General features: G+C 39.7%; 3 protein-coding genes and 1 long non-coding RNA gene across 6 annotated transcripts; 2 read left to right on the plus strand and 2 right to left on the minus strand.

Moving 5' to 3' along the window:
* Positions 1–2,199: 2,199 nt before the first annotated feature.
* COPS4 (COP9 signalosome subunit 4) lies at positions 2,200–38,830 on the plus strand. 3 transcript variants are annotated; one of them, XM_082463651.1, is made up of 11 exons: positions 2,271–2,384; positions 9,427–9,537; positions 10,844–10,923; positions 13,036–13,187; positions 14,267–14,370; positions 19,554–19,707; positions 19,861–20,011; positions 26,552–26,722; positions 31,189–31,304; positions 33,486–33,570; positions 38,309–38,830. In XM_082463651.1, the coding sequence occupies exons 2-11, from the start codon at positions 9,524–9,526 to the stop codon at positions 38,440–38,442; spliced, it is 1,161 nt and encodes a 386-aa protein (XP_082319777.1). In that variant the 5' UTR covers positions 2,271–2,384; positions 9,427–9,523; the 3' UTR covers positions 38,443–38,830. The 3 variants fall into 3 exon arrangements, with proteins under 3 accessions (XP_082319778.1, XP_082319776.1, XP_082319777.1); XM_082463650.1 differs by lacking the exon at positions 9,427–9,537 and having other exon boundaries at positions 2,216–2,384; XM_082463652.1 differs by lacking the exons at positions 9,427–9,537; positions 33,486–33,570 and having other exon boundaries at positions 2,200–2,384.
* Positions 38,831–44,234: 5,404 nt separating this feature from the next.
* On the minus strand, positions 44,235–75,980 carry LOC309661713 (placenta-specific gene 8 protein). Its single transcript, XM_082463672.1, has 5 exons — positions 75,830–75,980; positions 61,785–61,926; positions 59,439–59,563; positions 54,407–54,521; positions 44,235–44,558 (listed from the first exon to the last, which is right to left on the minus strand). Exons 2-4 carry the CDS (start codon positions 61,894–61,896, stop codon positions 54,417–54,419), a joined length of 342 nt encoding a protein of 113 aa, XP_082319798.1. The 5' UTR covers positions 61,897–61,926; positions 75,830–75,980; the 3' UTR covers positions 44,235–44,558; positions 54,407–54,416.
* LOC309661738 lies at positions 68,335–99,631 on the plus strand. The gene is made up of 4 exons (XR_014264235.1): positions 68,335–71,811; positions 80,975–81,109; positions 85,091–90,826; positions 96,318–99,631. It is a non-coding gene; the product is annotated as an uncharacterized lncRNA (long non-coding RNA).
* LOC309661715 (placenta-specific gene 8 protein-like) lies at positions 92,244–117,899 on the minus strand. Its single transcript, XM_082463674.1, has 5 exons — positions 117,807–117,899; positions 101,950–102,078; positions 100,251–100,375; positions 94,872–94,986; positions 92,244–92,808 (listed from the first exon to the last, which is right to left on the minus strand). Exons 2-4 carry the CDS (start codon positions 102,047–102,049, stop codon positions 94,882–94,884), a joined length of 330 nt encoding a protein of 109 aa, XP_082319800.1. The 5' UTR covers positions 102,050–102,078; positions 117,807–117,899; the 3' UTR covers positions 92,244–92,808; positions 94,872–94,881.
* Between the last annotated feature and the right edge of the window lie 26,280 nt (positions 117,900–144,179).

A 144,179-nucleotide genomic window follows, 5' to 3' on the forward strand; every position in this document is an offset into this window, starting at 1 on the left:
AACTAGAGAAAGCCCATGTGCAGCAACAAAGACCCAACGCAGCCAAAAATAAATAAATAAACAAATAAATAAATTTAAATAACAGAAGAGAAGACTTGGCTTAGAGATTTCTCAGAGCCCATTATGACTTCTTGGCAAATGCAAATAAATAAAAAAACATCAGAAAAGAAAGATAAACTGAAGCAAAAATCAAACTAATAAAGTCCTCTTTTCACCTAAGCTTATTGTTTCAGGTGATTTCAAGGATGCCATGATTAAGATGTTAAGAATGGGCTGCATGTGGAAGTCAGGAAATAGGGCAGATTTAATGACTACTTCTAGAAAAAACTTTGGGTGTGGTTATTGGCCCCTGAAACTGTCTGTAAGCGAACAGAATTTACTGAATATTCAATGAAATTTTGTTAAAAAAAACCAAAACACTGACAAACCTGGCCTACAAATGCCCTCAATTGTTCAAGCTCTAAAACATTTCCCTAAAGAGGGACTACTCTCCAACATCCAGTTAACTTGTATTCAGAGGGCAAAGCTCAGGCTCACAGAATACAACGAACAATGCAATGATCCTCTCAAAATGCCCTACTAGGGTCTAACCAGGGTAGTGGGTGTTCATAATTCCTGCCCAGGATTCTACCATTGCTGTGGACAAGTAACTGCTGTGTTTCCCACTCTTACTTTTTCTGGGTTGCAACTGTGGTTATCCTGTTCCTCCTGTTATTGCTCCACTATTGTTTTGTATTACATGTTTGTGCATGTGGCAGATAATTTGTTTTATAGTGTATATGTGTCAGTGCCATGAAAAGTTTCATCCCAACCTGATGGAGAGGGTTGTGCATCATCAGGCATCCTGGATTTTAAGCTGCTGGAGAAACTGAATTGGGAAATTGAACACTCTTCTTTAGAGATGAGTGTTGTATTACAAGAAGGATACACACAGATATTATGGTCAGAGGGACAGATGGCAGTAAAGACTGCCGACTGTCCCTCCAAAACCATCCTTTCCTTTTTCCCGGGAAAAAGGAAACTAAGTTTCCAGTCTCACTGTTGCCAGGCATGGTGATTTGACTAAGTTCTTAACAATGGAGTGAGATCTGAATTGATGTGGGTAATCACCACATTCCTTTCTCAAAGGATTTCCTTGCTCTGGTCTTCTTTTCTTTCGCCTTCCCAAAAGAGGGAACATGCTTCTTTTCACATATAAAGTGGCAAAAATTCAAAAGTTTAACATCCTCTGTAGGCAAGGCTATAGAAATTTGCACTCTTATGTATTGCTGCTTGTAAGGCAAAATGGTCCCATTCCTATAAAGTGCAATTTGGTAATATCTTTCAAAATTGTAAGTACATCTACCCTTTGACTCTCTTCTTGGAATGTATTCTACCTGTACACATATAAAATGATGTACATACAAGGTTATTCACTGCAGCATTGGTTGATTGATTAAAAACAACTTAAGTGTCTAGCTATACGGATTAAATGAACCATGGCATCCCCTCATTATATGTAATACTCTCCAGCTCTAAAAAAGAGGAAGCTCTCTGGACTTACATGGTAAAATCTTCAAGAAGAGAAAAAAAATCAAGAGCAGAATGTGCTATCTTTTGCGAAAGCTAGAAAGGACAGAAAAAAATTTCAGACAAATTCTATAAGGATACATAAGTAATGAATATAATTACATATCAAGGTAAGGTGATCATATAATTTGTCATCCAAATGGAACAGTTGGTAGAGTGAAAGGGCATGTTATTAATAATTACTCCAGGAGAACAGAAGGAAAATGGCACTGTCCTGGACAAACTGGGAGGTATGATCAACCTATATAAAGGGGACAGAGTGGGAAGGGGAATGGGAAACTTTTTTATTGCACCTTACAAAAAGTACCGGTCCGTGGTGAATTGTAACCAAAAACAACTCGTTCTTTACCACGGGTAGTTAAGGGCTGCCTTAAAGAACAAGGAACGGTAAACCACAGACGTGAGACACGGAACTTGATGAAAATCCGGTAGTTTTGCGTATCGGGCACTTATTGGGGTTGCACAAGAGACACAGCCTCTTGGAGTTCATCCGCCAATCCGAAGTGGGAGCGTGCGCGCCTGAGCCTGGGAGGCCCGGGCCGGCCTCGGACTTGAGGAGTGGAGCTTCGCGTCACTCAACCCTGGGGGCGGGCCTAACGCAGGCTCCCACTCTTGGCGGTCTGGCCCACACAGGCGCTACTCTGTGGCATCTCGGGTTCCCTCTAGCCGCACTCTGGAGGACTACACTCGTTTTCTTTTGGCCGTGAGAGGCCCCGCAGCCTTCGCTGAGCTGGGAGAAAGATGGCGGCAGCCGTGCGACAGGATTTGGCCCAGCTCATGAATTCGAGCGGCTCTCATAAAGATCTGGCGGGCAAGTGAGTATTTCCCAGGGGCCTGGGAGGTGGAGAGTAAAGCCAGAGACTTGTTCTCCTTGGATTGACGGCGGCTTTCGGATGTGAGGCTAGGAGCGGGCCTGATGACCAAGGGGGCGGGCCTGAGGTCGGTTGTGTAGGCAAATGTTGGGAGCAGCAGAAAACTGGAAGGGACCTTGTGTAAGGAGCCCTCAGGACCGTAGATCTGGGGTGACTGTCAACGTTTGCAGTCCCTGATGGCATCCTTTCCGGTATCTTAAGATTCTAGAAGCGCGGTCTGTGGGACGACTGCTTCCATGGCCTTCTAACCCTTCCCTGGTGCCCCTTCCCATCGCTGGCCTGCCTCTCACACTGAATCCTGGCCTCTCTTTGCCCCTGCTCCCTCCTTTTTTCTTTTTGATTGAAGGGAAATTTATATTCTGGGACCTTGGTGTAGAGTTTTCCGGGGAGATGGCTTCTTGAGGCTGAGGGGGCTGAGGAGGTATGGCCGCTATCATGTCATTCAGAGCCACTTGAACCATCTTCTGTGGGTTGTGTTTTGGGTACTGTCTCTCCGCCACCAACTCTGAAGAAGGGCACATAGGCAGAATGTCACCATAACATGGGTCGGGATGTCTAGAGTAGTGATGTTTGCAGGGATCTGGATTGTTTAGGAATTTGGTCGGAATTTATGTGAAGGGCTTAGGTGCACTCCAACTTAAAATTTGTGATATGTGCCTGCCCTGCAAGCAGTGTTAGTTACAGACAGACAGATAGATGTCAATTTTCTCTTTGTAGATTTCACAGCACTGTTTTTTTTTTTGTAATGAACATGCATTCTGTTTAAAGTGTGCTTCTCAAGTTGATCCAATTTACATCCCTACGGCTGAGATGACTTTGATCCATTCAATAGGATACGACTGCTCTAACCTGGCCACTGAAACCTTGACTTTGTTTTATGTAGGCTGTAATGTTTTTTGTCTGGTGGTAAATGTAATCTACTTTATCAGTGGGAAATTTAGCTGTGTATCTTGGGCTTAACTACTTTGTGGGGCAATTTCCCTCTCAGGAAAATGGGATGATTATATATATTCTGTCTGAGGACAAAATGAGTATGTGTGTGTATATGCACTTATATCACACTTACATCACTTAGAACAGTACCTGACACTTAGAAACAGCCATAGGATTGTCGTTGTTACTATTATTATTATTAAGCAGTTAGTAAATACGTATCGACGTAATAATCCATGGGTTGGAAATAAGTTGAATATGTCTCATAGCTCAATCCGTTTTGCATGTAATTTTAATAGATTTGGATGAAAGTAAAACTAGCTTATATATTTTTTTCCATGCCTGCTCTCCTTTTTGTTTTGGTGAAAAAAAATAAGTGCGTTAGTTCTCAGAAGAGATAAAGTTTTCATGTATTTGCAGGATTCTGAAACTTAAGCTACTCATTTACTTCCTCCGCTCTGAATTGCAGATAAACAATAGTATCCACCTTATTGAGTGCTTTAGTTATTTACTGCTCTGTAAACAAATCAAAAACTTAGTGGTATAAAACAACTATAATTTCTCAAGATGCTTTGGTTCTACTGAGCTGTTTTGCTGGTCTTGTCTGGGCCCACTCATACAAGTGCGGTCAACTGGCAGCTCAGCTGGGGTTGGTGGGGCTAAAATGGACTTGCATACACATCTGGCTGTTGGCTGGGTCTCTCTCCACACTGCCTCTCATTCAGTAGTTTAGCTGAGGATTCCTTACAGGGCCTTGGGAGTGTTCCAAGAGTGTGAGAGTGGAAGCTGCAAGGTCTCTTAAAGCTACCCTTGGAAGTCTCACAACATCAGTTCTCAAATACTGGTCAAAGTAAGTCACATGACCAGGCCAGATTCAAGGGGAGGGGAAATGGAATCTACCTCTTTATGGGAAGAGTGGCCAAGTTACCCTGGATGCCATTACTGTAACAATCTAGTACAGAGGATTATTATGAAGATTAAATAAAATAATGTGCTTGATAACTGATAGCCAGTGCTTCCTGAGGAAAGTCTTGGCCTTGCCTGTGGGTACATATCTGGTCCTATCTGGGCAAGAACGTGTCATATTTATTTTCATAACAAAACAGTTCTGCCAGCTACATGCTTTATGAGAGAAATACTTTTGAAATATATCAGTGGTTTTAGGCTTTATGTTAGGAGCTGAGTAACAAAGGATTCCATATTAAGAAGTAATGGAGTAAATTCCTTTTTAAAATATTGATACTGTGTGTTACCAGCAATTTGCAGAATATAACAGTAGTTATTCAATAAATATTGGTTGACTCAATGAATAGCTGGAAAGGTGCAGAGCATATATTTAAAACCAGGTTTGTCTACTCTAAAAAGCTCTTTTCTTTTTTTTAATTTTTTAAATTTATTTATGGCTGTGTTGGGTCCTCGTTTCTGTGCGAGGGCTTTCTCTAGTTGCGGCAAGCGGGGGCCACTCTTCATCGCGGTGCGCGGGCCTCTCACTATCGCGGCCTCTCTTGTTGCGGAGCACAGGCTCCAGATGCGCAGGCTCAGCAATTGCGGCTCACGGGCCCAGCCGCTCCGCGGCATGTGGAATCTTCCCCGTCCAGGGCTCGAACCCGTGTCCCCTGCATTGGCAGGCGGACTCTCAACCACTGCACCACCAGAGAAGCCCCTAAAAAGCTCATTTTTAACCCACCAGACTACACTGCTTTCCTTGTCAAAACTTCAGTTAGAAATGCTTTCCCATAACTATGAAATAACACAACAGTCTGAAATTGATGTAAGAAATTGTCACATGAGAAGCATTTTTGCAAATTATATAGACTGCTTTTGTACATATTATGCATTGTGTTTGTTATCTCATGTAAAGTTTTAGAAGAAGCGAAAAGCCTTGAGAGAGGGAGCATTTGTTGTGATAGCTTATCTTATTCACTTGGCTAAAACCTGTGTGGTTCTTCAAAATTCAGTTCAGATGTTATTTCTTCCAAAAAACCTTCTCTGAACAACCATCAACACATGGAGGACCTGGTTAGTTGCTCTTCCCATGCCCAGTGGCATCCTATGTTTACCTCTATGATAGCACTTAATTGTTTTGTCTTTTTACTTCTTGCTTTGCCAGCTAGAATGTTATCTCTTTGAGGGCAGGTTTGAGGTCATGGATTACATGTCTTTGTTGAGTCAATCCTATATAAATATGCCTTTTTTTTTTTTTTTCCTTCCCAGTTTTGTGGTATGGAGGGTATTCAGAAGAAAATATCAGGCCTTTGAAATCTAAATGCTTCATTTTACAAAAAGCTGTCAATCTGGAGAAAGGAGAGAAAGGGAGACCTTTTAGCTGCCCTAGACTATTAAAAAAGCTGTTTTGCAGAAAAGAAAATAGACTTTTCTACCTCACAGAGGTAGACTTTGGATCACAGCTTTCTAGTAATACAGTGGAATAGAACTGTCAAAAAATAGAGATACACACACACACACACACACACACACACAAAACAGAGGTCAGACCTCAAAGGCCCCTTCTAACACAGATTCTCTGGTTCTCTGTTATTCCTACACACAAGTTTCAGCGGCTCCCATCTGAAGAGTGGAGTTCCCTAAAATCTAGTGTTTACCATATGCCAAGCACAACTTTACTTACATTTTAAAATCTTAAACAGTAGGTGATAGTATTTACATTACATGTGAGAAAACAGAGGTGAAACCCTTTGCTCTGGGGTCACATAGCTAGTGACAAAGCCAGAATACAGTCTGTCTGCTTGGCTCAGAGCCCTTAACTCTAAACACCTACCTTTTGGTTTTATATTACTTTCAGCAAACTGGACTGCATTTCAGACTAACTTTTTTTGCCTAGAATTTCTGTCTTCTCCTACTCTTTCCCATTTCCAAATATTTAGACTGCTTAAAGATCAACCTCATTGGTGGATGAACCTGGAGTCTGTCATACAGAATGAAGCAAGTCAGAAAGAGAAAAACAAATACCATATGCTAACGCATATATATGGAATCTAAAAAAAAAAAATGGTTCTCATGAACCTAGTGGCAGGACAGAAATAAAGACACAGGTGTAGAGAATGGACTTGAGGACACGGGGAGGGGGAAGGGTAAGCTGGGATGAAGGGAGAGAGTGGCATGGACATATATACACTACCAAATGTAAAATAGATAGCTAGTGGGAAGCAGCTGCATAGCACAGGGATATCAGCTCGGTGCTTTGTGACCACCTAGAGGGGTGGGATAGGGAGGGTGGGAGGGAGATGCAAGAGGGAGGGGATATGGGGATATATGTATATGTAGAGCTGATTCACTTTGTTATGCAACAGAAACTAACACAACATTGTAAAGCAATTGTACTCCAATAAAGATGTTTAAAAAAAAAAAGATCAACCAAATTAGGAAATTATTTCTGTCTTCTAAAAAATTATATTAGCACTTAGCTGTAAGATTTTGTCTTTAATATTCTGCAACTTCATTATGATGTGTCTGTGGATTTGATTTTACTTATCTATGTCAATTAGCTTTTGCTGTGAAATAAACCACCCCGGAATTTCACGGCTTAAAACAACAATCATTTATTTAGCTCATAGTTCTGTTGTTCGGTACTTTGGGCTGGGCCCAGCTGGTTGATTCTTCCCTATTCCACGTGGTCTTGGTTCCACAGGGGCTCCAGGTGCACCTGTAGTCAGCTCCATGGAGGCAGTCAGGTCAGGTAGGCAGCTCTGCTTCTTTGTTGGCTGGGGCCGTGGTAGGTGAGTGGGCTGCATATCTCATCCTCCAATAGGTTGGCCTGGACTCATTCATGTGGCAAAGCCGCATTCCAACAGTAAAGACAAATTCTTTTAAAGTCCAGGCTTGGAATGGGCACTTTACTTCTATTTCTATTGCCTTCTATTGGTCAAAACAAGCCCAGATGAAAGGGTAGGGAGGTAAACTCTACCTCTTGATGTGAAGAGTTACGAAGTCACATTGCAAAGGGGCATAGATACAGAGAGTAAAAGAATTGTGGGCAATTTTTGTAAATGCTCTACCGCAGGGATCCCCAGCCCCCGGGCGGTGGACCGCTAATGGTCCCGAGGCCTGTTAGGAACCGGACCGCAGAGGAGAGCAGGAGGTGAGCGTCGGGCAAAGCTTCATCTGCCGCCCCCATGGCGCCCCGTTGCTCGCGTTACCACCTAAACCACCGCCACTCCCCAGCACACCCCCTTCCATGGAAAAATTGTCTCCCACGAAACCCATCCCTGGTGCCAAAAAGGTTGGGGACCGCTGCTCTACCGCATTATCCTGGTTAAGCTTCATTGTGTTTCTTGAATCAATGGATTGGATCATTCATTGTCCTGAGAGGTTTTTCAGCTCTCTCTCTCTTTAAATGTTGCCTCTGTCCCATTCTATTTTCTCCTCTAGGATCCGGGTGAAACCCTTGTTAGGCCTTGTTACTGTGCCCTCTGTGCCCCTTACTCTGTCTTCTGCACTTTCCATTTCAAGGCTTTATTCTGGATAAGTTCTCCTGCTTTCTAGTTTGTCAGTTCGTCAAATGTGTCTAGTCTGCTGTTAAGAACTACACCGAATTTCAAGTTTTGGTAATATTAGTTTTTAGTTCTATAGCTTTTGGTGATTCTTTTTTCAAATGACACTTTTTATGGTTCCTAGTTTCTTGCTGAAACTTTTTAAAAGCTTGTCTTTGTCTCTATAAACTTGATAAACTTAAGTGTATTTCGGTCTTTCTGGTAACTCCAGTATCTGGAGTCCCTATTTGTTGCTATTGTCTGTTGTTTTTGTTGATTCCAGCTAATATTGTCGTATGCATTGTAATGTTTGTTGTTGGGCAAATTATTTTTAAATGTATTTTTAGAAACAACCGGAGGTCTATGATGTTACCTTTCAGGGAGGATTTTCATTTCCTTCTGCCGGACACCTGACAGTGTTAGGAGTCTAGGACCAAGGCTTCCAAATTTATTGGTCTTCTTACTAGATGATCCTTGGAATAGAATTTGTAACTGTACTTCCAAAGTGCTAGTGTTTCCTCCATTGGCAGGTAAAAAACCTTAGATCCCTGTTCTAGTTTTATCAGTCAGCCGGAAATTGCAACTTGCCTTTCAGCGTTTCCAGCAGATGGCAGAACACCCCAGAGCCGAGCCCACTTCTTCTCCCCAGCAGAAGTGCCTCTCTGCCTCTCAGCTGTCTTTCCACAGTCAGCAAATGCTTTCAGGCAGAAGCTATGGTTCATGTCTTTGCGCTCTTAGTCTCTTCTGTTTACTCTTTCTTGTTAGGATTTTATGCTATTAAAAATTTTTTTTTCATTTCTTTCAACTTTTTATGTTGTTTTGGAGGCAGGATTGGTCCAATATCTATTTCACCATTACTGTAAATGAAAGATCTGTGAATACATACCTGTTACACTCATTTTGAGCATAGATAGTGACTGTGGTACATTTTCATGTGTATATGTTTTATTTACCTCCAGATTCCTTTCAAGTGCCAAGAAATCAGAAATTGACATACTGAACTTTAGTTCACATACATAATAGATGCTTGATAAACATTTGTTGATGATGATGAATGGATAGGACAGATGCGAGGTGCCTCAATTAATTAAGTTTCTTTTCCTCCATAATATTTTTTAATGAAAAAATATTTGGTACTTGTCATCTCCACATCAGTCACTTTTCCATCTTTTCCATTGATTTAGTTTTTTTTTTTTTGGTGTTCTCAATACAGATTAGTTGATTGATAAGTTATGAAAGTATATATTAAAACTTAAATTATTAGAAAATTTTTATAAGTGAGATATCATCATCTTTGAATACAATCTTATTAGTATAAAATAACTGGGATTTAAGAGTAAGAGGGTTTAGCCATAGTCTTCATTTAATTGATTATGAAAAACAAGCCAATCTAAAAAAGAAATAATAAACCATTGAATGCATTAACTAGAACCATGCCCAGGGCAATAAAGTAAATGTATAAATATAGATATGGAAAATATATGTGTATATGTGTGTGTATATATGTATATATGTAGAGAGAGAGAATGAGTTTTGTTTTTTTTTTTGGCCACGCTGCACAGTTTGTGGGATCTCAGTTCCCTGACCAGGGATTGAACCTGGGCCACGGCAGAGAAAGCACCGAATCCTAACCACTAGGCCACCAGGGAACTCCCGAGAATGAGATATTCAATGTAAATAAATTTTTAGATAACTGTATTTCATCCCTCAAATGTGGCAATTTTTAAAATGACAATTTTTTATTTTAAAGCTTGATAATATTTCCTTGCTTTCTTGGAATTGTTTGTCTCTTCTTTTGGAGTTAGCTACCTTTTCTGTCAGTATACCTGCTTTCTTACAAAGCCAGTTTGACTCACTGCTGTTTTGAGAAATCGTATAACCAAGGCTATGAGAATATTGTATGAGTTGAGAATCAGTAAGTGCTGAATTGTAGCTTGAGGGTGTGCCCTACAAATACAAGTCATAAGTTTGAATGAGTTTGGGCACTATCTGTATATTTTTATTTCTTGACTATATTCTGGATAATGTTCTGAATAATTGCAATTAGGTTTGTAAAATGCATTAACTAATGCTTTTAATAGATATTATGATTGAGGCAAGCAAAAGGGATAAAGAATAGTATAATACTAATGTACCAACCATAAAATGTTACTAATACTGCTGTATCTTTGAGTCCTTAGGATGTGCCAAGTACTCTTCTAGGCATTGTATATATAGCAGTAAACAAAACAAAAATCCCTGTCCTCATGGAGTTTACAGTTTAGGAAGGAACTTACCATTGCCTAATTAATGTTAGTGTTCTTGTTTTTAACATTTCCCCATCATTTGTAGAATGCTGATTTGAATTTTGTGTGATCATGAATATTAGGCAGAATAGTTATTGGAACTGAATGCAAATAAAGAACTAATAGGCACTGAAGGATGTTCTGTCAGGACATTTGCCTTGGTGGAATGTATTTTGTACACACTAAGACATTTAATCTCTAATATTTGGCTTCATTGCATAGTCAACATTATCCTATTGTTGGTAACCCTAGATTCATTAGGTCCATAAGGAAAAGGTTCTGGGCCACCTCAAGTAATGTTCTTGTGTGTACTTTAGTGAAGGAAATATAGCTTATCTTTTGAGGCACTTGAAAGAAAATTGACGTTTTAAATTCAAAACTAAAACTTGAAAGAAAAAGTGGCACCTTAGATCCATTAACTTAGATTTACTCTTTTTGTGATAGACATGAAAACTTTAAAAATGGTGATATACTGTAAAGAAAACTAGAAGAAGTAGCACTTTGAATTATACATTTAGTGTTTCTTGTGATGGACTGGAAACTTAAAAAAAAAAATCTGTAGTGTACTGTAAAGAAAACCACAAACTAGAGCACTATGAAAGAAACCAGGGTAAGTAGAAATGAACAAACATCAAAGTTAGCATTAGACTATATAGTGCCTTCTAAACACTTTTTCTTTTTGGTATTGTTTTAGGTATCGTCAGATCCTGGAAAAAGCCATTCAGTTATCTGGGGCAGAACAACTAGAAGCTTTGAAAGCTTTTGTGGAAGCAAGTAAGTGGAATGAAAATTCCGTGTTTGCCTTGTATTACTGAGTTAGGACTTAAAAGCTTGCTCAAGCCTTGTTTTATAACAAATTGTCAATATAATTTACATTGAGATTAAATTAAATATGCATTGAGCTTGATTGATTTTAGAATTTAAACTACTTACAACTTGATATTTGATTGTTTTTCAATTGTTTTTCAATGTGAAGCCATTGTTACATTTACAATTAAGGTTTTGTATAGTTATTGATAAAGCAACTGATGGAGAGACAATATAGCAAATGATAAAAAAGAATAGTCTGGATTCAAATCCTGGTCTGCTGTTTTATTAGCTATGTGATCTTGGGTAGGTTATATAACCTCTTTGTGCCTCCTTTTCCTTGTCTATAAAATGGGGATATGATACCTACCGTGTAGAATTGTTGGGAGATTAAATGAGTTAATATCCGTAACGGAGTGCTTAGAATAGTACCTGGCACGTGATAAGTACTAGATAAGTGTTAGCTGTTGTTAATGTTAAGAACATTTCTTTTGAATGGGAACTAGAAATTTCCATCCTTTAAGACACTCTTCCCCACTCCCTGATTTCAAACATATCCAGTTATCTGGAAAATTACTCAAAATTCAGGCTGGAATTTATCCTGAGTTCACAGTATTAATGATACTTGATAGTGCTTTACAGTTTACAGTCTGCTTTCATACACATTATCCATCACACAGTCTCCTTTTCATAACCTTGTGACTAACAATGCAGGTATAGATAGCCCTATATAATATATTATAAAATGAGTCTCAGGATTAAGTGACTTTTTCCCCCAAGGACATTCAGTTAGTCAGTGGCAGAGCCCAGACTAGAAATTAGGTTTTCTTACTTATAGTTCTTATTTACTTATATTTCCCTGAGAAGTGCTAGTTTGTGTAGTAATTTCTAACAGTTATAGATGCCTAATGGCACTTGTAATGAAACTGTTCTCAGTCACATGCAGTCTCATCCAATTCCAATTAATATACTATAAACTGATTAGTTACAAGGCCTGTCAGTTACTGCCTCAAAAAATTGGGGCCTGCAATGTGAAACAAACTGGCAATGGTTTCAGAAAAACTCTTTGAGTGGCTTTTTTTTAAGACCGTTGCACTTAGTAGCAAAAGAGTAGTGCTTTTTATAAACTTTGATCTTTATATAAACTTTGAATTCAATGAACCACCAAAAAAAAAGCAGTCTACTGTTAAAATCATTTGCATCAACTGAATAGTTTTGAACTGTCGTTTATTTCCCCAGTAACTACTGATTTAAACTTAATTTATCTAAGGAGTGGTTCACAAGCATGATGCATCTTTTTAAAATGTAATAATAGTGATAATAATAACTAACGTTTGCTGAGTGCTATGTGCCAGGTATTGTTTAAAGCACTTTATGTATATTGCATTTAAGCTTCACAGCAACCTTATCCACATTTTGCAGAAGAGGAAAGAGAAGCACAGAGAAGTTAAGTCTCTTGCCTGAGGGCATGTAATCAGGAGGATTTGGAAGCAGTGTGGCTCCAGAGTTTTCATCCTTAATCATATATAATAATACCTCATAAATGTTTATAAACAGTGTCATAAAATATGTCTGTGCATCTAGTGCTGACCTAAGTTCTTATTTGTTGCTTTTATCAGGAAAGTACAAGTGGCAGTAACTGTCACTACTCGCTTTACTTAAACTTCATGAAAATTATTTCACTGTTTCTTCTTTAACTCTTTTTTTGTAGCTAGGTGGAATATAAGAAAATAAATAAAAATGTAAGTGTTTCTGTGCCTTCACTTTGTAGAAAAATAAAGAAGAGAAAAGAATGACGTAAAATTCTCAACTGTTAAAACTTTTTCCCAGCCATTTCTGTTTCTTAGAAAAGTTGTGGTATTTTTACTGTTTTGGTGTAGTTGTTATGTGATCAAATAATTCAGCATAAGGAAAACTGGTTCTATAATATAAGGTCACAGGGGTGTGGAGATCCCTAAATAATGCTTTGAAGAGTACACTGGTATATATTATTTTTAGTATTAATTTTAGGTGAAAATTGATTGCTTAATGAAAACATAAATTACTCATGTTTTCTTATCCCTTACTTTTTTTAACAAGTGGTAAATGAGAATGTCAGCCTCGTGATCTCTCGCCAGTTGCTGACTGATTTCTGCACACATCTCCCTAACCTACCTGATAGCACAGCCAAAGAAATCTATCATTTCACCTTGGAAAAGATCCAGCCTAGAGTCATTTCATTTGAGGAGCAGGTAAAAACCTAGAGCAGTGGTTTTTGTTTTGTTTTTAGGACTCTGTTTATTATGTGTTTCTTTTTTTAAAAATTGAGATATAATTGATGTACAATATTATTATAAGTTGCAGGTGTACAACATAGTCATTCACGATTTTTAAAGGTTATATTCCATTTATAGTTATTATAAAATATTGGCTATTAGAGTGGTGATTTTTAAACTTAAGATAGCAGCAATTATTTTGAGAGATACTATTAAATTTTTAAAGGAGATAATCATTCAACTTCATTTTTACAAAACAGTGTGCCAAACAGCATTTTACAATGTAAGATCAAATAAATATTATGATGTTTTAAGTCCAGCTGACATTTGCTCATATACTATAATTTGGTTTTATGAACCAAATATTACTCTTTAGATAATTTTTTAAAATTTTATGTATTTATTTATTTATTTTATTTTTGGCTGCGTTGGGTCTTCGTTGCTGCGCACGGGCTTTCTCTAGTTGCGGCGAGCGGGGGCTACTCTTGGTTGCGGCGCGCGGGCTTCTCACTGCGGTGGCTTCTCTTGTTGCGGAGCACGGGCTCTAGGCACGTGGGCTTCAGTAGTTGTGGCACATGGGCTCTAGAGTGCAGGCTCAGTAGTTGTGGCACACGGGCTTAGTTGCTCTGCGGCATGTGGGATCTTCCCGGACCAGGGCTCAAACCTGTGTCCCCTGCATTGGCAGGCAGATTCTTAACCACTGTGCCACCAGGGAAGTCCTTAGATAATTTTTAAAAATCAGTAAAATTGTTGATTAGGCTGAGAACGTAGGAGAACTCCAGCATTATATATGCAGTGACACAAAAGCAAAACTTAATATTTAAACTAAATTATTGCCATAATCCACATTGCAGAAATGTGTTAGTTCACTCTTTTGATATTCTGTGAATGCAAAATTCATTAAAAATTTGGGTAGTCTAGGTAAACTTTTACTATTTACTTGCCTGCATAATACGTTGAATGAGAGCATTGTCAGAATAGATTATCATCTATTTATTTTAACTAGTTTACTAATATCAGTGGAAATAACTTAACATGTATACCTCCTATTCCAGGTTGCTTCCATAAGACAGCATCTTGCATCCATATATGAAAAAGAAGAAGATTGGAGAAATGCAGCCCAAGTGTTGGTGGGAATTCCTTTGGAAACAGGACAAAAGTATAGTAAATAGTGGATATAAAACATGTATAATTGTTCACTTACTTTTTTCTTACATTCTGGTACAGGAAACAGATAATGAACAATTTAATAAATAAATAAGTAAAATTTGTACTATTTTAGAAGGTGATAAGTGCTATGGGGAAAAGGGGCAAAGTGGGGGACAGGATGTATTATTAAATAGGGTGATTAGAGTGGTAGGGTGGTCCTGATATCACCTTTTCAAACACTTGAAGGAGGTAACAGAGTAGCTATGAGCTGCCTGAGGGAAGAGTATCAGTAGATCCTCTTAGAGAGGATGGCTAGTGCAAAGGCCCTAAGACTGGAACATGCTTGGAGTGTTTTAAGAAGAGCAGGGAGACCACTGTGGGTGGAGTGAGCAAAGGGGAGTGTGATAGAGGGTGAGATCAGAGAGTACTGGGCACCAGATTACATGGGGTCTTGTAAGCCATTGTAAGGCCTTTGGCTTTTTTTCTAAGTAAAGCAATGGGGAGCCACTGGAGGATTTTGTACAGAGGACTGGCATGATCTGATCATGTTAGATCATTCTAACTACTGGGTTGAGAATAAACTGTAGGCATGCAATGATAGAAGTAGGGACATTAGTGAAGAGGCTTATGAGCTACTGCAGGTGAGATGGAGATTGTGAGAAATGTTGGACCTTGGATGTGTTTTTAAGGTAAAGCTAAGGGTTTCTCGACAACTTGGATTTGGAGTACAAGAAAAAGAGCCAAGATAAGTCCTGAGTTTTGGTCTGAATAACTGGGAAAATAAAGTTGCCATCTACTGAGTGGTAAAGAATAGGTTTTGGGGGAAGATCAAGAGTTCTGTTTTGGACATGTGATAACCAAGTGGAAATATCTAGTAGGGAGTTGAATATATTAGTCTGGAGTTTAGGAGACTAGACTCTAGTCTGGACTAGAGATGTACATTTTGGAGTCATTGACATATAAATGGAATTTAAAGCCTTTAGATTGGACGAGATCTCCAAGGGAGGGCATATAGGTAGAGAAGAGCACTGAGTACTGAGCAATCTGACATTAAGAGGTCAGGGGCAGGAGGAAGATACAGCAACTGAGGATTGTCCATTGCGGTAAGAGGAAAACCAGAAGAATGTGGAGTGTGATATCTCAGAAGCCAAATGAGGAAAATGTATCAGGAAGGAACAAGTGATCAACATGGTGTTGATGGTCAAGTAAGATGAGGAGTTGAAGGTGAACCGTAAAACGTAGTAACATGGAGGTCATTGGTGACCTTGTTTTGCTGAAATGGTGAGAGTGAAAGCCTGATTGGAGCTGTTTAAAAGAGAATGGGAAGAGAAGAACTGGAGATGGTGAGCATGGGCAGCTCTTTGGGGAAGTTTTCATAAAAGGGAGCAGAGAAGTAGGGTAGAAGATGACAGCAAAGGTTAGGTTGAGATTATTTTTTCTTTTACGATTCAGTGGAAAGCAAAAATTTGACATAGGGGAGTAGTGGAGAGGATTCTTGCAGGAGTAGACTAGAGGGGAAGGAATCCAGTGGAGGGATAGGCTTCAGATAGGAGCATGGACAGTTCATTTGTGGCAGAGTTTCTCAGCCTGGCACTCCTGGCATTTTAGATTGGATAATTCTTTGTCATGGAGGCTGTCCTGTGTATTGCAGATGTTTAGCAGCATCAGCGGTCTCTACTCACTAGATGCCAATGACACCACTATGCCTAGTTGTGACAATCAAAAATGTCTGTAGACATTGCAGATTGTTCCCTGGTGGGCAGAATAGCCCCAGTGATCTATGGTAACAGCCAGGAACACAGAGTATATGGGTGCAGATATTAGTAATGTGGTGGTGGAGTTTGTGCAAGTACTCTTTTCTTTGATTGTTTCAATACTCTTTTTTTTTTTTTTTTAAATGAATAGTGTCTTTTCTTTTTCTTTTTTAAAAATTTATTTATTTATTTATTTATGCCTGTGTTGGGTCTTCGTTTCTGTGCTAGGGCTTTCTCTAGTTGTGGCAAGCGGGGGCCACTCTTCATCGCGGTGCATGGGCCTCTCACTATCGCGGCCTCTCTTGTTGCAGAGCACAGGCTCCACATGCGCAGGCTCAGTAATTGTGGCTCACGGGCCCAGTTGCTCCGCGGCATGCGGGATCTTCCCAGCCCAGGGCTCGAACCCGTGTCCCCTGCATTGGCAGGCAGATTCTCAACCACTGCGCCACCAGGGAAGCCCCTGTTTCAATACTCTTAGTGAAGTTGGAATCAGAGTCATCAGCTGAAGTGTGGATGGGGGTGAGAGTTGTGAGGTTGAGGAGATATAAGAATATCAAAAAAAATTCTCTGGGAGAGTGGGACAGTGAATGGACTAGAAATGTACAGTGTGCAGCATTAAGACTCATTTAAAGGTTGTAGTCACTAAAATGAGATCAGTCAGATTGGTTGGGTGTTTTTCTTCATCAGAGTTCGGCTACGTGGTTGCTGGAAAGGAGTAGATGAACTATTACGTTTAACCAGCATTATGATTTTGCCCAACAAGTATGACAGCATGAGAGGGCCAAGGGAGATGAGTACACGTGCAATTCAGTGATGGAAATGATTGACCATAGGAATTAAGGCAGGTAAGGAGGAAGTGAGGCCTTTAAGGGGGAAAATACAGTAACAGTGTAGTAGGATCAGTGGTTTGGAGTCACAATGGGTTCAATGGATTGTTAGGTTTGAGATACTAGGGAAAATGAGATGGAAAAACAATTAGAAAAAATTAAGATGATAGTTTGTAACTCTTATCCAGCCAGTCTTACCTTTGATATGTATTTTTTAAAATATTTATAGTTCTTTATGAAACATTCCTCCAAAGTATATTGTATAGAAGGATGAAAGGTGTGAAACTCTTGGTTGTATCATTAAACACACTTCCTCTTTCAGTTGGCAAGTATAAAAATACCAACTGAATGACAAAAAATATTTTCAGTTACTTCTCTACTCTTTTATCAGGTGAATAATGGATTCTTTTTTTGTCTTCATTAATATTTGTGATCATAAGTCAAACACTACTTCAGGCATCTTGCCTTTTGTGCATTTATGAAATTGTTAGACAGTGATGCCCCTTGAAAAAGCAACCAGTATATGAAAAAGCCTTCATTCATACGTAGATGTTGAATTTTGTTTTCTAAGACCTCTTGTTAATTTGGGTTTTTTCTTGGATAGTTTGAAAAGGCTGGAGGCTTTCTTTTTTTTTTTTTATAAGTTGTTTTTTTTTTTTTATTAATTTTATGGCTGTGTTGGGTCTTCGTTTCTGTGCGAGGGCTTTCTCTAGTTGCGGCGAGCAGGGGCCACTCTTAATCGCGGTGCGCGAGCCTCTCACTATCGCAGCCTCTCTTGTTGTGGAGCACAGGCTCCAGACGCGCAGGCTCAGTAATTGTGGCTCACAGGCCCAGTTGCTCCGCGGCATGTGGGATCCTCCCGGACCAGGGCTCGAACCCGTGTCCCCTGCATTGGCAGGCAGATTCTCAACCACTGCACCACCAGGGAAGCCCTGGAGGCTTTCTTAATTGCTTTGATCTTATTCTGTCTGGAACAGTTTCTCCCTAGCACAGAGCAAATGATTTATTTTCATTGGTAGTTGATGTAAATATAAAATAAATATTGTTGGGATTTCCCTGGTGGTGCAGTGGTTAAGAATCCGCCTGCCAATGCAGGGGACATGGGTTCGAGCCCTGATCTAGGAAGATCCCACATTCCACAGCTACTGAAGCCCGTGCGCCTAGAGCCCATGCTCCACAACAAGAGAGGCCACTGCAATGAGAAGCCCGCATACTGCAAGGAAGAGTGGCCCCCGCTCACTGCAACTAGAGAAACCCACTCGCAGCACCAAAGACCCAATGCAGCCAAAAATAAATAAATAAAATAAATTTAAAAACTTATAAAAAAAATAGATATTGTTCTTTGCAGTGGTGGTAATTATCATTTTGAGAGTACTATAACATTATCTGTGAGGATACCAAGAACTGAAAATTCAGTGGTTTTCTAAACAAGTTAAAGTGATGTGGGTAAATTATTGAGAGCCTGTTTCTTTAAAAAATGATTCATTCTGATTATGAAAGTAATAGACATAATAGATATCTTGGCATAAAATATGAAAATGCAAAAAATGTGGTGCTGTTTATTAGCAGTTTATGTAAATATGAGTTGTGAATGGAAATAATATAATAAAAAAATAATATATGACTTATGAAAAATTTTGAATTGATGTAAAAATTTTTGAAGAATTAATTTCAAAGCTGGGCCAAGTCAGTTGTAAACTCTGTTCTTGCCAAATGGTGGCTCCACTTTTGCTGGTAAATAGAATTAATTTTTCTGTGAGGATTAATCTTGAATTATGTGAGTTTTGAATTATGTTGGGTCTTCAGTTATGCATTTCTTGCATAAAATGTGACTATTGGGGTAAAGAAGAAAAATGAAAACCACCTGTATTCTCAGAGATAATTGCTATTACTATCTTGATTACATGTATAGAAATACATTTGAATGATGTTTTATGTACTGTTTTATCCAATTTTTTCACTTAGCAAAAACTTATGACTATTATCAGAAGTAATTATTATAATAACTGTATAGCATCTACCATCTTTATGTACCACAACTTAATTGATTACCACAAATACGATTATGGGTGATTTCCATTTTTTTTTAAATTACGGATATTTATGAATAACTTTACAAATGAATATTCTGTACATATATATGTACGTACAACCATGATATTTTTTTTTAAGGATTTATTTTTTAGAGGTAAGATACAGTAGGTAAAGAGGATGTGCATTTTTAAAGGATTCAAAGGATGGTTGGAGAGCATACTGCCAAATTGTTTTCCAGGATGGTTGTACATGTTCATAGTTCCCCTGGTAGTATATGATATGTCCCTGAACTGTGCTTTTTTTGTTTTTGTTTTTTTTAAGATATTTGATTTGTGAGATTACCTGAGGATTAGAAGAAGCTAAAATAAAACATGAACAATGATAAAAATAATAAAAATTCAATAAATCTTATTCTGGAAATATGTTTTAGCTTGTCTATGTAATATACTGCAGTAAAAAGTATGATTCCCTTATATTAACAGAATATATATAAAGAAAAAATAACGTATTTCCTACCACCCCCCCAAATTTTCTTGATGAAATATTTAGTCATTCTGTGTCTTTCTGTTACACCCTAGACAGTACAATGTAGATTATAAACTGGAGACGTACCTGAAGATCGCTAGGCTGTATCTGGAGGACGACGACCCAGTCCAGGCAGAGGCTTACATAAATCGGGCATCATTGCTTCAGAATGAATCAACCAATGAACAGTTACAGATACATTATAAGGTAACGGACGAGCTAATTTGGAAAATTGATTTTGTATTGCAGAATCCTTCAGTAATAAGGTGCTCCAGAATATCTGATAAATGCTGTTACATAATAGAAATTTTCTTTTGCTTTCTATTTTTCTCCCTAATTGAAACATTTTCCCTCTTATAGGTATGCTATGCACGTGTTCTTGATTATAGAAGAAAATTCATTGAAGCTGCACAAAGGTACAATGAGCTCTCTTACAAGACAATAGTGCACGAAAGTGAAAGACTAGAGGCCTTAAAACATGCTCTGCACTGTACCATCTTAGCATCAGCAGGTAAACACGTCATTACGCTTTAATGAACAGTAAGTTAGCTTTGCTTAATAATTTCAGGTTCATTACTATCTGAGGATCTAGCAAGGAGCTATTCTTTAAGCAGATGTCTTATTAATAAAATTATGATAGATTTAAACAGTTAAAAACAGCACATTGCTAACTTAAGACATTTTAAAATATGCATTTATCAGCCTATCACCCACAGGTATTAGGAATAGTTAAGAGATAATCTGAAGTTTAGTTCCCCTAAAATATCACTGAAAAAATGGATATTAAATTAAGTGAGAATTAGACAAAGGGAAATGAAAATTAAAGTCTAGAAATGAGTGCTGTGATAATGTACTGCTTTGGGTTTTTTTTTTTTTTTTAATCTTCAAGCCTCAGTTTTAGACCTGATGCTTATCTTTTTCTTCCATAAATATAAATAATAAACTATTCTGTATTCTTTTTTACTAAACTGTAGCATGTAAATCATTCAACTTATAAAGCAGGAAAGGGCATCGAGAGGAAATGCTGATAATTCTAAGCCATGGCTTTTCTAAATCATTTTAGCATGTCTATTTTTGAACTGTGTTTAGTTGAGAGCCTAATGACATGTTCAGACTACACATTTCATTCTCTTTGAAGCAGTCATCTTATTTGTTTTTATTTTTGTTACTGAAAAGACAGTACATAAAATGGACTGCTTTGTACTCTGAAGAACTATTACTGATTCTTTTATTTCCTTCCATATAAAAGTGTGTATCCTCTTTTTTATACACAAATGATAGCATGATAGATACACTTTTGCAACTTTCTTTTTTTATGTGGATATTCATTACAGTGGTCTTTATATGTCATTACATAAAGCTCATTCTTTTTGATTTTCTATTGTTTGGCTTTATCTTAATCAGTCAATTATAAACAATGCTGTAGTGATTATACACATATATGAATATATGTATAGGTTAAATTCTTGAATCTAAGGGTACATAACATTTAAAATTTTGATAGAAATTATAAGTTGCCCTTTAATGTTAGACCTTCTAAACAACAATATCTTTGTGAACCTGGTTACTCACACACATATTACCAAATTTTTTTATCCTTGCTAACCTGGTAGAAGAAAAATAGTATTTCATTCTAGTTTTAATTTGCATTTCATTTATCATGAATACTCTTGGACATCTTTTCATGTGTTTAAAAAAATTGTTGAAAAACCCATTTTTTTGAGTGAATTACCTGTTTATGTCCATTAACCATTTTTTTTCTGTTTTTATCTTTTTGTTTTTATAAAAGCTCTTCATGTATATAAGAAATTAACAATTTTTCTCCCAATTTATTGTCCCCTTTTTGGCTTTGTTTATGAAATTTTTGCCATGCAGAAACTTTAAATTTTTATATAGTTAAATATTTTAATCTTTTATGGGTTTTGTTGACTTGCTTAGAAACGTCTTCTCTATTGTGAAATTACATATTTTAAATTCCTTCATGTTTTCTTCCAGTACTTTAAGTTTTCAAATCCTCTGGTCTCAGGACCCCCTTAGACTCTGAATAATCGAGAACCCTAGAGAGCTTTTGTTTATGTAGGGTATATCTGTTGTTTATTGAATTAGAAATTGAAGTGAGAAATTTTAAAATATTTATTAATTCATTTAAAAGTAACAATAATAGATCTATTAGGTATAAACATAAATGACATTTTAATTTAATTTTATTTGTTTTTTGGTTGCACCACACGGCTTGTAGGATCTTAGTTCTCCGACCAGGGATCGAACCCGGGCCCCGGGCAGTGGGAGCGCACAGCCCTAACCACTGGACTGCCAGGGAATTCCTGACATTTTTATAAAATAGCTGTTTTTTCTAAAACAAAAAAAGTTAGAGAATTGGAATTGTTTTACTTTTGACCTTACAAGTCTTTTCATTGTCTAGCTTAATAGACAGAAATTGAATTCTTAAATGTACTTCTGTGCTTAGCCTGTTCTGATATGTTTTGGTGGGAGTATATGAAGAAAACCCAGCTTCACACAGATATGTAGTTGGAAAAAGGAGGCATGTTTAGTGACTTTTTCAGATAATCGTGGGTATTCATCTTTGATACTATAACTTGACAAGTAGTGTAGTTTCTTATGGGTTAATTGGAATGTGGCATCTGAAACCATATCAGTGAACATTTTGCACTCTATAATGTTAAAATCTTGGTCTGCCTTCAACGTTGATGCATATTTTACCCATGTAAGATTTTGTACCATCATGTATTGGTTGTTTGGAAAATGTTGGTTTGCTGATTTATGCAGAGCTTCCAAATATTGATGTACTTTATTACACAATATCCCATATACAATGTATTACCACTGATCTCATCAGAAAAACCTTTAAGTATTGGAAGGTTGTCAGCCTCATAGTAGCAGATACAAGTTTTCAAAAATTTTAATTTTTTTCTTTAAAACTCAAATTTTATCAAGGGCAGCAAATGCTGTTCGTTGGTGGTAACAGGCTCACTTTGCTCATTTTTAAGAAAACGTCTGCCAAATACCTAAGTCTGGAAACCATAATTTGTCAGTTGTTATTTTAAGTGCATATGTTCCATGAGAAAGAGACTAGTTCAGCTTGCACTGTTTCCTTGGGACAACCATTATACTTTGGTTTACAGCAAAAGTGCTGTAAGTACATATCCCATTTCGTCACACAAAATATTAAAAAGGTGTGTTCTCAAGTGTCAAGATTTAATGAAAATAATTTTTTACTGCTGCTAGGACATTCTTAAGTGAAACTATCTCTTTTGACTGTTGAGTGTGTGGCATAATATAGTTTGTTGCCAGTGCCACTGCCTTGATTTGTGCTATGGTGCCAGTAATCTTTGCCACCATTGCTTTTGCACCAGCAGTGCAAATGTCAACTCAGTGAAGAAGGCAAATGATGTCTTTGTTATTCTAAATTTAGTGTCAACCACTGATCCCTTGAAAAGGTCATGGGGACCCCCTTTGAGAATCGCTGCTTTAGGGTTTCATTTTTTACCTTCATGCTTCCTCCTAGTCACGATCTCTAACCCCTGCCCCCCAAGAGTCATCACTAGTATAGATTAGTTTCGCCTACTTAAATTTACCTATAAATCCTAATCCAGTTGGATTTATTTTAGTGTAAGAAATGAGATAGGAAATTAACGTTTGTTTGTTTGTTTTTCTAAATGGCTAGTTATTTAACCTGGCATTCTTTATTGAATAATCCATCTTTTTTTTCCCTGTTGATTTGAAGCACACGGTAGTAGATTTCTGGACATAGTATTCTGTTCCGTTAATTAGCCTGTCTATTTATGAATATACTTGTACTATGCTCTTCAAATTATTATAGCTTTATAGTGTTTTATTATCTAGCAGATCTACTTCCCCTTCATTACTCTTTTTCTAAATTTTCCTGGCTTTTTGTCATATTTGCTTTCTCTCTCACTCTCTCTCATACGCACACACACATATTTTTTGATGTATCATTTTAAAGTAAGTTGTAGGCCATCATGACACTCCCTCTTTATATATCATCATGTATCTCCATAGAACAGGAACATTTTTCTACATAACTGCAATACCATCATCATCCCTAAAAAAATTAACAGTGATTCCACTGTAGAATTTAGCAGCTGGTCCATATTATCACTGCCCCAGTTAGCTCAAGAATATCTTTTATACCTGCCTTTTTCCCCTTGAACAAGGAGCAACTTCATGTGTGGCATTTGGTGATTATGGCTCTTTAGTCTTTAGGCTCTTTTAGTCTAGAGTAGTTTCCTTATTTTTCCTGCCAACTTTATTGTGATATAGTTGACATACAACACTGTATAGCTGCCTCACTTAAAAAAAGAAAAAATACTGACTTTGAAGTTGTTAGGTAAAATGTCCTTCATCCTAGATTTTTTGATATATATATTGTTTTTTTATTCCTTAATCCCCTATATTTCCTGTAAAATGGAAGTTAGCCAGAGGTGAGATTAGATTCAGGTTAATTTTTTTCTAGCAAGAATACCTTATAATGGTGCTGTGTACTTGCTCTTGAATCACATGAGAGAGCACACACTGTCAGGTTGGTCCCACTGTTAGTGATGCTGAGTTTGTTCATTTGATTAAGGTAGAAATTCCATTGTAAAGGTACATTGTCCTCTTTGTATTTTGTAAATAATTCATGGGGTGCTGCTTTGACACTACAAAAATCCTGTTCCCCAAATTCCTTTCACATATTCCTTTCCATAATTTAATAGCTATTAATAATCCTTGCCTGGATCACTCATTATATGTGTAATATAAAATGAAAATGAAAAATGTTGATTTACTAATTCTTTTCTTCTGTATTTATTAGATAGTATTCTTCAGGAGCTTTCCTTTTTACTTCCTTTTTTCTCCTTTTTTTTTTTCCCAAATATCACTGTGGATTTTTTCTTAGCTTATTTTTCTGCATGTATAATATACACACAGAAAACTGTACATATCAAAAGTGTACAATTTGATGAATTGTCACAAATGAACACCATCATGTAATCAACGTCCAGAACAAGAAACAAAATATTACCAGCACCCTGAAATATTCTGTCCTGCTTTCTCCTAACCACTGGCCCCAACCCCTATCCCCCAAGAGCAATTGTTAATATATATTAGTTTTGCCTGCTTCTTATATTTATATAAATGAAATCATATAGTATATATACTCTTGTCTTGCCTCTTTTGCTCAACTTTATGAAATTTATCCACATTGTTACATTCAGTTTCATCATTTTCATTGTTGCGTGGTATCCCATTATGTGAATATACCACAATTTGTTTATCCTATTGCCTTCTTATTAGCTATTAGTAATAGTACTGCTGTGAACATTCTTGTATATTTGACTCTGTTTTTTATTTATTCAGTGTGTTACAATAAATTATAGTTGTTATTCTTTTTGATGCTCAAATTATCCCAAATATGACCAAATTTTGTCTTTTTGACACAGCCCCATTAGTCTTTGAGCACTTGCCTGAAATGTATCAATAGCATAAAAAGATGCTTCAGGCTCCTTTTGTACTTTCCCTGTTCCAGACATGAAATCAGCTATTTTTTGAGGATCTCTAGTTCCTTTTAATGAGGATAGTGAGATCAGGTTACTAGATATGCTCATTGATGCTTGGTATCATTGTCATTAGGCTCTTTCAGTATATAGAGCTAAAAATAAATTTAAAAAGAAAAAGTTTGTTCATAATATTATTTCCATTAATTCAGTTTTTAATGTCATCAGTTGTCATGTATTTTTCACCATTTAAAGGTCCTTGAAGGTATAAATTGAAACTATGAAAATCAAATTTCCCATCTCTGAAATGTTTGTTCATCTTTTATAAATTTCTTATTATTAGGGGAAGAATGCGTGTTCATTGTAGGAGTACAGATAAGCAAGAAGAAGAAAATTACAACTATAACTGGAACCACGTGTAACATTTTGGCATATAGTTGGCTCTCCATATCCAGGGGTTCCTCATCCGCAGATTCAACCAACTGTGGATTGAAAATATTTGGGGAAAAAAATTCTAGGAAGTTCCAAAAGGAAAACTTGAATTTGCCATGTGCCAGCAACGATTTACATAGCATTTACATAGATAGATCATCTCTAGGTATTATACATAATCTAGAGATGATCTAAAGTATAGGGGAGGATGTATGAAGGTAATGTAAATACAACATCACTTTACATAAGTGACTTTTGCATCTGCAGATTTTGGTATTTACTGGGGGGGTGGTCTTGGAACCAATCCCCATTGGATACTGAGGGAATGATTGTATATCATAGTCTTCACAAATGAATATACAGTTGATCCTCATTATTCACAGATTCCATATGTGACTTTGCCTACTTCCTAAAATTTGTCACCCTCAAATCAGTACTCAAAGTACGATGCTTTCACAGTCATTTGCAGACATGTGCAGAGCAGCAAAAAATTTGAGTCCCCCTGTTTATGTTTCTAGCTGGGATCAAACAAGGCAATGTTCTACCTTGTTTCAGCTCTCATACTATAAACAAGTGTCCTCTTTGTGGTCTATTTAATATCACATTCTCCACATTTTCATGCATTTTGTTGGTGGTTTTGCTGTTCAAAATGGCCCCTAGCATAGTGCTGAAGTATTATCTTTTGTACTTAAGTGTGGGAAGTCTGTGATGTGCCTTTTGGAGAAACTACATGTCTAAAGTTAGGTAAGCTTAATTCAGGCATGAGTTATAGTGTAAGCCATGAATTCAATGTTAATGAATCAACAATATGTATTGAATATGGTGCCTTTAAACAGAAATACACAAAACAAGGTTACATATTGACCAGCTGACAAAAATGTTGTGACCAGAGGCTCATGGAACCTCACCCCACATATCCCCTAGGAGCAGGAGTTGAGTATTCACTAATACAGTGTTGGCAGCAAATGTATAGAACATAACTACCAGAAATAACGAGAATCAATCTGCATATTTTAGTAGGCAAAAATGGAGTCATAAAAAAGATTGTTTTTCATTGAAAAAACAGATTGTGAGAATATGTGATGCTCATTTGTTCCCCTTAGGACAGCAGCGTTCTCGGATGCTTGCTACTCTTTTTAAGGATGAAAGGTGCCAGCAACTTGCTGCTTATGGAATCCTCGAGAAAATGTACCTAGATAGGATCATCAGAGGAAATCAACTTCAGGAATTTGCCGCCATGCTGATGCCTCACCAGAAAGCAACTACAGCTGATGGTAATGATTACTTCTTATAAGTATGTGATAGGAAATACTGAGGTCACACTAGTAGAACATATGTTAAATTTGAAGCATCTTGATATCTTTCTGTAATATTTTTATGTAACACTTGATGATAAAAGAAGGAGTATTGACTGAAGATGAATATTATACACAGATATGAGTTTGAAGTTTAAGAGTAGCTCTATTGGAGAGCATTTCGTGGAATAAAGCATTTTTTGGAAAGTGTAAGAGCAGAAGAATTATAGGCTAGGCTTATAGTGCCTGGTTTTTTAAAGACTCAAACCATTTGATAAGTACCTTAATTAATCTTAAACATCAGTTTGTAACAGAGCATAATTATCCAGTCCTATTTTAGACAGAGCAAAATTTGGTACAATAGCTTGCCGGAGGTACTGAAGGGAAAGTGTTTCCAATAAGAATAGAACTTGGTGTCATGTTTCCTAGTATTTGCTTAAGTCAGACTGCCTTTGCTAGGAAAGAATTTTGTAATAGATGCTTGTTCATAACATCAATTATTTTATGTATGTTTATCTACAGAGGTTTTAAAGTAGCTTATAACAGTAACACACATGATAATAAAAATATAGATGTAGGCCACCAGAAACATAGAGAAGGTCAAGACAAACATGCAGATCTGTCAGACTCATCGCCTGGGATTCACTGTCATCCCATATGGAAGAGAATCTAGCTGTAAAGAATTATTTATGTAAGATTTGGCTGAAAGGTATATACCTCACCAGTCTTACTGCCCTGAGTTAAACCAGAGCATTGAAGCAATTATATTGACCTATAGAATTTCTTTTATTTACTTGTACTTTAAGAAACAAATCAATTGATTATTATCTTTCTGTCTAAAGGAGATATTTATTCTATAGGATATTCTTTATGCAGATCCTCAGAAAAATTCCTTTTCAGTCTTAGGATTAGTTGTGATTCTCCGGAGCAATTGATTTTTATCTTATTTAAACACTGTGAGTTGATAAACTGGTTGGTTTTCTTAATTTTAAAAAAAAATTAATTAATTTATTTTTATTTTCTGCTGCGTTGTGTCTTCGTTGCTGCGCGCGGGCTTTCTCTAGTTGCAGTGAGCGGGGGCTACTCTTCGTTGCGGTGCGCGGGCTTCTCATTGCGGTGGCTTCTCTTGTTGCGGAGCATGGGCTCTAAGTGCACGGGCTTCAGTAGTTGTGGCATGTGGGCTCAGTAGTTGTGGCTTGTGGGCTCTAGAGCACAGGCTCAGTAGTTGTGGCACACGGGCTTAGTTGCTCTGCGGCATGTGGGATCTTCCCAGTGTCGAACCCGTGTCCCCTGCATTGGCAGGTGGATTCTTAACCACTGCGCCACCAGGGAAGTCCCGGTTTTCTTAATTTGATGGGCTGCTAGAAAGTTTAAAAAATTAAACTTGTAGCCCACCTGTAATGTGTGTCTTTTGATTGTTGTTATTCTTTTTCTTTTTAACTTATAAATTTTCTTGTCTTCTGTGTATTCTCAGCAGCTTTAAATAAATTCTTTTGCAAGAAGATGTCTGACAAACAAAAGCTAGATAAATAAGAAAGAGTTTCCAGAATTGATGTAGTTGAGCTTCACATTTGACTTTGAGTTTTATGGCCATGAAAAAAAAAAAAAAGATAATGTCAGATAATTCTTTTCTCAAATGAGGGCTACTCACGAGGATCTCGGAGAATGCAAATGATTTTCAGATTTCTCATAGGAGACTATGTATCAATATATAGGACAGGCATTTTGTCTTCTTCCTCTTCCATTTTAGACTTTATTGCCTTCCTTATTTATCTTTCTTGGACATCTTTGTTTATTGTCATTACAACCCTAGGCTTGCAATCTTGAGACATAGTTTTGTTGTTGTTGTTATTACAATTCAGTGGTTTCAGTATATTCTCAGAGTTTTGGAATGTTACTACTAGTCTACTTTCTGCTCTATAGATTTGCCTGTTCTGGACATTTCATATAAATGGAATCATACAATATATGATCTTTTGTGACTGGCTTCTTTCACTTAACGTGATGTTTTCAAGGTTCATCCGTGCTGTAGTGTGCATCAGTACTTCATTCACTTTTATTGCCAAATAACATTCTGTTAACCACATTTTATTTCTTCATCAGTTAGGGGACATTTAGGTTATTTTCACTATTTGGCTATTAATAATACTGCTGTGAACATTCATGTAAAAGTTTTTGTATGGACATAAGCTTTTAATTCTCTTGGAGGTATATCTAGGAGTGGAAGTACTGGGTCATATGGTAACTCTATATTTAGTCTATCTAGGATCTGCCAGACTGTTTTCCAAAGTGGCTGCACCATTTTACATTCCTGCCAGCTGTGTGTGAGGGTTCCATTTTCTCCCACACTTGTTATATTATCTGTCTTTTTGATTTAGTCATCCTAGTGGGTATGAAGTGTGGTATCTTATTGCGGTTTTGATTTGCATTTCCCTGGGGGCTAATGGTGTTAAGCACCTTTTCATATGCTTATTGGCCACTTTTAAATTGGGTTATTTGTGCCTTTATTATTGAATTGTAAGAATTCTTTATATATTCTAGACCTTATTATCAGATAAATGATTTGCAAATATTTTCTCCCATTCTGTGTGTTGTTTCTTCACTTTGTTGATGGTATCTTTTGAAACACAAAAGTTATTAATTTTGATGAAGTCCAATTTATGTTTTTTCTTTTGTGGCTTGTGCTTACAGTGTTGTATCTAAGAAACCATTGCCTAATCCAAGGTTATGAAAAGTTGTTCTATTTTCTTCTATAAGTTTTATAATTGTAGCGCTTACATTTAGGTCTCTGATTCATTTTGAGTTAATTTTTGTATATGGTGTAAAGTAGGGGTCCAACTTTATTATTTTGCATGTGAGTATTCAGTTGTCCCAGCACCATTTGTTGGAAAGACTCTTATTTCCCCACTGAATTGCCTTGGCATCTTTGTTGACAATCAGTTGACTGTAAATGTGAGTTTATTTCTGGACTCTAAATTCTATTCCATTATTCTGTATGCCTGTCCTCATGCCAGTACCACACTGTCTTGGTTGCTGTATCTTTGTAGTAAGTTTTTTTTTTTTTAATTTTTAATATTTGGCTGCGTTGGGCCTTCGTTGCTTGCACGCGGGCTTTCTCTTGTTGCGGCGAGCGGGGGCTGTTCTTCATTGTGGTGCGTGGGCTTCTCATTGCAGTGGCTTCTCTTGTTGCAGAGCACGGGCTCTAGGTGCACAGTCTTCAGTAGTTGCAGCACGTGGGCTTCAGTAATTGCGGCATGTGGGCTCAATAGCTGTGGCTTGCAGGCTCTAGAGTGCAGGCTCAGTAGTTGTGGCACATGGGCTTAGTTGCTCTGCGGCATGTGGGATCTTCCTGGCCCAGGGATCGAACCCGCGTCCTCTGCATTGGCAGGCAGATTCTTAACCACTGTGCCACCAGAGAAGTCCCTTGTAGTAAGTTTTGAAATCAGAAAATTTGAGTCTTCCAACTTTGTTCTTTTTTAAAATTGTTTTGGCTTCTATGGATCCTTTGAATTTCCATATGGATTTTAAGATCAGCTTGTCAATTTCTGCAAAGAAGCCAGCTGGGATTGCACTGAATTTGTAGATCAATTTGGGGAGTCCTGCCATCTTAGCAATATTAAGTCTTCCATATTCTCCTGTTTATTTAGGTCTTTATATTGGAAAGTTGCTAAAAAAGTAGATCTTAAAAGTTGTCACAAGAAAAAAAATTATAAGTGTGTGAGGTGATGATGTTAATTAACTAAACTTATAGTGGTAATCATTTCACAATATATACATATATCAACTCACTATGTTGTACACCTTAAATGAATACAATGTTATATGTCAATTATATCTCAATAAAACTGGAAAGGAAAAAAAAAGAATTGGGTGAGCCACACCTTCAGGATGGGGCCTGAGGTACATAACTTTGTCAGGCCCTGTATTATCTTACTTAAGGGAGGATCCTGTGCCTGATATCTCATGAAGGGATCCTGCCTTCCAAACATTTCTCACGTTTGCCTCAGAGTAAAGTGCTTGTGAAGTGCCCAGGGGAATAGAGATATTTCCATTGAGCAGTATTTTTTGACTTATCAAGCTTACAAACAGCATGATTATTTGCATGATTGTTTTGCTGCTGCTTGCTAATAAAAGTATGTGCTTATAGAAAGAAAAGAAAAGTTAATGAAGTTGATAGCTAGTCCAAGGAAGCAAAATCCCAAACCCAGAGGATTAAATCTGTTCAGCTAGTTAATAACTACTTGCCAATCATTTTCTAAATGTTATTTGTATTTAACTGCATGTTATTCAAAATGTATCAAGGGATTTTGGTTACTTTTAAAATTTTGATAGGAATAAAGGCAATGATTATGAGTTAGTACATGCCTAGAAAATTTTTAACAAGATGCATCTGTTAAGAGTGTAAAACTAGTTTCAAAATTATAACATTCTTATTTATATTTAAGGTTCTAGCATCTTGGACAGAGCTGTTATTGAACACAATTTATTGTCTGCAAGCAAATTATATAATAATATTACCTTTGAGGAACTTGGAGCCCTTTTAGAGATTCCTGCAGCTAAGGTATTTTCTTATTTCCAATACATAAAAGGAAGTTAAGAGACTAAATTATTGACATAAAGAGAAAATAAAATATATACAGTTGGACCTCCATATCTGCGGATACAAAACTTGTGGATATTTTGGAGGAATATTTTGGAGGACCAACTGTATTCATTGTACTACTACATTTTATATAACGGTCTTGAGCATCCGTGGATTTTGGTATTCATGGGGGCTACTGGAACCAATCCCCCATGGATACCGAGAGACGACTGTAATTGATAAATATTGGCAGTTGCAACAAAAATATACATAAAAAGCCTAAGGTAAATGGAAATAAATTATTTGAATGTTAAAATAGTACTGTAATGGAATTGTCTTTGATTTTCTTTTTTTTTTTTTAAGTTGTATTTTATGGTAAAGTGACCTAGAATGGAAATCTTAAAGGGGTTCCAGGTTATGATATCCATTTTGTTAGAATATCTTTGTTTAGTATCTGTTTAAATCCACTTCATAGTGGTTTCTGATTTTTAACTAACATTTGATCTATGCCTTAATTCTTTTTTCTGCCCTAGATTGACTCAAAGTTTAAAAAGTTCATCTCTTTGAGAGAATGACTATGGTAATACTCTAGGCTATTCTACTGTAACTTCTGTGCTTGATTTAACTTAAGAAGTTGACTGAGTTATTAGGGAGTTAATTTTATTCTTAGTCATGCTAACGTTTGGTTGGCTATTTTTAAATTCCAAAAAAGTACCGGTTGTATTTAGAGGGTATTTCAGGTAACATCTATAAAACATTCTCTTAATTTTAAATAACAGTAAAAGCAAGCAATCAACCTTACTTTTACCTAACTTGTAGAACTTTTTTTTTTTTAACATCTTTATTGGAGTATAATTGCTTTACATTGTTGTGTTAGATTCTGCTGTATAACAAAGTGAATCAGCTATATGTATACATATATCCCCATATCCCCTCCCTATCTCACCCTCTAGGTGGTCACAAAGCACCAAGCTGATCTACCTGAGCTGATCTCCCTGTGCTATGCGGCTGCTTCCCACTAGCTATCTATTTTACATTTGGTAGTGTGTATATGTCAGTGCCACTCTCTCACTTCATCCCAGTTTACCCTTCTCCCTCCCTGTGTCCTCAAGTCCATTCTCTACGTCTGCGTCATTATTCCTGTCCTGCCCCTAGGTTCTTCAGAACCATTTTTTTTTTTAGATTTCATATGTATGTGTTAGCATACGGTATCTGTTTTTCTTTTTCTGACTTACTTCACTCTGTATGACAAACTCTAGGTCCATCCACCTCACTACAAAATTTGTAGAGCTTAAAGTCATGTAGTTATGGTCACATCCCCTTTTATCTGTTAGTGAAATTTTAATTTAGTATTTTCTAATACAATTCCTTTACGTGTACACATTCAACACACAGTAAAGGAAGTGGAACAATTTCGGAACCAAGGCTTCAGTTACCATTAAAAGATGCTTTCTTCTTAGGCTTTGAGGTATGATCCCTTGCTGAGACTAAGGCAAGTGAATATATTTTTAACAATAAATGCTAGTCACAGTCTGTTCAAGAGTGATTTAGGGTTGATTGTGAAGATGGTCAGAGTTACTAAAATGACTGTCACAACCCAGTTTGCTAAACAGACAGTGAACATGAAGTATTTCTTTAGGAATTAGGTAGAGGACCTTTTGCTCCCCTTTAATGGTCTTTTAAATCCTTTCGTTTCCCTTTTAAATTTGAGCATTATTCCTCCTTTCAATTTTTTCTTCAAAAATATTACTGTCTTAGAGAGTTTTGGGGGTGATAAATACTGTGAAAATTGAAATGAAATAAAATAAGAAAAGCTAGGGATTTTTTTGAGATGTGGATCCCAGTGAGAGGAAAAATTGTTAGTTTGATTTTGAGCAGAGAGCAAAGTTGGTTAGAAGGCTAGATTCTTGCTTAAAATCTTACAACAAGAAAAACAGATCCCAATTAACTTAAAATAATGGATTGTACCCAGAAAGAATTGGGGGGCTATAACAGGCAAATTTACAAGATTTACTCTTGTAATGAATGGCAGATGAACACATATGTAAAGCTTAGTGATGGGTAGCTAAACCAAGAGCTTTCATTTCTCTTGGTGAGAATATGTGAATAACTAGAAATGATAATTAAAGTGTCTAAGAATTTATTGTTTTTTTTAATCAGGCAGAAAAGATAGCATCGCAAATGATAACAGAAGGACGTATGAATGGATTTATTGATCAGATTGATGGAATAGTTCATTTTGAAAGTAAGAAGTTTTGCTTGTTTATATCATAATGAAATGGCAATGAACTGTTGTATATTTGTGATTAAAACATGTTGAGCAATTTCCTTTGGCCCAGAATTTTACTACTGGAATGAGCTTATTTCCCAAAGAAATAATTTAAAATAATTTTTATGAACTTATATTCGTGAATCTAATTAATGCAGCATTTTCTATGCCGTGGAAAAATTTGAAACTGGAATTGTTATATTAGTTCACTCATTTACTCACCAAGCATTTATTGACCACATACCGTGTATTGGGCATGTAGAAATGACAGTTGCATTTCCTGTTCAGCAGCTCACTAAACTGATGAAGGCAGACAGGTAAGTAGATCTCTTGTCTTTCTCATTGTTTAATACCTCCTCAGCCCTACTTCCCACCTCATTTATGCCCTGGACCTTACCCAGAACCATTCCACTTGTACAGTTTTAATTTGAAGTATCCCACTCTGACCATGATCTTTTCCTAGCCTTTCTAGTGGTCTTTCTCAGGCACTTCTACCTTACCTCTTCCTTGACTGCATTGGAGCCTCTGGTCTATTGACTTTCACTTTCTTTCAGTCAGCTCAGCCCTTTTTTAACCTTTACTGTTCTTCCTATCCAGCTTAGATTTCATGATTCATCATGAATCATGAAATCAGGATTTCAATCATTTTCATGATTCAGTTACTCTTTTACAGATGCCCCAGAACACTTGCCTGCGAACTTTTTGTTCCTGCTGTCCAGCAAAACTTCACCTTGAATGAACCCATTCTCCATCTTTTCCATGCCTGTACTTGAGTAACTAACTAACGTTGCTGGAGAAGAGTCAGAGCACCAGACAGATTGATGCCACTGCAAAATTCAAGGTCCTGAATTCTCGACGCTGCCTGGGATTCTTGATACATTTCTCTAGTCCACTTTTTCCCTACTCTGCAATGACTATTTCAGATTTCATTTTCCTAAACCTCTGACTTTTCTCCTCCTTCACTCTCTGTTCACTATAGATCTAATTCTGTCTTTTTCTTCTTTCGTGTTATATGGGAGATGGTTTCCATCTCTCTCCCCAGTTCTTCCTCTTGCACTTTGGATCCCTTCTCTGAACTCTGCCACTCCCTGCTCCAAAAAAGAAATCTTTTTTAGGAACCTGAGCTTAGCAATTATTTTGTCTATTTTCATCCTTTCTTTCTCTGTTGGCTTCTTTTTATCAATATTTAAACATGGTCAGGTCTCTTCCATTTTAACAAAAATCCTTTTATCTTTCAGGCTTCATCTTGACTTTTCCGCATATTGAATAGGGTTGATCACTCACTCCTTTCTGAGTGCCCCCGCCCCTTCTTGACTTCTTTCATCTCCTTCACCCTGTTCTCCTGTTTTCCCTCCTATCTCTCCAGGTATTCTTCCCAGTTGTCTTTGTAGATTCTATAGTGCTTTAAGTTTAAATATTGGGGTTGCTCAGGACATGCTCCTCGGCCTTTTTCTCCTCACTCTGTTGTTACCCTAGGTAATCTCACCTATTCCCATTGATTCAGTTACCATCTCTATGCAGACAGCGCTTAGATTTCTAGTGTAAATCTCCCTTCTGAGTCCCAGATTCAGCGGCTCTAATTGACTAATAGGTGTTTCCCACCTGATTGCTTCGTGGGCTTCTCTGAATGAATATACCCCAAACTGAATTCACTATCTCCCCCACTGCCTGCCTCCCAAAGCAGCCAGCCAGCCAGCCAGAAACTACACTGTTCACTTTCTCCAGCATTCCTTACCCTTGACCCCTTCTCTTCTTCACTGCCCAGAATCCTTCGAATTTTACCTCCTAGTGTATCTGGAATCCATGGTCTTTTCTTCATTTCTTACTGTCACCAGCCTGTTCTGAACCCCCGAAACCCTTCTGGGCTTAAGAAATAGCCTTTTAGCTTTTTTTTTTTTTTAATTTATTTTTTATTTTTGGCTGTGTTGGGTCTTCGTTTATGTGCGAGGGCTTTCTCTAGTTACGGCAAGCGGGGGCCACTCTTCATTGCGGTGCGTGGGCCTCTCACTATCGCGGCCTCTCTTGTTGCGGGGCACAGGCTCCAGACTCGCAGGCTCAGTAGTTGTGGCTCACGGGTCTAGTTGCTCCGCAGCATGTGGGATCTTCCCAGACCAGGGCTTGAACCCGTGTCCCCTGCATTGGCAGGCAGATTCTCAACCACTGCGCCACCAGGGAAGCCCAAGCCTTTTAGCTTTTTTTTCTCATATCTACAATAGCTCCTTTCTAGTCCAGTTGCCCTAGTAGAGCCAGAGGGATTGTGATCTTTTAAAAATGCGAACAAACAGAAAAAAGAAATAAAAACCAAATTATTAAATGTTACTCTCTTCCTTGACATGCTGATGAATGGCTTCCCCATTGCTTGTAGAGTAAGATTCGACAAAGTCTCCAAAAGGTCCTGCGTGATCCTTTATGGTTTTCTCTTTCCAGTCCAGCTCACAGGACTTTTTGTTTTTTCCAGCATTGTAAATTCTTTCCCACTTTAAACATTCCAAAATAGTCATCACTCTCCACAAGCAGCCTCTCCAGCCATCTTCTATTTGTCCCCATGTCTTAGTTTGAACAATGTTAATCAATAATGATTTTCCTGACTTCCCAGGTTAGGTATGGCTTTAAGTTATACGTTCTTGTCACCCTGAATTTCTGAATTTGTCTAAATGTCTGTTTCTGTTTACCAAGCTCAGCTTCCTAGTGATAGATATTAAGTGTTTCTTGTTCTCCATGGTATATCCAACATCTTTTCCAGTGCCCTGCACGTTGTAAGTGGGAAATAAATAATTATTGAATGAGCAAACACAGTATATGATGAATAGTATAGCAGAGGCGTCACCAAGTAAACACAATTTAAATTAACATATACCAACTTGATAGAATATGGGATGTTTTACTTTCTAATTTTAAAGTACATAGTGTTCTATGAAGTGGTTTTTGTTTGTTTTTGTTTGTTTGTTTGGGGTTTTTTTGGCCACACTTCGTGGCACGTGGAACTTCCCTGACCAGGGATCTAGCCCATGCCCCCTGCAGTGGAAGCTCAGAGTCTTAGCCACTGGACCACCAGGGAAGTCCCAAAGTGATTTTGTTTTTTTTTTAAGTTAATGTACCGTGAATATATTTGCAAGTCACTAGATATAAATCTAAGTTATTTGTTTTAATAGCTGTATAATATTTCGTGGAGTTCAACTATTCACCTGTTGATGGACATTCAGGCAGTTTCCTTGTGCGTACCTTTATATACTGGGACACTTAGTTCTATACAACAGAGTCTCAGAAATTGCATACTTTGCATCAGAGGATATATGTGTTTTGATTCTTAATAGCTACTGCTAGTTTGCTTTCCAGAAAGGTGTAGCCATTTACACTTCCACCAATATGAGAGAATGAATCTTTAAGAACTGGATATTATTCTTCTTTTTATCTTTTGCCAATTGTTGGGGAGAAAATACTATGTTATTGTTTTATTGTGCATTTCCTTGGCACTAGTGAAGTTTAATATCTTTCCATGTATTGGCCATTAGTATTTCCTTTTCTGTGAATTCATGTTAGTTTTTCTTGTCTATTTCCTTCCTTCCCCCTCCACACCTTTCCTATCTGTGTTACAGATATTTTTCTCTTTCTGTCAGTTGTGTTTCTGTAACGCAATGCATACCATAAACACATTTAAAAGCTCTTTTGCAGCCAAATATGTCCATTTTTAGTTTTATGGCTTTTGTGTTTTCTGTATTGATTAAGAAAGTCTCCCTCATTTTGGGATAAAATTAATATTTTCCTAAAATTTCTTCTAATATTTTATTTATTGTTTTATATTTAGAAATTTAATCTGTCTGCAGTTCATTTTTGTGTATAATTTTAAGGCATGGTGTAGTTGTTTTTTTTTTTTAAAGATGGATTGCCAATTATGCAAATATCATTTATTAAATGAAACATCCTTTCTGATCTTTGGCGTATATTAGGTTCCACATATATGTTCGGATCTATTTCTGTACTCTATTTGGTTCCATTGATCTGTAACAATATTAGGTAATAAATTTATAGTAAGTTTTACTGTTAGTAAAGCAATCCCTATTCCTCCACTGCTATTTTTTAATTGAGTTGAAATTCACATAACATGAAATTAATCATTTAAAAGTGAAAAATCCAGTAACATTTAGTATGTTTACAATGTTAATGCAACCACCATCTCTACCTAGTTCCAGAACATTTTCATCTTCCCAAAAGGAAATCCCATGCCCCTTAAGCAATTACTCCTCATACCTCTCTCCCCAACCCCTGGCAACCAATTTCTATTCTGTCTCTATGGATTTACCTGTTCTGGATATTTGATATGAATGAAACCATACAATATGTGACCTTTTAGCTTCTTTCACTTAACGTAGTGTTTTCAAGTTTCACTTTCGCCAGTAGGTGGCAGTGTCTTATGAAGCAGTAAACATTGGTGAGGAAACAGTTGGCCTCAGTGAAGTTGTCTGTCTTATTGCTGCGGTTGAGGTGGTTTGGTTGGTTGGTTTTATTTTGTGTGTGTTTTTTTGTTTTGTTTTGTTTATACTTTGTGCCAGTGATTGGGGTACTTTTCTTAGCTATTTCTTAATTAGCTTAATTTCATTAACTAAGATCTTTGGAGTAAACTTTAAAAATCAATGTTACTGTATTTCTAACTCAACATTCACTGTGGTTGCAAAGGAGTAATTTCAACTTTGTACATTATTCCTTTTTTCTTTAGCACGAGAAGCCCTGCCAACATGGGACAAACAGATCCAATCGCTTTGTTTCCAAGTGAATAACCTTTTGGAGAAAATCAGTCAGACAGCACCAGAATGGACAGCACAAGCCATGGAAGCCCAGATGGCTCAGTGAATCCTTGCAGACCTTCTGTGCACATTACATCTTTTTCCATGTTGTACAGATTAATTTCACTATCTCTCAAAAGCATTTGCATCATGACCTTACATATTTCAATCCCTTTTATGCTGGATTCAATTTAAAGAAGACATTATTAGAGCAGGAAGTACAAGCATTTAAAAATATGTAGTTCCCATTTATTCAGGGTCTCTGTATCAGGCTAACTCAGATGTCTTGAAAGCTTTTTCTTTAAACAGAGTAAGTGAAGTATCTGTGGCTAAAAAGTTTGGGATTTGTGATAACTTTGTAGTTACGTAAAACTTAAGTGCTTTGTGCCTCTCCACATGTGGTTATTCTAATAAATGGAGAAGTGAGCCAAATAAAAGTAGTACTTTGTTTTTAATTAGTGAACAGTGTTTTGTTCCTTTTTCCTTTCAATTAAGCAGACAATTATTTATACCATATGCAGGAAATGCAAAGATAAGCCAAAAAGCCTGTTCTCCAGGCATTCACAGAGTCACAGAGCTAAGAGTCAGTATATGAAATACTTGTAGTTTTACAAAGTACTAGAGTACACAGGCAGGAGCTTTTCATTTAGCAGAGAGAGATCAGGGAAGACTCCTCAGAGAGGATTATTTCAGCCTTGCTTTATAGTGAAAACAGGGAAGAACTTTTAAAAAAGAGTTTGTAGGCAATTACCAGTTTCAGCTCCAGCATATAAGGAGCTGAAGTCATCACTCCATCCTCACAGCAAGACACATCCCGCAACATTCAAGGACAGATGGGTAATGTAAGCAGACAGATTGAAATTTCAGAACTATAAAATTTAAAAAAATATAGTTGATATGCTAAGAGAGGATGGAGAAAATGGAATCATAAGAAAAAGGCTGAACAGGCAGAAAAATCAATGCCTTTTCTTAGATCCGACGGAGAATTGAGGTCATAGGGCAAACCACCACTCCCAAACTGCAGAAACAGACAGATAGAATCACATTAGAGATCAGCTTACCAGGAGCAGACCCGCTTGGGCCAGTAACTGATATGAACAGTGAAATGGTAACTTTGACAAATTACTGGATGCCAACTGGCTTGACAGTTAAAAACCCCACTCTTAGGACAACCTCCACACTTTATAGATTTATCTCCAGGAACCCCACCAAGTTCTCATGATTAAGATCAGTGATCCCCTTGTGTTTCAGGGGAGGAGAAGGTAACTATTTTGAAATACACCCAGATCATTTTCCATGACAAAGGCCTGCCCTCTGAAGGAAATTACTCTACCAGAGCCTTATCTCACCTGGGGAAAAGCAAGTTAGACAATTTCAGCCCCCTTTAGCCTTCTTATATCATGGGAGAAGAGAAAAAAATGTCTAAGAAATACTTTTGAAGGTCACAGCCCAGGGACCCAGGCCAAATAAAAGACAGAGATAGATATAAGATGATTGAATGCTTCCCAAATACCCTTCCACCATGACAACAGAGTTCCAGTGTAGTATCTGTGGAGTATGACAGAGCTCCAAGACAGACTCTTTAAGAAAGAATTCTTAGGGAAAAAACACAACAGGGAAGAAGACAAAACAACAAGGAAAATAGAGGAAACAAGCCTCTGCCACTTAGAGCTACAGAAAACGTTAAGTACTGCCTAGCTCCTATCTAGATTAACATAAAACCTTACAATAAAAGCCTAATTGCCTCAGTTCCTATGTCCTGATACGTCATGTCTGGCCTCCAATCAAAAAAATTACGAAGGATGATAAAAGGCAAGAAAAAGCACAATTTGAAAAGACAAATCAAGCATGAGAACCAGACTCAGATATGGCGGGGATGTTGAAATTCTCAGAACAGAACAGAAATTTAAAACAGCTGTGTTTAATTTGCTAAGGGCTCTCATGGAAAAAGTAGACAACATGCAAGGACAGATGGGTAATATAAGCAGACAGATTGAAGTTTCGGAACTGTAAAATTTTTTAAAATATAGTTGATAGCTAAGAGGATGGAGAAAATGGAATCATAAACTGCTCAGTTAAAATCAGAGCGTCAACAATAGAGTGTCAAAATACATGTGGCAAAAACTGATAGAACTGCAAGGAGAAGTAGACGAGTCCACTACTATATTTGGAGACTTCAATACCCGTCTATCAACAATGGACAGATTCAGCAGGCAGAAAAGTAGTAAGGACATAGTTGAACTCAACAGCACCATCAATCGACTGGATCTAATTGTTATTTCTAAACCACTTCATCCAACAACAGCAGAGTACACTCAAGCTCACATAGAACATTCACCAAGGTAGACCACAGCCTGGGCCATAAAACACACCTTAAAAAGTTAAAAAGAATAGATATCCTAAAATGTATGCTTTCAGACCACAATGAAATGAAACTGAAAATCAATAACAGAAAGATACCTGGAAATTCCCTCAAAACCTGGAGATTAAACAACATACTTTGGGACTTCCTTGGTGGTCCAGTGGTAAAGAATCTGCCTTCCAATGCAGGGGACGTGGGTTTGATCCCTGGTTAGGGAACTAAGATCCCACATGCTGTGGGGCAGCTAAGCCCACGTGCCTTAACTAGAGAGTCCGCATGCCACAAACTACAGAGCCCACAAGCCCTGGAGCCTGTGCGCCGCAACTTGAGAGATGCCTGTGAGCCACAGTGAAGAGCCCTCGTACCGCAACGAAAGATCCTCCATACCGCAACGAAGATCCCACATGCTGCAACTAAGAGCTGATGCAGCCAATAAATAAATAAATAAAAAATAAACAACATACTTCTAAATAACATATGGATTAAAGAAGAAATCTCAAGAGAAATTTAAAAATATTTTGAACTAAATGAAAATGAAAATACAACTTATCAAAATTTGTGGGTTGCAGTGAAAGCAGTGCATATCTTAGGAAAGAATAAAGATCTAAGATCAATAATTTAAGCTTCCACATTAGGAAACTGGAAAAAAAGCAAATTAAATCCAAAGTAAGCAGAAGGGAAGAAATAATAAAAATTTTAATAGAGTGTAAATCAGTGAAACTTGAAAACAAGAAGCTGATAAAGAAAATCAATGAAACCAAAGTCTGGTTCCTTGACAAGATCAATAGAATTGATAACTCTAGCCAGACTAAGATAAAAAGAGAAGACAATTACTAATATCAGGAATGAAGGGGGCCATCACTACAGATCCTATGAAGAATAGAAGGATAATTAAGGAATAATATGAACAACTCTGTGCTGACAGATTTGATAACCTAGATGAAATGGACCAATTTCTTTGAGAGACATAATCTACCAAAAGTCTCACAAGAAGAAATAATCTAAATAGGCCCATATCTATTAAAAAATTTTAATCAATAATTAATAACCTTCCATGACAGAAAGCACCAGGCCCAGATGGGTTTACTGGTGAATTCTATCAAACATATAAGGAAGAAATCACACCAACTCTCTATAATCTCTTTTGGAAAATAGAAGCAGAGAACACATCTTAATCCATTCTATGAGGCAAGCATCACCCTTCCACCAAAAGCAGATAAAGACATTACAAGAAAGGAAAACTGCAGTCCCATATCTATCATGAACATAGATGCAAAAATTCTTAACAAAATATTAGCGAATCAAATCCAGCAGTACAGGAAAAGAATTATACACCATGACCAAGTGGGATTTATTCCAGGTGTGTAAATTGGCTCAACATTCAAAAATCAGTTAATGTAATCCATCACATCTACAAGCTAAAGAAGAAAAATCATTTGATCACATCAATAGGTACAGAAAAAGCATTTTACAAAATCCAACACCTACTCATGATAAAAACTTTCAGCAAACTAGGAATACAGGGGGAACTTCCTCAATTTAATAAGGAACATGTACAAAAAACCTATAGCTAACATCATAATGGTGAGAAACTAGATTGCTAGATTCTTTCCCCCTAAGATCAGGAACAAGGTGAAGTTGTTTGCTCTCACCACACTTTTTTTTTTGGCCATGCCTCATGGCTTTCCGGATCTTAATTCCCTGACCCACACCCTTGGCAGTGAAAGTGCAGAGTCCTAAACACTGGGAATTCCCTCACCACTCCTATTAAACTTTGTACTGGAAGTCCTAGGTAATGCAATAACTCCAGAAAAGGAAATTAAACTTTAAATACAGACTGGGAAGGAAGAAATAAAACTATATTCAAAGTTGACATGATTATGTAGAAAATCCCAAGGAATCAAAAAAAAAAATTTCCAGCAAATAATAAGCAGTTATAGCAAAGTTGCTGGATACAAGGTTAATATACAAAAGTCAGTTTCTTTCCTATATATATAACAATGAAAAGCTGGAATTTGAAATTTGAAAAAAGTATGTGTGTTGAACGTAGGGAAAATAGGGAATTTGTAGAGTGAAAAAATAGTGGGAGAATAGGCTAACGAGTTAGATTGAGGTTATATTGTGGAGCACCAGGGAAATTTTTTTAGGATGTTTACAGTTTACTCATGGCAAGCTGTGTATAGGATGGATTGGAGAGAAGGCAATGGGAGCTGGGGTTACTAGAGGCAGAGAAACTTGTTCAGGAGCTACAAATGTGAGTCTCCAAAGACATAATTAGGGCTTGGACTACATCCATGGCAGTGCAGACAAAGAAAAGAGGACAGATTAATTCATTCAATAAATGATTTCAGTATGTATCTACTAGGTATCAGGCATTGTTCTAGGCACCACAGATACAGCAACAAACAAAATAGATCATCCACTGGGGGTTTTAAGTGGAGTTTAAATGACAGAAGTTGGTGTTGGATTAGATGTGAGGAGAAGGGAGAATGGTATGCTGAGACAGTTCAGGTTTCACTGATATCTAGATTTCTCCCTCACCTTAAACAACTGAGTGGTAATATCTTTTGACCTGTTGTGTAGAGAAGGGGTAGGGCACATCCAGATTGACTTGTTTAGTAGGCAGCTGAAGAGACATTCTGAAGATCAATAGTAAGGGCGAAACTAGGAATACAGTCCTCCTTGGTGTATAGGAGACGTCTGAAGACACGGGAGTAGAGGACTCTAAGAAGAACATGAGTTGTAAAAGGAGTGGACCCAGGAAAGAACCTTGCAAAGCACCTACATCTATAAGGCCAGTAAAGAAGGGCAAAACACTCAAGTTTGTTGAATGCCTCTTAAGTTCCAGGTGCTTTTACATTTTATCTCACTGACATTTCACAGTATACTTATAGTGAAATATCTACTTATAGTAGATAGTTTTGCCTCCCCCAACCCCCCACTCCAACAAATGAAATGGACTCAGAAGTGTAGGAGGAGAACGAAAGGAAATTAGGAAGTGAGATTTTCATCAGGGTACAATGTTGCAGAGGATCAAACAGGATGAGAAATGTGAAAAAAATAGTTTCTTCACACATTTATCCATCAATATTTAACCAAAATTGAATCATATTGAATTGATAATTGAATTTTTATTACTTGCTCTGATACTTCATATCCAAAAGAGAAAGAAAATCAATAACACAACAATGAAACCATCAGGTATGCAGTTGGGAAGCAGAGCATAGTGTATTGTTGCTTTGTCAGCATTGATAATGCTTATAGATACTGTGAAAAGGAGCAAAAGTGTTGGCTAAATGTACCACAAATGTCTTAGAATAGTTGTCTGTAGCCGTTTTCTCTATCTCTTAAACTTCTTAGAGGAAAGAGACCTGAGTAGCTGTGGACCGAAATCTCCTGTTAGGAAACCAAACTACGAGAACCAAATTATGAGATTGACCCTTGAAATTGACTAATGACGTAAGGACATTTTATTGAGAGCAAAGAAGCATAAAGAATCATGTTAGTAAAATCTTTTATTTGGTTTATATTTTAAATGTAATACAAAATTTATAAGCCAGAAAATTTAATAGCAAGGAGAAACTAAGCTGGACCATTTAGCAAAACTAAGGGACAACATTCCTTTAAAATAAATCAAAGTTCAATTTTTTTTACCCCATTGATTGTGATTAAACATAACAATCATATTTCAGTTGCAAAAAGTGGAGAAGCACTCAAGCTGAAGAGGTGTGGAGCTGATTTTCGTTGCTTCAGTAAGAGCTCTTCACGAGGTCAGGAGAGAGACCACAGAAGAAAGGAAAGAAAAAAAAAGAGCTCTTCACCTATAAGGGACAGACAAAAAATAGGGTTAAATTTTCTCAATCTACTTTTTTATTTTTAATAAAGGTTTAATTTTAGAATCATTTTAGATTTACAGAAAAGTTGCAAAGATAGTACAGAGAGTTCCCATATACCCTGCACCAGTTCCCTTATTGGTTAACATCTTACTGTGGTAGGTTTGCGACCACGAACCAGTGTTGATAGATTATTAATCAAAGCCTATCCTTTATTTAGATTCCTCAGTTTTTACCTAATGTTCCTTTGCTGTTCCAAGATCCTATCTAGATGGTGTATTACCTTTAGTCATCATGTTTCCTTAGGCTCCTCTAAACTGCAATAGTTTCTCAAACATTCCTTGTTTTTGATGGTCTTGACAGTTTTGAGGAGAATCTGCCTCAATTTTTGTATTTTGTACAATGGGCCTCAATTTTTGTTTGTCTAATGTTTTTCTCATGGTTAGACTGGAGTTGTGGGGTTATGAGAGGAAAACCCTAGAGGTAAGGTGCCAATCTCATCACATCATTTTAGGGGTACATGCTATCAACAGGACACCACTGATGATGTTAACTTTGATATTAACTGGCTGAGGTAGTTTTGTCAGGTTTTTCCACTGTGAACTTAGTTTTATCCCTCCTTTTCATACTATACATTTTTTTTAAAAGATTTATTTATTTTATTGATTGATTGATTGATTGCTATGTTGGGTCTTCGTTTCTGTGCTAGGGCTTTCTCTAGTTGTGGCCAGCGGGGGCCACTCTTCATCGCGGTGCGCGGTCCTCTCACTATCGTGGCCTCTCTTGTTGCGGAGCACAGGCTCCAGATGCGCAAGCTCAGTAGTTGTGGCTCACAGGCCCAGTTGCTCCGCGGCATGTGGGATCCTCCCAGACCAGGGCCTGAACCCGTGTCCCCTGCATTGGCAGGCAGACTCTCAACCACTGCACCACCAGGGAAGCCCTCATACTATACATTTTGAAAGAAAGTTGCTATGCAAACCCACACTTAAGGGGTGGTTAATTATACTCTATCTCCTTGGGGTAGGTGTACCTACATAAATTATTTAAAATACTGTATTTCTGGGAGATTTGTCTATTCTCCCTTCCTTGTTTGTTTTTAACATTTTATTGGAGTATAATTGCTTTACAATGTTGTGTTAGTTTCTGCTGTATAACAAAGTAAATCAGTTATATGTATACATATATCCCCATATCCCCTCCCTCTTTTTTTTTAATGTCTGAAACATTTATATGAACATATATCCATACAAATAACCCAATGAAAGTTTAGTATTAGTTGTTTTGTTTGTTTGTTTTTTTATACTGCAGGTTCTTATTAGTCATCAATTTTATACACATCAGTGTATCCATGTCAATCCCAATCGCCCAATTCAGCACACCACCATCCCCACCCCACCACAGTTTTCCCCCCTTGGTGTCCATATGTCTGTTCTCTACATCTGTGTCTCAACTTCTGCCCTGCAAACCGGTTCATCTGTACCATTTTTCTAGGTTCCACATACATGCGTTAATACACGATATTTGTTTTTCTCTTTCTGACTTACTTCACTCTGTATGACAGTCTCTAGATCCATCCACGTCTCAACAAATGACTCAATTTCGTTCCTTTTTATGGCTGAATAATATTCCATTGTATATATGTACCACCACTTCTTTATCCATTCGTCTGTCCATGGGCATTTAGGTTGCTTTCATGACCCGGCTATTGTAAAGAGTGCTGCAATGAACATTGGGGTGCATGTGTCTTTCTGAATTATGGTTTTCTCTGAGTATATGCCCAGTAGTGGGATTGCTGGATCATATGGTAAATCTATTTTTAGTTTTTTAAGGAACCTCCATATTGTTCTCCATAGTGGCTGTATCAATTGACATTCCCACCAACAGTGCAAGAGGGTTCCCTTTTCTCCACACCCTCTCCAGCATTTGTTGTTTGTAGATTTTCTGATGATGCCCATTCTAACTATGTGATTACTATGTGTCTTGGTGTGTTTCTCCTTGGGTTTATCCTGTATGGGACTCGCTGCGCTTCCTGGGCTTGTGTGGCTATTTCCTTTCCCATGTTACAGAAATTTTCGACTATAATCTCTTCAAATATTTTCTCTGGTCCTTCCTCTTCTTCTTCTCCTTCTGGGACCCCTATAATGCGAATGTTGTTGCGTTTAATGTTGTCCTAGAGGTCTCTTAGGCTGTCTTCATTTCTTTTCATTCTTTTTTCTTTAGTCTGTTCTGCAGCAGTGAATTCCACCATTCTGTCTTCCAGGTCACTTATCCGTTCTTCTGCCTCAGTTATTCTGCTATTGATTCCTTCTAGTGTAGTTTTAATTTCAGTTATTGTATTGGTCATCTCTGTTTGTTTGTTCTTTAATTCTTCTAGGTCTTTGTTAATCATTTCTTGCATCTTCTCAATCTTTGCCTCCATTCTTATTCCGAGGTCCAGGATCATCTTCACTATCATTATTCTGAATTCTTTTTCTGGAAGGTTGCCTATCTCCACTTCATTTAGTTGTTTTTCTGGGGTTTTTTCTTGTTCCTTCATCTGGTATATAACCCTATGCCTTTTCATCTTGTCTATCTTTCTGTGAATGTGGTTTTTGTTCCACAAGTTGCAGGACTATAGATTTTCTTGCTTCTGCTGTCTGCCCTCTGGTGGTTGAGGCTATCTAAGAGGCTTGATGGGAGGCTCTGGTGGTGGGTAGAGCTGATTGTTGCTGTGGTGGTCAGAGCTCAGTAAAACTTTAATCCACTTGACAGTTGATGGGTGGGGCTGGGTTCCCTCCCTGTTGGTTTTTTTGCCTGAGGCAACCCAACACTGGAGCCTACCTGGGCTCTTTGGTGGGGCTAATAACAGACTCTGGGAGGGCTCACGCCAAGGAGTACTTCCCAGAACTTCTGCTGCCAGTGTCCTTGTCCCCACGGTGAAACAGAGTCACCCCCCTCTCTGCAGGAGACCTTCCAACACTAGCAGGTAGGTCTGGTTCAGTCTCCCCTGGTGTCACTGCTCCTTCCCCTGGGTCCCAATGCACACACTATTTTGTGTGCGCCCTCCAAGAGTGGGGTCTCTGTTTCCCCCAGTCCTGTAGAAATCCTGCAATCAATTCCCACTAGGCTTCAAAGTCTGATTCTCTATGAATTCCTCCTCCCGTTGCCGGACCCCCAGCTTGGGAAGCCTGACGTGGGGCTCAGAACCTTCACTCCAGTGGGTGGACTTCTGTGGTATGAGTGTTCACCAGTCTGTGAGTCACCCACCCACCAGTTATGGGATTTGATTTTACTCTGATTGCGCCCCTCCTACTGTCTCATTGTGGCTTCTCCTTTGTCTTTGGATGTGGGGTATCTTTTTTGGTGAGTTCCAGTGTCTTCCTGTCGATGATTGTCCAGCAGCTAGTTGTGATTCTGGTGTTCTCGCAAGAGAGAGTGAGAGCACGTCCTTCTACTCCGCCATCTTGGTTCCTCCTCCTCCCCTCCCTCTTGCATCTCCCTCCCACCCTCCCTATCCCACCCCTCTAGGTGGTCACAAAGCACCGAGCTGATCTCCCTGTGCTATGCAGCTGCTTCCCACTAGCTATCTATTTTACATTTGGTAGTGTATATATGTCAGTGCTACTCTCTCATTTCGTCCCAGCTTACCCTTCCCCCTCCCCGTGTCCTCAAGTCCATTCTCTACCTCTGCATCTTTATTCCTGTCCTGTACCTAGGTTCATCAGAACCTTTTTATTTTTTAGATTCCATATATATGTGTTTTAGCATATTATATTTGTTTTTCTCTTTCTTACTTACTTCACTCTGTATGACAGACTCGAGGTCCATCCACCTCACTACAAATAACTCAAGTTCGTTTCTTTTTATGGCCAAGTAATATTCCATTGTATACTTGTGCCGCATCTTCTTTATCCATTCGTCTGTTGATGGACGTTTAGGTTGCTTTCGTGTCCTGGCTATTATAAATAGTGCTGCAGTGAACATTGTGGTACATGACTCTTTTTTTAAAAATTAATTAATTAATTAATTAATTAATTTATAGGCTGTGTTGGGTCTTCGCTGCTGTGCGTGGGCTCTCACTAGGTGCGGCGAGTGGGGGCTACTCTTCATTGCGGTGTGCAGGCTTCTCACTGTGGTGGCTCCTCTTGTTGTGGAGCGTGGGGTCTAGGCGCGCGGGCCTCAGTAGTTGTGGCGCATGGGCTTTGCTGTTCTGAGGCATGTGGGATCTTCCCGGACCAAGGCTCAAACCTCTGTCTCCTGCATTGGCAGGCGGATTCTTAACCACTGCGCCACCAGGGAAGCCCCATGCCTCTTTTTGAATTATGGTTTTCTCAGGGTATATGCCCAGTAGGGGGATTGCTGGGTCATATGGTAGTTCTTTTTTTAGTTTTTTAAGGAACCTCCATACTGTTCTCCATAGTGGCTGTATCCATTTACATTCCCACCAACAGTGCAAGAGTGTTCCCTTTTCTCCACACCCTCTCCAGCATTTATTGTTTGTAGATTTTTTGATGATGGCCATTCTGACCAGTGTGAGATGATATCTCATTGTAGTTTTGATTTGCATTTCTCTAATGATTAATGATGTTGAGCATTCTTTCATGTGTCTGTTGGCAATCTGTATATCTTCTTTGGAGGAATGTCTATTTAGGTCTTCTGCCCATTTTTGGATTGGGTTGTTTGTTTTTTTGTTATTGAGCTGCATGAGCTGCTTGTAAATTTTGGAAATTTATCCTTTGTCAGTTGCTTCATTTGCAAATATTTTCTCCCACTCTGAGGGTTGTCTTTTGGTCTTGTTTATGGTTTCCTTTGCTGTGCAAAAGCTTTTAAGTTTCATTAGGTCCCATTTGTTTATTTTTGTTTTTATTTCCATTTCTGTAGGAGGTGGGTCAAAAAGGATCTTGCTGTGATTTATGTCATAGAGTGTTCTGCCTATGTTTTTCTGTAAGATTTTAATAGTGTCTGGCCTTACATTTAGGTCTTTAATCCATTTTGAATTTATTTTTGTATATGGTGTTAGGGAGTGTTCTAATTTCATTCTTTTACATGTAGCTATCCAGTTTTCCCAGAACCACTTATTGAAGAGGCTGTCTTTTCTCCATTGTATATTCTTGCCTCCTTTATCAAAAATAAGGTGGGGCTGTATCTTGTCCTTTTGGCAGGCAGGGCCACGTCTGGTGGTGTGTTTTGAAATGTCTGTGAAATTAGTATGACTTTAGCCAGCCTCTCTGTTGATGGGTAGGGTTGTGTTCCCATCTTGCTAGTTGTTTGGCATGGTGTGTTCAGCACTGGAGCTTGCTGGCCATTGGGTGGAGCTGTGTCTTAGTGTTGAGATGAAGATCTCCGGGAGAGCTCTCACCAATTGATATTATGTGGGGCCGGGAGGTTTCTGGTGGTCCAATGTCCTGGACTTGGCCCTCCCACCTTGGAGGCTCAGGCCTGAGACCGGCCAGAGCACCAAGATCCTGACAGCCATACAGCTTAGAAGAAAAGGAAGAGAGAAAAAAGCAAAAATAAAAAACGAACAGACAGAGCCCTAGGACAAATGGTAAAAGCAAACCTATAAAGACAAAATCACACAAAGAGACATACACATACACACTCACAAAAAAGAGAAAAGGGTAAAAAAAAATATATATATATTAAAAAAAAAAAGGAAGAGAGCAACCAAACCCCAACAAACAAATCCACCAATGATAATAAGCACTAAATACTAAACTAAGATAAACATAAAACCAGAAAAAAATTAGATGCAGAAAGCAAACCCCAAGTGTACAGTTGTTCCCAAAGTCCACCACCTCAAATTTGGGAACATTCGTTGTCCATTTAGGTATTCTTCAGATGCAGCGTTTATCAGGTTGATTGTGGGGATTTAATCTGCTTCTCTTGAGGCTGCACAGAGAAATTTCCCTTTCTCTTATTCTTTCACACAGCTTCTGGGGTTCAGCTTTGGTTTTGGCCCCGACTCTGTGAGTAGGCCACCCTCAGGAGTCTGTTCCTTGCCCAGAGAGCTGGGGGTTAAAGCAGCGGCTGATTAGGGCTCTCTTGCTCTCTAAGGCCAGGGGGAGGGAGGGGTACGGTAGTCATAATTGGGATGTGGGGTGAGCCTGAGGCGGCAGAGGCCAGCGTGATGCTGCAACAGCCTGAGGCATGCTGTGTATTCTCCCGGGGAAGTTGTCCCTGGATCACAGGACCCTGGCAGTGGCGGGCTGCACAAGCTCCCAGGGAGGGTGTGGATAGTGACCTGTGCTGGTACACAGGATTCCTGGTTGCAGCAGCAGCAGTGTTAGCAGTTCAGGCCCGTTCTGTGGTCCGAGCTGATAGCCGTGGCTCATGCCCATCTCTGGAGCTTGCTTAGGCAGTGCTCTGCCTTCTGTGGGCACACTGGGAAGGAATCCCCACTCCTCGCACACCCCCAAAACAAAGGTCTCTTGCCTCTCTGGCAGGTCCAGACATTTTCCCGGACTCCCTCCTGACTAGCTGTGGCGCACTAGCCCCCTTCAGGCTGTGTTCACACCGCCAACCCCAGTCCTCTCCCTGCGACGACTGAAGCCTGAGCCTCAGCTCCCAGCCCCCGCCTGCCCCGGCGGGTGAGCAGACAAGCCTCTCGGGCTGGTGAGTGCTGGTCGGCACCGATCCTCTGTGCGGGAATCTCTCCACTTTGCCCTCCGCACCCCTGCTGCTGCGCTCTCCTCCGTGGCTCTGAAGCTTCCCCCCGACTACCCACCCCCCATCTCTGCCAGTAAAGGGGCTTCCTAGTGTGTGGAAACTTTTCCTCCTTCACAGCTCCCTCCCAGAGGTGCAGGTCCCGTCTCTATTCTTTTGTCTCTGTTTTTTCTTTTTTCTTTTGCCCTACCCAGGTACGTGGGGAGTTTCTTGCCTTTTGGGGAGTCTGAGGTCTTCTGCCAGCATTCAGTAGGTGTTCTGTAGGAGTTGTTCCACATGTAGATGTATTTTTGATGTATTTGTGGGGAGGAAGGTGATCTCCACATCTTACTCCCCCTCCATCTTGAAGGTCTCCCACACTGATCTGTTTGTTTGTTTAGCGCTGCACGGCATGTGGGATCTTAGTTCCCCAACCAGCGATCGAACCTGCACCCCCTGCATTGGAAGCGCAGAGTCCTAATCACTGAACCACCAGGGAAGTCCCTGCATTAGTGTATTTTTGAAGAAAACTTATTCTTACATATAGGTTGGTCACAGTAATGAATAATATTGCCATTACATACATATCAGTATGGACTGATACTCAGATATTTATTTTATGCTTTGGGTTATAATCCAATACTACCTTATCTTGTTGCTCAAATTGTTCCAGTTTTGGCTACTGGGAACTTTTTCAGTTCATTCTTGTATCCCTTTGTCTCAATCTGTTTTTAACGTAAATCACATTATTCTTTTATCTTTATCTCTTTATTCTCCCATTTCAGATATTTGTATATCTAAAGTTTTATTGTCAATGAATAATGTAGGGTCCAAGTTGATGAGCAGGAGTTGGGACCACCAAGATATGTTATGTCAAACCAGCTCAAAATATCAGTGAGATAATTTCCTTGAGGTTAAAAAAAAGCTCAAATGCCAGGATTTATTATTATATATGTGTGGGTAGATATTTTATCCAAACTGTCTCATGCATTTATTTAGATAAACAGTGTTGAAATAGTGTAAGGCCAAATCTTTGCTTCTGACCTCATCCTCTCCAGTCTGTGCCACATGCCATTACCAGGTTAATTTTTCTAAAGTATAAGTCTACATATGTTACTCCTTTATAGCCTGCAATAACTCCCTAGTGCTTACCAAATAAAAGGCCAAATCATTAGCCCAGTATTCACTACATTGCATGCCAAGGCCCCAAATCAGTTTTTAAAATCTTTCATTTCTCATTATTTTCTTACTTATACCATATGTTCCTGCCAAGTTGAACCTAAGCTCATAAAGATGTTTTTTCCTTTTTTTGCCTCTATAGTTTCACTAATGTTGCTGATGAGAAGCAACACCCATTTCTATTCATCTTGCGTCAGAAATCTTCCGTTTGCCCCATCCAATCCATTTCTACCACTGTCTGCCCTGCCCTGTGTTCTGGAGGCTGACCTGTGGACCCCAGCAATACTGTCCTTCTCTCTGTCTTCCTGGTGGGTTCAACCAATGGGAAGCCCAGAAGGACATCAGAAAATGAGGTCAGGGTAGTTCTTCCCTTGTTTCCTTCCTGAGGGGTTGCCCCAGGCTGCTCAGGTCCTCTCAGGGCAGCCGTCACACAGCTTTCTCCTTTGGGATGCAGGTAACTGCTCTCTCCCCTCCTCCCGAGGCCTAGGGATGGTAACGGTTCAGCTGTTGTTGCACAATCCCCTGTCATTTCCCTGTACCTCCCACCAACACCTGTGTAAGTGGTCTTCATTAAATCTTTGTATTATCACAGTTTGAGTGCCATCTATTTCCTCTTGTGACCCTGATGCTCACTTCCTCTTTAGAATTAAAACCACTTCTTTCAAGAAACTTTCATTTACACTTCTCACAGGATATCATCTTTCTTTCCTCTGAGAATAAAATAGCACTTCATCTAAAGGCATTAGTCAAAGTTTGCATTTTATTTGAGGGTTTTTCTAATGCCTTCTTTTTGAGTATAAAGTCTCTAAGGGGAAGAGGACCAGCTTATTTCCCTTCATTCACCATAGTCCCTAACAGTGTCCTGCATGGTACTAGGTACTTGAGACATTATTTGCTAAATGCATGAATATTTGAAAACATATCTTCCAAGAGTTATGTTTGTTAACTTATACAGAGTTCTCATTCACTTGAGAAAGGAAGTGGGATTTTTGCAAAAAATGGGAAAATTAATGTTTTCTTCCCATACTCAAGACACATTCTATAGACGACTGACAAAATCATGTTGATTTCTACTTTACTATATCCTCAATAGCTAATTCTGAGAATCTTGGAAAAATGAGTTGGAAATGACTTGATTGAATTTCAGATGATGACATTCTACAGAACATTTCCAAATATTCTGTATTCCATTCCACCTCTTTCAAAGTTCACCTTCTCTTTCCTGTTTAACCTCACCTCATTATTGATAGATGCATTATGCCACAATTAATCCAAATATTACATAATGTAATTTTCATTTGCTCTACTACTTTATAATTATTTACCAGTTTCTTTCATCAATTTGTTTGTATTAGCAGGGAAAGTGCTTTCCAATTCTTTTGTATCTCACCACACTCTTGTATTTTGCAAGTGGTGCTTCATTAATAGACCATCAGAATTCTGAGAAGTCTAGAGAAGTCACCATCCCTTTATTTGCTAAAATATAGTTTCAAAATATAGAGTTATTTTTGTGAACTGAATGTTTGTGTCCCCCTGGCCACAAAACTCATATGTTGAAACCCTAACCCCCAGTGTGATGGTATTAGGAGGTGAAGCCTTTGGGAAGTAATTAGGTTTAGATGAGATCATGAAGGTGAGGGCCCCACGATGGGAATACTGTCCTCATAAGAAGAAAGGCCAAAACTCTCTGTCTCTCTCCAATATTTGAGGACACAGCAAAAAGGTGGCCAACTGCAAGCTAGGAAGCGCATCCTCACCAAGGAACTAAACTGGCTCATACCTGCTCTTGGACTTCCCAGCATTCAGAACTATGAGAAATAAATTCCTGTTGTTTAACCTGTTTAAGCTATGTTATTTTGTTATGGCAGCCCAAACAAGCTTTCTTCATTTGAAGATATCAAAGTCAATCTTTATATTAAGATAACATTTGAGAGACTTAAATAATTGTTATTATTGAATTATTATTCAAAATAATGCTTAGTTTACAAAGCCCTTGATTATATTTCTCAACATTCATAGATTTTAAGACTTACCATTGTTTTTTTAGAAAGTACGCATGGCTCTCCTTCTGTTGATGTCTCTCTTGATTTGGCAAAGAGAACACAGAGGACAGCAAAGTGTCACCATATAGTCATCACAAATGGATCCCTGTTTGAAAATATAAAAGAAACAGAAATGTAAAATCCACCTATTTGGGAATTAAGACTTGCGAATTTTCAAGACATTTTGAAGAGAAGCAGAAGGCATTGATCCTTTGAATTTGGAGTTTGGATGGATACATTCACGAAAATGTTAGTTGATTTCTCTATATAGCTCCTGTCTCTTTTTATGACATCAAATGTTTTCGTATACATTGTGATATTGAAAATAGAAGATATCTAACCAAACTATCAATATGAGGGTAAAATAAGGAGTTTCAGGAAGTAAAATCTCTTTTCTCCTCTACCCGCTCCCTTTCTCAGGAAGCTACTAGAGGATGCCGCCACCAAAATGAAGGAGCAAACCAAGAAAGGTATAAGAAACCAGAGACTAACATGGGGGAGCGGTTAATGGAATCTCCAGTCATGGCAAGGAGATCTCAGGGCAAAAGCAGAGCACCAGGAGTGAAAAGAATCTAGTTCAAAGGGTAGCGGGTCAGGGAGTGATTTCATCAAGGAGATGAAAATGATAGAATGTCTGATGTATTGAATGTTTGGGGAAGAGATTTAGAAAACTGGGAAAGAGTTTGGGACTGCACTACTCTTAAGTAAATGAAAAACTCCTAAGGAAAAAGCCAAGCATTATTAATAGTAGGAAAAACAAAGTTTAGTAGAAAAGGCAATCATAGTTCACTACACGATTCAACTCAACTCTGAAGAGCAAGCAGAGCTATCATAATATACATACTAAATATGGATTTAACCAAATTTATATATAACTATACTGGAAGGAGTGGGGTAGGAGTAGGGTGCATGTCCATGGTGGGGAAGGGGGAGAAAACAGAACTAAATTCTCATCTTCCACAGTAGGAAGTCCAGAGAAATGCCCCGAACTGAAAAGTCAAAAAGTAGCAATACAAGTCTACCATTTGGAGATACGGAGGTAAACACCCAAAGATCAGCCTTGGGAAAGAGGAGGTAGGGGAGAGAAGTTTGGGGATTACTATTTTCCTTAACAAACCTTATAAATTAGATAATTTTAAAAACTATGTGCTTGCAGAGCTTTGTTAACTAAAATGAAAGCTGTACTAGAAAACAGGGCTGGGGGGATTTAGTGAGCCAGAAATCATGAGCAATTTTTGGAAAAAAAAATGAAGCAGATGGGATTACATTGATGGAGAAAGTAAAACAGAGCTAAGGAACATGAAACCTAACATAGTCATAGGCACGGTATTAGATAAACCCCAAACCAAAACCCCTCAGTTCAGAAAGGAGGAAGAACCGGCTGGGGAATGAAAGATGAGTGGTTAACTGATGCCAGCTTGAGCAGCTGGGCCAGCCCAGAGCTGCCAGCTGTGGCCTTGCCTGGAACACTGCCTGCAGAGCAGTTTAACAGATGACCCTAATGTGGGCTTTGGGGCCCCAGAAGAGAAGAGGGGTGAGATAAGTGGGACAGCTATTCACCTATCGCGTAAGAGGTCAGACTCTCAAAGACTCACCACAAACACACTAAAAGAAATAATAAAAGGTAAAGACATTTTAGCACAGCTGAGAAATCTAAATCACTCCCACCCATGAGATAGCCAAATTATTTTACTTTTGGTATTCATCGAATGGTATTTTTTCCTTCTTTTCTTTTTTTGGCTGAATAGACCTTTCCTGGTTCCTTTTGTTCCCTTTAGTAGTTTTAGATATTCCACAACTAATTTCTATTAGCAATGACCCTTAAATTTTTACCCACAACTTAACCTTATATATTTAAAAAAAATTTTTTTAACATCTTTATTGGAGTATAATTGCTTTACAATGTTGGGTTAGTTTCTGCTTTATAACAAAGTGAATCAGCTATACATATACATATATCCCCATATCTCCTCCCTCCATCTCTCTCCCACCCTCCCTATCCCACCCCTCTAGGTGGTCACAAAGCACCGAGCTGATCTCCCTGTGCTCTGTGGCTGCTTCCCACTAGCTATCTATTTTACATTTGGTAGTGTATATATGTCCATGCCACTCTATCACTTTGTCCCAGCTTACCCTTCCTCCTTCCTGTGTCAAGTCCATTCTCTACATCTGTGTCTTTATTCCTGTCCTACCCCTAGGTTCTTCAGAACCATTTCTTTTCTTTTTTTTAAGATTCCATATATATATGTTAGCATACGGTATTTGTTTTTCTCTTTCTGACTTACTTCACTCTGTATGACAGACTCTAGGTCCATCCATCTCACTACAAATAACTCAATTTTGCTTCCTTTTATGGCTGAGTAATATTCTATTGTATATATGTGCCACATCTTCTTTATCCATTCATCGGTTGATGGACACTTAGGTTGCTTCCATGTCCTGGCTATTAACATTATATTTATCTTGAGATTCATCTACGTTGTTGTGGGTATCAATAGTTCATTCCTTTTTATTGCTGAGTAGTATTCTATTATATGGATAGGTGACAATTTGTTTATCCATTCACCTGCTGGGGGACATTTGGGTGGTTTTTAGTTTTTGGCTATTACAAGCAAAACTGCTCTGGACATTTGTGTACAAGTCTTGGTATGGATATATATTTTTGCAGGGTAAATATCTAGGAGCAGAATGGCTGGGCCAAAAAGTAGGTGTATATTTAACTTTTTAAGAAACTGTATTTTACATTCCAATCAGCAGTGCATGAGAGTTTCAGTTCCTCCATATCCACTCACACTTGGTGTGGTTTAGGCTGATTAATTTTAGCTAACCCAATAGGTGTGTAGTGGTATCTCACTGTGGTTTTAATTTGCATTTCTCTAATGACTGATGATGTTAAACATCTTCTTATGTGCTTACTTGCCATTCAAATATTTTCTTTTTTTTTCTAATTTTATTGTTTGGGTTAAAAATATATACTTAACATGAGATCTACCCTCTTAACACATTGTAAGTTTACACAACACAACAATTTGAAGAATCCCAAAATAATTAAACTGAATGAAAGAAGCTACACACTGTACAGTTCTATTACATAAAATGGTAGAAAATGAAAACTAATCTATAGTGACAGAAAGCATATTGGTGGTTACTTGGGGAAGAGGGGAGGGGAAAGAAGGAAAGATTACAAAGGGATGCGAGTAAATTTGGGGGGTGATGAATATGTTCACTATTTTGACTGTGAGGTTTCACAGGTATATACATATGTCTAAACTTATCAAATTGTACATTTTAAATATATGCAGTTTATTGTAAGTCAGTTATACCTCTGTAATGTTCTTTTTATAAAAAAATGTGTATTTATCTATCAATGCCAGACAAAGCCTTTAGAATATCTTTATTTCTTCCTCTTCCTTCCAATCTTCCAAATTTTGTCAAAACCAACTAAAGTTTTAGTTTCAGACTGTTATTAATTTTTCAAACTCCTAATGAGCATTTAAAAAAATTGATTATGTACTAAGCCTTTAAAAAAGTTGATAACTTTCATGTTAAATAGTCATAGCGTAATAAATAAAGAGCTCCTACAAATCAATTAGAAAAGACAAACAACTCAATAAAACAATGAACAAAGTATATGTACAGATAATTTATAGAGGAAATGCAAAAGGACAATAAATTTTCAAAAAGTTGCTTGATCTATCTAATAAAAATTTAACTAAAACAACAAGGAAATATCATTTTTGCCTCTCTGACAGGCAACATGAAAAAAATATTATATTGGCACACTTATAATATTAATAAATTATAAATTGATATAATCTTTTTGAAGGGATACTTGACAGTATTTTTCAAATTTTGAATGTGCATATCCTGTGATCTGTCAATCTAATCTAGTACACCATCCTACAAAAATACCAGTGCATGTACAAGATCATATACGTACAACTATTTAAACTGCAATATCACTTAACCTTTCATCAATAAGGAAGTGATTAAGTATATTATCTCTATGATGGAATACTATGCAGACATTAAAAAGAATCTGTATTACAGACATAAAGGGGGTCTACCATATATTAAGTGGAAAAAACAGGTTACAATATAGTATGAACTCATTTAAAAAAAAAAAAAGTGATAAAAGAGCCCTGCAAATCCCAGACCCCATATGTCTAGATCTATAGCTATAGGTACATCTAATCTATATGTATATGCATTATAGGCATAGGAAAAAAAAAACCTGAGGAAGGAGACCACCAAATTACTAATAGAATTTATCACTGAGTAGAGATTTTCACCTTTTATTTTATATACCTCTGTGTTTGAATTTGTCATAAAATTACCTATATATGTATTATTTTGTATAATTTAAAAAGTAAGAAATATTTTCAAATGAAAAAATAAAATAATTTCAATGGAATAAAATAAGTTCCTAAAATATTCTGCCTATTTATTGATATTCCCTGTGATGGTTAATTTTATGTGTCAACTTGGCCAGGTCACAGTACCCAGATATCGGATCAAACACTATTCTAGATGTTTCTGTGAAGATAATATTTCAGATGAGATTAACATTTAAATCAGTAGACTTAGAGTAACCCTCCATAATGTGGGTGGGCCTCATCTAATTAGTTGAAGGCCTTAATAGAGAAAGAACGACTTCCCCTGAGTAAGAAGGAATTCTGCCTGGTGGGCCTACTTACTTTACAGGGATGGTGTAAGGATTAAATGATGTAACATACGTAATGTACCTGGGGCATAGTAGGCTCTGAACAATCCTCTTCCACTGTATGACATACATTGCAAATATGAGAGTTGTTTATTTTCTAAGGTTTTCACAGAAACGTAGAAGGAGGTCCCATAACCAGAGGATCTATTGCTACAGTAATGGAATACAAGGTTGCAGATGCTAGGAAACTCCTACCAATCAAATTCAGATGATGGGTACCATCAAATTGTCTCCATGTTTATAACAATTATGTTGAACGTGGGCGCATGCTTGAATGATACAGTATTGTAAGAGACTCACCGGGATGCCGTATCGAGTCCTGTAGAGGGTCCTCATTGCAACACTTGTTCCACACAGACAGCATTCATTCATATCAGATGCAACTTGACATGCAAGACACGTGAAGCAAAATATGCCACAGAGACCTGGACACATGAAATCAGAGGTACAAATTACTCCACTCTGCCCCCACCACAGTTGAAAGTTAGTGTGCTTTCATGAATGGCGGTCCAAATCCTGGGGCCTTTGTCACACATCCTGCTGCCAAGTCCATCTTCACTGCTTTTGCTCAGCATCGCATCAGCTTCTCCCTTCTCCCCACCCAATCATTTCCGGAATAACCACACCTTGGAAAGTCTGTATTCTTTTTGTAGTACTGCCTTCATCCATGTATTGAATGATTCACTGAAACCTAGCCATGTTCCAGAGATTATCCTCAGTACTGACAATGCCTCTGTCTGAAGTCTAGAGGGGAAGTTAGATAATATGAAAAGTTCTCCAACAGAAACCTACTCAAGATGCCAAGAAGTCACTCACACAAATGGGGCCTCCAGTGCTCTGGGAAGGAAATGTCGCTTGATCTGAATATTGAAGGATGATTAGGAATTTTATAGGTAGAGGAAAGGGAAAAGAGCCTCTTTAGATAACATGGTATGTCTCGACAATGGCTGGTTTTCATTCAACATGGCTGGAGCCAGGGATGGGATGGGGATGAAGCTGGACCCAAGGCGAGTTGGAGACTGGATAATGAGGAAGTACGAGTGCTCAGAATGGGTCATGGAAGTCATGAGGAAGCTCTGAAATGTTTTAAGAAGGGAGAATGATTTGGTCAGATCTACAATTAAGAAATTCTATATGAAGATATTAAGCTCATATTAGGACTTGTAATTCACTTATTCGAGTAACAATACTAGGGGTTAGGGGATTAGAATGTTCATCTTTAGAAGGTTTTATTATTGTGGTTTCATTATCACTATGATATGCAGATGTTGAACTAATGTCCTGAGAAGTGTAAGTCATCACCCCAGGTCATCCAGTAGGATAATGAGAGCAAATCAATAAACCCAACTGTTCCATTTCCTAGGTAATTCTTTCCCTCTGTGCTTTTTTAAAAAAATATTATTTTTAATATTTAATATTACTTTAAATATTATTTTACAATCTACTTTTAAAAAATATTTAATTTATTTATCTTTATTTTTGGTTGTGTTTGGTCTACGTTGCTTCGCTTGGGCTTTCTCTACTTGTAGAAGGCAGTGGCTACTCTTCGTTGCAGTGCGTGGGCTTCTCATTGCAGTGGCTTCTTTTGTTGCGGAGCACAGGCTCTAGGCACCCAGGCTTCAGCAGTTGTGGCTTGTAGGCTCTAGAGTACAGCCTCAGTAGTTGTGGCGACGGGCTTAGTTGCTCTGCAGCATGTGGGATCTTCCCGGACCAGGGTTTGAACCCGTGTCCCTTGCATTGGCAGGCGGGTCCTTAACCACTGCGTCACCAGGGAAGCCCCCCTTTATGCTTTTCAATGTAATTATTAACTCGATTTCAAATTTCAATTCCACTGATAAGTTAAAGGTTAACAAGGTTTCCTTTCCTGTCTCAGAACACTGTGTAGACTTCAAAGAGGCAGGGGTGGGGGGTGGGGGGGAAAACAAAAACCTCAGAGCAAAATTTGTTATATAGGCAGGTTTGTTTGTTTCCTGCTTGGTGTTGAGAACTAAGCATTTGACCTCTCTGACACCCCCATCTTCTCACAAACTTTCTCTCTCCCAAGTTTACTTTGAGAACTCTCATAAAAGAAACAAAACAAAAAACAAGGAGAGTCAGAGATATTTTACCCAATGAGAAGTTAATTGCCTGTAGAATTCTTTATTCTTAGGTGTATAACAAAGTTAAATGTACAAATAAAATAATTCTTCTCTGAGCTCATGCTGAAACCATGGATGAAAATTATCCCTTGTTTACTGGGCACAGTGTAAACTATAAAATAATGAGTTTAATTTATGTGTAACAAGAGCAGTCTTTTTTTTTTTAATCAAGTAAAACTTGAAATGTGTCTTTTAATATGATGTATGGTCTATTTATAGTCATTAGGCCAAGTCTGTTCATTGTTAGAGTGTAGAGTGTTAGCTTTTTTCCTGTTATCTTAACTCCAGAACTTATTTTAGGAGTAAAACTATTCTTCGAAGGGTGGAGAAGAATTAATTTACAATCCCGTACAGGCTTTTTCTGTTAACAAAGCATTGCCTGACACACAGGGTACTTTGGCATCAGTGGGGAACGTTTACTACACAATAAGGGAGGAATGAGGGAAGGATTTGGTCTTTGGTAATTCACCTCCGCATCAGTTACGGGGGCACTTTTCCCAGCACTTACAGACGCCACAATCGCTGAAGCAGTCACACATGCCCGTCTGCCAGTTAGAGGTTTGAGGAACCGGACCACTTCCAGGCTGAGTTACAATGACCACCGGAGATGGAGCTTGCATTTTCGATGCAGGGTCTTACGTGGCTGTGGTCTGAAAGGAAAAACTTGGTGTAAGTAGCCTGGAGGTTGCTCTTGGAAGGCTGTTTTGAGGCACTCTGCTTCATGGGCAAGTGAGGCAATTTAGACCAAGTGACTTGTTGATCTTTGAAGAACAGAATTTCTGCAGAGGCCCCTGGGGGAAGGGATTCACTGAACCGGTAAAACGTACAGATTCTTCTCTTGGCGTTAGGGAACGTAACATGGTTGTAAGAACTGTTTTAAACAGGTGCCTGGTCTCCACACAAGACAGGGAAACAAATGAGGGAACCCGTGATAATGACCACGCCAACTAAAAATTGTTGCGCGCTGTTTGGTTCTACAAGAACGAAGTCACCGGCCACTGCAGTCGCTGACCTCCAACACACCCTGAAAGGAGTGCAGGCCGGAGATCAGGAATGTGGCACTGTGTGCTCTGGGAAACGCTGGCAGAACAGGCCTTCAGAGAGTTAGATATTTTTTAGAAGATTTTATGAGCCGCATGTCTTACATCTTCTTATACCTAGAAAAGCACTAAAATCATTAACGGAGGCGTCTGCTCCTCGTGACCAGCAGCAACCTTCTGCCAAAATGTGTGCATGATGGCACGTGCCCCCTTCACTAAAACCGTGTATTACTGACCTCCCCTCCGACCTCTCCGCAGCAGTCCCTCAGAGCTATCTGAGACGCTGTCTCCCAGGCTATAGGCCTCATTCGGCTCCAAATAAAACTTAACTCACAACGCTCACGTTGTGCATTTTTTTTCAGTTGACAAAAGGAGTAGCGAATTACGGGAACAGACTTCTGCAAAATTGCACCATCCTAAGCTTTCGTGCACTCGCACGCTTTCTCCTCTTGCCCCTCTTTTATGTTCCCTTTTGTTGTGGACTTGCTTCTCATGAGCAGTTGTAAAGGAAAAACTCCCCTGTTTTCTGTCTACTCACAGAACACTGTCTGTCACTTGTGATCACCAAATGTGTGGTAGCTTTTTTCCACACCAAGCAATTCTGCAACACCAGCTGGGGGTCCATTGGGTTGCACGCTGCAGGCCTGCAAGCCCTGTGCTTGTCCAGAGACCGAAGAAAGAGCCCAGAGTCAGTGACAGAAACATCAATGGTTTAATGGATAGGGGGATCTTACATGTCTGAAGCAAGGTCCTGGAGTGACAGCCCACCAGTCTTCGCTCCCAGGGCAGGGGATGGGGGGAGGGGGAGGTTACCAGTTATAGGGGGGATTGACATCAGGTTGGCTCACTGGTTACCAGGGAAACCAGCAGAGGAGCACAGCCTCCCACCACCCCTTTGATAAGCTATCACAGGGGAGATATTCTGATCTAAAGCTTAGAACAATCACTAGCTGGGGCGAGGGCAAGTATGTAGGCATTTACTGATTAGGGAAGGTCAGTCATCTGAATAAAATGTAGGTGAAGCAGGAACTGGTCGAGCAGAGAATGTACAGAGAACAAGAGAACAGACATCTTGGGGAGCCTGCCCATACAGTGTCCTACAATTTAGCTCAATTCTGACACTGTCTACAGGAGACGGTTTCAGATTCCACGTGTTAAGGGCTCAGTCCCACAAGACTGCCCTCCCTCCCCTACTTCAGATGCCAGTTGTAAGACCAGGTTGTCACCTGTGCTTCTGACCAACTAGATCAGAGGTTCCCATGACCCCTTCCTTAGGTTTGATTAATTTGCTGGAGTGACTCACAGAACTCAGGAAAATAGATTACTTACTAGATTATTGATATATTACAAAGGCTATTAAAGGATACGAATGAACAACCAGATGAAAAGGTACATAGGGTGAGGTTCAGAACCTGTGGAGTTTGGGGTGGGCCACCCTCCCAGCACACCAACCCAAAAGCTCTCTGGACCCTGTCCTTTTGGGTTCTTATGGAGCCTTGATTACATAGGCATGATTGATTAAATCACTGGCCATTGGTGATTGAACTCAGTCTCCAAACCCCTCTCCCCTCCCCTGGAAGTCTGAGAGCTGGGGCTAAAAGTTCCAACCCTCTAATCAAAGATTGGTTCCCCTGGCAACCAGCACCCTCAAGGGCTTTCCAAAAAGTCACTTCATTAGCATACACTCCTCTGTAGTTGAGAGGGGCTTGTTATGAATAACAAGACACCTTTATCGCTCTTACCATGTAAGAAATTCCAAAGATTTTAGGAGCTCTGTGCCAAGAACAGGAATGAAGACCAAAGATGTATTTCTTATTAAAAACCACAATATCACAGTAGTCCTCTCCAGTCTTCCTGCATCCAAGTTGGTCCTTCACTTCAAATTTACCTGGAGCCTGTATCCCTCTGACAGTACCGACTATCAGTGCTGACAGACCCTTGGTACGTGTTAGGGACAAGCCCTGATGGTGTGCCCCAGCAAAGTTTATTAGGAAGTACACTTTGTTAGGTTAGTCCTAATTTCTCTCCATCATGAGAGGCAGTGTGGGGTCATGCAACATTGATTTGATTTGAAGTGAGAATATCTTTGCTCAAATTCTGGTTTCTTAAACCGTGTGATCTTGGACTAGTCATTGATCAGCCTAGTTATTTAACTAGTCATTTAAATTTCCTCCTACTAATCTGCAAAAATGGAAATGGTTTCTGACCTATCCACCTGTGCTTATTGAGAGCATTTTCTTTTGCCCTGTATTCTGAAGTGGAAATGTATTACATCTCAGTGTCTAGCACACTGTGAGTGAGTCAAGCATATAATAAGTACTTAATTCAAGAAGACAATGAAAAGTATCTTCTATGAGTACCTTCTATGAGATAAAGTCTAGGGATGAATTTAATGAACAATGAAAAAAATCAGATTAGTATCAGGGAGAGTGGCTAAAATGTACAAAAATGCAGCAAGGAAATGTCTTTTGATGATTTCCACAAATATCTATTGGCAATAATATCAGCTAATATTCATTGAGAGTCTACCTTATATCAGGCACTGTGCTAGACTCACACTGTCCACTTAATGTTACAACAGCCCTGCTAAGTAGGAATTATTATCTTTATTGAGTTGATGAGGAAATGGAGGCTCAGAGAGTTTAAGTAAATTATGAAATTCAAATCCTTCTCTGGCTCACTCCACAGTCCCTGTCCCTCCCTTTGCCCCTTAGCTTTAGAGCCCTGCTCCATCACAGCACTTATTACAGGGTGGCATTTTCATTGGTTTGTTGTGATCTCCTTGAGAACTGGAATTCTCTTTTCGTATTTATTCCTTTAGCACCAACTTCAATGTTAGTCTAATAGAAGGTACTTTTCCTTGTCTTCTTGAATTAAGTACTTATTATATGTTTGACTCACTCACAGTGTGCTAGACACTTGAGATGTAATACATTTCCACTTCAGAATTCAGGACAAAAGAAAAACACTAAAATTGAAAATACAGTGCTTCGAGATACTCAGGCAATGTGATTATACTAATGCTTTCTTGTATTATTTCCCTCATAGGGCAGTGTCAAAAACAAGCAAATAACCTCCATTGTTCCATATTACTTTACACTTTTTCTATTTCTTGAATTAACTGGGTTTCTTTATAGATTGCATTGCTCAGTAATGCCTGGCTAGTTTGGTAGTTCCCATGGACAAAAAGAGAGAGCAGTATATGAAACAAGGCAACATCCTGGATGTTTTTCCACACAATTGAAAGCGTATCAACAATGGTTCAAACATGTCTAAATCTGCCCAGGCTTCATCATAGCTAATTGTAAATTAACCAGGTCTATCATTATAAATGGTCCCCTGAGTCCTAGCAAACAGCCTCATGTGAAGGACACAGTGTTTCTGGATGAGTATTAAACGAGTTTATTTTTATTTTTTTTAGAAAGAAGGAAGAACCTTTAAAACGTTTTTTTTTAAAGGTTTCTGTCTGTTGAACTTTATCACCATCAGAAAATAGCTCTAGGTATTTCCCTTCCCATTAGTGAGTGTGGTCTGCAAACATATATTTTTCTAAGTTTTAATAAAATGATTATAGGTACACAAAGAGAGGACAAAATCTGACATTAAGTATTAAAAAAAAAATCTTTAAAATGAGAGAAATTTAAAAGCCCCAAGGTTGACAAAATGACAAGGCAGGAACAGATAATTCACAAAAGAAGACATGAAAATGACCTTAAGTATATTAAAAAAGATGTTCAAACTCACTCAATATTAAAGGAATGCAAATTAAACACTTGTCAGGTGGCAAAAATTAAAGAGTATGCAACACATTCTTTTGGCAAGGCTGTGGAGGAACAGGTACTCATATATTTCCAGTGAGAATGCAAACTGGTGCAACCTTTCTGGAAGGAACTTTGGCAATACTTAACAAAACTACACTTACGCTTACCATTTGCCCAAGCAATCCCATATCTAGAAATTCATCCTGAAGATATACCTCCAAAAATGCAAAAACACATATGCATGAGGTTATTCCTAGCAGCATTGTTTGTTTCTGCAAAATAATTGTAAGCACTATATGGGAGACAGGTTGAATAAACTATGGTACACCCACACAGCGGAGTGTTATGCAGCTATCAAAAAAAGAATGAGGACGAGCTCTATAAACTGACATGAAGTAACTTCCAAGATATATATAAGTGGGAAAAAAATGTACAAAAGAATGTTTTTGGTATGATATCCTTCATGTAAGAAATAAAGGGAAATAAGAAAACACACATGTATCTGTTCAACTGTGCAATAAGAAATACAGGAAGAATAAACCAGACACAAATGAAACTTGTTATGTTCAGGGTAAATGAGGTGGAAAGAATGAGAGAATGGAAATGGAGTAGCAGGGCTGGGGGCAACGCTTCTCTAAGTGTACCTTTTCATATGGCTCTGACTCTTCCAACCATGCTAATATTTCACATATCAAGTCAATGCATAAATGGACAGTCAAAATCAACCAGAATGTGGCAGGATCCCAAAATGCAATATAAACAGTAACAAATAGACCTGACTGTATTACAATTAATATTATAACCACACTGAGGAAGAAAAAAGTAACCTAAATAACCTTGGAAAGTATTTTGACTATATAACATAAAGCTATAAAAAAATAACTGACATAAATATTATACTCTAGTTAGTAAACTTGTTTTTCACATGGGTATGAATGAGCAATTCTGAAATCTATCTATCTATCTATATATATGGCTTGAACAATATACTGTGGATAATGAGATTGAGATTTTTCCCTGTCAGAGAAAGAAATTACAAATGAGGAAAGGAGGACAGCTAGTATGAGTCCTGTTGGATTGGAATCAGTGGTATGAACGCATGGTTATTCACACACACACACACACACACACACACTCACACACACACACACACAGTTGTAAATGAGGGGGTAAGACGCCTTTGTGGGGTCTTTAAGGGTCACTCCGACACAGCTACAGAAATCCCATTCAGACAAGCATATGAAATTAAAGAATTTATTCTACTCACAGGTCCTAAAGGGGGAGGCATGACATGCCCAGAGGGCCATGCAAAGTCCCTTAAAAGCCTGAAGTTTGGTAACAGCAGGCATCGAGACAGCAGAGCCAGGACACGTGGGCAAATGCCTTTATTGAGGGTCATGAGTGGGGTAGCTTGTGGCATGCAGGAAGCATTCTCACTGGGTAATTTAAATGTAACTGGGTCAACATGGGAAGTAGGAAAAGGGTAAGATGGGGAAGTCATTATAAGGCTTATGAACACATGTATTGGGGATGGGTACTTAGAAGTGGGCAGTAACTTGGTAAAAGTTCAAAACAAGCACTTAGGAAGCCACTGAGGCAACAAACAACAACTTTACAGTACACACACACACACACACACACACACACACACCCATACACACAGAGAGATATAGAAATGTGTATATATGTATGAATACATAAATATTTCCCAGCCCTCTCCATTGAGAGGACCTAGAAGCAACAACAACCCACTATCAATGAACACACCTTGTGCCCAAATCTTGGTTTCTAAATACCATTTTCCAATTAAAAAAAGAGCCTGAGTTCATTAGAGAAATGGATGATTCCAGGGCTGGGAAAGGGAAGTACAAGATAAGCCTGGAACATCTTGTGTACCAAAAAGTAAAAAAGGGTGCAAATATGGATTAGAGATAGGACCTCAGAGCCAACTTGATGGCTCTTCCAATGGCTAAATCTGGGACAATTTGTGTAACCAAACAATGTTAATATCCGATTATAATTCATAGACTAAACTATCCATAACTCTCTACTGATATAAATAAAAGAGTAAATTTTATTTACTCTGAGGGAGAAGGGGGGAATTCCCTGGTGGTCCCCAGAGGTTAAGACTCCACATTTCCACTGCAGGAGGCAAGGTTCGATCCCTGCTCAGGGAACTAAGATCCTTCAGGCTACACGGCACGGCCAAAATAATAATAATAATAATAATAATAATAATAATAATAATAATAATAAAATGAGGGAGAATTCCCATTAACGAATATAGAGGGAGTGACGGAAATACAAGATCACCATTTGGCAAACACTACAGTAATAATTGTTATAGGCAAGACTCACAGATGGATGCTAAAATTAGACTTTGAAAGTATGATGAGAAACAACATATTTACACATCTCAAAGTATCACCCCACAGGCTACTTATTAATTACAAAGAGAAAAACAGCAACTCTCTAGTGGATAAATCTGGCAGACGCTATCTTAGTCAAGTGACCAAAGTTGATATTATCAGTAATGGGACATACTGATGTGCTCCAGAAAGTGGAGACAATGCTATGACTGGGTATATTAATAAATCTTATCTATGGGAGTGAAGGTGACTAGAGCAAGCCTAACCCTGCAACAGGTAAAGAAACAGCAATCACTCATAGTAGTCGGGAAAGGGAAATGTTTGGTATTTATGGCTTGGATAATGTTTAGAGTTCATCTGTGTTCAAATATGATTACGGAGTGTTAGTGTTTTTATTTGATCCATCATGGTCTTATCTGATGTTGATGCTCTGTGAAATTGTTCATGTGCTAGAGGGGAGCATCAAGACCCAGTGGGGAGGACAATATGGATGGACTTTAAAGGCATTATGCTAAGTGAAATAAGTCAGACACAGAAAGACAAATACAGTATGATCTCACTTATACGTGGAATCTAAAACAAGCAAACAAACCAGACTCATGGATACGGACAACAGATTGGTGGTTGTTAGAGGTGAGGGGTAGGGCGTGGGAGAAATGGGTGAAGGTGGTCTAAAGGTACAAACTTGCAGTCGTAAAATAAATAAGTCCTGGGGCTGTAATGTACAGCATGGTGACTATGGTGAATAACACTGTATTGTATATTTAAAAGTTGCTAAGAGAATAAATCTTAAAAGTTCTCATCTCAGGAAAAAATTTTGTAACTGTGTGGTGATGCATGTTAACTAGATTTACTGTGGTGATCATTTCACAGTATATACAAATATCAAATCATTATGTTGTACACCTGAAACTAATATAATGTTATATGTCAATTATATCTCAAAAAAAAAAAAGACCTGGTGTAAGTGCCAGGCCAGCTTGCTGCAACACCAAAGCCTAGCTCACAGCACTGGGCCAGCTCCACGATGGCAAGAGCTACTTCTCTTCCTTAGGACAATAGTGGGACAATTGGTAACATTTGGATAAGATCTGTAGATTAATTAGGTGATAGCAGTTTGCCAATATTAATTCCCTGGTTTCAGTATGTGTACTATTGTTATGTAAAACATTAACCAGGGAAGCCAGTGAGGGGTGTATGGGGACTCTGTGTATTACTTTTTTATTTTTGTATTTTTTAGGCTGTGCTGTGTGCATGTGGGATCTTAGTTCCCCGACCAGGGATTGAACCCGCACCCCCTGCAATGGAAACGTGGAGTCCTAACCACTGGACTGCCAGCAAAGTCCCTGTTATTTTTAAAAATATCTTATTGAGATATATTTTACATACTATAAAATTCAATCGTTTAAAATGGATACAGTTCAGTGACTTTAGTATATTCATACTTGCATAACCATCACCATAATCTAATTTTGAAATATTTTAGCACACATCCTCTAAAGAAAACCCATGTCCATTAACAGTCACTCCCCACTTCCTCTCGCCTCCCCTACGTCCAAACAATCTCTAATCTCCTTTTTGTTTCTATTGGTTTGCTTATTCTAGTCATTTCATATAAATGGAATAAGAGAATATATGTTTTTTTTTTGTAACTGACTTCCTTTAGTTAGCATAATGTTTTCAAGGTTCATCCTTATCACAGCATGTATTAGTACTTTTTTTTTTTACTGGTGAATAATATTCCATTGTGTGGATATACCATTTTGTGTTTGTTCATTTTTTTTTTTTTAATATTTATTTATTTATTTATGGCTGTGTTGGGTCTTTGTTTCTGTGAGAGGGCTTTCTCTAGTTGCAGCAAGCGGGGGCCACTCTTCATCGCGGTGTGCGGGCCTCTCACTATCGCGGCCTCTCTTGTTGCGGAGCACAGCCTCCAGACGCGCAGGCTCAGTAGTTGTGGCTCACGGGCCCATTTGCTCCGCGGCATGTGGGATCTTCCCAGACCAGGGCTCGAATCCGTGTCCCCTGCATTAGCAGGCAGATTCTCAACCACTGCGCCACCAGGGGAGCCCCCTGTGTTTGTCCATTGATCAGCTGATGGTCATTTAGATTGCTTCTACTTTTTTGTTATTATGAATAACGCTCCTATTTACTATCTGCGTACCACACAGGTTTTTGTGCGGACATTTGTTTTCATTCCTCTTGGGTGTCTATCTAGAAGTGGAATTGCTGGGTCAAAATACTAACTTTATGTTTAGCATTTTGGAAGGCAGCTATGCTCACCACTATACCACCAAGGCCATGTTTAGCATTTCGAACTGCTTCACATTGTTTTCCAAAACTGCTGCATTTTGTTTGCGGGTTCCATCATCGTGGCCAACGTTTGTTATTGTTTGTCTTTTTGTGTGTTATTGTTCCAACATTTTTCATAAATCTGAAATTATTTCTAAAAAATAAGAAAACAAAACATAAGAGAATATGGGAAGAGGAGAGCCCCCATAGGACTTAGAGTGAAAAATAGAAAAGCAATCTGTTACAAAAACTGTAAAACGTATATTCCCAAATCCAAGTAGTATATAATGTAAACATAGCCATAAGAAGATTTTTGAACTGTGGTTGCATTTCCGCCTTATAATTCTTAGGAACCATTCTAAAGAATTTCTCTTTTTCGTATAAAACACCATAAAATGCATTCAGAATAGCTGAAGCTTATTTAAAATTTATTAGGTTTGTCCTTTTATATGCATTAAAGTGGTTTTTTATTTTGGTTTTTGCTTTATTTTTTAACGCGCCATAATGGCTTTTTACTGCTCTTTTACAATAAAAGAGAGAGGCTAACCACTGTGGATCTCACAGAAAACACTGCGATAGAAGGTTTAGTAAGTGAACAAAAATGGTGGGGAGGAGGGAAGGTGGCGGGGGGCGATCATTCGGGGCCTGCGTTATCTGTGGGTGTCTTTGTAGGCAGGAGTCTATCTTGAAGGGTAGGATCATCAGGTGGTGGAACGAAGCGAACTTGCCTCTGGCTGTGCTCTGGCTCCCTCGCAGGGAGAAGGGACAAGGGCAGGACAGTCCGCCGGTGGCGGGGCGCGCCGGTGTCAGGCTGAACCAAGTTATCAAACCACACGGGCCCATCGGCAGCCTCCGCTTTTCCCTTTGGGGAGGAGAGCCCACTCGCTCCCCGTTTCCGGTGCACGCGGGAGGTGTGGCCTCGGCAGGAGCAGGGCCGGGGGCTTCAGCAGCGTGGGCCGGAGGGTGGGGTGGGCTTCTCACCGCCGTGACCTCTCGCCCCTCAGGATGGTGAGTGCGCGCAGCGTGGCGGCGCAGAAGGTGTTCTCCGCCAGGCACCCACGTTCGGCCTCCCAGTACGTGAGTTGTGTACCCGGCCGTCTCCTCTGCTGGGACCTGACTTTTTGCCCCCGAATCCCTCCGGGCAGGCAGCGCGGAGCCCGCGGGCAGGGTCGGCCGCAGTCAGGGCGCGGCCAGCTCCAGGCGGCTGCATCTCGCGGACGCGGGGAGGGTCCGCGAGGCTGGGACCCGGGCTGGTCAACTGTCGCCGTACGCGGCTGGACCTGCCGGATTTGGTGGGAGCCGAGATTGGCCGGACAGGCGCGAGGGAGCCCGGGGTCTGGGACAGGGTCGGGGCGCCGCTGCCCGGCACCCTGCCGCTCCGCCAGCCGCGGCCGCTCCGTCTCACCAGGCATTTGTAATACATTATGTAAAGTTTTCATCAGATGAGTGGGCTGATCAGCTCACTTCTGATCAGGAAGTAAGACAGAAAGAAACTATCATCACCAACCCCCTGCCCCTGGCCCCGCTGATTTTAACACCTCTTAGGTGGTCCCCAGATTCTACTTCTAGTGCACATGCCTGTTTTTCGGTTTAGTAAGAAGCATCCACAGCTTTCTAAACACACTCGTTCTGTGGATTCATGAAACAGGAGATAAAGAAACTGCAATTGTGCCATTTCTGTTGCTCACGCTTTTTACAGTAATCACCTTGGTTTTGGGAAAAGGAAGCTCCCAGTCCTGGGCGTAAGCTCTACAAGGGCAGGGAATTTTTGTGGGCTGTGTTCTCTGAGGTAACGCAAAAGCTTAGCGCAGGGCCTGGCACACAGTAGGTGCCCATTAACACGCCCGCCACCGCGGTCTTAGTGCGTGATGCCCGCTGGAGCCGGTGCACATCAGACACAGGCTAGTGCTCAGCCCTGAAAACCACTTAAGCAGTGGCAGTTCTCCCTAGAACTCCTTTAGACCGCCAGACATCCTATATCCCAAACCCCAGTACTCACATGACAGAAACCATAGTTTTGGGTGATAGCTTCCCATATTTGGGACCTGGGAAGAAGAGGTGTTGCAGGAAATGCTTTAAAAAAAGGAAATTCAAACTTTCTTTTGTATTTCTTTTTAATAATCAAATATCAGAAAAAAACAGGAAAGGCTATACAAAATGTTCGGTGGTTATCACTAGGTGATTGGCTGGTAGATATTTTTAACTTTTATCTTTATAATTTTGTGCATTGTCTGAAAAAATTTTTTACAATTAGCATTTATTCCTTTTATAATCAACACAAGAAATACCCACTTTGGAAACAAAAAGCAAATGCAGTGACTAAAAAAAAAAAAAAAGTAAAGGGTTGTGCTGATTATCCTATAGCTGTCTGAATTTTTTCTCCTTAGCCCCTGGCCAGTGCCTGGCACAAGTTGGCATTCAGTAACTACTTGTTGAATGAATGAACTTATACCCTTCCCACGATCTCTCTCAGGAAAAACATGTTCATTTAACTTGCTTATTTTTTAAGAAGTCTATGCTGTGATTTTGAATAGAATGATCTGAAGATTTCAAAATAAAAACTTGCCTGCAATTATCTAACCATCCTTTCTTTTTCCTAACTGTCCTCACTCAGTATATACTTTATATATCTGTGTATTCAGATTGGCCGCTGTTAGCCCTTAAAGCAGAGACTGGAGCATTCTCTGAGTGCCTTTGAAGTTGAATCAATGGTAAACTGCACATTTTGCAGCCAGCAGCTTCATCGGAAATATCCATGTGCTGACTGCCAGTTAGTTTGTACCACAGTTTACTTTCTCAGTGTAGTGGCCTCAACAGTCTTTAGCCCCAAAGTCAAAAGCTCTCGGTTTCTGTTTCTTTCACTACTTTTGACTTCCTTTTTTGAATACGGAAAACTGGGCTCCCCAGGTGTTTCTGTGGACTTTAGCACCGAGAACTGAGCAGAGATTGGGGGCCCCGGGAGGTTTCAAGGTTCATCTCTAGTGAAGGTTACCTACAGCAGGGGGGAAGGCTACTCTATCCGGCCCAGCCCAGAACAACAGCACTAGGAACCAGCGCCCCAGACTTCTTTTTGACCAATGTGGCTTATTCTGAAAGAGGTCTTGTAACTTCTCACATGAGATTTCTTACTCCAGAAAGAGCTCCCTGATAGCTATCAAACAGAAGAGAAAACAAGCACACTTACTCCTGTGCAGCTCTGTGGTTTAAATATCATTTCACAATTCTAGGGATCCTTTAGGTTGCAATAAAATATAAAATAAAAACGAACTCAAAATATCCTAAACGGTTGCAAGTCTCTTTGCTTCAGCCATTAAAAACCCAATAGTCTTTAACCTTAACCATTCAAGGTAAAAGATCGACAGCAGGAGTTGAGGGGAAGATAACAAAAGACAACTTCCCTGAAATCACTTTAGTGCCCAGTAATGTTTCCAAGAATTTCTGGGACCTTGTCTACAAGCTTGTCTCCTCCGTTCAGTGGTCTTCAGTGCTTACTGTGCGCGTAAAAGCCACTTGGAGAGTTTGTTTACGATGTAGATTCCTGGGCACTATCCTCCGAGATTGTGATTTAGGTGGGATGGGCTGGGGTCCAGGAATCTGTACCGAGCACCCTCAGGGCTGCTGCCCCTATGGCATAGGGTGCTGTCGTGTAGAGAAATGTGGCCCTCTGCATGGACGCAGCTTGGTGAGAAGTAGAAAAATACCATCCCCTTCTCCAGGCAGGTGTAGCCATGCCAGGGCCTCCAGCTTTCCCGAGGAGCACAGGAACTAGCCCCACTCACCCCTGGGCTGCCTGCCCACGCAGAGGCCTGGCATCTCAGGAGATTCCAGCATCAGTGCCCTTACAGAGGACACTTTGTAACCCACGGTCCTGGGCGTTTTTATTTCTCTTCTGTTAAGAATAACTGCAGATCCAACCCACGTTAGCAAACATTACTGGGCACCCAACGTGTGTAGCGCTTGTGTTAGATATGGTAGGGGTTCAGGAGAGTCTGTAGTTTCCTCTCCACAGCCGGTAGCTCTGCCCATCACTGAGGGACCACACAGCTGTTTCGTTTCATGTTGTCTTTGATGCCACAGAGCAGACAGGTGATGAAAAAAGTTGGTGGGGGCCACTCCGGAGAAAGGAAGAATGGAGGCAGGAGGAATTGAAATGGGAATCTTGGTGGACAAGCTTTGAAGAGAGACTGAGACCCCTTTCTTTAGAAGACCCCTTTTGTGGAATGCCCTCAATGCCCAGAAACCTTGCAGGATTTGGCCCACATTTTAAACACCCTAATTTCATCCATTAGTTTTAGTTACAACTAACCTTATACCTGTCTCCCCTGCCCTGGAAAACCTCACTCTTGAGAAGGACAGCCCCTATCTTATTAATATTAATTAGTATTAATCTACTACATTAATTACATTAATATTAATCAATATATCGCTTAGATTTTCCTCTTCTTTCTAGTGTTTATCAATGTTAAACTTTAATTTTTTTTTTGCTTTGATTGAAACATTTCCATTTCCTAATTTCTCATCTCAGAAGTTAACAAATGTGAGGTGAGAAGGGTCTCTTTCTTTATACATATAAATAAAGCACCAGAATTTAAGTTTGAAGCCTTCTAGTCTGTTTTTCTTACTGTCATACCAAAAATTCAAGGATTCTCATGATTCATTAGCTAAATCTATAAAATCCCGTCTTCTTTTTCTAATGGAAAAAAAATCAAGCAAAATAGTTTCAAAAGACAAAGAAATTAGACTAGCACAAGTAAACATGCCTATGTATGAAATAAAGAGTGAAATTAATGATCAAGTTATAAACACAATGCCTAATATATATATCCTGCTGAAAGCAGTAGTTGATGACGATTCAAGACTACCTTATGAAAAGCATGGCATCTCACACATGCCTGGCACATGTTGAATTTGACTAACTTAACTAAATTTAAAGCAATTAGATAAGAGAACATTGGTCTTTCGGCTGAACCTCAAAATATTGCATGTTAGAAATAATAACAAGAAAATCAAATACTTTCCCTCCCCCCCGCCCCCCCCCCCCCCGGGGCTAAGATAAGCTTTTAAAGAAGCGCTTCATTTCAAAGTACTTACAGTTAAGAAATAGGTCTGGGCAGGCTGTATCTTGTGGCTTGAGTGAGAATCTCACTAGAAGTGAGAGATACAGGAAAGAAAGAAGTGTGTTTCCATCGCAGTATGCAGTACAAAGTACATAATGAGTGGTTTTTCATTGGCCAGTGCAATCTGGGCAGAGGAGTGTTCAAGGTATGTTCTGTGATTTTGAAAACGAAAGCATTTCTTGCCCCCAAAATTGTGTTCCTTCTCCTACATTGTGGTAAGTACACTCATGTATCTTTTTAGGGGGGGGGGGGAAAGGATTTGATTCATTATATAATTTGACTGGTTTTACATGTCTGGCAGAGCTTAACAATTTTTAAATTTTACTTTTTCCCTTTAATACAATAAATAAGATTTAGTGTGTATTTATTACCATTTTTAAATTGGGGAGCTTGTAGGTAGGGTTAAGGAGAAAACAGGCTATCTGGAATTCCATACCTAATCAGACACTTTTCTTTTTTTCTTCTGCCTCTTTGGACTCCTTTGTTCTCCCTGGCATTGGTTAAATAAATGCCTACTAAGTGTTAGGCACTGTACTAAATGCTTTTCATGTATTAATTTATTGAATTCTCCTCACAAGTCTGTGGGGTAGGTATGATTATCATCCCCATTTAACTGGCAAGGAAACTGAGTCACAGCAATGCTAAGTGGCTAGAAGTTGGCAGCTAGGAACTGGCTGAAAAGGGACTCTGTGTCTTTGGAGGTCTGCACCACATCCTGCCTTGCATTCTCACCCTGCAGTTTGACGCTAGCCTTGCTCTAGTGGGAAACATCTGCCGTTCCTCACAACCTCAGAGGGAGTGAGAAGGCTGGCCACTTTCATTTCTGAAAGGCTCAAATTACGGAATCAGAAATCAAAATGTTATGAACAGGTATTTCCAAAGGAAGAAATTCAGACATAAAAGAAACGGTGTAAAGAGATTGGGCGTGATGTAGTAAAAAGTGCCATAGTTTGTAGCTGAGCTGACAGGGGATAAAATCCTGTTAGCTGTGTGGACTTGGAAAGTCAACTAAAAAGTCTAAACTTCGGTTTCCTTACCTCTAAGATTAGAAAAATAAGGTTTACCTACCAAAGTCATTGGGTGTCATTGATAAGGCTTAGTCTGTTTTATTTTATTATTATTTTTAAATTAAAAAAATTTTTTTTTTTGGTCACGCCGCACGGCACGTGGGATCTTATTCCCTGACCAGAGATCGAACCCGAGCCTCCTGCAGTGGAAGCGTGGAGCCTTAGCCACTGGACCGCCAGGGCAGTCAGGCTTAGTCCATTATAATGTTCGATGTATGTTAGCTGATATCACTGAAAGACTGTTGAGATACCAACTATAATCTGAAACAATGATCCCCGCCCCCAGCACACCTCCCACCCAGGTGACATCCAGTATTGACAAGGTTTTGCGAAATGGATGATAGACTCATTGATTTTTGGTGGCATTATAAATTGGTACTCTCTTTTTGGCAGGCAGTATTGGCTATATACATACGTAGCAGAATCAAAAAATAGACTTATCCTTTGGCCCAGCAATTTCACTAAGAGTGAGTGTCTTCTTAAATTCTGTGCCCATAGGCTTTTTGTTTACCTCACCCTGGTCCCAGGCCTGAAAGAATACAGGAAAGAAAAGGTCAAATCATGTCAAGTCTGTGTTTAGCCTGCTATGCTACCCAGGGTAAGGGATAAAAGAGCTTAACTACACAGTCTATCCCTTTGAGCTACGCTGGGGACAATGGGAGAAGAACACTCAAGGACAGTGAATTCTATGTGAAGTAAACCTTTTTTAAAATTTTGAAACAATTTTTGACTTAACAGAAAAGTTGCAAAAATAGAAGAGTTCTCATATGCCCTTCACCTAGCTTCCTTTAAAATTAACATCTCATGGGCTTCCCTGGTGGTGCAGTGGTTGAGAATCCGCCTGCCAATGCAGGGGACATGGGTTCGAGCCCTGGTCTGGGAAGATCCCACATGCCGCGGAGCAACTGGGCCTGTGAGCCACAACTACTGAGCCTGCGCGTCTGGAGCCTGTGCTGCGCAACAAGAGAGGCCACGATAGTGAGAGGCCCGCGCACCGCGATGAAGAGTGGCCCCTGTTCGCCGCAACTAGAGAAAGCCCTCGCACAGAAACGAAGACCCAACGCAGCCAAAAATAAATAAATTAATTAAAAAAAAATACATCTAAGACAAAAAAAAAAAAATTAACATCTCATATAGCCATAGTAAGATGATCAAAAATTGAAAATTAACATTGGTACAAGAACATTAACTCAACCACAGACAAAACTATTTGAATCTTAATAGTTTTTCCATTCTCTGTTCAAGGATCCAATCCAGGATTCCACCCTGCATTTAGTTGTCATCTCTCTCTTTAGTCTCCTCCGATCTGGAGAAGTGCCCCAGGTTTTTCTTGCTTTACATGACTTTGACATGTTTGAAGAGGACCTATGTGGAATTAACCTCTTCTCCAAGGAGCCCTGGGTCTTTTCATTGGAGAACGGTATTTAGAAAAGATCTGGGTGTTAGGCGGGCTCATTGCTGTTGGATTCTCATTGATTTTAGGCTCCTTCAGTAAAGAGAGGTGATATATGTGTATTTACTTATACACATGAATGAATGTGTATACTTGTACATATATGGATATGCGTGCATACGCCCATCATTATCAATCAAAACTGTGACTTCACACTGATACCTCTAATTCTAATCCAATTCCACGAGGTTTAATTCTAGCTTTCCTCGTTGCCTTATTTTAAGTTCTTTTTCAGGCAGTGAAAAACTTAGCTTTCATTATCTACAATATATTTACTTATTTGTTCAATCCAACCCTTTTATGTACACATGATGCTTTCAGACTTGCTAATCGACACCTCTGTGAGAAGCCAATTTACCAACTAGACTACAGTGTTGTGTACAGTTCTTTTTGCTTTTTTAGCTTTACAGGATCAAGTCAAAACACTGTTTTCCAAAGTTACTTAGGTTACTTCTTTTCTTTCCTGTCCCCTTTGGTGTGGTAATGTAAGATCTATTCAGAAAAAGGTCACTCCCTCTTCATCTCTGCTGTCCTGTTACCATCCCCTCACCCCCCTTTCCTATCCATCCCCTGTCTCTTTAGTTTCTGGTTTATCTTCCTTTATCTATTTTGTACTTATGTGGAGAGGGACTGAGACCCAACCCACAGCCCCAGCTTTGCACAACTTTGTGAATATACCAAAACCCACTGAATTGTGCTTTAAAAGGGTGAATTTTATGGTATGTGAATCATATGTCAAATTTTAAAAAGCTGTGAGTTAGAAATCCTTTTTATTCTTTAAGAGGAAACAGCTGGAGCTAAGCTCTGTGTTCAATGCCATTCTCTAATCAGCATCTGGAATAACTGGAGCTATCATTCATATCGAATAGAGGGCCAGGTTCTTGTGAAATTATAATTAATATTCTTCGAGCCAGAAAACTGGCCATGATATAAAACTTTTCATAGAAAATTTGAGCATCTCCAGATGCAAATGAGGGCAAAACATTTCTATTTCTCAGGCTTTTATCAGGTCACGTGTAAATGGATCTTGATTTCCTTTGCTTGTCCTCTGGGCCCATTGTTACAAACGTTGTTAGAAATCTTGGCAGCTCTGCAGAAGAAGTCACATCCTGTCTGAAAAAGGATGGATGCCAAAGCTCGTTTTGGTTTATGAGCTCTTGTTTTTTAGTTAACGTATACAAGTCATTAACCTTCCTGTGGAGAGAAGACTAAGAGCCTGTTACCTCTAAATGGGGGGGGGGAGCTGGCTTATACAGTAAGTGCAGCACAGAGAAAGGGTCCAGCTCATGTAGTTACGTCTCTATCCAAACATTCTCTCCCAGGGAAGGAAAATGAACAAATAAAGACCAGATGATTTACAACATGCTTGGTAAAGGAGAAGATCAATATTGCAAGACGAATTTCTGTGGAAATCTATTTCTGTGCTTAGATGCTCATTCACCCCCAGCTCATGCCAGCAACTCGTCAGTTTATATCTGGTGGAAATACATTTCCAGAAGGTTGCAACTGAGAACACAGTTTTATGATAATGAGGAGGTGCTATGGAAGAAGTTGTGACATTTGTTTCCCTATATCTTATTGTGGGAATCCTAACTGCAGATTAAATTCCTGTCCTTCTGCAGCTAGATGGAAGTTTCTCCATTTCTTGGAGGGACCCTGTCTCCATACTCAGTGGCTACAGACTTGTAGACAGGCCCAGCTTTCTTCATGAAATGTAGTAACTTCCATTAGGGAGAGGCTGTGTGTAGGCTGCAAGTAACAGAACCCACTTACCTGCCCCTTTTTCCCAAACAAAACATGAAAATAAGAAGCAAGAGCCTGAGGGCAGGGATATAAACAGCCCTTCAAGATGACTGGAACCAGGGACTTGAATAGGGTTGCGATCTCTTTCTGTCTCATCTTTGTTCTTTTTTATTGCAGACTGGCCTTGTCTGAAATAGGGAGTGGGTGCCTGCCTCAGGACAGACAAAATCATATAAAATGATGGGACTTATCTTGACAGGCTGGAAACTGCAAAGATTCAACCTGTGGTAGCACAATGTTAACGAAAATAATCAAACAATCTCTGATAACAAAAGAGTTTTATTTGAGCCAAACTAAGGATTAGCCTGGAAGCCAGCTTCCCAGATTACTCTGAGAAGCTGCTCCAGAGAAGCACGGTTTCCAGCACAGTTTTATATCTTGTCAGAACAAAGAACATTAAACAAGTTAAGGATACATATCTTCAAGGTTTCAAAAACAAACAAACAAACAAACAAAACACACATAGATCAGCACGTATAGAAAAAACAAAACAAAACAAAACACATAGATCAGCACAAGTCAGCATGGCCTTGGCACCTGGGAAGGGAGTCTTATCCTCAAAGGAGTACCAGGGTTAGTGTCCCAGGAAGAGAGGCATTTCATCTTTATTTTTCACTTGGACATTCTTTACTACTGGTCAATGTGCCCTTTTCTATAGTAATTAAAGCAGATATACAATGTATGTTTGATAGGTCACAAACAGGCTATTTTAGTTAGCATAAAATTCAAGTTAACTCATGCATAAGCCAGGATGACTTCCCTATATCTCAATATGTGGAAATTTCTTTTATCACAGGCTTGCCTGGCACTTGGGAGAAGCACACTGAAGAGGAGGGCACAATTGACCCAGTGTGTCCCTTGGTCCCTGTGTGATGGCTCAGTAGGAACCCAGGAACTGAGCTGTGTGTCACTGGCATCCCACTGCACTCAGGTGACTGCTCTGTTTTTACTTTTGTGTTTTTGAAATTGATAAAACTCACATCCTGTTCTCTACCCATAATTAAGAAACGTGTACATTGCCCAATCGTTGAATCTAATTCGTTTTTTAAAAAATCAATGTGAATATTATTGTGACTCTGTGATTATTTTTAAAGGCAGAGCCAAACTTCATTTTTCTTTATCCATTTAACACACCCTTACTAGTTGCTGGGCACTTTTCTAATCACTCTGCAATTATTAACTTAGTCCTCATGACAGCCCTATGATGAAGGACTCTTATTAACCTTATTTATTTTTTTTTTTTTTAAATTTATTTATTTTTGGCTGTGTTGGGTCTTCGTTTCATGCGAGGGCTTTCTCTAGTTGGCGGCAAGCGGGGGCCGCTCTTCATCGCGGTGCGCGGGCCTTTCACTGTCGCGGCCTCTCTTGTTACGGAGCACAGGCTCCAAACGCGCAGGCTCAGTAGTTGTGGCTCACGGGTCTAGCTGCTCCGCGGCACGTGGGATCTTCCCAGACCAGGGCTCGAACCCGTGTCCCCTGCATTGGCAGGCAGATTCTCAACCACTGCGCCACCAGGGAAGCCCTAACCTTATTTTATGAGTGATGAAACTGCCAGGCCGAAAAGCAACAAGCAGAAGGTCACAGAGTTAGTTAACTGAAGAGTCAGGATTTTTTTTTTTTTTCTCTGAAGTTTCTATTCACTTATTACGTGCTTTAATCATCTTCTCGATGCCAGTTTCAAATCTTGGGAATTCTGTTTTCCCTGGATTGCTCCTTCCTAAAAACCTGTATCTTCTTGCCCAGTTTGGGCTAGTTGTTCTCTAAACCTGCTGGGTTTCTATCCACCCGAATCTTTTCTTTATTTCTCCCCAGGATTTTTCAGATTCTAAGTCATCCTTTTTCATGGTTCACTCTCTCATTTAGCTCAACTGCATTGAATGTGACTTCCTAAGACAGGAAGTATGGGAAGTGCATTTTTTGAGTCTTTGCGTGCCGCAAAAAATTTTTTTATTCTTCCCTCACACTTTGTCGTTCAACTAGACTTATAATTCTATGTTTAAAATAAATTCCCTTATGGGAAGGAGGAATGAGGTGGAAGGGGAGACTCAAGCCAAGAGAAGGCAAGGAAGAAGAGGGAAAAGAGAGAGAGAGAAAAAGAGAAATAGAAAGCAGAAAATAAGATGGCAGATTCTCCCCCCCAGATGTAATACTCACTTTAAATACCTCAGTTAAAACACAAAGTTCTCAGATCAGATTTTTAAAATAAAGAAATAGAACTAGCCACATGTTCTAATCAAGATTTGCAGGAACATAATATACAGAAACTTTAAAAGTCAAGGGATAGATAAAAGTCTACCAGGCAACTAGCCAAAAGCAAGCTAGTGTCACTGTATTACTATGAGACAAATAATATTATAATGCAGTGAAAGTGCATGGACCTCAGTGGTCTCTACCCACATGGGTGAGCTCAAAAACACATGGAAAAAAGCAAGTCAGAAGAATACACGTGGTAGAAAGATATTTATAGAAATTTCACATAATGAATATATGTTTTACAATACATATTTCCAAACCAAAATTATATTGGTCATCAAGACATGCATATGTGGTGAAACTATAACGGAAATCAAGGTAGGGGAAGAGGGGGCAGGTTCAGGGTGCAGACCTCAAATATATCACAGGTACTGGTGATAATAAGTATCTTCAGTGGAGTGGAGGATTCATGGGTGTCCATTTATTATGATTTTGAAGCCGTTTTTGTATGTTATGTGCACTCTTATCTACAAATTTCCTTTGGAATTTTGAAGGCATTGTTCCATGGTCTTCTACTATCTGATGTGACTGAGGAGAAGTCAATCTCATTCTTATTCCTTTGTAAGCAATATGTTTTGGGAAGCTTTTAGAATTTTCTTTTTTATGCTTGTGTTTCTGAAATTTTACAATAAGATATCTAGTTGTAGATTGTCCCCTTTTCATTGTGCTGGCTCCTTTCACTGCAAAAACTCATATCCTTCAGTGCTAGGAAAATCTCATGTTATTTCATTCAGCTGTTGCTTCTGATGCCAGTGCATGTCTTATTCCATCTTCCATTGTTTTCAGTATTTCTGAAACAGTCTCCGGGATTTTACAGCAAAGAGCATCTCCCACTACTTTTTAGCCTCCTCTATAAGTATTCTAGAATATAACTTCCTCTAGTTTTTCTTCAACTACCATTTCTCCACCTAGTTTACATCTAGAAATTCACTGAACTCTCTCCTTTCTGCTGATGACCCTCTTCCCAGTCTCTTGGTTTTATTTTTTACTTTTTTTAAAATTAATTAACTAATGTTTCTTTTTTCTTTTTTTTTTATATTTATTTATTTGGTTGCACCAGGTCTTAGTTGTGGCAGGTGGGCTCCTTAGTTGCGGCACGTGGGCTCCTTAGTTGTGGCATGTGAACTCTTAGTTGCAGCACGCATATGGGATCTAGTTCCCTGACCAGGGATTGAAACCGGGCTCCCTGCATTGCGAGCGCGGAGTCTTATCCCCTGCTTCACCGGGGAAGTCCCCAGTCTCTTGGTTTTAACTATAAGTCTCCAGGGATATTATTTAAATGCTCGTTTGTTGGCTCTTTAGCACAAAGCTTCTCCATCAGTTTTTCTGAGGTGCAGAGAGAATACCAATGGGGGAGGATTGAGTAGAGCCAAGGGAATTGGAGCCAGAGCCTGGATGAAACCATACCTGCATACCTGAATGAGCACCCAAAAATACCCTGTACTCACTAACTGTGTAATCTTGGACAGACAAGGGGATTCTCTTACCTGTGCTTTAGTTTCTAATGGAGGTAATAATACTAGATACACCAGTGAACAAATAGAGGAAATCCCAGGCTCCATGCAATTTATATCAAATGCCTTCCCCCTGATACACAGACTGGCACTACCTCCCCACCACAGTTTAGCTCTATGGAGGAGGGTTTCTCCTGGAGAGAGGGAGGGTTGAACATCTTGACTGCTAAATCAGGATAAACTGGTAGCAGTGGGTAGCCATGTGTGTGGGCACTTGGGGTGAATTGAGTCTGTGCTCTCCCCCCCCCCCCACAGTGCCTTTGCACCTACTCTTTTCACTCACTGCCTGCACTGCCCTTCCTGTCCCTCTTGGCTAGTTGATTCCTAATCATCTTCTAGATCTCAACTCAATTGTCAGTTTCCTTGAGAAGCTTTCCCAGACCTTGATCACGCCAGTCAGGTCTCGGTACTGTGTATTCCTTTCTGTTAATACATCCCCCCGCTAGACCACCTCCCTCATGTGGTTTCATTGTATGACCTCTGCACAGATTCCTCCTAAATTCCCCGCCCCCAACCCCAGGCCTTCCGTCTTGCCTCTCATCTCAAGAAAGTGAAACTGTCCAGTATTTCCTCTGCGTCTTGTTAACCCAGGCACTGTTTTCTCGCTGACAAAGCCTTGTTTGTTTGGTTCTACTGATTAAATGAATTCGATTTCTCTTCTACTATTATTTACTGACCGCTTTCATTATTTTTCTTTCTAAATATCGTGTCATTTACTTGGAAAGGATAATATAGGTAAATGGTACAAAATTCAAAACTATAAAAGAGTGCATCGTGAAAAGTAAGTCTCCTTTCCTCTCTGGTCCCCCAGTTACACTGTCCCCTTGTATGAAGATGTTCACTGATGCCAGTTTCTTTTGTATCCTACAGGGATAGTAGATGTACTACAAGGATGTCCATCTTGATATTGTTTTTTTCTTGTATACAATAAGTGTACGCTCCTCTTGGCTTTGTTTTTTGTTTTCGTTTTATCAATTTATCTTGAAGACTTTTGTTTCCAACAAAATCTAACATACAAAGTAAACCCAAATATGCACATCCTATACTTTTTCTTTCAAAGTATTTTATATGCTTTGTTTTATAGGTTTTATATACACGTTTTAATCATTTCTTTTTTTCTTCTTGTCCATTGTAATTCCTTGTAGTAGCTACCGATGTTTTAGAAAAGCATAATACACCCATAATGCTGTGTCTGTGATGGTAGAAGAGAATAAAGGGCTGGAGCAGTATCGAGAACGGCATCCCCTCCACAGGATCTCACCTGTGGGGATGGACAGGTGTGGAGGTAACCGCACCATGGTGAAGAGTCCACAGCAGAAAAAGAGTCACAGGTGGAATTGTGCAAGCTTTTTTCCTTTTTAAAAAAATTAATTAATTTATTTTTGGCTGTGTTGGGTCTTCGTTGCTGCGCTCAGGCTTTCTCTAGAGCAGCGAGCAGGGGCTATTCCTCGTTGCGGTGTGTGGGCTTCTCATTGCGGTGGCTTCTCTTGTTGAGGAGCGCGGGCTCTAGGCACACGGGCTTCAGGAGTTGTGGCTCGCGGGCTCTAGAGCGCAGGCTCAGTAGTTGTGGCGCATGGGCTTAGTTGCTCCGTGGCATGTGGGATCTTCCCAGACAGGGCTCGAACCTGTGTCCCCTGCATTGGCAGGCGGACTCTCAACTACTGCGCCACCAGGGGAGTCCCTCTTGCAAGCTCTTGAGCCCTGAAAAGATCATGGTTTCCCTGTCCTATCATTTCTAGTTCAAAATAAATGTTTATTATTTGAAATGACATATCATTTATATGTGCTGAATTTCAAATGCATTTTTAATTAAAAAATTTTAATTTTAATTGACAAAAAAAATTTAATCTTAGATAAATGATTAGAAGCGTCTTGTTCTTTCTCTTGTCTCTCGCTCTGTGTCCCTGTTTAGCTGGGTCCCTGGGCATGTGCTTGGTCAGCTTCTTGGGTCACCCAGAACTGGTGGGGTGAACAGCACAAGGCACGTAGCTGGGCATCACAGAGCACTGAGAATCCAGAAGTGAACAAGACACAATCCCTGACTACAGGTCACTCTCTCAGGGGAGACAGACAGCAGGGCAATTTCAGTCCCATGTGGTAAGTGCAAATATGCTCTGATATCACCCTGGAAGGGTCTTAACCTAGGTGGGATCCAAGTTAGTCTCAGCCGTATATTTCTAAATCACTAACCTCATTAATTATGTGTCAGTGTTCAAGGATAAGTTTATCAACATGTGCTGGGAGTATCTTATCGCAAGTTCCTATTACCAATTACATGCAATATAGCAGATTGCGTTTTTCAAAGATGGCCCTCCTCATGCTTATCCCACCCCACACACTCTTCTTACAATGTGACTGTGTGACTGATATTCTCACACGTAGGGGTGTGTGTTCCCTCTCTTTGAATCTGAGTGGAAGCCTGTGACTGCCGACCAATGGAGCAGCAATGGAAGTGATGCCATGTGACTTCTTAGCTCAGTCATACCAAGGATCTCCCCACCCTCCATGCTTGTCCTTGGAACCCACCACCGTATTTTGATGAAGACCAAGCTATATGGAGAGGCCACATGTGGGTGCTTTGGCCAACAGTCCCAGCAAGGCCCTCAGCCAATAAGGCAGCATCAACCACCAGACATGTGAATGAATGGACTTCAGATGGTCCCAAATCCTGGCCTTTGAGGCTTTGAACTGAGGATTAGGTATGATGGAGCAAAGGCAAGCTGTTCCCATTGATTCTGCCTGAATTCCTGACTCACAGAAAACACAAGGTACAATACATGATCATTGTTGTTTTAAGCCACGAAGTATAGGGAAATTTGTTATGTATGAACAGGTAACTAATACAATGCACAAAGCTATTTATGAGGATTTTTTTTCTTTTTGTAGAAAGATGTGAGAAATTGGAATGATGGTGAACATATTCATGTTTATCATTTGCAAAAAATTAAAGCACAGTACTTTTATTTGGATGTTGATGAATGAAGTGACATTTAAAAACTATCATCTAGTAAGATGCTTTGAAAAGCCAAAAGCAGAGTAGTTGGTATAAACATAACTAACACTCATGTAATTCATACAAGTCTTGAGAGCTCAGAAACTGGAGTAAACCCGAGCTGTTAAAGCCTACAGGTAATATGAGCCTACAGGTAAACAGCAGGGTCCAGCTTCCGCGAAACCCAGTAAGCACAATATTCAAACTTTAGTGTGTCTTGGAGTCACCAGTAATTGTGTTAGAAGTTCAGATTCCCACCCACTCCCTCCTCCCCTCCCCTCCCTGCCCAGGCCACCTCCCCTCCCCGGAGTATTTTCATGCAGGGTGGGGTTTGGGAATCAGTATTTCTGCAGTCTTCATGCAAGTTGACTACAGGCAACGCAACTTCATCCTATGTTAGAAAACGTGTGAATTCTGGCAGTGCAGGCAGCTTAGCCGAGGCAGGGATGACCAGGCTGGGCTCCCCTCTGAGCTCCTGAGAGCGGACGCCACGCCCCGGTGTCCATCCTCGTGTCCCGGGCCGGGCTGTGCACAGAGCACACTCGGGGGACATTGGCTGAGCCGAGGCCATCACTGTGGGTACTCCTAGAGCCGGGCGCTCCCTCCAATTTCACAGTGTGGCTGGCCCGTGCCCGAGCTCCCCAAGCAAACGCTTCCACGCCAAGGAAATCACTCATGCGGGAGTCTCATAAGAAATTTCTGCTGCTTTGTTTTTGTTTTGTTTCTAATTAGTAGAGATGCGGGAGTGAGTAGAGAAATCTAGAGAAAGTACAAAGGGAAACATTCCTTTACAGAAATTGTTGGTAAATGTTATTTATTCATTCTACAACAGCTTTTGAATTTAAGCTCCTTGAAATAGTCTTTTTTTTTTTTTTTTTTTTTAACTGCTTTGTCCCCAGAGCTTCACATAATGCTTGGCAAATGACAAGAATGATAACAAAGGTAATTTACTTTTCTTGGGCGCTTACTGTGTGTTAGGTACTCTTCTAAACACTTTATATATATTATTCATTGTATCTTTACATCAGCCCTGTGAGGTAGGTTCTAATATTATCCCCATTTAATAAGTTCATAAACTGAGGCACCGAGAGGCACCTAGTAGGCACTCAGTAAATACTTATTGAATGAACTATTTGTGGAGTGCTTCCTATGTGCAAAGCTATCTGCTAAGCTCTGAGGAGGGTAAAGAAATGAAGAAGACATGATCCTGTCTGGAAAAGGATCTGGGAAAAGGGTTTCCAGTCTCATATGCCAGCATGTTTGTGAGATTCCTGATTACACTGCCGGGAAGGGTGGACAGAGCCTGCTTCCTTCCATCTCCCACCTCCCGTCCTGCCATGAACTGACATTCTTGGCTGAAACTGTGAGAAAGCAATGCAAGTCAGCATGTCTTAAACAAAATGACCCAAGGATGAGATGACAGCCATTTCCTATAGAATGCCGGAATGATAATTTATTTCTAAAGAAATTCAGATAACTAAGCAATCAGTTTCCTGCAAGTGATTATTAATAGAGTGAACCCTTGGGACTTGACTGTTAGTGAGCCACAGCAATAAAGCTGAGTTCATTTTGGGGCTCAGAGGGACACAAGGGAAGTTTCTTTGTGTCTAGCCCTCTCCTTGTCCCCCCCCCCACTCCCTCCCCCTGCCCCATTTGTTATTCTAGCCTTTATCACCCTCCAAATGTGGAAAGGCGTGATCCAACAGTTGAATTTCCCCAAGATAGTTACCCTTTCATAGCCATCCACAGGAGAAATCATTTGCTGTCCCTCCCCACAGCCCTGCAAACGAGAGACCCTCTCCAAAAAAGCTCCTCCATTTGAGTGGCCCAATTTAAGTGTCTGCATATTATTTGGTCTCTCATTTTCGAAACACTCTCCTATATTCCTTGGTTTCACTCTCCCTTCACACAAACTGCTCCTTCTGAGTTTTGCTAACCTTCCCTTTTTTTAACTAATGTCCAAATCTTAGAGTTCTTCAGCCCTGGCCCTCAACCCTCTTCTTCTCTCTCTGTTCTTCCTTGCTCGTCTCATTCATTGCCATGGATTCAAGCACCAGTTTAGTGCCATCGAATCTAAAATTTGTATTTCTACCCTGGGTCTCTCCTTTGACTGAAACTCTTGACATCGCTGTCTTGACTCGTTCCCTTGGATGCCTTATACCCCTCAAACTTAAGTCCCAAAAGAGCTTTCAATGTTCTTGAAACCTCTTCTCCCATCCCACTCCAGTCTTCCCCATTTTGCTTAGTGGCTCTCTCCTCCACCTGGCTGCTCAAGCTGGAAAACAAATTACCCTGAATTTCTTCCCTTTCTTGATATCCTTCAGTTAAATTCATTGGTGTTTAGCTTTTCTTGATTGTGCCTCTCAAAGTTTAGACCTACATGCTTTTGAAAGCTGGAAACCTTAAAAAATGGCTATCTTTTAGCTGCCAGAAATTTGTATCTTTGCTGTCAGTGAAAATTGCAAATTCGTGGGGAAGATTCTTCTTTTGTTCTGGGAGAAATAATTTTGTTTTCAGTTTTAGGGGGAAAAGAGTAGTTCCTTAGTTTGAACGAATCATCAGATGTTTTAAAAGTATATCTTCAGGGACTTCCCTGGTGGTCCAGTGGTTAAGAATCCGTGCTCCCAACGCAGGGGGCCCGGGTTCAATCCCTGGTCGGGGAACTAGATCCCGCACGCCGCAGCTAAGACCCGGCGCAGCCAAATAAATAAATATTAAAAAAAAAAAAAAAGTATATCTTCATCAGTCAGGTCTAGAGGGATGAGAAGCAGATAGCTGCAGCAACTCATCAATCTGCTGCAATCCTCCAGGAGGAGCTTTATTGAGAACAGATGGACTACAGTTCTGACCCCCCACAAGGCAAAACACAGAGTGCCTCACGGCATCTGTGGCAGATTCTATTTTCCAAAGATGGCTGCAACAATAGCCCTTGTCTCTTATGTTCTTCAAGCGCCTTGCCACGCTCCACTGAGTCAGTGTCTGTGTCCCCTCCCTCTTGAAACTGGGTGGACCTTTGCCACTGCCTCAACCAAGAGAGTTCGGAAGAAATGAAGCTATGTGACTTCTGAAGCTAGATCATAAAAATGTTACTCACTTCCATATCGTTCTCTTGAGATGCTGGCCCTGGACTCCCAGGAACCACACTGTGAGGCAGTCCAAGCGGCCTGTGGTGTGGCTAACGTAGAGAGGAGCCCAGGCCCTTAGGCTCAAGCCCTGGCTGAACCCATGGCCAAGAGGCACCTCCAACTATCTTCCAGCCCGGGGGTGAGCTCTCCCAGTTCACACTGCATGAGCAGAGACAGAGTATCCTGCCCAAATTAGAGACTCTTGAGTAGAAGAAATGGCTGTTGTTGTTTAAGCCGCTAAGCAGCAGCAACTAACTCTGATATAGCATCCATGGCAGGAAGAATGTATGGATAATTATTACATACCCTGGAAAAGTGAGAGGAATTCTTTTGTGCTGTCTTTTGCTTTGTCAATTTGTCAATCTCCTACATGTCTTCTCCCCCAGCCCCAACCTCAACCTCCTCTGAGGTTGCTTCTTGGCTCTAGCAATTTACCTCTAGCATGCAGTAGCATTTAAGGAGGTTTTGATTTAATTAAGGGAAGTGGCCTGGTATGAGGGAGCCTTAGGCATTTGGAAGGTACAGGGTAAAGCGTAATATCGAGAGTGGGAGAAGGAGGCTAATGAGAACTGTTCTCAACCTCATCAAAGATTTTTTAAAAACCTTTTTATTTATCATAACTTTTAAGTAACTTGAAAGTAAGCTACATGGAAAGCACGTTATTTTGCTTAGTAGCAGAATTCCACACCCATCCTGCATCTTTGGGGCTATGGTTCCTAGGGCTAGAAGGCTGAGATGGAACTAAATTGCTCTGCATAAGAAAGGTATGTGCGCTGCACCCCACTGTTCATTGTAGCATTATTTACAATTGCCAGGACATGGAAACAACCTAAGTGTCCACTGACAGATGAATGGGTAAAGAAAATGTGATCTATATTGGAATATTGTTGGAATATTGTTCAGTCATAAAGAGAAGGAAGTCCTGCCATTTGCAGCAACATGGATGGAACTTGAAGGCATTATGCTTTAGTGAAACAAGTCAGACTGAAAGACAAATACCATGTGATGTCACTTATATGTGGAATCTAAAAAAACCAAACCAAACCAAACCAAAAACACCCAAACTCATAGATACAGAGAACAGATTGGTGGTTGCCAGCAGTGGGAGGTGGGCAAAAATGAAGGTGGTCATAAGGTACAAGCTTCTAGTGAATAAGTCATGGGGATATAATGTACAGCATGGTGACTATAGTTAATAGCACTGTAGTGCATATTTTTTGATATTTATTAATATGGGAAGTCATTCATAATTTGTGGCTAAGCCGTAAAACAAAACAAGCAATTTAGAAAATGGTATGGACAACATCATCACATAGTTTCATAAGGAAAATGACTAGAAAAAATACCTCCAAATAGTTTCATTTTGCACAAATGTCTTATCTGATTACTATTCTTGCCACCTTTTATACTTTTGAAACTAATCTACTGACCTCTTAACCACAATATCTTCCATGTGCTGGGGGAGTAAAAAGGAAATTAGAACAAATATGATCTGTCCCCGCTTTCATGCTGCTTATCAGTTACCATCGATGCAGGTGTTAAACAAACCAAAAAATAGAAAAAATGAAGACTGCTAGGAAGGCAACAGACAGGATATTCTATAAATTTATAATAGCAATCCTTGGAATCCTAAACCCCAGGGTTAATTTTTATAAGACAATAAATAAATAAAAAACACTTCTGTGTACTGTTATGAACAATGAAATAGGACCTGCTTTCTAGACTCAGCACTGCCATTCTGTATACATTGGTGACCTTGTAATGCCATTTAAGTTTTCTGTCTTGCATATTTGAAAGTTGCCGAGAGAGTAAATCTTAAAAGTTCTCATCACAAGAAGAAAAAATCTTGTAACTGTGCGGTGATGGATGTGAACTAGAATTATTGTGGTGGTCATTTTGCAATATATACATATATCAAATCATTACGTTGTACACCTAAAACGAGTGCAATATTATACGTCAATTATATCTCAATTAAAAAAATGAAATAAAATGCCAAGTTAACCTAGAAAAAAAAGGAAAAATAAAGGTATGTGGAGCCCCTGTGGCTGGCTTGCTGCAGGGGATGACTTTGGGGAGGACAGAGATGGGCGATGGGAATGTTAATTAAGTGGTTTGCTACATGGCTTATGACAGAAATTCTCCCTTTGTGTATAAAATCTACAGTAAACTCTGCATTGCTAGGCAATTAACTCCTGGAGTAGATTTACTTTATGGGGCTGTGAAGACGTGCCAAAAGACATTCAGGCTCCCTGAGGGAGGAAACCACACTTTCCTGGGGTGAAGGGCCGTGCAGGGTAACACCTAGTCTCCCAGTGCAGGGAAAATCCAAAATAACAGAAGGCTTTTACTTGACAACATTTAAAAAAAACTTCTTATTCTGGACATTTTCAAACTTACGTAAAGGTAGAAAAGTAGAATGAAGAATCTCTACGAACCCATCATTCAACTTTGACATTTTGACAAGCTTGGGCTCATTTTTAAAAGAAGCATATTGTAATTTTCCATGAAGCAGTATTTGAAGACACAAGAATTGTTGAGGAAATTCATTTTTTAATGGCATTCATCTTAGAGAACAGCAGTGGAAATATATTTCTTTCAAAATAAACCAAAAATTAAAAATGTTTTGAAGCCATTTGAAACCATATGATTAGCTGAATTAATTTCTAAGACTTGAGGTGAGATAGCACTGAATAGATGCAGTATTTCATTCCAGCATTCTCTTTCACTACTATGTGAATTTGACCTGTAGAAATCAGAAGAAGAAAAGGAAAGAAAGACTAAATCGATGAATGAATTAGGACTTATCAATTCCATCTTTACATTATCTTGTTCCAAGTATCAAAACTTTCATTCCACTGCTACCCTACTGCCAAATTGCTGCATATTTAAAATCTATATCAAATAATGGCCCGTGGTTCAGTACAACCTATTTGGAAGACTCACAATCACTACTTAAGATTCAGATGAGTCTTCTAGGTTGGAGCCTCATTATGCTTCCTTGCTTGAAAGTTGCATTTATTTATTCATCCACATTAGTTATTAAGTGTCTACTATGCATCAGACACCATTGCTAGGTGGTTGGGTAAACCAACAGAATGCTCTGTAGATTGCCAGAGCTAACCTCTCTTATCAAATGGCAATGACTCATCAAACATGCTAAGGTAAGAGACTCCTAAAGGCAGAGACCCCAAAACAATTTTTTTCATTAACTGGATGACTAGACCAGTAAACTGCCACATTCTAAGTAGGAGACTAGGGCTACTTTGGCAAAATTCTGAGCCACATTGGTAACAAAGGGCTTTAAAGAAACATCAATGCTAGGGAAGATAAACAACAGCCAATTCTCAGGAGGTAGGGTACAAGGAGGAAAAAGAATAAGAAAACTCATCATCTTGACTCTGCTTGTAAATGAGTAAAGCACATTGAAGAAAGCAATCAGAAGACAAATACTAGGATACTAAAATGGTACTAGGGGCTTCCCTGGTGGCGCAGTGGTTGAGAATCCGCCTGCCCATTCAGGGGACACGGGTTCGATCCCTGGTCTGGGAAGATCCCACATGCCATGGAGCAACTAAGCCTGTGCTCTAGAGCCCGTGAGCCACAACTACTGAGTCCGCGTGCCGCAACCACTGAAGCCCGCATGCCTAGAGTCCGTGCTCCGCAACAAGAGAAGCCACCGCAATGAGAAGCCCGCGCACCACAACGAAGAGTAGCCCCTGCTCGCTGCAACTAGAGAAAAGCCCGCGTGCAGCAGCGAAGACCCAACATGGCCAAAAATAAATAAGTAAAATAAATAAATTTATAAAAAATAATAATAACAAAATAAAATGGTACTAAAATGCAACATGAAATGAGCTAAGATGTTCATGAAGAGGACATCATTTGGTGCTGCATGTGGGCAAAATAAGTAAGAGGGAGACAGACTGTGCCAGTGCCAACCAGTCATACTCATGAAGGCACCATCCTGACCAAACACTTTTGAAGACTTTTTGGGAGATAAGACTTTGTAGACAATAGCTATTTCCAGGTGAAGATAAAACTTTGATAACAAATTCAATGGGATTGGCAGTAAGTGATGGAAAGGCAAGACTGAGTAAGCCTTTGCCCTCTGGCCTGAGAAAAATATGAAGAACTGAGAGGATTAAAAATGTGACCAGGAGAGCTTAGGGAACTAGGTAAATGAGTAGCTGCCCAACTTTGACCATACTGCCACCAAAAAGTCAGTACTCTTCTTCCTAAACAGGAGCTTTGGGCATTTTGGATAACTGAGTGAATTGTCCACACTTAATTTATAGAGACTAAGATAGCTTTCTACCACTTTGGAGAATGAATTATTATTTCAATATTGTGGAGTTGACAAGAACATATAACTAGATATGTTACCCAGTCACACTTAGTGTAACATCTCAATGGGTTACTGTTGGCAGCAGTGGACCTGTGATCTAGGCTTAGGGAAATGAATGTTCTGTCGTACAAGTATCTCTACTACCTTAAATCATGATGTAGTTAAGATAGGTATGGATGAGATGTGGTATGTTTATTTGTTACATCACACGGCCACTCCACCTGTGGCAGACATCCTAACAAATCACAGAATTCTTTCCCATCCAGTCAGGGTTAGCCCTCCCTATCCAGGCTCTGGGAAGCTGACTCCCAACTGATTGGTGTAGGCTGGCCATTGAAAGTCATTTACCCCCCATTTGGTAAGGGATATCTCATGTATCTGTGAGACAGATACCAAAGAAATCAGATGTCTTTGAGAATTTGTTTTGATACTCACAAATCAAAGAATTCCCACCAACTTACCAAGCATCTTTTACAAAGCATTCATTGCTTTTCTTTTTTCAATATCTCGCTTGAGTTGACAAAGGGTGCAATTAGGGAAACATCCCAGCCACAGGAAATCATTACAAATAGACCCCTGTTAAAAAACAAACAAACGGATCAACACGTAGCCTATAAATACAGTCATACAATTCCTTGCATTTGTTTAACTTTTCATACCTCTTTAAAACATACATTTTATGTCACTTGTTTATCATGAGAATTCTGTGACGTTATCCCTATTTTTCTGATGACCAAGTGAAGTTAACTGACTTGCTAAGATCACATAAATTGGTAGCAGTGATTGGTCTTTCTCTTCTCAAGCCAGTGCCTTTTTCATAATAACATACCATTTCAAATGATCTGCAGGTTACAATTATAGCCCCAGTTCTCTATCATCTGTTGTCTCTTTTTTTGTTCCTTTTTAAGAAAACTTTGGTTTATTTATTATTTTTATTAACGTGGAATTGTTCCCTTTAAAGCCAGTTGTGTAATGCACCAATTTTTCCAATTGGTTGTGAGTATAGTGCCAGATGAGGCCTCACCTTGTATCTCTCTAGCCATTTCCATTGACATCCCTCATGCTATTCTGCAAGGGAGGAAGTCCATAGTGAGGGAGGGATATATAAATTATGGGGAAAAGAAGAAAGAAGATAATGAATAGTGTCTGGAAAAGCCACTATTCATTCGTAGAATGGGCTGCTTTGCAAAGTTTTTTTTTAAATAAATTTATTTATTTATTATATTTATTTTTGGCTGCGTTGGGTCTTTGTGGCTGTGCGCGGGCTTTCTCTAGATGAGGCAAGCAGGGGCTACTCTCCGTTGCGGTGCATGGGTTTCTCACTGCGGTGGCTTCTCTTGCTGCGGAGCGCGGGCTTCAGTAGTTGTGGCTTGCGGGCTCTAGAGCGCAGGCTCAGTAGCTGTGGCGCACGGGCTCAGTTGCTCCGCAGCATGTGGGATCTTCCCGGACCAGGGCTCAAACCCGTATCCCCTGCATTGGCAGGCGGATTCTTAGCCACTGCGCCACCAGGGAAGCCCTTTGCAAAGTTTTGAGGGCCCTCTCCATGGTAGGTCTAGTTGGGTCTTAATGACCCTTGGGTAGAGATGCCCTTGAAGTGACTCCTGCTCTGTGTAGTCGGCACTGAGTGATCTGAGGGTTCTAGTCTGACAACCAGATTCTATGACTGTGTGTCTTGACTGATTGAAATAATTTTGAACTCCATTTTTGGAGAGCACTTATACTTTAAAATGTTGCATTTAATACAACTCCCAATTTACAGTGTGAGCAGAGACAGAGAGAAACAGAGAGAGAGAGCAGGAAAGAGAGAGAGAGATCTATAGTAGATTTAGTTTATAAGGGTTGGGAGCTCCTAAATGGTGAGATTATAAGTGATTTATTTTTCATAAAATTTTTTTTCTTTGCTACAGTGGTTTTGATTTTCATCTAACAGAGAAAGCATGTGGGACAAAGAGTGGACAACTAGATAACAATGTTAGAAATCTTCTAATGTTGTGACCTTCATCAGATGGAGGAATGGATATTCAGCTTGAAGACAATTCAGTCTCTTGGCCTTCTCTTTTTCCCTGATAAAGCATCCAAATCCTCTAACCCTTCCTCAAAGTACTTGTTTTTTTCATTCTTTAGTTCATTGTTTATTTTTATTCTTTTTATCTTTTAAACCTTCATTAAACCAACACTTGCTGAATACATATTATACGCTACAAAGAAGAAAATATTCAACAAGGATGTAACCACTTTTCTGTTCCAGCATGTCTGTGCCTGTCTTTGACCTCAGGGAGTTTTTAGGGGGAAAAAGTCCCACTATTATTTGCTGAGAGACCTAGGGAAACCTTTAGAAAACACACTCTAATTCTAAGTCTGTTTCATAATACAGATACAGAGAATATAAAAAAGAAAAAACATTCCTTTTTCAAATGAGAGGAAATGAACTGCAGGTTTATACCATGCTGAAGTTAATAAGGGACATAAACGCCTTGACCAGAACAGCTTCTTGGGAAATGGGTGCCAGAAGGAAAGATTTTGCATTCATCACTCTGTTTGGGAAAGGGGACTGGTGCTTCATTTTTTTGGAAGCCGTTAAAAAAAGAAGTCTTGTTATGAGCACTATTTACAGAATCGTTGAGCAAATAAACGAATGAATTGTGGTACATGGCTGAATACACTTGGATTTGGGAAGACAAGATGGTCAAGTGGGAAAAACCAGACCTGACTCCAAGTCAGAATAAACTTGAGCCCGAATTTCAGCATTTACATGTTCTGTGACCTTAAGCCTTTCTCAGTCCTGGTTTTCATGTCTATAAAGTGGAGATAACAGTCCCTGCACCATAAAGAGTTTGTAAGTGGTAAATGAGCACATATATGTTAAGGTAGTATCCCAGCACCTAGGCGTTCAATCAGTGGTTGTTTTTTTCTTTCTCCTCTGCTGCAGAGGTTGTGGCCCTAGCCAAAGGGATGCTGTCTTGACTGTGTCCTGCCTCTGTGTCCAGGGTCAGGTCAGAGAGGCTGTATTGGAGCAGTTTGCATAGATGCAAAAGTTTGCACAGATGCAAAGGGGAAACAAAGCAAAGAACCTGAATTATATAAATTATATTATTATATTATTATATAATAATATAATATATATAATATAATATAAAATATAATATTATTATTTATATAAATTATATAAATCAGTCCTAGGATTTACTAGCCATTTCTGAAGTCTGTTCTAAGGAGGAAGAAGAGAGATACATTGTCTATAAATACACTTATTTAATGTATACCAAGGAAACTTATTATAGCATAGAATCCCAGACCCTAGAAGTGACCTTAGAAATCATCTTGCACAACTTTCTCACGACAGATGAGAAAATTGATGCTGACAGATGACTTCTCAGAGAGTCCAGAAGTTAGCTATTTTCTGAGCTGTTCCCAGAACCTTTATCTCCAGAATCCAGCTAAGCACCCCTTCCTCTACGCCACTATGGTCGGGCCACTTTGAAAGTCTCACCCTCACACCCATGTACACAGCTACATACACCCAACACTTAGCGTACAGTTTTGGGAAGTTTATGGGACAGTCACAAAGTTAAGAACCCCTGTGTTAAGTTATGCTGGCATAAATGAGTGGCGTAAATGAGAGCTGCGGGGAGTGCTGAGAGACAGGCAGCTGAGCAAGCCCACAGGAGGAATGCAGCCTGCCTGGAGAAAACAGCTGAGCTAAGAACAAAGATAATAACAGTTACCTGCCAGGCCCTGTGCTAAGTCCTTTCCATGCATGATCTCATGTGACTCTTACTATGCCACCTTGGGGGGAGGTATCATTCTTACCATTTTATCAGTGAGGGAGCCAAAGCTTAGTAAGATGAGTAACTTGTTCTCGGTCACAATGAGCGGGGCAGAGGCTAAGTTTTCAGGAACACAAATCCGTCCTGTCACTTCTTTGTTCAAAAGAATTTTAATGGCTTTCCAGCTCACTTAGAATAAAAGCTAAAGTTCTTATAATGGTCTGCAAGGCCCTAGAATGTCTAATTCTTGCTAATGCTCTGATGTCATCTTCTTGTACTATCTCTCCACGCTCCCGTCTCCCTCCCCCCACCCCCCCTAAACTATTTCTGCCTCTCTGGCTGCTTGCTGTGTCTGGAACATTCCAGGTAAGCTCTACTTCAGGACCTTGGCTCTAGCTATTTCCTCTGCCTGGACTTTCCCCAGATGAGCCATCCTCTCATCCTTTTAGGTCTTTACTTTCTTACTGAGCTCTTTCCTGATAAATCTATTCAAAATTAGAACCTTTCAACACGCTATTCCTCTTCCTTGCTTTATTTTTCTCTGTTGCACTTATCGCCATCCTATAGGTTATACTCTTACTTAGTTATATTGCAGCTATCTTCTTCCATTAGTGTCTGAGCTCTACCATTGATAACCATCATAGTAGTAATTGATGCGGGCAAGAATCTTCGATGGGTGAAGGTTTGATGAGGAACAGGGTATTTACATCTCTCTAAAAAGTCCTTATCCATTATAAAGGGGGAAAATAGCAACTTTGTGGTGGAGAATCTTGACAGATGCTATCTTAACCAAGGAATCAAAGTTAACATCACGCATAATGAGATAAATTGATGTCACGTGCTTCCTGATGTGATGCAAAGCAAACATAACATCGCTTCTGTGGAGTTTCTGCCAAAAGTGTGTAACCTAAGTCTAATCATGAGGAAACATTTGACAAGCCAAACTGAGGGATAGTCTACAAAATAACTGATCTGTATTCATTAAAAAAAAAAAAAAAGACAAAGACTGAGAAACTCTTCCATATTGTAGAAGACTAAAGAGGCATGACAACTGAATACAATGTTTGCTTCTAGATTGATTTTCTTTTCATCTAAAGAAAATTATTGGGATAATTGGTGAAGCTTAAATAATATCCATAGATTACCTAATAGTACTGTATCAATGTTAAATTCCTGGTTTTGATAATTGCACTGTGGTAATGTAAGAGAATGTCCTTGTTTTTCAGAAATACACACTGAGATAGAGATAACAGGGCATCACGTTTAGAACTTGCTCTCAAATGATTCAGAAAAAAATAGAATAGATACATAGATAGAGGAAAGAGAAAAAATAAAGCAAATGTGGCAAATTTTTAATATTTGGGGAATCTGGGTGAAGCATATTCAGGAAGTCTTTGTACCATTTTTGCAAGTCTGAAATTATGTTAAATAAAAATCTCAAAAACAAAAAAGAATGTAAGCTCCATGAAGACAGTGATTTTGATTTCCTTTATTCACTGATGTGTCTTTAACACCTGTAATAGTACTTTGCATGTTCTATGTACTCAATAAATCCCTGTTGAATGAGTGAACTTCAGCTTACGACCTAACTACATTCTAGACGCTCAATAATCCCTTTTGAATGAATGAACACTGGTATGTGAGTTACCAGTGAGGTAACTGTCTCACCAATGTGCCAGCTCTGAGGGGAGCTATCACACACCCTTTTTTTACCCAAGGCTTTCTAAGCAACTGTCACCCACCCTGCAGGGTCCTCTGTCTGACTCTGAGTAAAGCCAGGAGAGATTAAGGACTCTGTGCTGACCTCCATCCCTCACCTGCTCACCGCCAGCAACTTTTTCAGAGACATATCTATTGGATCAATAAAAGATTTTATTATGAATATATTCCAAAGGATAGATAGCCACATGGTCTCTGTAAATCACTTAAAAAATTTAGGTTGGTAGTGGAGAAAAGACTAGGGTCAAGTCATGATGGTGAGAAAGGCAATCATGGACATCCAGTCAGACTGAAGGAAGGCCCTCGGGCTGTCCTGTCTGGGTTACTATTTCACAGTGGACATGGGTGACTCACCGAGATGCCGTATCGGGTCCGATACATGGTCCTCATGGCGACACTTGCTCCACACAGGCAGCATTCGTTCATGTCAGAGGCAATCTGACACGAAAGGCACAGGGGAAAGAAAGTCCCACAGAGGCCTGAGGGCAGGGTGAAATCACACAGAGGAATCAGTCAGGGTCATCGTGAGTTTGACTTAATCACACCGCTTCCAAAAAGATGCTCACTCAGGAAATGGCCTTAATGGACATTCAGAGAAAACACTGGGGTCCCCTGGCTCTTTATGTCTTGCTTCTGGACCCTACACTCCTGGAGGTGGGGAAAATTGACTTCTCATATACCAGGTCAGATTTAATTACAAAATCTCCTGCCTTGCCGATCTGAGCACGTCCAAATTATTTCTTCCCTACCCTTGTTTACATTTGGATCATCCTTGAATAGGAAGTTTGTGGCATCAGGAGGTCTGAGAAACCCTCTGAAAACTGTGGGAGGGTGTTTAGGGTAAGAAAACATTGAGTGAAGAAATAATGGAAAAATGAGAAAAGCAGTAGGAAACAGATTCTAGATGGTTGTTCTGGCAAAGAATAGAGGCCTATTATTGTTATGAGGATTGAAGCAAGTAAAAGTTAAGGGGTATTGGCATCAAAAGCTTAAAAAGCATACTGAAATTTCACTTTAAAGAGTCTGTATAAGACAAAAAAGGGCCTAAGAAAATAGCAACAAACAGGAAACTGTTCGCAAACATGCTGAGTACAAGTCTATTTTGAAAAGTTCTAGGGTAGAGTTTTGATATGGCTGTACCCTACATGAGATAAGAAAGGTCTTGTTTTTTGATTGATGGCGTTAAGCAAAAGGCTATCTCCACTGAACTTGGAACTTCCATCATATACAAAAAAAAGAGGCTGTTTTTCAAGACAGTGGAAAGACCAGCCACACAGAGAATGTCTGCAACTCTTTCGGCAATAGACTCTGAAACAAGGAAATTGTCTTACACAAAAGTGTGTTGGGTAGTGTGGAATTAAAGGAATTAAACGTCAGGAAAGCTAAAAACCTGAAAGCTTCCTGAAATGGAACAGCCACAAGAGTTACAAGAATACTGAAAACCAGAAACACAGACTCACCACTGTAGGGAAAGGAAGAGGTAGAGAGAAGACTGGAGAAACACATCAAGAACACAGGGATACTAAAGAGGTGAAAAATATAAAAAGAGGTGATTGATCTGGACAAGAGTCACAAACTCAAGCCCAGGCAAGTAAAAATGAATGAGTAAAATAGTTGGAAAAAACCCACAAAATAGCCAATAGTGGATGGTGGACATAAATATGGCAAACTGTAGAGTGATGGTCCCTTTGAATGGGTTTAGCTAATACTTGGTAGCAACTGACTTCTGCCAGTTGAGAATGAGGGATCCTCTTTTCAGATTTTCCAAATTTTTAAGAGAAGCTGGAAATCTAGATTGGAAAGTTAGATTTTTATGTGGGTTCTGATTTTTGTATGGTTCCTACTATTTGAAAATTAATACAGCAAGAGGGGTCATTATATACAGGGCAAACAAAACACATCCTGTGGCAAAATCTGCCCAGTGGTTCCACTTTGTGACCTCTGAGTTCTAGAATAAAACATGGATCCCTTGAGAGGATAAGCAAACAACTTTGTGATGTCAGCAACTGCACGACTGTTAGCCCAGGAGAAAGCAACAACGCTGTGCACTTACAAATCCCCATGTCATCACAGCAGTCAAACACGCCGGTTTGCCAGTCACTAACTGTCACACCTCCTGCGCCATATGTTGGCTGCAAAACAACTGCATTCATTTTTAAGACTAAGTTCAAGAAGGTACTGCCTGTGAAAACAAAACCAAAACAGTATTCAACACCTAACTGTATTGGATATAACGTAGATACCAATTCAGAAGACATTTCATTGCACCCCTCCGGCTTCGGGTCATTCACATTCAGCTAACTTAGCATAACATTTCCAGACTATTGCCAATATTTGAGAATTAAAAACATAAAGGAAAGAAAAACAACATAAAGGAGAGGGGATGAGTATTCCATTCTCAGGTTGTCTGGTTGTGTGTGTTGTTTTGTTTTTTTCCTTTTTCTCCTTTCACCAATCTCTCTTTTCATCAGCAATTTTCAAGACAACCATCCTGAACAATGTCTATTCTGCATTTGAAGTGTTTCTATTTAATAGTAATTATAATCAATGTTTACAAAGCTATTCCATTAGCTTTGTAACTAAGACATTGTCTTAGTTGCTCTGTAAGAGAACTCTGTGAGATAAAGTTCTTTACTTCTGCATAAAATTATTATTAAAACAGATGCTTCTAGCTAATGTCAGCATTAACTGCTTAATTATTAGTGGTGTCCTGATAGCTAAAGTTTACTTGGAAAAAGATTAATTTCCCTTTGTGAGGGTATCTCTGAAAAAAGAGGCTTCAAGTCCCACAGAAAAACCCAGTGGTTGCAAAACCAGTAGGAAGTAAGTGTCCCTCAAACAAAGTGGTGCCTATACTTCTCATATTTCATCCAGCGATCAAGTTCAGTCTTGTGAGCTGCTACCCCGTCAGAACTCTCAAGAGGGAAAATGTCTTCACTAAAATGATTTCACTAATGACTTCACTAAAATGATTCACTAAAATGATTTCACTAATGACTAATGTTAAAAATTTCTCCTTTCTTATTTCGAATCTAACCATAATGCTGTGCTCCGTAGTCCTGGTCCCTGGTCACTTTCAACACTTCCCTTGACTAGTTACAGGGCATCCCCCCACCCCTATTATCTCTCTGCTTTTGCTCCTTCAATATTCCTCCGCTATGTTGTCAGGAAAGGCCCCAGTCAAAGGTTCTACCACAAGGCTTCCCAATCCCTAGTGCTTGGTTAAAAATACAGATACTTGATTCTGATTCAGCAGCCTGGGGTGGACCCTGGGTGTGTAAAAATTTTAAGAGGTGATTCTGATACAGCCAGTTCTGGAGACCACTGTGTATATGTCATATCACTCTTCCTCAGTCCTTCCTAATCAGTCTTCTAAGCTCTTCACCTTGCTCTGCATTTCTTCCTGACTCATTTGTCTACTCTGAGATCCCTGACTGTTATCAGTTGATTCCCACCAACAGCCAACTCCCCATGAAGTGGAAGTTCGTGGAATAACAAATGCCAGAGCACTTTGAACTGCCTTAGAAAGGTGCCTCACATATTTATTATCAAGAACTTGCTTTATGACACAAAGAGAAAACCACCCAGATTGAGAAGGCTATATAATTATGGTCAAATCACACTAAGAATCATGTTTGAAACTGCAAACATTTAATAAGTATAAATATTTAACTAGAATTAGAAAGTCTTTCTCCTTTCTGACTAACTGAGAGAGCAACAATGCCTTTGCTGATAATACAGGAAAAGATATTGCTGTGTGGTGGTGCAGACTATTAACTGACAAGCTAAAGTAATAAAGGGCTGACCAGGCAGTCTTACAGCCGTGCCTGGCACACAGCAGATATGCAGCAGAATATTGTTGAAAGAATGAATTAGCGGAGAGGTGGTGGTTAGAAGTCATCAGAATGGATAGTATTCTCTTGTCTAATAGGTTGAATGTAAATTTGTGCTGGGGTAAGACACAAACTTTTCAGTTTTTGTATAGACGTGTTTTGTGTTTCTCATTATAGCGGAGTCTTTATGAATTAAACTATTCTCCATAGCAGTTATTGTCAACTGGTTTGTTTATAGATATTCTGTCTTAGGAGACCGCTGTCATATTGTTAGCTAACATTTGTGATATGACTTATTTACATACAATACAAAACTTGCTTATAACTGACCAATTTTCCTTTTATTGTTTTAAACTTTAGTGTAAGAATCACTTGAGGGGGTTTTTAAGAACGATACATCCCTAGAAATTTGGATTTAATCTAATAGGTCTGGAAAGGGATTGAGGAATCTGTATGTTTAATAAGCACCCAAGTGCTTCTTAAGGGAGAGGGGTTAATAAAAAGTAAGAGTGGTGAAGGGGACCAGCTGTATTATTGCCTAATCTGACTGCTTTAACTCTAAATCATATTTGTTTGACTCCTTTCCCAGACTAATGATTCCTCTGAGAACCAAATCAAAAGGGGACAAGAAGAGAAAAGGATAATTCATTCAAAGTCTTTTTATCCAGCAAGCCTGGCTTCATTTTGGTATTGGGTATAGTTACAAAGCCAGAGGGGGGTATCAGAACTTTGAATAAGGAGGAGAAACTAAGAAGAGAACTCATGAGGTGGGAATCTCTAGTAGTGAAATTAAAGACCTAAAACTGCAGAGACACTTGCAAAGCACCGGATGGACAAGTATAATTCACAGAGGAAGTGGTGGTATTTAATTTCAATCAAAACAAGTCCGTTTTGTGAACCTCTTTGACCCTGTGGGAGGTGTAAGAGAAGCATCTGACTCAGGGCCCTGAGCTGGAGAAGTCCAAACATGCGATCTGGGAACAAGTTTTGTGTTTTTTGTTTTTTTTCCAAAGTAACAGAAGTAGAATTATCATTCGTTTTGGTGAAGTTGGAGAAGGCTGATTGGAGGGCATGGGATTCTTGTCTAGGCATAGATAGCAGACACTCTAGGCAGGGGAAATAATGTGAGGAAATGCACAGGGGAAAGAAAGAGGGTGGAATGCATGAAGAACAGTAAAGACATTAGCTTTTGGGAGCAGGAAGCAGGGTCGGAGTGTAGGGATAGAAATGCACGGCTGTACCTCAAGGTCTCCTTCCCACACCTGCAGCAGACATTTTCCACCCTCTGTGTGTCCTTGGACAAATAAACTAACTTCTCTGAGCCTCAGTTTTAACATCTTTAAAACGAGTATAATGTGACTTTCTTCTTTGAGTTGTCGTATTAATGTGATCAGACTATGTCTATGAAACACCGTGTTTCCTGTGTGTCAATGACCTGACATATGCACCACTGTGTCTGTTTTAAACTAAATGTTGCCAAGTAGCAGGGTCTATGCCTGATTTAATGGTACGGAAAAGCGCCTGGGAGCCCAGCACCCGAGGCTAACGACACTGTGATGATAGGACGATCAATGCCTTAAGAATCAGAAGGCTTGAACTGTAGTCACTGCTAGTATTGGGGAGGCTCAAATAATGTGAAGACATTTTGAAATCTGCAAATTGCCATATACATGGGAGACAGGTGCCAGTGAAAGTTGATGGAAAAAATCTGCACATGATATGTTGCCAATATCACAATGGCTTACACACGTATAGAGTGCTGTGCTTTTCATGTTTGATCTCTACTTAACATTGGTCTCTATTTAATATTCACTGCAGGCCAGAGCACTCAGGGAATTAAGGATGATAAGACCCTTTTTAATGCAGACAAGAAAACTGAGGCAAAGTGGTCAAGTGCCAAGGCCAAGGAAAGATCATGATCGCCAGGGCCAACCTCTTTGTAGAAGAGAAAATGAGGCTTGTCTCAAAGACTTAGTGTTGGTCCCACATCCTCTTCTTAGTCTCTCCAGGGAAAAGATATGGCGAGCACCTCGCAGGAAATGTTACAGGAACCGAAAGATGAGAAAGTGGAGAGCACGATCGAGTGGTTAGGTCATGGACTCTGGCCCTAGGCTCCAGCTCTCCCAGTGACTAGCTACATGGCCTTGGGCGAGTTACTTCACCTCTCTGTGCCTCAGTTTCCTCATCTGTGAAATGGGATATTAACAGTATCCAACTTACAAAGTTGTCACGAGGATTAAATGAGTTAAAATTTGAAAAGTCCTTCGAGTGATTCTTGGCAGAGGGTAAGTACTTCATGAATGTTAGTTAAATGAAAGAGAGTAGTACTTGGCTCTGGAGGGAAACACAATACTCCTCCCACCCCATGCCTCCTTTACACCCCTAGGAATTGTAAGATGTGGGTAGTTCTCCCACAAGGCTACAGAAGAAAGGGAAAGAAACAGAAAATAGCCACATGTTCAGAGTGACAAAGTGGCAGGGCTGGGATTTGAACTCAGTTCTACGGAGTTCCAAAGCCTTTATTCTTCTTTCCATTGAACTCTACCAATCAGGGACTATAAATCTTGGCCAGCAGAAATGAGCAAGCCTTGTTCAGGAATAAAAGGTAAGCCTTCTCCTAGAATGTCCCTTCTCATGCAAATTTTTGGGACTACCGGAAGCTAGACAGCTTGTGACTAACCGCTTTCTTTTTATGTCCGTACGTACGTATGTATGTGTGTATGTATTTTTAATATCTTGAAACCAGTCAATAAAAGCTTGCCCAAGGGTTCACAATACATTTGTAGAGAACTGGTTCTCAACCAGAGATTACTTCAACTCCCAGGGGACATTTGGCAATGTCTGGAGACATTTTGGGTTGTTACAACTGGGGGTGAGGACTACCTAGGGGGTAGAGGCCAAGGATATTTCTAAACATCCTGAAAAGCACAGGGTTTTTTTTTTTTTTAGAAAAGAATTTTCCATCACCAAATGTGAACTGGGCTGAGGTGAGAAACTGTGATTTAGAGAACATTTCCAACATCATGAAACAGGGGCATCGGGAGGGATTCTGAAGGCTATCTAGTGTAGTTTCCTAGCAGATACAGATGTCGTGTCTGCAGTAGGCCCGACGAACTGTCCTGGTGAGGAATGAAACCTTACACAACGCTTTTGAGTTCAAAAAATGTTCAAAGTGCAAGTGCTGGAACTCAGGGATCAGGACAGGAACCCCGTGCCCCCAAAGATTTGTTCACTTCCTGTCTGAAATGCCTCTTCTGTGTGGCAAGTCCTACTGGGTACCCCACTGCCCCCAAACTTGCCTCTTCTCTCTTCCTTCTACTTATTGTTCCTCTGTTGACAGTTTAATCTCCCCAGTTCTATTGTTCTTTTCTTCTTTAAATAAACTTTTAATTGAAATGAACTATATATACAGTATAGAAATTGTAAACATGATTGATGAATTTTCACCAAGTGAAAAATTCTTGTAACCACAACCCGATTCAAGAACTAGAAACTTACAGAACCCCAGAAGCCCTCCTTACTCTCAAAGGGCGTCTAACCCTCCACCCAGAGGCAACCTCTACCCTGTCTTCTAACACCAGAAAATCATTTTGCCTGTGTTTGAGACATATTTATTGAATTATATACATTATTTATTCTTCTATTCCTGGCGTCTTTTGCTCAAAATTATGATTGTGAGATTCAACCATGTTGTGTGCCGCAAGAATGAATGTGTTCATTCATTCTCGTTGCTGTATAATATTCCATTGTATAGCTATACCACAATTTATTTATCTGTGCTACCATTGTATTATTTCCAGTCTGGACTATTCTCAATAGTACAGTACATACATTATGTACGTTCTTGTACATAACTTTAGGTGAACTATGTATGTATCTCTGTTGTGTCTATATCTAGGAGTGGAATTGCTGGGTCCTAGGGTTCATAGATAGTGCCAAACAGTATTCCAGAGTGGTGGTACCAATTTACACTCCCATCAGTAATGTATGAGAGTTCCAGTTGCTCCACATCCTAGCCAATACCTGCTAATTCTACTATCTTTTTTACTCATAGATTGCTAAAGAATCTGGGAAGCAGGCACCTAGGTTTAAAATTGAGAAAAACAGAAATTATGGTTAAATGATTAAATAGAGTTGCTGCATTTAGGGAAAAAACACAGGATAGTCAGTTAAATTTGAATAATTATGTCCCAAGCATTATTTGAGATATACTGAAAAATTATTCATTCTTTATTTGAAATTCAAATTTAACTGGGCATCCTGTATTTTATCTGGAGCGTTGGGGGAATGATTTTAGTATGAGGTAATGCCAATGTGGGGCAGTTACTGCTCCCTGCGTTTCCAGGAATGGGAAGAGGGGGAGGAAGCAAAAACAGCGGGCTTTCCAAGGTTGCCCTTCTCTCCACCCCCTTCCCCATAGGGTCTCAAAGCACACTAATGGCGGCAGTGATTTATTTGATTTCTATCTAAATTCTTTTAAGAGCATTTCCTTTGGGAAAACACAATTGTTTATTCATGGATAGAGGAAGGAAAACTGAAATTTCTTGAGCAGTTGCTATTGCCAGTTTCCATGTTTGGCAATCTTAAGGCTGTTGGATTCTAGCCTTATAACAATCTTGCCTTCTATTTTGAAATCTGATACCAGGAGAAGTTAAGCAACTCAGGCTGGTTCAAAGCCAGATGAGCTAAAGCCAAAGTCAGAGCTCTTCCATTCTACCAAGTCTTCTGTCTTGTGGAAGGAGTTTCATTGACTAGCCCGGGTCCTGCTTGGGCTCTATTTCTCTCAGCCAGTCTGAGCTATCCTGATGGCATCGGGCGAGACCACTGCCTATCACTCACTTGGGCTTCCCAGGGCTCTTCGTTCCCTCGATTTCCATCCCCTCCTTTCTCCTCTGTCCACCTCCTTCTGGCTTTCAGCTTCCTACCAGATAATTCCATGGGTTATATGCAACCCACTTCTGGGACAAGCAAGTAAAATAAAGTCAACTGAGAAAGGCCTGCTTTTGATCATTTTGAGCTTCTGCAGCATCTACATGCCGCAACAGGCCTGTCTTCTACTCCCAGGTCTGAGTCTGCATCTGGAGCAGCGAACGACCCACTCCATCCCTCCAGCTCCTATGTGTCTCAAGCAGAATTCTGCAGCCTCTGCGTCACACTAGACCAGTTATGTTGTAAACCAGAAAATGCCATCCGCAAATATGCCTCATTAGGATAACGGTTATTTTGAGCTGATTATTTTAAGAAACAGCAGACACAGGAGAAGACTGGAAAACAGAGTAGAAGTCACCCTTTAAGGTGACTAATTTATACTTATAAAGGAAACGTCCATTTGTAAGGGTGGCTCCCTCTCCTACCAAGAAAAGAAGGATGACTCTAAATTACAAGAAACCCTTCAATGGAGTTATTTTCTGCATAACAAACCTTACCCTTGTTTACCCAGCCACCTCCCCATAAATGGCTTATCCCCACCTTCTCTCTTTTGCCTTTAGCTGAAGATGGTATTTAAGCCTGATTTCTTATTTATTTATTTATTTATTTTGGCTGCACCTGGTCTTCGTTGTGGCATATGGGATCTAGTTCCCCAGCCAGGGATCTAACCTGGGCCCCCTGCATTGGGAGCTTGGAGTCCTACCCACTGGACCACCAGGGAAGTCCCTAAGCCTGAATTCTAAGACACCTCTGAGAGTTAACAGTTTTCCCTGGATATCTCCCATGTATATGAGATACACGTGTTAATAAACTTCTGCTTTTCTCTTCTTTATCTTTTGTTACAGGGGCCGAGGACATAGAAGGGTAGAGGGAAAATTATTTTTCTTCCCCTACAATGTCATTTCTGAAATTTTAGCCAAAACAATACAAACTTTCAGTTATCAAGAAATTAAAAGATGATTTCATAGAGTTGAAGGTATGGCATTTCCTAATTTAAACTAAATCATTTCTATAAACAAAAAGCCTCTGGTCACCCACTGGGGGGTGGGAGGAGGGCTTCCAGCCCAACCTAGGAAAGCCCCCACGTAGCCCACAGCTGAGGAAATGGTCTCTTCTTTTCTATAGACTGGGAGTAAAGAAAGAAGATTAGTCACTCATCTGTATCTGGCTTCCATCCCCCTGCAGCCTTGTCCCCCAGAAACATTCAGATCCTGCACCTATCAAGGAATCCCCTTTCTTGATCTTCTCCAGCACCCAGACACTCCACAGCAGGCCTGCCTTTTTAGTCCCTGGGTCTGAGTCTGCACCTGGAGCCAATTATCTGGATCTCATACAGAATTCGGTATTGTCTGTATGCCAATAGGATTCTGCCTAATGTACCACCGATTATGTCATTTCTGAAATTTTCATCAAAACAATGACAACTCTCAGTTATAAGGAAATTTTAAAAGATTATGCATAATTGAAGGTATGGCATTTTCTAATGGAAACTAAATTACTTTTATTTAAAAAAATGCCACTCAAAACCATTTTCCCTCATGGTTAAAATGGTGCTCATGCCTGATAATGCTTAAATGAGGAGCCCTCTTGTATTTTTGACAGTGCAAGACTGGGAACTATTCGGACACCAGGAGAGCCCAGTAACCCTCCTTTCATCAAGAAAGTGAAGGGGACTTGGCTCACCAAAGTGTGCAGTTTGGGGAGAGGGTAGGAGATAAGGAGCACAGGATACATGTGCTCCCACTGTCATTCTACCATCACTAATCTCTCTGGGGACCTAATTCATTGAGCTTCTTCTCTACTTTGATCTTATAATTTGTTAAGGGGTTTCGGGCACACACGGTTCTAGGGAAGGACTGCCTTTGCACACCCGCACCCTGTAAGCCTGCCCTCAGGAGCTCTTCACAACTTGACCGACCCTGTTTTCCCAGTCCTCCCCTGACCATGTCCTTCCCATATCCAGTCAGATTCCTCACTGCTCTGCAAACTTTCCATTTGTGCTGTTCCTGCTGTGAATTCTTGCCTCCACTTTCCCCATCGACCTTCCAACATCTCATCTCAAATGCCACTTCCTCCATGAAGCCATTCCAAATCCTCCAAGTTGGCTTTGCCTCTCTCCCTCCTTTGAACTTGCTTAACCCTTTGGTGGTGTGGTGAAGAGCCCACTGGACTTGGGTCAGGATACTGGGCTCTAAACATAGCATCAACACTTGGCTATCTCCATGCCTTTTCTGTAAATGACAATGATAGTATCTTCACTTCCTCCTTCCCACAGTCATTAAGAAAGCTACAGGAAGTTATAGTAACTTCTCTTCACTTCCTCCTTTCCACAGTCATTAAGAAAGCTACAGGGAGTTATAGTAACTTCGGATATGAGATATCTGTAATTATGTGCATTCTGAGAACTTAAGTTTTCTTTCCCTTTTTTTTTGGCTTTTCTGAGGGTGGTCACTGGGCTTCAATGATCTTGGTTTTTCCCAAAGACAGTGGCCTTCACATAGCCTAGAAACTACTAAGTGCTTGATGGGGTTCAGGACCAGCTACCCTAAAATGTGGCATCTTGGCATATTGAATATCTTAAGCTGAAGGAGTTTGAGAAAATGGCCAAAGCAGGAAGGTCTCTCCCTTCACCTGTCTTCCCTGAAAGCAGGAGATAAGTGTCTCATGTGAAAGGTAACCTCCCTGTACCAGAAGGGAGGCAGACACCTTATCACCAGAGATGGAATTTAGGGTCAAGAATAAACAAACCTTGGGACTTCCCTGGTGGTCCAGTGGTAAAGAATCTGCCTTACAATGTAGGGGACGCGGGTTCCATCCCTGGTTAGGGAACTAGGATCCCACATGCCGTGGGGCAACTAAGCCTGTGCGCCACAACTACGGAGCCCACACGCCCTGGAACCTGCACGCCACAACTAGAGAGAAGCCCACATACCACAACGAAAGATCCCGCGTGCCTCAATGAAGTTCCCGCTTGCCGAAACTAAGACCCGACACAGCCAAAGATAAATAAATAAATAATAAATAAAAGATAAATAAATAAATAATAAATAAATCTTTAAAAAAAAAAAAAGAGTAAACAAACCTTGTTACTTTTTCACCATTTAGTACCCCTAGAGCAAACCCCCTTGTCTTGTCAATTCTTCACAAGTTTACTGTTTCTTTGTCTAAAAGTATGAAAGTTTCCCCTCTGGTCACTACTTTGGGTCTTTAATTCTCTTACGAAAGTCCCCATGTACATATGTAAAAATTTAATAAAATTTGTATGCATTTCTCCTGTCAAACTGTCTTAGTTTAATTTTCAGACCCAGCCAGGGATCCTAAGAGGGTGGAGGAAAACGTTTCCTCCCCTACATGTTCAATATCAGATTATTTATTCATTTAAACCAGTGAGTTTCAATCAGGGGTGATTTTGCCCACAGGGGACATTTGGTAATGCCTGGTGACATTTTGGTTGTCACAACTCGGGGTGGGGGGACAACTGCTATTGGCACGTAGTAGGTAGAGGCCAAGGATGCCTCCCCTCCCTCCTCCTCCCCGCTGCCCCCCATTCCCACCAACAAGGAACTATTTGGCCCAATAGTATCAAGGCTGAGAAATTCTGATTCATACTCTTGTCCTGTTTTTTTTACAAGATTTGAGCAGTTTACAAGCTTATATACATAACAAGACACAAAAACGAAGAAATCAGGGAAAATAAAACCTGGAGTAAATTTGGTGCTTGCTCTAAGGTTCCTGTACAGTGTTCAACATGGGCTGCAAATTAGACTCTGAGATTCCTACTGAGGTAGGAGATAGATGGGCCCCTGGGCTGGATAGCTGGTGTCTGTCACGTGGAGTAAAATTGAAGCTTTGTTCTCCCCCAGACACTCTAAGGACAAAGCTAGTGGCAGAAGCTGAGCTCTGCTGAAGCAAAGAGATAAGATGACCACTCCTGAGGTCAGGAAAACTTCCCTTTCTGCACATGCGCAGGAAGGCTCCTTGGGGGTCAAAAAGGTAGGTGGCACCACCCTATAAAAAGTGTGGACATGCACCCACAGGCCTCTGCAGTGGGATCCATCTTAACAAAAATTTGCACACACATGTTGGGGAGCATCCTAGGACCAGTCAGGTGTGAACAAAGAAGCAAGATAATTGGCCAGATGTAAACAAAGACCTGGAAGGACTGTCCTATAGAAGGGAGTTAAATCACCTCTTCACTACGCTCCTCGTTCAGGACGCCTGCACTGCTCCCTGGGTGTGTATTTCTGTAGCTTCTGACTTACTGCGCTCCTCCTCGTTAGAGAGGATACCCATACCCTTTCTCTCTGGGTATGTATTTCTGCCTTGCTTCTGACTTAAATAAGTAAACTGTTTCTCTGTGTGCTCTGCCACATGTTACGCTGTGTCTCTAATAATAAACTCTGTACCTGTTTTTTACAGTTTTTGCCTCCTTGAAACATTCTTGCTTTCAAACAGGGGAAACAGCTAGGGCCACCTTGCTTCTAGCCTCTAGCCCCTGGTGGTCTAGCAGTTAGGATTCCTGGTTTCCGTCCAGGCTACCCAGGTTCAATTCCTCGCAGGGGACTAAGATCTCTCTTCCGGAGGGAGGGCTGACTGCTGTCCCTCTGAGATCACTACCAGGCAAAGCAAAGAGGGAGCATAAACATTTAGGAGATTGATCATGTCCATAAAATGAAAACAGATTGAGACCTAGAGAAATTTCTCAACAGGCTCCTCAAAAAGGAGATTATCTGTGACATGCAGTGGCTAAAGCCTTTATCAGTATCTCTAAAATAAACAGAACAATGACTTTCCCAAACCTATACCCTAATATAAGGTTACAGCACAATGCTACGGTAGAATCACTGAAAGCAATCACCGAGAAGCTAAAATGATCCCATCTAAGTATTTACCCCTCTGATAATATGGGATGATTCAAGATTAAAAATCAGATTTTTTAGATTGTTCAGTGAAACACATGGATGCATATTCTTTTATAAACTTCCGTGAATAGTATTTTCACCAGCTGGGGCTTGATAAGATTTGGGCAGAAGTGAGGCTTAATTAGAAGCCTCTGGCAAGAACCTGAGTTCAGATTCCCAACTAGGGTTGCTTATTATACATAGCAACAGGTACACAGAAGGAAAGGTGTATAAGGCAAATGCATTGTTATAAAAATTAAAAGATGCAACCAGGACATGTACCTGAATAAAAGGCCATCCTAGTGTAGCATGGAGGTGAGCTAATGGCCATCCTAATTCAACACGGAGATAAGCCAAAGGCATGGCTGCAGAAAAGTCTGTGTTTTTCTCAGAAACCCATTCTAAAACTGCTTTAGCAAGTGACCAGTGGGGACGCTTAGAAAGGAGACTTGGCTGACACAGGGTAACCCCGGTATTTAAATACCCATTTAAAACAAGCTGATGGTGTTCTGTTAAGCAGTACATCTTGTGCACGCACCAGTGAATCATATCTGACTGTATGACTGATCAAAGTCCCAAGTTCTGCGCCCTAGAGCTGGAAAACTTTTATATCAGATGTTACCAAAACCCACCCATTCTGACAATAGAAGAAAGCAGTAAAATGCCCGTGGAGTCTAATTCTAAGTAATGTAACTTCCTGGTCAATGCTATGAAGACAGAAAAATTATAATATGGAACCTTAGATTATGTAATGAGTTGACCTGTTAAAAATACCAACCACTTGGCTCCATCCTGATTCTGGCCCATTGGTCTGGCCTTGGAACTGATATTTTTAATGCTTCCCAGGTGATTCCAAGGTTCAGGGAGGGTTGAGAATTAAATTATTATAATTATTAAAGGAAGTCTATCCAAAATGATGATTTGAGTATTGAAGTAGTGGAGCTTAAGCCTTTTTTCTTCTTTTTAATAAATTTATTTATTTATTTATTATTTATTTTTGCCTGCGTTGGGTCTTTGTTGCTGTGCGCTGGCTTTCTCTAGTTGTGGCAAGTGGGGGCCACTCTTTGTTGTGGCGCATGGACTTCTCATTGCAGTGGCTTCTCATGTTGCGGAGCTTGGGCTCTAGGCGCGCGGGCTTCAGTAGTTGCAGCACACGGGCTCAGCCACTCCGCGGCATGTGGGATCTTCCCAGACCAGGGCTCGAACCCGTGTCCCCTACGTTGGCAGGGGGACTCCTAACCACTGTGCCACCAGGGAAGCCCGTGGAGCTTAAGTCTTTTACACAAAAATAAAACACACATTTCCCCTCTAATTTCAAATTTCCCCTCCCACTTAATTTTCACCCCAAACGTGTATAATTTTAAAAACTTAGCTCAACTAATATGATCAATGAAGACATGTCTAAAAATCACAAAAGTGTCAAAAGAAAAAAATTTCTATTAAATCCAGCATACAAAGTTAACCACTATTGACATCTGTGATTATATCCTTCCATTTAATCTAACAAAAAATTTTTTGTGTGCAGGAACACATTTTAATGAACATACCAAATGTGGCAATAAAACCATTTATCCTACAGTGAAGAGAAGGCTGCTTCCCTTTCTGTTATAACCGGGGAGCAAGCATTTATCTCTTTCAGAAGTGGGATCCAATCATTGTGCTCTAGCTCAGAATTATTATCTAATTAGTTAAGACCTCTACCATGACTCTTGAGTTGGTGTAAAGGAGCAGAAAGAGACTTTCCAAGAAAGAGTTTAATTTGAGTTCTTCCAGCTCATCCCACAGTTTATTTCTGTTTGCAGAATTAAAGGTTGAAATATTATTGGTTGAGTGAATGAATCTTGGAGTTACCTTTGAAGTCTCAATGCATATGCAGCTATGGAAACTCTCAACTAAAATCATATTCCTCACTTAGGCAATTATTTATCTCCCCAGACTCATATCTTGCCTTTATTCTGTTTCTCTCTTCACATCTTTCTTAGAACCCTTTGTCTCCAATAGGAGCTCAGCAGGGGGGAATCCCCAAAAGAGAAGAGGGTATCACCAACTCCTGGACTTGCAGAGAGCTTGGCTCTACCCATGCCTGGCATATCTAGTATCTGGTCATAGCAGTATAGCAATCCTGCAATTGTCTCAGATTTAATATCTTGGCTAAAAGAACTAGAAGACCTATGATGTACAGGACTGTATTTTAAATCTTGCTGCAACTCAGTTTTGAATTGGAATCATCTGTCCTTTGAATCATGGGGTTGAAGATCACTTACCTGGTAAAAGACAGCTAATAGCTGCATCCACTTCAGCTTGAAGGGACTTAGTTGATTTTTTTTAGAAAACTTTTTTGGTAAACAGTCAACTTTGTTAAATAATTTTAGATTTTGTACTATTTGCGAGGGATAGGGTGGAAGAGCCCCCCATCCCACCCAATGCCAACAACTTGTACTGGTGATGGAAGTAAAGAGGGTTAAGATAGTGCTGGTCCTTAGCCGTAAAATCAAAGGTCAGAAGTTACAGAATGGTGAATTTGGGTGGTGTCTGTAATCCGTAACTTGAGCCAGTCCCATCCAATACTTTCTAAGAAGATAACAAAACCATTTGTGAGTGCTCTAGTCAGTATAAACGGATCTCAAAACTTCAGTGAAAATACAATTACCTGGTGGCCATGAAACGCTTAAACGCTGACAAATTTAATTCAGGAAAAAAGCAGCAGCCTATACAAACACTTAATTATAAAATATTTTTTTCTCCCCAAAGCCTCTAGATGTATTTTTCCAGAGCATGATCTATGCGCTAAGAGGGGCAGCCATTAAAAGCACATACATTTATCTCCGTTTTCATCCCCCCTCTCCCCCGCCCATCCCCATAACACCCAAATGAGTTTGAAAGTAGTGTTAAGTGCTAATTTCTCCATAAAAATGATGGCTAACCAATGGTGCTTGCTCAGTCCTTCTGGATTCCTCTGCATTTTGCTAATGCATTCAAGTGCATTGGGGTTGTTCTTAGGGTTGATTGCTTTGCAAGAGGTAAACTAAGCACATCCTTAAGGCACCAATAAAGTTGGGGCAATAAAATGAAATAGTGAAAACTTTGAGGGAAATCATCACAATTACATCAGACTTCTTTACATACGGAGGGATGTGCATGTAGCACACCACACATTTTCAGTGTGTTTAAGGCCTCTCAAGATGCCTGTCTGGTCCTGGTTATATTTTAAGGTCAGTTGTTTTCGGGTCCCTCACCTCTACTGGAGTCTGAGCACAATGGGTCCTAGCCACTCATCTTTTTATCCTAACACAGTGCCTGGAGCAGAGTAAAGGTTCAATAATGAGTGTTTAAAAAAAATAAATGAATGAACAAATGTATGAATACAGAAACGGTTATGTCCCATACACACAATTTCAAAATCTCTAGACTATACATCTATCTAGATGTCAGAAATACCACCTCCCAAACTGCACATGCCTTTTATCCACCATCTTTAAGAAATGTGTTTGCCTTAGGGACCTGGAAGTAAGAGGGAGAAAAAAATCTTCTTTGTTCTCCTTTCTTTAAATCATACAAGTGAGAAAAGCTAATCATTCCCTCAACAGTGAAAATACTGAGATCTGCCTTGGTAATACTGCCCATAATAACAACGATACAAATCAGGACAGGCGACAAGTGGCCAGATTGTGATGATCTCAAAAAATTGTTTTTGTTATATAAAAACAGAGACATTTAGAATTAACTTCAGACAATAAAATAATAATAAACCTCAAAATGACTGAAGCAGACGTCGTGTCCCCCTGCCCCACACTAGCAAAAGTAATTCCAACAGCAAATCTTGAAACCAGCTACAAACTAAACAAGTTTCTAGAAGGAATTTTAGAATATTCTGCTTAAACACACCAGTCTTAATGATGATACGATAATTTCTTCTTTCATGTCTAAGAACATTTTTTTCTCTTAAAAAATGTACCTTCATTTTAAAGAAACTGTCATGATATACACAGGCTCTTATGAATCACCACTGTCTAATTTAATTTAAAAGACAATTACATGTTGCAGACATGTGGGTTTTAACAAAAATTCACCGAAGCAAATGATTAATACCTATTATTCAATTCTGCCTTGTGTTAGTTACCCACGGTAAGATTTTACTGGCTCCAGAATTTGTTACTTTTAGAATTTTTTTTTTTTTTTCTTTTGAAGGAGGACGAAAGAGAAAGACAAGAGGTTTGCAGCACTGAAGTTATTGCAACAATACTTACCACACGCAAGTTAACTTGAGAGGACTGCAGCTCAGACCAGCCCGGAGAAGCATCTGGGAACATCGTTTTGTTGCTGCAGATAGGGCTGTAATCAGCAAGGGTGGGGTTCGGGTGTGGAAAGTTAGGAGGTGGGATTGGAGGAAAGAAACCATGACCTGCCTGTCTTTACTGCCCGGTGCGGGTCACTGTTTCTCTGTTTCAGAAAGCGGACACTCCATTTTTACCTTTTTCCCTTTATTTTATGTGACATTTGCCTGACAACACTGCCCCCTTAGAGGGCAAGATTTATTTATGATTGGGCAACAACACATTTTATGAGGGTCCAAGGCTTGTTTATTTATTTAGGATTTCTATGATTCATCTACTTCCTAAGGCACTTAAGGGTCTTGAAACACGTTTAAAAGTAAGTACTGGGCAGCTGGTCTTAAGACTCAAAAAATGCCAAAGACATAATTGACCTTCCTTCTTTCTTTTTTTTTTTAAAGCATTTCTTAATTTAAAAAAAATTATTTATTTTTGGCTGCACTAGGTCTTCGTTGCTGTGCACGGGTTTTCCCTAGTTGCGGTGAGCGGTGTGCGGGCGTCTCGTTGTGGTGGCTTCTCTTGTTGCAGAGCACGGGCTCTAGGCGCGCGGGTTTCAGTAGTTACGGCTCGCGGGCTCTAGAGCGCAGGCTCAGTAGTTGTGGTGGGCAGGCTTAGTTGCTCCGCGGCATCTTCCTGGACCAGGGCTCGAACCCGTGTCCCCTGCATTGGCAGGTGGATTCTTAACCACTGCGCCACCAGGGAAGCCCCTTGACGTTTCTTCTTGTCAGGTTGTTGAGACTTGTGTTCTAAGCTAAAGCGCTGTATGGCGGGGGGGAGACAAGGGAAGATATTGAAGGTTAGGGGGGCAGAGTGGCACATGGTCAGTGGCATTTTGGAGCCGCCTATCTGGTGCCAGTGTGGAGCCTGGATTCTAGAAGGTAAGACTGTCAGTGGTCAGGGAGACCACTGCAGGGACAATTTCGTAGAGAGGGAAGGATGCAGAGGGCCTGAGCAGGGATGGTAAAGCAAAAGCGTGGCTTTAACAGAAAATCATAACAGGAATTGGCAGTTCTTAGGGATTGGGCATAGGGATGGGAGGGGGAATGAATCACTTCATGAATCAGAAGATAGGTACATACATACACAATACTGTATATAAAAACCTCAACTGTTTCCAGGTTGCTGACTAAAAATTTGTTAGTTTAGCAGAGGTTAAGATGTCCTTCATCCTTCTTGGTGTGACTCTGATAAGTTTTATTTTCTTTCACGATGTTTGTGCATAAAACATGAATGAGTCACATCACTGAAACTGTTTTATGCTCTCCTTGGTTAGATGTGTGTACAGAGGGAGTTGTTCTTCAAGGTGGAGGATAAGGGGGGCAGGGATACCTGGGTGCTGACTTATTTCAGAGGACCATTTGCCTAGTCTATCAATATTCACACAAACCATTGAGTAGAAAACCCAATTATCAGCATAATCCATGCTATCTTATTGCAGGAGACTGGAGTGTGAGTTATAACCACTGCATATATAGGCCACTAAACCAAAAAAGAGGTGATACCCTCCCTGTCCTGGGAGAGCTCCTGACCTGGGAAATGAGACAAACCATATTGCCTGTAGAGAAAATATCCTTAGGATCTTACAAAGCAAGAGGTCATCAAGTTCCAGGCCACTTATTGTGTGACTCTTGGGCAAATCTCTTAATAAAAAAGGTTGTGATATATTGAGTCTCTAGTATGTGCTGAGCACAAAATCACTTCAACGAATGTGTCATCTATCTTCATCATTAGATAGTCACAGCACCTGTAGTTGTTACTAGCCTCATAATAAAAATAAGGAAACTGAGCCCAGAGAAGTTAAGTAGCTTGCCCCAGGGCCCTACAGCAGCTAATTTGGGAATGGGGGAAATGTGAACCCAGGCTAATCTGACATAAAAGCCCATATTTTCCCACTACAACTCTCAACTATAAAATGGTGGTGAAAACATCCATATCACAGGACCATGGTGAGGATTAAACGAGGTAATACGGGAGAACCCAGATACACGGAGGATATGCAGTAGAGTCGTGTGTCCCCTCCCCTGTCACCCCTGCTCTTCCTCAGGAAGAGGCTCTGATTTTTAGGTTCTTCCAGAGCCTGCTGGGTACCCCTCTCCTCCACAGCAGGGTATCTCACCTGCCTCATTCCCCAGCTGGACACTGTGAGCCCTTTGAAGGACAGGTGGTGGCCTCTGTCATTAACATGACTTTAAAGCTGAGGCCAAGCCAGACACAGGCATGAGAGAAAGTCAGGGACCGGTGGTATCACATTAAAATGTCTTTGTAGAGTTATGGTCTAAGCCAGCTACATAAGAATAGGAAAAGAATCATTCGGGGATCAGTGGAATTCTATCAAAAGGAGAAGGATCCAGGGTTTGGGGACTTTACCCATCCTGCCCATTTATACCAATCAAGTGTTTTAAAAGGGGCCCACCAGGTGATCTGTGATTGGAGTGAAATCAGACCCCCCAGGTCCTATGTTCTAGTCTCTGGTTCTTTTATTCATTCACTCAACAAACATATATATAGAGAGAGAGAGAGAGAGAGAGAGAGAGACAGAGTACTTGCTATACATCGGGCCTATGTGAGATACTAGGGATACAATGGCAACAAACAGGTTTCCTGCTCTCAAGATGCCTGTTCGGTTTCATTCTAATAAAGGAGAAAGATGAGGAAAACACATGCAAACACAAACAAACCCCACGTCAACACACAAGTGAATAAAATAGTTGCATGTTGTTCTAAGGGTTGGGAAGAGAGTCGTCAAGGGGCTGAGGTCCTGAATAAGGCGGTGGTGGGAACGCAGGACCTACCTTAGGCAGGGTGGGCAGGAGAGGCCTCCCTGAAGCAGACGTCCAAGGAAGAGCAGGTGCTGGCTCTGTGGAGACAGGTGGGAGGAGTGTCCCGGTCGAGGGCAAGAGTCCCAGTGTGAGCTCAGCAGATTTGAGGAACTGAAAGGAGACATCTGTAGGAGAAGCAATAAGCATTCTAACGGACTATGTGAGGAATGGTGGCAGAAAGAGTTTTATAGGACTATTCAGGAAAGACTCCATGAAGAACTATATATATATTTTATTTATTTATTTATTTATTTATGGCTGTGTTGGGTCTTCGTTTCTGTGCGAGGGCTTTCTCTAGCTGCGGCAAGCGGGGGGCCACTCTTCATCGCGGTGCGCGGGCCTCTCACTATCGCGGCCTCTCTTGTTGCGGAGCACAGGCTCCAGACGCGCAGGCTCAGTAGTTGTGGCTCACAGGCCTAGTTGCTCCGCGGCATGTGGGATCTTCCCAGACCAGGGCTCGAACCCGTGTGCCCTGCATTGGCAGGCAGATTCTCAACCACTGCGCCACCAGGGAAGCCCAAGAACTATATTTTTAAGGAGACTGATGAACTGGCGTGTGTGTGTGTGTGTGTGTGTGTGTGTGAATTCCAGCTGAGAAAATCACCAGGCCATTTGTTTGTCTTTTTTTTTTTTTTCAAAGTCTTTACTGAATTTGTTACAATATTGCTTCTGTTTTATGTTTTGGTTTTTTGGCCACGAGGCATGTGGGATCTTAGCTCGCTGACCAGGGATCAAACCTGCACCCCCTGCATTGGAAGGCAAAGTCTTTTTTTTTTTTTTTTTAAAACATCTTTATTGAAGTATAATTGCCTTACAATGGTGTGTTAGCTTCTGCTTTATAACAAAGTGAATCAGTTATACACATACAATATGTTCCCATATCTCTTCCCTCTTGCATCTCCCTCCCTCCCACCCTCCTCATCCCACCCCTCTAGGTGGTCACAAAGCACCGAGCTGATCTCCCTGTGCTATGTGGCTGCTTCCCACTAGCTATCTATTTTACATTTGGTAGTGTATATATGTCCATGACACTCTCTTACCCTGTCACATCTCACCCCACCCCCTCCCCATATCCTCAAGTCCATTCTCTAGTAGGTCTGTGTCTTTATTCCCGTCTTGTCACTAGGTTCTTCATGGCCTTTTTTTTTTTTTTCCTTAGATTCTGTATATATGTGTTAGCATACGGTATTTGTTTTTCTCTTTCTGACTTACTTCACTCTGTATGACAGACTCTAACTCCATCCACCTCATTACAAATACCTCCATTTCATTTCTTTTTATGGCTGAGTAATATTCCATTGTATATATGTGCCACATCTTCTTTATCCATTCATCTGTTGATGGACATTTAGGTTGCTTCCATGTCCTGGCTATTGTAAATAGAGCTGCAATGAACATTTTGGTACATGACTCTTTTTGAACTATGGTTTTCTCAGGGTATATGCCCAGTAGTGGGATTGCTGGGTCGTATGGTAGTTCTATTTGTAGTTTTTTAAGGAACCTCCATACCGTTCTCCATAGTGGCTGTATCAATTTACATTCCCACCAACAGTGCAAGAGTGTTCCCTTTCCTCCACACCCTCTCCAGCATTTATTGTTTCTAGATTTTTTGATGATGGCCATTCTGATCGGTGTGAGATGATATCTCATTGTAGTTTTGATTTGCATTTCTCTAATGATTAATGATGTTGAGCATTCTTTCATGTGTCTGTTGGCAATCTGTATATCTTCTTTGGAGAAATGTCTATTTAGGTCTTCGGCCCATTTTTGGATTGGGTTGTTCGTTTTTTTGTTATTGAGCTGCATGAGCTGCTTGTAGATCTTGGAGATTAATCCTTTCTCAGTTGCTTCATTTGCAAATATTTTCTCCCATTCTGAGGGTTGTCTTTTGGTCTTGTTTATGGTTTCCTTTGCTGTGCAAAAGCTTTTAAGTTTCATTAGGTCCCATTTGTTTATTTGTGTTCTTATTTCCATTTCTCTGGGAGCTGGGTCAAAAAGAATCTTGCTGTGATGTATGTCATAGAGTGTTCTGCCTATGTTTTCCTCTAAGAGTTTGATAGTGTCTGGCCTTACACTTAGGTCTTTAATCCATTTTGAGTTTATTTTTGTGCATGGTGTCAGAGAGTGTTCTAATTTCATACTTTTACATATATCTGTCCAATTTTCCCAGCACCACTTATTGAAGAGCCTGTCTTTTCTCCACTGTATATGCTTGCCTCCTTTATCAAAGATAAGGTGACCATATGTGTGTGGGTTTATTTCTGGGCTTTCTATCCTGTTCCATTGATCTATATTTCTGTTTTTGTGCCAGTACCAAACTGTCTTGATTACTGTAGCTTTGTAATATAGTCTGAAGTCAGGGAGCCTGATTCCCCCAGCTCCATTTTTCTTTCTCAAGATTGCTTTGGCTATTCGGGATCTTTTGTGTTTCCATACAAATTGTGAAATTTTTTGTTCTAGTTCTGTGAAAAATGCCATTGGTAGTTTGATAGGGATTGCATTGAATCTGTAGATTGCTTTGGGTATTAGAGTCATTTTCACAATGTTGATTCTTCCAATCCAGGAACATGGTATATCTCTCCATCTATTTGTATCATCTTTAATTTCTTTCATCAGTGTCTTATAATTTTCTGCATACAGGTCTTTTGTCTCCTTAGGTAGGTTTATTCCTAGATATTTTATTCTTTTTGTTGCAATGGTAAACGGGAGTGTTTTCTTAATTTCACTTTCAGATTTTTCGTCATTAGTGTATAGAAATGCAAGAGATTTCTGTGCATTAATTTTGTATCCTGCTACTTTACCAAATTCATTGATTAGCTCTAGGAGTTTTCTGGTAGCATCTTTAGGATTCTCTATGTATAGTATCATGTCATCTGCAAATAGTGACAGCTTTACTTCTTCTTTTCCGATTTGGATTCCTTTTATTTCTTTGTCTTCTCTGATTGCTGTGGCTAACACTTCCAAAACTATGTTGAATAATAGTGGTGAGAGTGGGCAACCTTGTCTTGTTCCTGATCTTAGTGGAAATGGTTTCAGTTTTTCACCATTGAGGACAATGTTGGCTGTGGGTTTGTCATATATGGCCTTTATTATGTTGAGGAAAGTTCCCTCTATGCCTACTTTCTGCAGGGCTTTTATCATAAATGGGTTTTGAATTTTGTCGAAAGCTTTCTCTGCATCTATTGAAATGATGATATGCTTTTTCTCCTTCAATTTGTTAATATGGTGTATCACATTGATTGATTTGCGTATATTGAAGAATCCTTGCATTCCTGGGATAAACCCCACTTGATCATGGTGTATGATCCTTTTAATGTGCTGTTGGATTCTGTTTGCTAGTATTTTGTTGAGGATTTTTGCATCTATGTTCATCAGTGATATTGGCCTGTAGTTTTCTTTCTTTGTGACATCTTTGTCTGGTTTTGGTATCAGGGTGATGGTGGCCTCGTAGAATGAGTTTGGGAGTGTTCCTCCCTCTGGAAGGCAAAGTCTTAAACACTGGACTGCCAGGGAAGCCCCTTGTTTGTCTTTTTATGATTGAAAGATGCGGCATGGCCACAACCTAGCTGGTGTTGCTCTTTTCTTTGCAAACAGGCTCCACAAAGTTTGGGGCTGAGAATGGGTAGATTTAGTGGTTGATGACCAATTCCCTGAGAAAAGTGATCAGGTTGGGTGTGTGTGACTCCTGATATTGACTAGACTGCTTTAGAGAGGGTCATTGCCGCTTTCAAAAAGGACTAAGTAGCCACTGGCCTGTGTCATGTGGGCACTGCCTGGGGTGGAGTTCTGTAGATATTGCTCCTGGGGGTAGTCATTGAGTAAATGTTTATCAAGACAGTATGGCATAGTGGTGCCAAGTGTGGCCTCTGGAGTTGGAATCACCACCCCTGGCTCACTGTGTGACCTTGGACTAGTTAGTCACCATCTCTGTGCTTCGAATTCCTCATAGAGTTACTGTCAGGATTAAAAAGTGAACATGAGGCTTCCCTGGTGGCGCAGTGGTTAAGAATCTACCTGCCAATGCAGGGGACACGGGTTCGAGCCCTGGTCTGGGAAGATCCCACATGTCACGGAGCAACTAAGCCCGTGCACCACAACTACTGAGCCTGTGCTCTAGAGCCCACGAGCCACAATTACCGAAGCCCATGCGCCTAGAGCCCATGCTCCGCAACAAGAGAAGCCACCGCAATGAGAAGCCCGTGCTCCGCGGTGAAGAGTAGCCCCCGCTCGCCGCAACTAGAGAAAGCCCGCTCGCAGCAACAAAGACCCAGTGCAGCCAAAAATAATAATAAATAAATAATAAATAAATAAATTTATTAAAAAATAAAGTGAACATGTCCTAGCAGTCTGTAAGTATGTGATAGGTACTCAGCAAATACTGCTCTTTTTTTTTGTTTTTTTTCCTCCCTTGAGTTAAGGATGCGGGAAAAAGCAATCATAATGAAAAGAAGTTGAGGAAGTATTGGATAGAATCTTCAGACTTGCTATATGGAATGTAGGCAGTGAGAGGGAAAAATTGAAATGGGTCTCAAGTTTCTAGCTTGGCATACTGCTTGACCATTGTATCATTTGACTCTTTCTGACTCCAGTCACAGAATATTAGGCAAAAAAAGGGATTTATTGCCTCACGTCTGAAAAATCCTGGGTACAACCAGCTTTGGGACCCAGGCCCAATCCTGTGATCCGGCCCAGTGACCTTGGCTCTGCTCTGCTTCATGCCGACTTCATTCTTTCTCAGACTTCGTGTGCCCTATAGTGGCACAGGGGCTGCCAACAGCTCCAGGCTTGTCCTCCCAGATGCTGTATAATAAATAGGTAAAGAATAACAATAGTTAACACCCACATTTTCTATTTTTTTTAATTTTTAGCAAAACTTTTTACTCTCACTTTTTTTAAATTAGTAATCCATTTTATACACATCAGTGTATACATGTCAATCGCAATCTCCCAATTCATCACACCACCATCCCCACCACCCCCACCACCCCCGCGGCTTTCCCCCCTCGGTGTCCATATGTTTGTTCTCTGCATCTGTGTCTCAATTTCTGCCCTGCAAACCAGTTCATCTGTAGCATTTTTCTAGATTCCACATATATGCGTTAATATATGATATTTGTTTTTCTCTTTCTGACTTACTTCACTCTGTATTACAGTCTCTAGATCCATCCACGTCTCTACAAAAGATCCAATTTCATTCCTTTTTATGGCTGAGTAATATTCCATTGTATATGTACCACAACTTCTTTATCCATTCGCCTGTCGACGGGCATTTAGGTTGCTTCTGTGACCTGGCTATTGTAAATAGTGCTGCAATGAACATTGGGGTGCATGTGTCTTTTGGAATTATGGTTTTCTCTGGGTATATGCCCAGTAGTGGGATTGCTGGGTCGTATGGTAGTTCTATTTTTAGTTTTTAAAGGAACCTCCATACTGTTCTCCATAGTGGCTGTATCAATTTACATTCCCACCAACAGGGCAAGAGGGTTCCGTTTTCTCCACACCCTCTCCAGCATTTATTGTTCATAGATTTTTCTGATGATGCCCATTCTAACCGAACACCCATATTTTCTTACATAATAGGCAACTGCTCTAACTTTTTACATATATTGACACTTGTAATTTTCACAAGAATGAGGTAGGTAAGAAAACTGGGGCAGATTAAGTACTAGCTCAAAGTTAAAATAAGAGACAGAGCCAGAAAAAAAAAAAAAAAAAAAAGAGACAGAGCCAGGATCTGAGCCCAGGTGGTCTGGTTTCCAAGTCTGCGCTCTCAAGTGCCTCTTCTGAAAGACAGCCGCCCTCTTTTTGATTCCGGTTGCAGTGCATTAGTTCTGTTTGGGTACCTAAGGCTAGGAGAAGGTGATGTTTAATTGTCAAGGCTGTAGTAACATGCCCATCCTGAAGTAGGCATGAGGAAACGCCATCCAGAGCTCCTGGGCTGGAAGCGAGGGAGGGATGGTCCAGCAAAAGGATATCTGGATACTCTCTTCAGAACAAACAACAGAACTAGAACTTTCTATCACAATTAAGATAGAAAATAAAGAAGAGGAAAGAGTTTTAGGGGGGAAATGATGAACTCAGTGTTAGAATGCTAAAGTTTGAAGTACTAGAAATACATCAGTGTGAAGATGTGGCTCACTGGACTTATTGATTCATACTTGAAACAAGGTGATAATAAAAGCGTGAAAATAAAATGATAGGCAGAGAAATACTAAACAAGTGAAAAACAAATGAAGGCAGGAGCGGTAACATTAATATCAGATACGATGGAACTGCAGAGGCTAAAAGCATTTAGAGTATGAAGAACATTCTTATATAGTGATAAAAGACAAACAATAAAGAAGATGTAGCAGTCATAAAGTAGACATCAAAGAACTTAGAAGCTAAATACATGTAGGCAAGGAAAACTTGATAAATACGCAATTATAATGAGAGATTTCAAAATACCTCTCACAATTAGCCAGAATTAATAGTTTAAAAAAAATTCATTATGCTGTATACCTTAAACTCATACAGTGCTGTTTGTCAATTTTATCTGCATAAAACTGGAAAGGACTTCCCTGGTGGTCCAGTAGTTAAGACTCCGTGCTTCCACTGTAGGGGGTGCGGGTTCTATCCCTGGTTGGGGAAGTTCCACATGCTGTGTGGAAAAAAAAAACAACTGGAAAAAAATCATTCAGACTAACAAAATAATACAATGTTACTAGTCAAAACATTATTCAGATGAGCCAGGTAACATAATAAAATAACTTGATATAGTACATATAAGGACTTCTTCCATCCTGCAAATAAAGAAAATATTTTTTTCATAAAAATGAAAAGTTATAGATACATGATAAAAGGTGACCTAAAAACTGTAAATAGTTAGAAATTAAGGGAAAAACTCCCTGCTAAGTCTTGGATCAAAGTGGAAATAAAAGGGAACTCATAACTCTCTGGAAACCAATGAAAAAGAATCCACTTCTTTTGAGATTTATAGGACCCTGAAAACAGTACTAAGAGGAGCATTTAGAGCTCTAAAATGCCTTCACAATTTAAAAGTAAAACCAAAAAAATAAAGGAACTAAATACTCATCTTAAAAATTTAGAAAAAGAAATCAGGAAATTGAAATCAATAAAGGTAAAAGTTGAAATTAATGTTATATAAAAATAATAGAAAGAATAAAATAGTAAGAAGGATAAATTAGTCAAAATCTACTGGAAATAACTGAAAGTTTATTGAATAGATTAATAAACTATATATTTATATAAAACAGACAAACAACATGCAAGGTTGAAGAGAGGAAAAAAAGAGAAAAAAATAGAAGAGGTTAGGAAAGAGAAAAGAGTCATAACCACAGGCACCTGAGAAATTTAAAAATTTGAGAGACTCACTCTAGGCAACTCTACAGCAGTGACTACAAAAGCCTACAGGAAATGTGTGATTTCCTGGCAAAATACAAACTATTAAAACAGACCTCCAGAAGAGAGGGAAAACATGAATGGACCAACGATAAGGTTCTTGGAGGTCAACAATGAGAAGACTCTAGGACCAGATGGCCTCACAGCTGAGTTTTAATTTACCTCTAAAGTTTGATAATTCCAGTGCTAAGTGATTTAGACCCTTGCTACTCAAAGTGTGTCCATGGGCTGGTAATATTAGCATCACCTGGGAGCTGGTTAGAAATGGAGGTTTAGCTACTCCAAGCCATAGAAAAATCTTTTAAATTCATGTTTTGAAGCCAATATAATTTTAATACCAAAACTTAAGAAAGAAAAAAGTATAGATTACTTACAATTATTAATTACAATTATAATTATAGATTAACCTCACTGATGATTTAGAGAGGACAATTATAAATAAAATATTAGATTATAGAAGACTTCATTACATCAAAAAATAAAAAAACAGTAAATAAGCAAGTTTTATTTCACAACCACATGAGTGGCTCAATATCCAAATCCATCACCATAATCTATTACACTGATAAACTAAAAAAGGGAAAACATCAGTAGATATTCCAACAACACTTGCTAAAATTCAGCAACCATTCAATCTGAATAAAAATTTTAAGTAGATAGGTATAGGAGAAAATTATTTAAATAGGTAAAAGACTATTTACCCCAAACCAATAGCAAATATTATCTTAAGAGAATGTGATAAGGTGGACGGACACTAGATAAATATACAGGAATCAAAAGGTTTTTTTTTTCTGCTCTAATAAGAGCCAGCAAAAAATAAAAATGGGAACATATTTTTCCATATATAATAGTGATAAAAACTATAAATTACTTAGGAATAATTCTAATAAGAAAGTAACAGAAAATATAGAGAAAAAAACTTACTGTCTTGTTAAAACACAAAAAAGAGCTGAATAGCTGGAAATGTCTTCCATGTTTTTAGATGAGAAATTTTATATCATGAAAAAGTCAATTCTTTAAAAATTGATTTCATGCAGTTTCCATTAGGATAAAAACAAGGTTGCTTTTTTTTTTTTTCCTTGGAATTGGTTAAAATGATCATATAGTTCACTGGGGAAAATAAATGTCCAATATTAGGTTAAGGAAACTATGAAAAAGGAAAACAGTACCAGATAATCAGAACCTAAAGCTACCATAATCAAATCAGTACAGTGTGGACATAGACTCAGATTCCAATGAGGCATTCATATAGGGAAAAGGTGGTAGACTAATTTGGGGGAAAGAGGTAGTTTAATTCCGGGGAAAGAGGTTTATCAAACGGGCCATTTAATAAACAACTGACTTCTTTCTGGAAGAAAATAAAAATGGACTCCACCTTATGCCATATAAGAAAATAAGCTGCAGATGAATTAAAGGCTTAGATATAATCTTAAAAATCTAGGCAACTACATGGACAATAGAACCCCGGAAGCTATAAAGTTAACCGTATTTGATTACATGAAATTTGTAAAAAATTTAAAACAAAACCTATCATAAGCAAAGTCCACAAGGCCAACAATAGATCTGAAAATATTAATAATGCATACAATAGAAAAGGAATTGATTTGTTTTAATATACAAAGAGCTCTTACGAATTGATAAGAAAAATGATCAACAACCCAACAGAAAACTTGCAACCGATATGAATTGGCAAAATGCAGAAGAGCAACTCCAAAGACCCACAAAGATGCTTAAATCCACTAGTTCCAGGGAAATGCAAACTAAAGTAACGGTAAGATATTACCTGACACTCATTAGATTGGCAAAAGTGAAAAGGAGTCATACTGTTACTTGCTAGTGGAATATAAGAAATGTTTCCTATTGGTGGAAATGGGAAGTGTTAGAGCCTTTTTGGAAGACAACATAGCATTAATAAATGAGATAATATTCATGAAATGCTTAAAACTGTGTCTTTCACATAATAAATGATATATTTTTTTGTTACCTGAATGAAACTTCTCTGAAAAATAAAATACACGTATCTGTTGACTCAACAATTCCCCTCCCAGGACTCTATCCTATAACAAACATGCAAAGATGTTTTTATAGCATTGCTCATAGTGGCTAAGAGCTAGAAACAAGATTAATGTCCACCAAAGGAGAATGAATAAATAAACTGTGACAGATCTGCACTATGGAACATAATGTGGCCTTTCAGAAGAATGAAGTAGAAGTTTACCAGATGACTTGCTGGGATTTTTGCCTTGTACTCTTGAGTGGGAAAAGCCAGATGCAGAAAGTAGATATAGTTTCAGTTTTGTAAAGTCGTGACAAAAAGCCATATCCATGTATGAATATGTAAATCTGTAGAGAATTGTGTAAGAGAAAGGTATGGAGAGACACACGAAGTTGTCAACATGACTTACTTGGGGTGGAGATGGAGGGCAAGATGCTGCTATGAAGGGACAAAAGGAGAGACGAGAAATAAGAAGTATCCACAATAAAAATAATGTGCGAAATGATCCCTTTTATGTAAAATTATACTAGATGTATGAATATATAATGAGATGCATCAAAATATTAATAAGGTTTATCTTGAGGTAAAGAGTTCAGGTGACCTGAAGGTGATGGGGGTGTGGATGAGGAGTGGTATTTTGGGATTGTAGCCAGCTGGGTTCAGTGAACATTTACTCAGGTGGATTGATGGGGTGAACCCACAGAGAACCTATTACCATGAGGATTTAAAGAGCTCCCTGGGCAATAACTCATCCCCAAAGAAAAAAGAATCAAGGATCACATGGTGGGGTTAAGAACAGTTGGTCACTGTGGGAGGGGTGGGAAAATTTTGAGTGTATGTATCGCTCTTGTAAACTAGTAGCTAGTCTGGTCTCAATTCACGCTTGTGTTCTAGGTGGGGACCTTTGAAAAAGAGCAAAGTGAAGCCAGAGGGCTGTTACAGATGAGCTCACCCATTCATTCCTTCACTGAATATTTCCTAAGGCCCTGCTATGTGCCCAGCAACATTCTAAAGGCTAGGGATACGGCAATGAACCAAAGCAGACAAAAATCCCTGCCCTCATGGAGCTTACACGCTGGTCCTTCCCTCCCTCCTCAGTTGTAAGTCCTCTCAAGCACAGAAAGCATGTCTTATTCCTTTTATCCCTGTGGCTAGAAAAGTTCTTGACACATGTGAAGTACTTTTTTTTTTTTTAACTTTTTGGCCACACCTCGAGACACGTTGGATCTTAACTCCCCAACCAGGGATCGAAACTGCACCTCCTGCAGTAGAATCACGGAGTCAACAGCTGGACTGCCAGGGAAGTCCCGTGAAGTACTTTTTAGGTATTTATATAATGATATAGCACTTTGGATGTTTGTGATATTCTGATCTCTGGATGTTTGTAGGTGTGTCTTATCTTCTCTTTGGATTGTAAACTCCTTGAAGGCAAGACAGTGTCTTACGCACAGTAGTCACAACAGACATTTGCTGCCTGATAGGTCTGAAGAAACAGTGACAAAAATAAAGGGAATGGAAATGGAGACGACATTGGAGAAATAGATGTACAAGTCTTTGTGAAGGGACCCTCAGTGGATTGGATGACTTACCAAAAGCCAAGGCAAAGAAAAAGAGAATGAATCCAAGATTCTGACACAACAATATTATTAGAACAAATGTAAGAAACTTTAAAAGCAAAACTGGTTTTTGTAGAAGACTAATAGTTTTCAGTATTTCATTTAAGTGATACTATTGGGATGCTCACATAGACGTATCCAGCTGCTAATGTGAAACATGCATCTGAAGAGAAGGTATAACCAGAGAAGTGGGTCTGAGAACTTTCTGTTGCAGTCATGCGAGTGAGTCATCAAGGAAAAGAAAATGGTATTCCCAGGACTTAGGGTTGGAGACCTGGGGTCAGTCCAGTGGTGCTACTTACTGACCACGCGATTCTGGGTACACTGTTTAACGGCTCTGAACCTTGTGTCCTCAATTACATGAAGAGCTACTAATGCCTGCCCTCCCCTCCACAGAGCATCAGCGTGATGTATGTGTGGTATGTGGTAGTGGCTGAAAACTGGCGAGCACCATGCAAATCAAGGATGTTGGTGATGATGGAGCTGCCTGAGACTGAACAGTGGGGTTATGGCCTCACCTCTTCACCTGGTCCACAGACGCCTACCCATCCTTCAGATCTCAACCCCAGTGGCCTTGCCTAATCTCCCCATGGCCCATTGCCCCTGTCATTGCAAGTCCACCTTTTTTTTTCTTTAAAAATATTTTTGATTTAATTTTATTTATTTTTTTATACAGCAGGTTCTTATTAGTCATCAATTTTATACACATCAGTGTATACATGTCAATCCCAATCTCCCAATTCATCCCACCACACCCACCCCCTCGCCGCTTTCCCCCCTTGGTGTCCATACATTTGTTATCTACATCTGTGCCTCAATTTCTGCCCTGGAAACCGGTTCATCTGTACCATTTTTCTAGGTTCCACATATATGTGTTAATATATGATATTTGTTTTTCTATTTCTGACTTACTTCACTCTGTATGACAGTCTCTAGATCCATCCACCTCTCTACAAATGACCCAATTTCGTTCCTTTTTATGGCTGAGTAATATTCCATTGTATTTATGTACCACATCTTCTTTACCCATTCGTCTGTCGATGGACATTTAGGTTGCTTCCATGACCTGGCTATTGTAAACAGCGCTGCAGTGAATATTGGGGTTCATGTGTCTTTTTGAATTACGGTTTTCTCTGGGTATATGCCCAGTAGTGGGATTGCTGGATCATATGGTAATTCTATGTTTAGTTTTTTAAGGAACCTCCATACTGTTCTCCATAGCGGCTGTATCCATTTACATTCCCACCAACAGTGCCAGAGGGTTCCCTTTTCTCCACACCCTCTGCAGCTTTTCTTCTTTGTAAATTTTCTGATGATGTCCATTCTAACTGGTGTGAGGTGATACCTCATTGTAGTTTTGATTTGCATTTCTCTAATAATTAGTGATGTTGAGCAGCTTTTCATGTGCTTCTTGGCCATCTGTATGTCTTCTTTGGAGAAGTGTCTATTTAGGTCTTCTGCCCATTTTTGGATTGGGTTGTTTGTTTTTTTAATATTGCGCTGCATGAGCTGTTTACATATTTTGGAGATTAATCCTTTGTCTGTTGATTCGTTTGCAAATATTTTCTCCCATTCTGAGGGTTGGCTTTTCGTCTTGTTTATGGTTTCCTTTGCTGTGCAAAAGCTTTGAAGTTTCATTAGGTCCCATTTGTTTTTATTTCCATTACTCTAGGAGGTGGATTAAAAAAGATCTTGCTGTGATTTATGTCAAAGAGTGTTCTTCGTATGTTTTCCTCTAAGAGTTTTATACTGTCTGGTCTTAAATTTAGGTCTCTAATCAATTTTGAGTTTATTTTTGTGAATGGTGTTAGGGAGTGTTCTAATTTCATTCTTTTACATGTAGCTGTCCAGTTTTCCCAGCACCACTTATTGAAGAGACTGTCTTTTCTCCATTGTATATCCTTGCCTCCTTTGTCATAGATTAGTTGACCATAGGTGCATGGGTTTACCTCTGGGTTTTCTATCTTGTTCCATTGATCTATGTTTCTGTTTTTGTACCAGTACCATATTGCCTTGATTACTGTAGCTTTGTAGTATAGTCTGAAGTCAGTGAGTCTGATCCTCCAGCTCCATTTTTTCCCCTCAAGACTGCTTTGGCTAATCGGGGTCTTTTGTGTCTCCATACAAATTTTAAGATGATTTGTTCTAGTTCTGTAAAAAATGCCATTGGTAATTTGATAGGGATTGCATTGAATCTGTAGATTGCTTTGGGTAGTATAGTCATTTTCACAGTATTGATTCTTCCAATCCAAGAACATGGTATATCTCTCCATCTGTTGGTATCATCTTTAATTTCTTTCATCAGTGTCTTATAGTTTTCTGCATACAAGTCTTTTGTCTCCCTAGGTAGGTTTATTCCTAGGTATTTTATTCTTTTTGTTGCAATGGTAAATGGGAGTGTTTCCTTAATTTCTCTTTCAGATTTTTCATCATTAGTGTATAGCAATGCAAGAGATTTCTGTGCACTAATTTTGTATCCTGCAACTTTACCAGATTCATTGATTAGCTCTAGTAGTTTTCTGGTGGCATCTTTAGGATTCTCTATGTATAGTATCATGTCATCTGCAAACAGGGACAGTTTTACTTCTTCTTTTCCAATTTGTATTCCTTTTATTTCTTTTTCTTCTCTGATTGCCATGCTAGGACTTCCAAAACTATGTTGAATAACAGTGGTGAGAGTGGACATCCTTGTCTTTTTCCTGATCTTAGAGGAAATGGTTTCAGTTTTTCACCATTGAGAATGATGTTTGCTGTGGGTTTGTTGTATATGGCCTTTATTATGTTGAGGTAGTTTCCTTCTACGCCCACTTTCTGGAGAGTTTTTGTCAGAAATGGGTGTTGAATTTTGTCAAAAGCTTTTTTTTGCATCTATTGAGATGATCATATGGTTTTTATTCTTCAGTTTGTTAATATGGTGTATCACATTGATTGATTTGCGTATAATGAAGAATACTTGCATCCCTGGGATAAATCCCACTTGATCATGGTGTATGATCCTTTTAATGTGTTGTTGGATTCTGTTTGCTAGTATTTTGTTGAGGATATTTGCATCTATATTCATCAGTGATATTGGTCTGTAGTTTTCTTTTTTTGTAGTATCTTTGTCTGGTTTTGGTATCAGGGTGATGATGGCCTCATAGAATGAGTTTGGGAGTGTTCCTTCCTCTGCAATTTTTTGGAAGAGTTTGAGAAGGATGGGTGTTAGCTCTTCTCTAAATGTTTGATAAAATTCACCTGTGAAGCCATCTGGTCCTGGACTTTTGTTTGTTGGAAGATTTTTAATCACAGTTTCAATTTCATTACTTGTGATTGGTCTGTTCATATTTTCTATTTCTTCCTGGTTCAGTCTTGAAAGGTTATACCTTTCTAAGAATTTGTCCATTTCTTCCAGGTTGTCCATTTTATTGGCATAGAGTTCCTTATAGTAGTCTCTTATGCTGCTTTGTATTTCTGCGGTGTCCGTTGTAACTTCTCCTGTTTCATTTCTAATTTTATTGATTTGAGTCCTCTCCCTCTTTTTCCTGATGAGTCTAGCTAATGGTTTATCCATTTTGTTTATCTTCTCAAAGAACCAGCTTTTAGTTTTATTGATCTTTGCTATTCTTTTCTTTGTTTCTATTTCATTTATTTCTGCTCTGATCTTTACGATGTCTTTTCTTCTGCTAACTTTGGGTTTTGTTTGTTGTTCTTTCTCTAGTTCCTTTAAGTGTAAGGTTAGATTGTTTACTTGAGATTTTTCTTGTTTCTTGAGGTAGGCTTGTATAGCTATAAACTTCCCTCTTAGAACTGCTTTTGCTGCATCCCATAGGTTTTGGATCATCGTGTTTTCATTGTCATTTGTCTCTAGGTATTTTTTGATGTCCTCTTTGATTTCTTCAGTGATCTCTTGGTTGTTTAGTAATGTATTGTTTAGCCTCCATGTGTCTGTGTTTTTTACGTTTTTTTCCCTGTAATTCATTTCTAATCTCATAGCGTTGTGGTCAGAAAAGATGCTTGATATGGTTTCAATTTTCTTAAATTTACTGAGGCTTGATTTGTGACCCAAGATGTGATCTATCCTGGAGAATGTTCTGTGCGCACTGGAGAAGAAAGTGTAATCTGCTGTTTTTGGATGGACTGTCCTATAAATATCAGTTAAATCTATCTGGTCTATTGTGTCATTTAAAGCTTCTGTTTCTTTATTTATTTTCATTTTGGATGATCTGTCCATTGGTGTAAGTGAAGTGTTAAAGTCCCCCACTATTATTTTGTTACTGTTGATTTCCTCTTTTATAGCTGTTAGCAGTTGCCTTATGTATTGACGTGCTCCTATGTTGGGTGTGTATATGTTTATAATTGTTATATCTTCTTCTTGGATTGATCCCTTGATCATAGTGTCCTTCCTTGTCTCTTGTTACATTCTTTATTTTAAAGTCTATTTTATCTGATATGAGTGTTGCTACTCCAGCTTTCTTCTGATTTCCATTTGCATGGAATATCTTTTTCCATCCCCTCACTTTCAGTCTTTATGTGTCCCTAGGGCTGAAGTGGGTCTCTTGTAGACAGCATATATATGGGTCTTGTTTTTGTATCCATTCAGCAAGACTGTGTCTTTTGATTGGAGCATTTAATCCATTCACGTTTAAGGTAATTATCGATATGTATGTTCCTATGACCATTTTCTTAATCGTTTTGGGTTTGTTTTTGTAGGTCCTTTTCTTCTCTTGTGTTTCCCACTTAGAGAAGTTCCTTTAGCATTTGTTGTAGAGCTGGTTTGGTGGTGCTGAATTCTCTTAGCTTTTGCTTGTCTGTAAAGCTTTTGATTTCTCCATCGAATCTGAATGAGATCCTTGCCGGGTAGAGTAATCTTGGTTGTAGGTTTTTCCCTTTCATCACTTTAAGTATGTCTTGCCACTCCCTTCTGGCTTGTAGAGTTTCTGCTGAGAAATCAGCTGTTAAACTTATGGGATTTCCCCTGTATTTTATTTGTCATTTTTCCCTTGCTGCTTTCAATAATTTTTCTTTGTCTTTAATTTTTGCCAATTTGATTGCTATGTGTCTTGGTGTGTTTCTCCTTGGGTTTCTCCTGTATGGGACTCTCTGTGCTTCCCGGACTTGGGTGGCTATTTATTTCCCATGTTAGGGAAGTTTTTGACTATAATCTCTTCAAAGCATTTCTCGGGTCGTTTCTCTCTCTCTTCTCCTTCTGGGACCCCTATAATGCGAATGCTGTTGCGTTTAATGTTGTCCCAGAGGTCTCTTAGGCTGTCTTCATTTCTTTTCATTCTTTTTTCTTTATTATGTTCCGCAGCAGTGTATTCCACCATTCTGTCTTTCAGGTCACTTATCCGTTCTTCTGCCTTAGTTTTTCTGCTATTGATTCCTTCTAGTGTAGTTTTCATTTCAGTTATTGTATTGTTCATCTCTGTTTGTTTGTTCTTTTATTCTTCTAGGTCTTGGTTAAACATTTCTTGCATCTTCTCGATCTTTGCCTCCATTCTTTTTCCGAGGTCCTGGATCATCTTCACTATCATTATTCTGAATTCTTTTTCTGGAAGGTTGCCTATCTCCACTTCATTTAGTTGTTTTTCTGGGGCTTTATCTTGTTCCTTCATCTGGTACACAGTCCTCTGCCTTTTCATCTTGTCTATCTTTCTGTGAATGTTGTTTTTGTTCCACAGGCGGCAGGATTTGCAAGTCCACATTTTTTACTGTGATGATTCGATCCACATCTGTCTCTCTGCTCTCAGGGGCACTGCAAGAAAGCGGGCTCCACATCCATTTTGCTCCCTGTTGGGAGCACAGTGCCTGGCACATTGCAGTCCCTCCAGAAATATTCACTGAGTGAACAGAGGAGAAAACCAAGTGAGAAAAGGCAGCAGGAAGGATAGAGTTAGAGAAGGAGGAGGAAAAAACAGAAAACCACAGTGGGAGACAAAGCAGTAGAGAACTTTTTTGTAAAGAGGCAGAGGCAACGATGCTGAATGCTTTAAGAAACAAAACTGAGTGAGGAATGCAAGAAAGCCCCGGATTAACTGTACTTTGCTATGATTAGAATGTTGCTGTCATTGAAAAAATTGTTTAAATATGACAAGTGGCAAAGCCGTTGGATGAAAGTTATCTCTAAAGATAATTTTCTAAAGAAAATTTCTAAAGAAGGGAAATGTAAATATTGAAACCCTTCCTATTTCTGTTAGGCATTTAGTAACCTTGCCCTGTGAAACAAGAAGACAAAAGGCATGCAAATTCCGCAGAGTAACTTGAATGGAGCTGTATAACATTAACAGCCAAAAACCAGGTGTGTATATTCTACCCCACTGGTCTGTAGTTGTTGCTAGAGAAGTTTCTAGTTACTAAACTTTTGTTCAAAACCCAAGGGCTGCTAATAATACCGTATTATATACTTGAAAGTTGCTAAGAGACTAGATCTTAAATGTTTTCACCACAAAAAAGAAACGGTAATCGTATGATGATGGAAGTGTTAGCTACAGGTGGTAATCTTTTTCAATATGTCAGTGTATCAAATCAACAGGTTGTACACCTTAAACTCACAAAATGTTGTTTTGTTTTGTTTTTTAATATTTATTTATTTATTTTGGCTGCACCAGGTCTTAGTTGTGGCACGCAGGATCTTCGTTGCGGCATGTGGACTCCTTAGCTGCGGCACTTGGGATCTAGTTCCCCGACCAGGGATGGAACCTGGGCCCCCTGCATTGGGAGTGTGGAGTCTTACCCACTGGACCACCAGGGAAGTTCCTCACACAATTTTATATGTCAATTATATCTCAATAAAGCTGGGGAAAAAACTCTAAAATGTCAGAGTTAATTTGGGTCCATGTTTTTTGTGCATTTAATAACTTTTATACACTATTTTATAGTGTGGACACACTTTTGTAAACTCAGTTTTCAGTCTGGGGATATGAAATATTTGGATGATATTCAATATTTTATTCCCATTTGACCCTATAGATCAGTGCTTCTATGTATCAATATCTGTAAGAATTCCAGTGGTGATAAGAACACCTAAGCTTTATATACAATCTGTTATAAAATAGAATGCAATATTTTTGTCTCTTGAGGGTCTTACCCTCTTTCTTGAGTGTATGGTGGAGACTTCCAGTGATTACAGTTTTAAATATTGTGGTAAAAATACACATAGCATAAAACTTACTGACTCACTTATTTTTATATGCACAGTTCAGTATTATGAAATATATTCACTTTCTGTGCCACCAATCTCCAGAAGTTTTCATCTTGTAAAACTGAAACTCTATACCCACTAAACAACAACTCCCCACTTCCCCCTCCTCCCAAGCCCCAGGCAACCACTCTGATGGTAACTTTTCTTATTGGGCCAGTTTCCTAGAAGTTCTGCCTGGATGGGTGTCCTTATGACATCCCTGGGAAATCAGAATCTGTAGGTATCCATAGAAATTAGTGTGCCATTTGGCTAATCCAGAGGATTTGTGATTAGGTATAATTCTATGTGAAGAGGAAACAAAATTCAGGGGTGGATTCATAAACACTAAAAGCTGGACAGAGTTTGGATATAGGTAAAGAAATTTAATTCCCGGGCATTAGTCACACGCCTTGTGCCTGAAGGAACAAGTGGCTTCAACAGCTGGAGGAAATGTAGAGATCATTTAGATCAGGTAGTCATTCATTCAGTAAACATGTGTTGAATACAGTTAGGCCTGACCCTGACCTAGGACTTGGCACTCAGTGAACTCCCTGGCTTCAAGGAGCTTGCAGTCAAGTAGTTGGATCAAGAGAAGGCAGATAATAAACGTGTGTTTGTTTGCTGCCACTTCCACAAGTTCCCATATGTGATGAATATCCTTTTTATCTCAAATAAACTGACTTTGGATGGCAAAGACATAGATGGCCATATCTGCAATTTTTAAGTTACCCATTTTCTACCATCTTTTATAGCATCAACACTGAAATGTTCACCACTTAGCTGAATTTGGCTGATGTGCTTTGAATGTGTACTAAGCACTTACAAGTCCATAATCACATTTGCTCCTTGGAAATGCCCCGGAGGAGGATATAATTATTATCATTCTCATTTGTAGATGAAGAAACGGAAGCTCAGAAAGCCTGGGTGACTTTCCCAGAGTCACAAAGCTAGAAAAGGTAGAGTCAAGGTGGGACTCAGGTGCTCTGATTAAATGCGGTGATTTTTGACTTCCCCATATGTGAATCACAGCTAGAAGGTTGTCAGTCAGTTGGTCTTTAATACACATAGTTATTGAGCACTTACTGTGCCAGGCATCCAGGATACTGTAGTGAATGTGACCCAAGTGAGCCAGTCCCTTCCCCAGCTGATGTTGTACCGTGAGAAGACAGATAATTACAGACAATCACAAAGGCTAAGCATTGCAAAGGGGTGCTTTGGGAGAGTAAAACCCAGGAACCTCACCCAGGCTGGGGCGGGGTAGGGGGTGGGAGAATCATGGTGGGGAGGGGAGTCACAGACAAGTATTTTCTTTCCGGAAAACAAAGCTTCAGGACCCTGCCCTTGATTGCTGTTGGCTGCAGCCAGACACGTTCAAGTTTGTTTTCTTTTGTGGGAGGATTCAGTTATTGCACAGGTGGGTGCAACTGAACTGTGGGTAGAAAGTCCAACCCCACCCAGACCCGTGAAACCGGTTTCAGTGTTTTTACATCCTGTGCAATACACACTCTGTGAAATGTTTGTTTAAATACACTCATTTTGGAGCAAAAATTAAATTTAGCCCCTGGGTGAGGAATTAGCACCTATTCTGTTAGAGCTACTTTAAGCAAGGGAAGAACATCTCACCTTAATGGGGAAAAAAGTGCTGTTTGACTTGATGCAAATCTTGAAAAACTGATTTCTGCACTGCTCTCTTCCCGCAAATTGACACAATCATAGAAACATTTGACAAGAAAGTGATTTCCAGACACAATTGCAAAAGACAGTAACGCTGGAAGGAATTCACTACCGTTAAAAAAAAAGGGGTGGTGCGGGGGGTGGGGGTGGAGAACATGTTTCTTCAGTTACTTGCATTCTGGTTGTAACTAATTAAGGTTCATTTTAACATACTGTATGAACCACTGTCATTGGATGTTGCCAGGCTCAGAATATGCTAGACTCAACATGCTGAGTGGGTCACTGCACTGGCCCCTGGGTTATAAAGATGCACCAAAAACGTTATTCTTGCCACTCTTCTACAGATTATAGTCTAAGACTACAAGAATCTTGCTTTCTGGACATTCTGGGACTGTCCCAATTTCAGGTAATTCAGTTCCTGGTCAAACCACAGCTCCTTGGAGACAAGGGACTCCTTTGTCTCATATGTTGCTCTATATTTACCTCAAACAGAGAGCTTGCATGTTGCACATAATTAATGGGTTATTTGTGTAAGGGAGGAGGTATTTTCCTCTACCCTTCTAGGTTCTTTTGGCCGCCCTGTTAATTAGATTGACATGAGATAGATTAACAGGAGGAAAACAAATCTAGTTATGTTTGTGCAGGAGCCCCACAAAAACAATGAGACCACATATAAGCCACAGGTAATTGTGGCTTATATGTCATCCTGAGCTAAGGAATGGGATGGGGCCTGGGGCTTCAAAGGGGAGGTGGTGATTTATAGAATGATAAGAAAGGCAGATGTTTGGTCATTAGATGTTTGTTCTGCCATGCAGTTGGATCATTCAGATAAAAGTTATCTCTGGTAAGAGCTCTGTTTCTGGGCAGGTTCCCTAACTAAATTCTTTTAAGCAGTTAAGGGAGAGGTAAAAGTTCTTCTTGAGTCTGCTGGGTCTTGATTGTCTTCAGCTCGAAATAATCCACATGCCAAAGTGGCACATTTTGGGGAGTCTTGATCTGAACCCCTTTAGTGGTATATCTGATGGTACAGAAATCATAGTCATCACAATTGTGAGAAACATTTAATAAGACCAGAGATGTTAGAGTGTCAGTGGAGAATCACCATTCATTTGCTAACTTATTAATATGTTGAATAAACAGTTACTGAATACCCACTTGATGCCACTCACTATTGTAGGTGTTGGGGCTACAGAAGTGGAAAAAACAGGAAAAAAATCATGCCCTCGTAGAGCTTAAGGCCCGGCAGGGAAGAAAGATACGTATGAAAACTAAGTTAAATACATGACATGTTAGATGGCAGTGGAAGATATAAAAAACAATAAAGTAGGAAAGGGGAATATGAAGTATTGGAGTGGGGCTGCTTGCAGTTTTTCAGGGCAGGTACATTTGCGCAGACGTCTGAAGGAGTTTTGGAGTGAGCCATGCAAACACCTGGAGAAGAGTCTTCTGGGCAGAGACACTGGAAGTTAAAGGCCCTGATGTGTGGGCTTGCCTGGCTCTTTTGAAGAAGAGCAAGAGGTCAGGGTGGTTTGAGTAGTGAGGGAAGTAGCAGCTAATTGGGCACAGATTGTTTAAGGGTTTCGCAGCCATTCTTCTGTAAAGAGTTCAGCTTTTACTCTGGGTCAGAGGGGAAGGTATAGAGCATTTTGATTAGAGGATATTAATGCTGTTAATAGTTAACCTTTGCATGGCATTTACTAGATGCTGAACACTGCTCTAAGTACTTTACATATATTGACTCATTTATTCCCTATATCAACCCCATGAGATAAGTATTAGTCTCATTTATACAGAGGAAACTGTAGCTGTAAAAAATTGAGCAACTTGTCTGTGGTCACACAACTAGTAAGTGATAGAACCGTAATTCAAACCCAGGCAGTTTGGCTGTGGCCCATTTCCTTTTCCAGGCCACACAGTGAGACTAAATTTCCCAGCCTCCCTTGCAGTTAGGTTGTGGCCATGTGACTGGGTTGTAGCCAGTGGAATGTGGGCAGAAGGGAAGGGTGCTACTTCCAGCTTCCACATGCAAACCTTCATCCCCTTCCCTCATCTTCCAGCTGAATGCAGAGAATTTCAAGGTCCTAGTGGAAGATGGGGCCACAAGATGAAAGGAGCCTGGGTTTTTAAATGATCACATGGAAGCCTTCCTGCAGATCAGGAACTGTCTTTTGGAATTCACAGTAAGCATCCATTATGTTAGCCACTGAGAGTCAGGCATTGTTTCAAAAGTCTTGAATTTAGGGATGAAGGTGGCATCGCCTGCACATAGAAGTCTATCCATTCTGTTAGGGAAGACACACTTATAAATTGTGGCAATGCAGTCCTCTAATACAAGCATTAAGAGAGAGGTCTGCTGCTCACCGAAAGGAGTTCTAAACACTACCTAGGCAAGTGGAGGTCACCTCTACCTGGTGATGTCTAAATAGGGTGATAGAGGGTGCATACGAGTTTAGGGTGAGGAGGTGTGGGGAATAGTGGTGGAGCCATTTCAGTAACAGTTGGTACAAAGGCGTGAAAGGGCAGAGGAGTCTGAGAGGAAAGAGATGTTCTGTCATCCAGCTTATCTCATTTTGTGCCAACTCCTGCTTTCCTTCCTCACGTCTGTTTCCTCATACCTTAAGCCCTCTGACCTAAGAAGGCACCATACCCCCCATGGTTAGGGATGTTAAAGAAAAATTTATTCTGACACTTGTTAAAATGGTAAGGAGGACTTTATTCAGGACAATTGTGATAGGTGTCAAGACTATTACAATAGGGAAGAGAGATGGGGCTCAACTCTAATACAGAAAACACAGCTGGGGATTTATAGCCAACAAGCAGTCTGAGGAGATCAGCAGGTAAATGGAAAAATACTAAGAGAAGACATTACAGGAAGGGGGATTCTTGCTAAACTGACTTAACAGGATTCTTGCTGAAGACAGGCCAGGGTGATGAGATATCTATGGGAGTGAAACAGGAGGGAAGGGGACAGGGCACAACCTTTAAAAGAATGACATAGCCATAGGACATGACAAAGACTGGTTAGAACCAACTGGGTCCAAGATGGCGGGAGATTCAACTTCTAGTAGATATTGAGCCTCATTATATGCTCATTGTAATACATTAGCATGCTAAGTGACACACCCACCAGCACCATGACAGTTCTGAGGATGACCATAAAAAGTCAGAAAGTGGGTGGTGGCCCATTTCCTGGAAATCTCCAGCCCATCCCAGATATAGTTGGAATAATCCTCCCACTCATTAGCCTATAAAATTACCCAGCCCATTAAAACTAACCATGCCATATTTCGGGGCTCTCTCACCTTCTGAGATGGCCCACACTCTGTCTGTGGACTGTGTTTCTCTCTAAATAAATCCACTTCTTACCTATCACTTTGTCTCTCACTGAATTCTTTCTGTGATGAGGCATCAAGAACCTCAAATTCACTGGCACCAGGGCTATGAGGAATTTGATCAGACAGCAAGGGGGATCAGATATCAAGGGTGGGGAATTCTCTCTAAACTGACTTAGCAAGCTTCTTGTTACAACTGGACTCAGCAAGGATAGGATGGGGACAAGTTTGAGGCCTGGTGGAGAAGAGGGCTCAGAGGAGCCTGACTAAAGTTGGTTAAAGAGAACTGGGT

Source organism: Balaenoptera physalus (assembly GCF_965194825.1).
Source record: "Balaenoptera physalus genome assembly, chromosome: 5".
Classification (NCBI taxonomy): domain Eukaryota; kingdom Metazoa; phylum Chordata; class Mammalia; order Artiodactyla; family Balaenopteridae; genus Balaenoptera; species Balaenoptera physalus.

Excerpts from the sequence above, each read along its gene's own strand:
- LOC309661715 (XM_082463674.1), bottom strand. The coding sequence starts at position 102,049 with ATGAATGCAGTTGTTTTGCAGCCAACATATGGCGCAGGAGGTGTGACA. Across the intron at positions 100,376-101,949 it reads CTGTGATGACATGGGGATTT|GCCTCTGTGGGACTTTCTTT; the intron begins GTAAGTGCACAG and ends CCCTGCCCTCAG. Across the intron at positions 94,987-100,250 it reads GGACCCGATACGGCATCTCG|GGGTCTATTTGTAATGATTT; the intron begins GTGAGTCACCCA and ends GTTTTTTAACAG.
- COPS4 (XM_082463650.1), top strand. The coding sequence starts at position 2,311 with ATGGCGGCAGCCGTGCGACAGGATTTGGCCCAGCTCATGAATTCGAGC. Across the intron at positions 14,371-19,553 it reads CCTTTGGAAACAGGACAAAA|ACAGTACAATGTAGATTATA; the intron begins GTATAGTAAATA and ends GTTACACCCTAG. Across the intron at positions 19,708-19,860 it reads AGTTACAGATACATTATAAG|GTATGCTATGCACGTGTTCT; the intron begins GTAACGGACGAG and ends TCCCTCTTATAG.
- LOC309661713 (XM_082463672.1), bottom strand. The coding sequence starts at position 61,896 with ATGCAAGCTCCATCTCCGGTGGTCATTGTAACTCAGCCTGGAAGTGGT. Across the intron at positions 59,564-61,784 it reads CTTCAGCGATTGTGGCGTCT|GTCTCTGTGGCATATTTTGC; the intron begins GTAAGTGCTGGG and ends TCATGTGTCCAG. Across the intron at positions 54,522-59,438 it reads GGACTCGATACGGCATCCCG|GGATCCATTTGTGATGACTA; the intron begins GTGAGTCTCTTA and ends ATTTTCAAACAG.